This window comes from Emydura macquarii, unplaced genomic scaffold (assembly GCF_026122565.2).
Source record: "Emydura macquarii macquarii isolate MOO-44397 ecotype Brisbane River unplaced genomic scaffold, CSIRO-AGI_Emac_v2 contig_2768, whole genome shotgun sequence".
NCBI lineage: Eukaryota > Metazoa > Chordata > Testudines > Chelidae > Emydura > Emydura macquarii.
This window is the reverse complement of record NW_027132905.1, coordinates 49,221,579-49,335,276: the sequence shown is the minus strand read 5'-3', so window position 1 is coordinate 49,335,276 and position 113,698 is coordinate 49,221,579. Positions and strand designations below refer to the sequence as shown.

General features: G+C 41.1%; 1 protein-coding gene across 3 annotated transcripts; it reads right to left on the bottom strand.

The window, feature by feature from the left end:
* Positions 1–4,725: 4,725 nt before the first annotated feature.
* Positions 4,726–102,330, bottom strand: CAPZB (capping actin protein of muscle Z-line subunit beta). Of its 3 annotated transcripts, none has more exons than XM_067567528.1 (10): positions 102,195–102,330; positions 74,314–74,403; positions 53,191–53,312; positions 38,237–38,350; positions 21,521–21,662; positions 20,890–21,006; positions 11,294–11,359; positions 9,650–9,726; positions 8,251–8,363; positions 4,726–5,527 (listed from the first exon to the last, which is right to left on the bottom strand). In XM_067567528.1, exons 1-9 carry the CDS (start codon positions 102,195–102,197, stop codon positions 8,261–8,263), a joined length of 834 nt encoding a protein of 277 aa, XP_067423629.1. In that variant the 5' UTR covers positions 102,198–102,330; the 3' UTR covers positions 4,726–5,527; positions 8,251–8,260. The 3 variants fall into 3 exon arrangements, with proteins under 3 accessions (XP_067423629.1, XP_067423631.1, XP_067423630.1); XM_067567530.1 differs by lacking the exon at positions 102,195–102,330 and adding an exon at positions 101,736–101,758; XM_067567529.1 differs by lacking the exon at positions 8,251–8,363.
* Between the last annotated feature and the right edge of the window lie 11,368 nt (positions 102,331–113,698).

Here is a 113,698-nt window from a genome sequence, read left to right as displayed (position 1 = left end):
TCCCCATTCTTTAGCTGCCGATCTTAAAATAAAGCAGAGGCCTGGAGGATAACTTACTTGTATTGCATGATATAACTTTGGCCATGACTCTAACGGAAAGAGATTACATGTTTTACAAAGGCCCAAATTAAGGGATATGCCCGAGCAGGAATATTTTTTTCAGAGAACCACACCGAGGTTAGTTAAGTACAATCTCCCCTGCTTTAACCCACCCTAGCTTCTACTAAAATGATTTCCAGGGTTCTCCCATTACTTTCCTGAAGAGAGGGTGAAAATCTTGCCATATAACAGTTAATTCATGGGTTTCATAATTCTCTCTCCTTGTGTGTCTTTTAAAAGAGGATTGACTCCTGTCAGGAATAGGTACTGAACCCACTCAAATTTCCCCTGCTCACTTTTTAAAAATCCTGGCCGTTTAAGAAACTATTCCATTCAAGTTTTAGTTCTCACAGGAACGCCGAGGCAGATTAGTAAAACAGCGTAGCCCTATTGACATTCAAGGAAGCTATGCCAATTCACTGCAGCTAAGGAGCTGGGCCCATTTTTGTAACCAGGTTAGGCAACGATGAGCTGTAACTAAGTTCCCTGCCATAGCAATATTTGAAGTGTAGACATAACATCTGGCTCTGACCTAGGTATGTATACCACCAGTTCTGGGCTGGAGCTGCTTCTGCTGTCATAATTGGACACCTGTCTAAATCTTTTCTTCCAGGAAGATGGAAACAAAATAACCATTTCAAAAGGTGACTGGCAAAGTTTGACTCAAGTTAGTCTGAATTGCTGGATTGAGAAATTCAGCAGTGCTTCAACGTGTTTAACTTTAAGAATGTTCATAAATATTTTGCTGAATCAGGGCCTTTTACACACAGCTCTAGCCCTGCTTATTACTGCAGGATCCAGTTTTATATTTCCTCTAATGCAAAATACAAAGTGTTGCTGCAAACAAGCATCTACTGTAAGAGCAACTGCTACGTATAAGTAATATTCCCCCTGGGCACATTTTCCTTACTCTGAAGTGTCCACTCAGTAACAGCTGCTGCACATCCAGGGTTGAGACAAGGGGGGGGGTGGCCTATGTAGGTGTATAGCCCTCCCTGCCCCCCAACCTGCATCCTTCCACTTCCCTCCTGACCCTGGCCCTTCAGTGCAGTTCCAGGGCACACAGTCCCATCCACTTGCCTCTGCCTGACAGAGCCTGTGTAGAAGAGCTTAGGGGGCAGTTTGGGAAGCAGAGGCACAGCTGGAAGGTTTTCTCCTCCCTTCCACAGCATCAGGCTTCCAGGTGAGGGGGGAGGGTTTGCTATTTTGCAGTGGGGAGTATTGGGACACCCCCCAATGCACAGAGCTGTCCCCTGCATCTCACTTGCTGGGGGTAGGATGTGGATGTGCTACTTTGCAGTGGAGGGTCAGGGATCCCTCCCTCCCTAGAGCACTATCCTGTCCTTCCCATCTCTGCTGTCTGGGCCAGCCAGCCCCCTTCCCACCCCACTGCAGGCTGTGCATGGTGCCATCTCTCCCCAGGGTAGAGCATGAATCTGCCACTGGGAACATCCTCAGCCTGTCCCTGGCAGCTGACCTCGCTCAGCTGTTTCACTGACTGGGGAGTCCCTTGCCAAACCCACAGTTCTTACCCCATCCCCCCAATTGTGGGGTTCCTATACGCCACATACCCCCAAGTTCCCCCCTCCCCCACACACACACGGCTACCCTACCCCTTCCAAAACACACACAACTCTTCATAAGCCTTTGGTCAGATGACATTCCCCTAACAGCAACAGCTGCTTAGGAGCAACATAGCAAAAGGGCACCTCGATGTTGTTACTAACAAGCATCTACTGTATTAGTCTCACCTGCCATCAAACAACATTTTTTCACTTTGGGGGGGGGGGGGGGGGGGGAAACGGACTTTACAAGTGGGATTAGAAACAGCAGGGAGTAAGGTGCTGCACCCCAGCCTAAGTTGACATACTATTTTCAAGCTGCAGGAGTTATTATAAACTTAGTTCTAACTTCAGACGTTCTACACTACAGAGCCAAATGGCAACACCACAAACTCCACTGTTGCACTTAGGGTTACAGACTTTGAGGAAGGAGTACGTACATTTACTCCTTGGCACCCATCCTTTCATATGACCTGAATTAGAGACACCAGAGACCCTCTGGGTAAACACTCAGGCATGGGGCTTTAATCACATACAGATGTCTGAATGTTAAATAGGTCACCTTGGAACAGCATAATTAGAGTTAAAAAAAAAAGTACTTCAATCAATATTAATGCCTACATTTTCATTTCACATTCACATAGGTTCACCCAGAGGATAATTCTGCAGACCAGATGCTGACAGCCCATCAGGCATTTGCTCCCTTCTCCCTCTCATTGTATTTTATGGGGATTAATCAGAGCCCATTATAAACAAAGTACGGACAAGACCAGATAGCATGTTCAAAGCTGCTTAAAATGTGTCTCCATGTGAGTTTTAATAAGCCCATTTTCAGGTCAGACGGTGGGAAAGATTGACTAAACAGTGCTACCTCACCATAGTTGGGCTATAGCTTAAACTGAAAATTGATTACAGCCAGCCAGCTGCTTCACCTCGGACATTCCTCTGACTGAAAAAGACTGGGAGAAGAGAGTTTATATTCCCAGTAATAAAAATACCCTCTAGGTCACCTCTGTAAATTAATGAACAAAGGAGAATTCAGCAGATTATTGGCTACTTGTAATGACTTCAAAACTCTCCCACTACTGGTGTATCTGAGCATCTCTCACATATGAATGACTTTCTCCTTCCACCATCACATGTAAGGTAGAGAAGTATCCTTGCTTTACAGCTTAGGAACAAGCAGCAAAGATCAAGTGACTTGCCCAGTATCACACAGGAATCCGTGGCAGAGCTGAGCACTGAATCCAACTGTCTAGCATCAAACACAAAACTATCCTTCCTCAAACCACACTGAGAAACTGCAGTTGGACTTTGGCCAGTATTAAAATAAGAGGCCAGAGGCGGTCCCCAGTATGGCACAGTGGCACTGCAGGATGAAAGTAAGGTGAGATAGACTAGCTAATATAGCCCAGTGCAAGGCTGAGCAGATGAGAGGGGAAAGGACTGGCAGGTGTTCCCTGGCATCATGGGTCACCACTGAAAGCGGTTTGCTAGCTGAGGATAGGGAAAGCATATATAGGTGTGAGCAGAATGGTCTGAGTTTGGGGTGAGACCGATGAGGTCTCCTAAGCCCCCTCACTTCTTTGGCAGACCATTGAGGAACACATTTCTAAGGTGTTGATTATCAATTCAGTGATGGGAAACATTGGCAGCTGCCTTAGAGCATTAACTGAAGCCTCTACAAATCAGCGTGTTAATGTAAGAACAGCCATACTGGGTCAGACCACTGGTCCATCTAGCCTAGTATCCTGTCTTCCAACAGTGGCCAACATGAGTGCTTCAGAGAGAATGAACAGAAGAGACAATCAAGTGATCCATCCCCCATTGTCCACCCCCAGCTTCTGTCGATAGTAAGTAGGAATTGAGTTATGAAGGAGAGTCATGCCCCGATCATCCTAGGTGATTGGTACTTTTGGAAGTTCAGATTGATGGTGTCATGTCCTATCTGGCAGGAGAGATGTTTTGGGGGGGAGGGGGGGGGATGAAACGTGGGACAAATGTCACTTTTCTTTACACAAAATTAAAGCTTTTAACTTTCTTCAGGAGCAGCCCTCTGCTCCGATTTCCCAAATGACAGCTGGTCAGGTCAGATTTTGCTGTGAGGGTAGGACACACTTTCCTATTACCACCAAACCACCCGCCATCTTACAGCACTTTTGCCTTTCATGTCCCTGCTTCAACTCAGTAAGAAGTAAATACCGTCACAGACCAGGTGGGCTCAATCATTTTGTGGTGGGGCAGATACCCACACACTATGCACCCTTGCTGGTTCTCTCAGCAAACAGGCCAAGGACTGAAGGGACATGGCATGTGACTCTCTTCTGAAGGTTGTTCCTCAAAAAGAGAAAGGCTTTCCAGCTGCCACTTGAAAGACATTCTTGGCCTGCCAGACGTCCATTTAGGCCCCAGAGCTGCATGTCCTGCTCCCTCTACAAGCCCTAAATTCACTTTCCTAAATTAAAAAGGTGTCTAGGTGGAGTTGAAATGGCTGAACAGCAGCTTTTCACTAGTACCAGTGCTTAAAATTGTCCACCCTTAACATTGCCAAGTGTTGGTTAGCTAAAAGGCCTCTCTCCCCTGAGTGCTTTAACAGGTTTTACCTCAGCTATGTTCAACACACACAATGTGCCAGATATTCTAATTGTTCTCAGAACACATCTGTTCCACGTTTGCTATACGCCTGAAGCGTCTATCCCAGAAGGCAGCAGGGTGCCAACATCCTGATGCCAACATCTTGAAAGTATGGCAAGCTAATGAAAAACACCACTAAATAAAGCTGGCAAGATGCATCCCATATGTGACAAGCTAAGTAAATCAAATCATCTACCTTCAACCAAATAAGTTTCAGCTGATCTTGGTGAGACAGGAAAAGCTCACTTGCTTTCTGTGGCCATACAGTATAGTGGTTGTTTGAATTTCTGTGTGTGCGTGCGTGCGTGCGCACTGAACAATTGCCTCCACACTCCCATAAAAGAATGCATCATGAGCATAAATGCTAAGCAATGCCACAGGAAGGAAGGAAGGAAGGAAGGAAGGAATAAAAAGGACACTGGCCACACGCTGCTTCCCAGGATTTTTATTTTTTTTATTTTTAGGGTTTTTTTGTTTTTAGTATGGAGGCTCAAGTATAAGATGTAGATTCAATTTAAGCTTTACAAAAAACAAAATCAAAACAAAAACCCCTTTTGCATTCCATAAAAATTGACAGAAAAGCACCTTGGAACAAGGCTATAGAAGAGCAGAACTTTCAGCAGGTCACCAAATCAATGTTTCCTTGCAAGTCTGGTTTAGTCAGTATAGTACAACACTGAGGAACACCCTCTCTTCCCTCCCTCCCACCAGCCATCCCCCCATGCCCAGTCCCCACACATACGTGGAATATGTTTTTCCAGTTTTTCCTCTTTCACACACCACAGTATTTAATAAATTTTGTTTTACATTTTTTACACCAATGTAACAAAAGGCAGGGGAGGGGGAGAGAGGAGGAAAAGAAATAGAATGATCGGTGTTTATGCATATAAATGGGAGAAGAGGGGGGAATGCATGACTTCTATAGAAATAAATCCTAAAGTCTTGATAGTAAAATGTGGTGCAAAGTAAGCCTCAGAGACTGAAAGTTTGTACAGCTTTATTCATGGGGAGAAGATGGCATATGGATAGTCCTGGATGCAAATTGTGACGTGACATAACCAAAAAGGGGGTCAGGGGAGAAAATGAATTTTCTAAAAAGGAATCTAACGAGTGCATGGCATGTCTAGTTAGCATGAAGAGTATTTTAACTTTGCTGCTTTTTCTTCAAAGCCTCCACCAGGTCATTTTTAAGAGCTTCTTGTTTTGATTTGTCTGCAAAAGTCTGCACAGACCTGTTGGGAGGAAGGAAACAAATTAGAAGTGGGACATTTGAAAGCAGTGATTTTTAACAGGTATTCTCCTCCTGGGATGTGAGGCAATAGCAGAAGCACCATGACTCAGGCTTAGAAGAAACAACCTCCACTTACTTGCCTGTTGCAAATACGGAGGACAGAAGGGTAAAGTGAACACTTTTCAGCAAGTATAGCAAAATTCGCTCTAGTAGGAATTTCACCACAGAAATATTTCCCCTGAAGTTCCACTGCCTTCGGTTCATGGGGGGAGAATCTTTACATTAGAGCTTGGGAACATCCAGATGTGTGTGCTAGAGGGGATCAATCTCGAGTGATCATGAAGGTAAAGTAGATAATCCAGCAGTTATTCTATGGCAACTCTGCAATGGGCCTGTTTGCAGGACTTAAACAGCCCAGGAAATGAGTATCTCGGTATGTGGCAGCCTTGTCAAACTCGCCCGTCCAATGCATTTATTCACGGGAAGAGTAGAAAGACCAAACAAGTTTCTCTCTTTTTAGGGCAGAGTTCAAATGGGAGCTGTTTTAACTCTGGCTTGAGAAAGCAGCTTTAAGGGATAAATTACCAAAATAATGAATATCTCATACGTCCATGTGCTGCGAGATGCAAAACTTTAAGTTCACCTAGGCATCAGGGCAGCTATTGCTTTAAGTTTAAACAGATAAAAATGTACATTAGAAAGCTAGATTTTTAAGAAGTTAATCTTTGTATTTTCCTAGTGAGCTACCATGTAGCTGTTAGTAGGAAAGCACTCTTCTGTTGTGGAATGGAGGCCCACTAGCTACAAACCCCAGCATGGGCTTCTAGCAGAAAGCATCACATAAATTCCAACAAGGAACTCTTGGGGCTTATGTTGTCACTGGTACCCTAAGCAGGATGTGTTTAGTGGCATCTCTGTGGCTGCTCTGGGGCTCGAGGGAAGCTGGAGAGGCAGGAGGGGGGAGGATTTTCCTTCTTAAGGAATTAGCGGCTGCAACAAAGCAGACCATTAGAGCAATTATCAAAACGGGGTTGCAAACTCCAAGAGGATGGTGAGCAGATTTCAAGGGGTCGCTGTATGGGAGATGCTGAGAGCCACTGTACTAGAGCAGTTTAACTTTTGAAAATCTTTATTTTTGAGCTGAAGCTGTAGATCGGTAACAGAGAAGATATTTAAAATATCTCCTGACACTTCATGAGAGAAAAAGTCATATGATGAGACATTCTGCTTTACACACAATATTCCTTTAACCCAGTTCTTTACTGGGGTACAGTATGCCCAGAGATGTCTGTTCAGGCACTTATTTGCATCTCCAGCTTATTCTTTACCTACAGTAGTCATCAACTGTAACCATCAAAGCAGCTCAAGTAGAACAGATAGGATAAGGGTACTGTAGGCAAAATATAGCCCTGGCTCTCTTTTAGTAAGAGTCTGAATAAGACTGATTATAGAAAATAAGACTGATTTTGCTTATTAAGACTTTCAAGGAGAAGGGTAGAAAATCTTTCAACTGTTATAGCAAGGTACAATAATGATCCCTAGTTAAAAAGGGATCTTATAACTGATCAGATAACAGAACAATGACATTGGCCTTTTAAAGAGATGCTAATAACTCAGAGAAACCATTAGCATCCAATTTAGTAGACTCCTCTCCATATATTCTATATTTCACATCCTCTCCTGTAGTTAGGGCTACGTTATGCCTGGGTGCTTGTTCCTGTAAAGCAAGTCCATTCTTTATATCAGAGAGTTATTTTTCTAATGTTATTAGAAAGTATTTCCATCCTCTCATCTCTGGAGAGTTCAGTTGCTTTAATATAAATATATACATTTTATATTTGCATTTGTCACAGGTTAAAGTAATGGTTGTGGGCCATCATCAACAAACAGTGCTCATTTTCCCCTCCGTCAGCTTAATATGTTTAAGATGGCATCTGTAACTCATTAAGAATTGGAGTGGAAGGTTAAACTGGCCCAAGGTTAGTTACTGCCATGCATTCTAAGCAATCAAAACTCCAAGAGCAACCTACAGTATATGAGCAAACCCCTTTACAACAGGCTGTGCATGGCACAGGGAAGTGGAGGCTAGAAACATTTCAGTACAGTGAGTGGAGCTGAATTTTCAAGCTCCAAGAAAGACTCAGATATACAAGGCAAGAGGATTTGGAGGGAAAGGGGAATCAGCATTGGTTGCTGTGCCCTTGGAAGTACCAAGGCCAAATGGCCCTTTATATTTCATCATTTACAATTGAAAGGACAACTATTTACTTCCAAAACCTTCCTTCTATTCAGAGGGAAAGGAGTACTATAGAATCACAAGGAATGAGTACACTAGAAGCTGTGTACAGCTGCTGTAAAAAAAGTGATGGTGTAAATGTGATTGAGCCCAAGGATTTTGGGTACAAACAGTGAATATAAGCTAACACCACTTCGGGTACATGGCCATCTACTGTATAATTGCCCCCAAGAAAGAGTGCAAAACAAAAGCGGCAAATCTCCCCACATTTCAGTGCACAGAACTCCATACAGTGGAAAAAGATCAATGCATTCATTGGTTTTATGAAGAAATAACCCTAGGGTGAAACGAATTAAAAGTTGGTCATCAGTCTGCAGGAGTTATGGGTTAGTTCTGGTTTCAGTTGTCATGCATAGGTAAGACAGCCTGTTGTTGGCAGGATGAGTCCTGGTTTAGTGCCGATTGTCACACCTCACAGGCAGGGGTACCTGGATTGGTTTAGTTATCAGGCTGGATGTAGATCTGACGCTGGGTCAACACTTGAGAAAGCTCCCTCTGCAACTGCTTATACTTTTGGTTGTCGGGGATAGCATCAATAGATCTACAGAGAGTAGTTCAGAAATGAGTGAAACAGAGTAGGGAAAAAACAGTCAGAAGAACCCAGTAACACAGATAGCTGGCATCCTGGAAGCCACTAGGAATGAGTTCAGGAAGAACAAGTGTAAATACACAAGTCAGAGGAAATAGGAAAGATGAGGAGGAAAAGCCAAACCCAGATACTATGAGTGATAAAAGGTTCCAAACAGATGATCTCACTGATGCACAAAATAGCGGCTCTTGTACACTGAGGTATGGGGAAATATATTGCATAGACTCAACTACAGGGATATTCAAGGTTCACAGGAAAAAATAATCAGTTACATATTTCCATCTGATATTAATGGAAGCTGCCTGGTCAACTCCCCACACACCACAATGAAAAATGAGGGCTAATTTTCAACAAGCACTTCATCAAGTACCAGTGTCCACTCCAGCCAAACTGCCATTAGGATGGCAGCAGAAGTGTTTTATCAGCACCATAATTCTATCATTGCAGGGCAGGCCTGCTAATGCTTTCATACATCAGTATACATGGGAACTGTAGGCTTTGCGTATTTGTCTATTGTGTTTTCTGCGTTATTGCACTATGCTGGAGACTCCAGTTTACAGCTTGGAAGAGTTTATTTGGCATCAACCACTTCTCAGTTCTGCACTTTCCCTCAAGAGTTTAAAGAAATATCAACCCAGGGCTTGCTATGCAAAGTTCCTGATCAGTCATGATCAAGGGTTCAAAGACTCACACAACCTCCCTGCAGAAATACACAGCTGGCTCATTCACTTGATCTAGTAAGCGACAGTCCAGCCTGAGGGAGGGGGGAAGAAAAGAGACGGCGCATTTTTAGAAAACTACAAGCTCTGTTTTCACAGAATCTCCAGTTACTTATGATTCATTTGGCATTTGAGAATTATTTTTAAGAATAAGTTTAGGTCTCCGAGTCAGAATTTAGTTGCCCAAAACATATGACCTTCTATAGTCTGAATAATCAAGCTACGGTTCCTAATTGTGCTATGCTCTTCCTGAATAGGGAACAAAGGGTTAAAGTACTGCAAATTCTTGTAATCAAAATGTGTAAGAGAAACTGTTCTCTAAATACACCACCACTAGTGAATGTTCCCGAAACACAATGAGGTGACTCATTAGAGACCTGGAAGGGCTCCCTAGGAAAGGGGAAGTTCTAGCAAAGGAATGCCAATCACTGTTTGACTGTTGGACAATATGGCAAGTGCTGCTGGGGGAGGGGGAAGGGATAAGTGAGCTCTAAGAGCCAGCTGTGGATGATCCATTACCTCAGCCCATTAACGATGTCCTTTGTTTTTCCAAAATAAATCTCATTCAGCGTACTTCTGATTTTGTTTTCCATGTCCTAGGAGAAAGGGAGAAAGCAACTTATTAATCATTGCAGTTGTTTCTATGGTTGTTATAACTACACTCTCTTACCTGTACCCCTTTGCTGGCTCAGTTGACCATATAGAGATGCAATGCTTTTCACAGTGTGGTTTGGCCTGCTGAATCCCATTATTTAAGTTCTCATATCAGACAGTATGCACCACTCCCCCTTACCCAACAGCTAGAGCAGCGGTGGCCAACCCAGGGCACTTTACTCCTCTGAATGCGGCTGCCCTCTTTGCTGCTCTTTGCTCTGAAATTGACAAGCAGCCTGGGAGGGGAAAGTGAAATTGACAAGCAGCAGGGAGGGGAAAGTGACCAATCCAGTGCCAATTTCAGTGCCAATTGTCTGGGGAGGGTAAGAGTGGAGGGCAAAGTGAAATTTACAAGTTGGGCTGAAATTGAAGGGGAGGGTAAGGGAGGAGGGGAGCTTGTCAATTGAGAAGTGAAACTGACAAGCTGCCTACCGGAATCAGCGCAGCGTGAATTGTTCGCAGAGGGTAAAGAAAATGTGGCTCTTAGCATTATCAATAGCTATTTTTTGGCTCTTCATCTCTGACTGGTTGGCCACCCCTGAGCTAGAGATTCAGCTCAGGTTGATGTCTGAGGATCCACTTTGTACACAAAATACCTGTCCAGGGCCACAAGAGGGCAGTTTTTGTTCAGAGATCCAACTCTTTGTTTGTATCCCACTGCAAACAGGGCAGCACATTCACCCTGGCCCCTCTTGATTGTTGTGTTAGGAATTGGAACTAACTCCCAGGTTCCAAGTCAGCCATGCAAGGCACCCCCCAAGAGGTCAAGGGTTCTCTGGAGCCAAGTTGAATTCTCTGACCTGGTGGCTAATGGTACGATGGCTGTGCTGCAATGTTTGGAAGGGATACTTTCTCCCCTAGCTCTGCTTCAATCTGGCCTAAATCACTGGCCTCCCTCTGACAAAAACCAAAATCAAGTGTGTATCCTTGATGCTTTGAGTGGTTGGTCTTCTTTAGCAACAGTATTATGCACACAAACTAACTGAAGGCTTTTCTCTCCTCCTTCCAAAATAAGCGACTATGAAGTCTGAAATCAATGAGATAAGAGCTTCTTCCTACAATATGGTGTGGTGAAACAAGTCAAGTATTGCTCCACAGGCCTTTTCCAGCAACTAATGCAATCCTATCCTTGACTTGAGGTTGAGGATACAGGACTGACCATTGCAGTTGAAGTCAAGTGCTGTGAGAAGCAACTCCAGTGCACTTACTATGCGCTGACATGTCGACATACTATGGTATTACTTTAAGTAATTCTGTAAAAAACAATGTGGGCGGGAAAGTGTTTACTAATGCGAAGGTCACGGGCCATTTCATTTCCAGGAAGGTTATTACTGTATAGGGGAGGGGGGATATAAGGAAGGAGTGACTAGAATTGTGCATGAAAGACTTTTCACAGCTAAGAACTATTGTGAGGTACACAAAGTGCAACTCAGACAGCAAAGATGACTGGGAAATTTAGCCTCAGTACAACATAAATTACTAAAGCTGTGATGGTCCAATTGAACTTACCTCTACCAAGCGTCCAATATTGGCTATGTGTGGAGAGGAATCACTCACAGTTTCATCTTTCTCCATCTGGAGAAAAAAAGAAATAGAACCAGTTGTAATGGAGAAATAAGGTGGGAAGGGATACACAATAGTTCCACATACTATCAGTAGGGATGAGAGAATGTGGGTAAATGCCAGTGTAGTAAAGTAAATGCAGCCTCTTTTGGAATAAGGTCAGGTATAAAATGCATATTGTATGTTAGCCAAATGGGAAACCCCAAAAGTATAAAATGCTTCACTCAAGTATTGTGAAGCAAATCTCATTAGTGACCAGAACACCAGCCAACTCATGCAATCATCTCACATGAACAAGAAGTCCCCAGGCTGGAGACACAGGAGTCATGTTAGTGCTTCCTTCAAACACTTCTCAGCATTTCCATTTCACATGCAGTAACCCCCCAGTGCCATAAGAGATCCTTTCTGTTTGCACCAGCACTCACCTATCAACTCTACTTAATCAAAAGGGACAGGTGTACACTGCAGACTGGCCATGCACTGTCCATTATGTGGCTGCAGTAGATACATAGTGCCTGCAAAGATCCTTTGATGAGGACAGAGAGAAGGGGAACACAGAAGCTGTCTGGATTCATAGCCTCTGGAGCTACTGATAAGGTACACATTGCATGGAGCTGTCAGTCTAACATCTGGGGTCTGTTCCTGTAAAACAGCTGTTTCTTTTATTCTTCATCTCAGTGCTATTTCTAACCACATGTGGAAGGAAATTCTGTAATTTCAGATCTTCCCAGTTATCTGCACTTTGGAAATTATTTATCTTCCAACAGAAGTGGAAGGAATAGAGTGGATGTCCCAAGCTGCTATGGTTTGGGGAGGAAAGACCGCAACAGTCTGCTAACATTAGCGATAATTTGGGTTACTCCCAGCCTTCAGCTACCACCAACTGCAGGCACACAGAAATAGGAAGTTCCACCAAAATTCATCTTTTGTTAGAAACAGTGCAGGTGTCCTAGACACTAAGAAGTACTTGGCACAGAGGGTTCTAGCTTGCAAGGCACATATAGTTCATCTGGACATTTAACATGAAGTTTCTGCAACCAAAACAAAGTTTAGCCCCAGTACTGATGCTATCGTTTTCATGAGTAAACTCCCCAGTTTTGCTTAGGGAAGTCTGAACAGGGGACAGGCAGTGAGCCAACTGAGACTTAGAACTCCGTTCTCCACTGAGAGCAAGTTAGAGCTGACACTGAAATGCCATACTCCCTTCACAAGCTCTGCCTGTGCATGGAGCGACCTAAGGCAGCATTCATCTGGAGACCCCATGTGATCTGTAAACCTGTGGTGCTAGTGAAGAGACTGGCTCCTCTGCTGCCTTAGGTGAAAATTCTTCTTGCTAAATGCAGATATGGGGCCAACCAGCAAATATCATCCTGTGACAGGCAACTGATACAGATGTGCTGAGAAGGCATAAAAACAAAAAAGGGAGAAAGATGTGGTAGATGGGATTCTTCAAAGGGTTTCAGTAATCCCACTGAATTCTCTTATCCATCTGGTCCTAACCCTCCCTCCAGGTCTAGTCTGAAAATCTAGAGCAGCTACAGGTTTCTCCTTTTAAATTAAGTTGTCTAACAAGCCTGAGGGAGTATGTAAATTAAGTTGGAGACTTGAAGGCAAAATATAACCTGGGAAGTAAGGGGAGAGGAGGGAAGAAGAATGTTTAATTTTCCCTTATACAGCGCAGTTAGATTGTTTACATACAATGGAGACGTGTTGCCTAGAAAAAGCATCTGATTGTAGTAGAGGATGAACATAAATCTTAACTATACAAGAACACATTATGGTGAGGCTGGGGGGCCATCAGTAAATTGACCAAAGCTGGGACAGTGCTGGCATTGGCAATGCTTGAGTTACTTCCACAGGCACTGAATCTCCTCCACACCTGGACAGGCCCCACTCACTGGCAAAACACAATCTGAAAATAGAATTATTTTTTTAAAACCTATTTTATTACATCTCCATAAAAGCTGCTGCCAGAAAGAAAACATTTTTATGTGCTGGAGAAACCCAGATGTTATGAGAGGCTGTTTTAAGGGAGTTCGGAGTCAGTCTGCAGGCATGTTATACAAACAGCAGCTTTTTTTTTTTTTTTAAAAGGCTCCTTCAGTGGGTTGTTACTGTGAGGTTTCAAGCAGAAAACCTCCAGCTGCTATAAAAGGGGGTTAATTTACTTTGAAGGGAAATTCCATTCTGTAAATTGATGTTAACAAGCAGCTCATCTTCCCACTGTCACTCCCCAACTACCTATGAGCTCAGTTAAAAAAAGCGAACACTCCAGAATGAGCCAAGTCCCATCTACATGTCTCAGTCGCTTTTCTCCCATCTGAGATACACACTGGCTGGCTTCCTTGCCTCATTTCCCGAGCCATCTGCTGCAAGTCCAACTGGGAGGGAAGTTTGCTCTTCTGGGTATAGTAAGCTCTAGATAGCTAGTTGGAGACTTGGAACATCTCATATGTAGAACATAGCAGCTGTCTGCTGCTGGATGACTGCTGTCTGGACTTTTTGCAAGGTTATTTGCAGGAAAAGAAGGTAAGATGAAAGACAAATGTAAGTTGGATAAGTATTTTGGTCCATCATGAATGTCCCTGAGAGTAACAGAAGGGGGGATGAATTTTCTTTATATCCTGTCACTCTGAAGAACTCCAAACAACATATACAGCTATTGTGGAATGGAGCAGTGCAAACTTCCCTAAGGAAACTCAAAATGACCAGTTTTACCCAAAGGTTCAGAAGCCTAGGCCAGCAGGCAGAGCACGGGATTAAAGGTGGGAAAAACATCAAAATGTTTGGACACCAAGAGAGGCAAAACTTGGCAGTTTCCACTAAGTTTCATTCTAAATTCAAAGCAGATGCCTCAAAGTAAAACTGAGGGTGTGAACTCCACACATTCCAATACTGCCAGTTTTGCAGAACTGCACTGAAGACTTCTGCTTGTGCATGGCCTTCAAAAGTACTTACTCAAGAAGTGCAGCCTAAATATGCCTTTCCCCGAATTGTATATTCAAAGCCTTAATAAACTACTCATCTTGTGAGGGCAAACCAGTTCTGCACCCTGTGGTCTATGCATGCTCTTCCATCCATCCTCCCCCCCCCACCATTCTAAAGCCAGCTATTATGTGACTGGACAACTGGAAAGTCTGACAAGTTCACATAAGAAGCAGGAATTCCCTGTGTGATTACCAGTGAATCTCATTCTACTGTACCCCAACATGTTATTCATTTAGCAAACAGGGCAACTCCAGACCAGGGACAACTAGTTCAAACTGGTATTTCTACTTGAACCCGAACCGAACCTGAACCAGACATTTTGTCCTACCAACTGAACCTGAATTGGAACTGAACTGAAAAAAAAAAGTTACTGGTTGGAATAAAGGTTTAGTATTTTTAAGCTGAATATTTAAAATCTGTGATCTTATTTTCATTATAAAACAACATATACATGTGATTGCTACCAGCAAAGCCTGCCCCAGGATAACAAGAAGAGAATGAAAATAGGAGGCAGCCAACCCCCGAGTAGGGCAGGAGAAGGGAAGCTTAGGAGCAGCCTGCACACCACATGAGGCAGCAGGGGGCCCAGAGATATCATCTCTTTACACCCATGCAGCAATAAAAAACCCACTGCTAGTCCCAGAGTCCAGGTCAGCTTGCTTGGGCTCACAGGGCTCAATCTGCAGGGCTAAAAATAGCAGTGTAGACATTTGGGCCCAGACTGGACCCAGGCTCTGAAACCAGATGAGGTGGGAGGGTCTCAGAGCCCTGCTCCAACTGAGCCTGAATGTCTACACTGCTATTTTTAGCTAGGCAGCCTGAATCAGATGACCTGGGCTCTGAAACTCTGTGCTGTGGGTCTTTTATTGCTGTGCAGATGCACCCTCTGAGACTCCCCACTGGGAAGAGAAGAGGTGGAATGCTCCCTGGTCCCAGAAGTTAGTACCTCTTCAAGCCCAAGGCTCCCAAACCTTTCTTCCACTTCGACAGGCTTCCTCCCACCCATCCTAAATCCTGGGGCAGATCCTCCCTCCAGCTGCCCCACTTGAGGCAGGGCCCATTCCCAAAACTCAAGTTTATCTTTTCACTGCAGACATACAATATTAAAGAGCAAATACTAGAAGATGTTTAGTTCACTCAAATAAATAGCTCATAGAAAAATAATTGTGTTTATCTGACAACACAAAAACACTAGGAAACCTCATGTAAAGTTAAAGATGAAAATAAACAAAGAGCCAAAAATCAAAATAAGTTTCAATTTTAAGTTTCAACTCTCTTTTTTAATTTACTTCCCCTAAGACTCAAATTTGATTTGAACCAGTTCAAACTGGTAACTGAATTGGGTTTTTTTTGGGTGGCTTGAACCGAAATTAAACCCAAACACACTGAATGCAACTGAACTCAAACCTGAACTGAACCAAAATAAATACTGGTTTGACTCCCTGCCCCAGAGACAGCACATTTCGGAAACTGGGCATCTGCTATGGGAGAGCGCAAGGTCTGTGACTACCAGAACTTTTAAGATCTCTCTGGTGGAAATACATTCCCCTACTTCTCACTTAGATCTACAACATCTGGAAATCAGTGGGATAGGCCTTTACATGAAAGCTCTACTTGATTAAAATATATGGCTTGCCTAATTGCAGAGCACAAGTTTGGGAGGCTTTTCCTATTATGATAAATGGCAGAATGTCTGTACTGGTGTTTTATTGCACAGCAATATATCACAGGGCACTTCTCCCTGAACACAGGGAAAGCTCAGCTTGCAACAGACCAACCTTCATCCAGCAGTGCAAGTGTTCCACCTTCACTATTTATGTATTTCAAATCTGAAAATCAGCACACACATCTGTGGCGCTTTAATCTGAAATCCCAGGCTGCATTTTCCCTACAGATTTATATTTTCCCCTTCCCACACCTCCAGATGTGGATAAACTACAACTTGTGAGCCAGCTTCCTTCTCAGCAAACTGGCACTTTCTTGCAATGTACAACCTAACTTCACAAAAAACACAGGTTCTTTGTGCATAATAAGAATCTCAGAACGGCACCTGTTAGTTTTACCTCTAAACTGGGAGCACCCACGCTTTGCCCAACTAAAGACCATTTTGACTATTTGCCAGAAGCCTGAAGGTTACAACTACTTTGCATAAACTGGAGTAGGATGGAGCAAGCTGTTCTTATCTTGAATAAAAGTGCAGACTACTGAAACCACTCCTCAGCCCCCCAAAAATTGTCAAGCTACACAAGTATTTCCAACGTGTAAAAAAAAAAAGGAGGGGTCATGATTTTTCTCAGAAACTGACAACACACAGCATGTAGCCAGGCTCACTTGTATCCACTGGAGGACAGCATACAAGGCAATGGGATTTGACCTAAACACAGCTGGTATTTTTTCTTGTTAGGAGCTGTACTTTTATCTGCAAGTTAAAGGTGGCCTATTTCACTTTCCGTGGTGCAACTACTCCCTTCTGTTGTTCTTAGTCAATGCAGACTGCATATAATTCACTGATTCACTCTGTCCCTTTCTGAGTTGCAACCTCAATCCTTCTATTTACTGAAGCCTGCCAATGTCGGATGTGAAACTGGGAGTTACTTCCTCTGTCCTGGCCTGCACTGCCTCAATTTGGAGTTCTCTTGAACTGGGTCCAAGCTTGTCTCCAGAACATAAAGTGCCTGGGACTGCATCTTTGCTTAGGCAACTGCACAAATAAAATTCTCATGCTGACATTTCATGCCTTTTGGGGTGGACTGTAATGATAAAAGTCTACCTTTTCTCCTTTCAGCCCAACAGAAGTCTAGTTCTGCAAAGAATAAGAGGGTGACTATACTTCCATTGCATAAGTGGCTACATACATACGTATAGAGCTGAGCAGGAAACTGTCTTCCTATTCCCATGAGAATTTCTGTGATTTCAGTAATTTTTTCCTCATCTTGAATCAGGCAAAAAAGTAAAAATCTCAAAAATATTTACAAATGGAAACCCCCGAAAAGTTTCTGATAAGGTCAATCAAAACACTGTTTTAGTTTCAATCTTCTTAATTTATCGTAAAAGAAAACAAATGTAACTTAAAATTTCAAAACAAAAAGTTGTTTGAAACAAAGTATTCCTTTTTTGGTTTGAAAAGTAGCAAACCAACTAAGTTTTCATCTCTCCAATCAGAAGCAAAGAAAAGCAAAGCTTCCCCTGCAAATTTTATTTTTAAAAGTTAATCTTACATAACCACCTCCAAATATAAAAACCAGAACATTTGTAAGTGCAAAAAAGTACTGTTGTGGCACATGGAGTGGTGCAGAACTGCAATGTGTATTTAAATAGCAAAACCTTTAGAGCTGTCAAGGATTCTTGTTTGAATGGATAAGAACAGGTATGTCAGTTCTTACTCTAAGTGTCATGCAAACAAATATTTTACAGTGAAATTACAGTGCCACTAAATTCACATGGGTTACATATTTACCTCCAATATAATTTCACCAAAGTATAACATCCAGATTGCCCATATCCAATGTTTAGAATACTCAGGAAATGGCTTGGGGAAAGCCACTCATAATAAACATTTTTGGAAAATAAACAGTTATTCTCCAACTAGAATATACATTATTCAAGAATAACCTAACTGACCCTTCAAACAGATGAGCAGTTTGGGCAAGACTAGGATTCTGTTGCAGAAATGCAGAAAACCACTATTCCAAAGAAACACACAGAGTCCAGATGAAGACAGCAAAAAAAAGCAGCAAGCAAGGAAGAGAGGACCACAGCAGGACATATATGGTCTCTATGCTGGGCAACAATACTCTGCCAATGAAAAAGGACTGCAGAAGAGAAATACCATGTGAGGATCGAGAAAGGAAACTCCTTCACCCCACTGTCCACGCATGTAACAGTAATGCTGGATTGGCCATATGAAGAATAACCTCAGGCACAGTGTAGACAACAGGAATGGGAATTAATGAGGCGCAAGTGTTTCCATTCCAAGCTGCACATGGTTCCCATAGCACAGCACCATAATATTTAAATGTGAAACTTGTCCAGCTATTTGGAGCTGCCAGAGCGGGTAAATTAGGAGGCATTACATTAGTTGTTCCTTTGCACCTGCTTCTTCCACCAACCCAGTCATTGGTGGAAAGTACACAATTTGTGGCAAGGAAACCAAATTGGCTTCAAACAATGACTCTCAGTCAAATTCCCTTTTGAGTCATCAAAGCTTTTCTCTGCCATCAAATCACAAGCCAGAGTATTTTGGAGCTTGTGAACACTGAAAAGGTTACAATGAAACACAGGGACAGATCTGCTGTTCTTGTTTCAGGCCTCAAGGTGGTCAATGCAGTACTAGTTTAAATAGAGAGTTGACCAAACCAGTTAAAAGTTTACATAGCCAAAGTTATTCAAAACTATACTGGTAACCTGACATACAGAGTGTCTTCAAAATGCCAGTGGTAAGATCCAATTAAGGACCTGATTCAATTAAAAACATGATTTTATGTGTTGAACTTTATGGTAGACTGTATAACAAACCTACCAAAGAAAATACATAGGTCTGTTCCTAGGCATAAGATACAGCTTAGGTGATGGGATACACAGGTTTTGAAGCATGAAGAGAAAAGTACTCTAGTTGACAACTCCAGCCACCTCAAAACAAAATGCTGATTACACACTATGTCCTAGACAGACATACAACTACCTCAGAGCTCCTGCACACACAGCAGAATAGCTCTTCAAAAGAGCCTGATGATTTTCTGATTATCCATTTGCACTCAATTCTCACAAAGCTATTTTCCATAAATAAAACTACTATGGCATTTGCAAAGCAGAAAATCTCAGGCCTGAAGCTAACTTGAGTGTCAGAGTTTTCCATTGTTTGTGCAGAGGTAGTGCATCATTACCCTAGTGGCTTTTTTATAGTTACTTACATTGGAAGCAGGCCTCTGCTTTAATGCATCACATATGAATTACATGATTGGTTGTTAAAATGATGACAGAAGCATGAATTTCCTCATTAAAACCCAGAGAGTGAAAGTCAAACTAAACAAAGCCTAGTAGTGCAGGCCAAGGTGCACTGAGGACAAGCATTCTCAACAGGCTATTGTTTTCCTTGGCATGAGCTGTCATACAGTGCAAGGCCATGGCCACAGTCAAATCCTTGGCCTCCATTTCACAGCTATGATTGGAAGTATTAGAAAGGCCTAGAAGTAATTATTTGTCCCGGTCACCATAACCCAGGCATAATTACTATAAACATTTTAAAAGAGTACGTAATTCACAACTGTCTCCAGATGCGTATTTTTTTTTTTTTTTTTTACTTTCCCATCAGTTTCTTCTGTAATTCAACAAAGAAAAATCATAGCGGTCTATGGCAAACTTTTAGTGCTTCCAATAGCAATACAGTGCTTCAGTTCTGTTCTATGGACACATGCCCCTTTCTCCCTTCGCCTGGTACAGACACACACACACACACACAACATTAATTGTTCTATTTATTGTAGAGTATGCATTGTCTGCCTTATCGCAGGCAATGTGTTACCGGTATTTCAATTAACCACTATTGTCCACAAAATGTGCCTTCAGCAGCAACACTTATGACTATTTAAACAAACTGGGCATCCTACTCACAAAAGACTGCAGAAAAAGGTCAATGCAATTAAAACACTGGTGTGAAGAACCAACACTTAAAAGGAGGGATCAATAGGATTTGTTTTACAACATTCAGGTACAGTAGCAGCAAATCACTTAGATAAGTACTGTGTATCTGAAGTCTTAGGAAAATGCAAAGAAAGTTATTATAATCAACAATCACAAGAATCCATGCAAGATACAGGATTAATCTCACAGGCCAGGCTGGCTTTAGATAGAGACATGTTTATAATGCAGCCTGATCTTGTAAGTGCAGGCAGGAGCAAAATGAATAAGTCCACCTGTAGCTATGCAAGATCTAACCTAAAGGATATTCATCATGAAAGCAAGTAAGTAGAAGCTGTGAAAATTCAGCAAGGCCACCCCAAGCACAGCATTAAAAGACTGACAAGGAAACCCAAATTCCTACTGAATTTATTATTTTTGTTGAGTGTGTTACCACTGGCAAGGGAAGCGTCATGTGGTAACGGAGCCACTGAAAAGTGTTACTTGTCTTAATGAATTGTGATCGCAACAGGAAAACCTCGCTATGTATACAGCGCCTAACACAATGGGGCCTCTAATCCTGATTGGGGCTTTTGGGTGGTATGGCAATACAAATAACGAAAGACATGTCTTAGGTTTGTAAGACACTCTGGGTAGGTCTACTGAGGGATAGAAAACCCAAGGCTGGCCTGGGTCAGCTGACTCTGCTCAGGGGGTTGCGAGCCAGGGCTGAAGAAAAATCACTGTATAGATATTTGGGCTTGGGCTGGGGACCCTGTGAGGGTGCAGGGTCCCAGAGCTCAGGCTCCAGCCTGAGCCCTACTACCTACATTGCAATTTTTAGCCCCTCAGCTCAAGCCCCACAGCCAGCTGCAGCTATGCTGTGGATCTTTTATCCCTGTGTAGACACACCCTCTAATGCTAGCGTATTGTAGTACCTGTCTGGTAAGGCTCCCTCCAAGGTTCATAGTACCGGAACCAGTTTTGTTAGTCTGCAGCCATAGCATCACCGTGGAGGTCAACTTGTAATGGGCAGTGCGACCGCTGGACTTTTCCTGAAAGGAAAGAGGTGGGAAAGAAGGTGGAGAGACGTTAAAACCTAAAGGTGGCAAAGCATGGGAGGGTCACAGCTGCAGGATTGAAATGAACAGCTGAATAGCCACACTGAAGTCAATGTTTCATATTTTAAAATGGACACACACACACACACACACACACACACACACACTTTTCTAAAGGCAAATTAGTTTGAACAATTTAACTCCCTAATACCCTCTTTTTATTACCTAATCAGTTATATTTATCTGTAGACCTTTAAATTAAAAAAGCTCATGGTCACATGCACAGAAAAGAACATATTTTCAGTCCTCCTGGGATCTTTTTGATTACAGCCCTGACTTATCTTCATCCAAATCGCCTAAGGGAATTTTAAAAAATTAATGGAGGAAAGGTTTACACAGCCCCAACACAATATTGCATTGTTCAGCTGAACACCTGTGCCTCTTAATTGTCTGGAATTAACTGGCTTTTGTTTTTATTTAGAAAGATCAGCTGTACCAAAGACTGTACCTGAACTTCCACAACGTGAATGGAATCCCAGCACCCCTTAATCTTCTTTGATCCATCTCCAGCTTTCTTAATAAGGATCACACCAGCAAAGCCATGATCCAGATCCCAGAGGTAGACAGAGGAGACTCCACCTTCAAAATACCTGCAGGAAGAAGGCCAATATGTATAAGTGAGCAGAATCCAAGACTGAGCCACAGAATAAAGATCCAAGATAAACAAAAGTCTCCAAATTTCAGAAGAAAAAAATTTGGAGTGCTGTTAAGAACTTACTAGATACCCAAGAACTTAACAGTTTGAATAATTTTACATCGTTCATTTTAATAACATTCATATTCTCTTAAGGAGAATAAAAACCTTACATGGGTTAGTGAGAAACAGAGGTAGTTATGGGTTTCTATCCGACTCGAGCAAACAACTCTTCTGATTCCAATTAACTGCAACAGCTGTTCCAGAACAAGCAACAAACCAGGCTGAAAGCAAAGACTATTTTATAGTATAGCTTTTCCTTCTCACTACTGAGAGAGTCTGGACGTTCTTTATAGCAAAGTCTGCTAATTAAGACAAAAGGGAGCAAATAGGTGGCTTTATGCTGCAGTCTGAGGTTTGTGTGAAGAAAGCTGACATTTTGATTTATTGCTATCAGAGTTAAACTGAAACCAAAGTTCTTAGAAACAAAGGGCCAGTTGAACAGACGACTGTTGTGCCAGCCAGAGTGACCACTATTGATGGTGCCACACCACGTATTGTGTAGTAAAGTTTCCAGATTTGGTTCAATCCTGTGAATACACAAATTTCTGGGCTGGGCCTGCAGACTGTGCCACGTAGGGTCAGGGCAGGCACCCTTTCATGTGTCCATGGACAGTTTAAGCGTATGGTGTGCAGGGATGTTTTTGTCCCTCCTGACAACATGGCTGAAAAGAATGTACCACTACTTTTCAACATGAGTGACTGAAGGCAAGCCAGATCTCTGTGAGCTGATGACATATTGCACAAAGTCAAACCAGTTTATGCTCAGAATGAGGCTGACAGCACATATATAATGTCTCTAGCCACTCCAAGGCTGCCTGTAAGAGGGGCCAGGTTTCTGACCCATACAGCGATACAGATAGTACACAGACTTGATAGATCCTGAACTTTGCATCCATAAGCAAGACATGGATTTCATGCAGAAAGCGGGTACTTTGCCTGATGCCCACAGTCATCAGTACGTGCATGGTGCAGCACACATTCATAAGGTGTTTGTTTTCCTTCTGTCCAAGGCCTGGTTCATCAATGAACAAGGAGAGCCATCTGGTTTCATGATGGGAATGTTAAAAGGCTGTCTATGGCTGCCACTCAGGTACGTAAGACTCCACAGGCAGACTGTCATACTTCAGGCTGTCTTCTGCTTCATCACCCAGAGACTTGATGCCATGTTTTGTTGTGGCCAAGAAAATGTCTTTCAGCTGTTTATGTACTTGTGTGCTTTTGCCTTTTTCACTAACATATCAGAGATCTTTTCAGAAAGCCAAGGTTTTTTACATGGCCATCTGATGCCAATTGTTCCATTGGTGGGCACGTAATAAAGTATTTTGTATACCACTTGAGGCAGGCAATCTCCATATTGTCCAAGAAGGTATTGACTAAGTTTAAATATTAGTTCACCTGGTATCCTGCCTGGGAGCTGGTGGTAAACCAGGGAATAAACCTAAAACACTGAATCTCATTTCTTTAGTGGCCAAAAAGTACATTCTTGCAAAATTGTGAGAACTATGAACTCTGTAAAACCCCACACCTGCTCTTTTGCTGATCTAACTGCTTTACACCTTTAGTATCATGTTATACATGTGGTGGATGAAATATCCACTGTAAAGTAAGCATAAATATAGTAGGAATCGGGGAGCATATGATTAAATTTTTGCTTTTAGCAGACTGCAACTGTAATCCTGTAGCATTTTAGCATGATAATTGGTACACAGTTGCTTCTTCCCAATTTAGCAAGTGTCTATTGTGAATCTCAAGCTCTCCTTGTGCAAGAGATGTAAAACATTCATATTCTCCCACAGTGCACAGAAAACTCAGATTTTGGTAATTTAACTGCCACAGCAAAGAATTTCAGTCCCCGCTTCTCTTTACTTTGTACATACATGACTTACACAGCTACAAGAGTTCAACATTCATATCATAAGGTTTAAGATTTGTCATACCATTTAATAGCATGATTTTAATTTGGATTGTTTATGCTTTCCTGTTTAAATAGTCTCTCATACTGCTAGCTATTATTCACGACTGGACATAATGTATAAATTACCAAACATACAATTACAAACATTCAATATTATAGTAGTTAGTTTCCAGTGAGGGACCATCACTATGTATCAGCAAGCACAGATTTCGCATTTAGTAACAAACAAGCATATAGCACTGTCCTATGAAGTATTGTTATCCAGAGACATTATTGCATTAAAAAGGAAAAACCCTTCAACTGAGCAGACATGCTGATGCCAGAACTCTGTTGGGCTACAAATAACCATTCATTTCTCCTGAGGCATTTCGGAATGGATTTTAACTTCTCCATTGATCAATGTGTTTTCTAAGGAACTGCAAGGCACAAGTTCCAGCCTGACTGATGCTTCATTGGAAAAGAGAAGAGAAGAGAAACCACATCTGCCTCCATAGCAAGTGTGCTAAAAAATCACTGTGGGTGAACTGGCAGTCAACGAGATTATTAAAGGATATACAGACAGTTTCCCCACTACACATTTTATGAGCTTGCTCTGAGCCTGAAACATTAATTAAGAGAGGGGCTACAAGAAGGTTTTTGGAAATTTATTCTTACCTACTGTACTTTGATCCTAATGACATGAAACAGGAAAAAATAATTTTTATGTGGTTCACATTTATGAGATTTTACATAAAGGCTTTTGTGGGTATTTTAAGAATGTGCTAAAATGTTGTTTGAAACCACATAAAACCATCTGAAGAACCTCCCGCCAGAACTAACAGCATACACATGGAAACACTTTAACTAGTCTTTGTATATTTAATGAATCAAATATAGTATTAATATTGTTTTAAATACTAACATACTATTTCAATAAAGTTACTTTGCCATAGCCGGCTTAGGTATCTTGAGACCCAAACGACAATGCAAACAATTGAATGCAGTCATGTTCTAGATACAGTGGGATAAATATTAGCCAAAGTCTGCTGTACGCTTCACCAATATTTTATTATTCCAAAAATTCACTGGTGTTCCTGAGGAGAAAGTATATAGTATCATTGATCAGAAGCACTAAATTTCAGCCATAGTCATACAGAGACTAAATTTTAGATTTCAGGGTCTCTTCCTCCCTAATCAGAGTTTTTATAACACATATACCGGTGTGGGACACGTCTGAGAAATACCCAGAAAGTCAAGCTTAAAGAGCAGAACATTTCTTTAAACTGGCTTTCTCCAGGAAAAATAAAGATGATTCTACAGGTTAAGTGGCCACAATATAACAGAAAACTGGACAGACACAAATTGGCAGGAATTGAATACTACATTTGTAAGCATGAATTTGCTGCACAAAGATTGGACTATATCTAAGAAAGTCTGTCAGCCATAGATAAGACAAAGGCACTTATTAAAAACTAAGGAGAAAGGTGGGTTACTGACTTGGAAAATTGTGCTGTATGGCATACACTGATGCTTTCTATAGTGAAGAAAGGAAAAGCATGGGTGAACTGGAAAACAGGGTCAGGTCAAGGGAACTACAAACAGTGAAGAACTGGAATCTATCAAGGACCTTCTTCTCTGAGAGAACAGTCTACATGAATTCCTATTCTTGATACATGCCCCTCTGAGTTTTCTGGGTAGTAGTGCCTGTAACTGCAGTGAGGGGCAGATTATCTTAAATCTTCCTCGGAAGCATCTGGTAGCTAACAACTGTCAGAGGCAGGATTAGGGTGACCAGATAGCAAGTGTGACAAATCGGAATGGGGTGGGGGTCATAGGCATCTATATAAGAAAAAGCCCCAAATATTGGGACCGTCCCTATAAAATCGGGACATCTGCTCACTCTAGACAGGATACTGATTAGATGATCCACAGGTCTGATTTGGCATGGCAATTCTTATGTTCCTGAGCAACTTCCAGTGCTTTGCAAGGCTTCCCAAATGAGAGAATACATTTTTTCAAAGCTAATAAGAATAGCTGGGAACTCAAGTCTACCTCAGTTTAAGGACTCCAGATTATACTTTGGTATGGAAAAGCAGGGGCAAGATTTTGCAACAAGGAAATACTAAAAAAAACACAGCATGTTGGTTGGGCTAACCAGCCAGCCCCTTTATCAGAAATCAGAAGGCTGCACTGCTGATTTACACACATCCCTATATTATGGAGGATTCAGGGGGTAACCAACCTTCAATAAAGACTGCTGAAAAACTGTTGTTTCAGAGATTTAAAGTTATGTTTCAGGAAATATTTACCATGCACAAGAGATTGATCCATGGAATTATTGAAAAGGCATTAGATCCAATAGATCAATAGCTCTCTCCATATAACATTTAGAGTAGCATGTCATTTTTCACTGGAAGTCCCTTGTAGTTTGAATGTCATGGTCAGGTATCCAGCTTCTATGTCCATTACTCCTCAACCACAGAACTTCTGGAAAAAAAGTTTTACACTAAAAATGTCACACTAAAAAAAAAAAAAAAAAAAAAAAATGACCTACTTTATGAATCTGAGAATAAAAAAATATTTAAGTTAAGAGAGATCCAAACCTTTATGAAGTGTTTGAAGTTTAGGAGGGTGGACACATAGGATGGAAACTTGTTTAAGGAACTCCAGAGAGTTCAAGGTTGGCCAGAACAAAGTTACAACTTCAGGAAGGTTGGGATAGGGCAGGAAGTTCCCCTTCTCCCCAGTAGCACACCACCAAAAAAAAAGAAAAAAAAAGGACAAATTGATCACTTTATTTTACCATTTAAGAACAGATAATTGATTACATTAGCTTCCAATGGCACCACTTCCCACAACACTTGGTATGAATTTTGGACTCTACCCTAGGAAAGTGAGTTTCCATCACACAGCAATAAAAACAAGCTACGGCTCTCCATTTCATTAGAACCAAGTCACATCCATAAAAACACATGGGCATTTTCCAGCAGGTAATCTAGTGCCAAAGACAGCGGGTGGGTTTTTGTATCTGGCTCATGAGTCTTCCAGCACAACATTCAGCCAAAAAACCTGATGCCAGGTACCAATACCATTTGTTTATGAAAACCATTTTAAAATGTTAAGTGGTGCTTCAGACTGGATTTGGTAAAGTGACACTATTCACTTTGATTTTTTTCTACATAATTATATGGATGCTTCTTGCAATTGCAGGGTAACAGGAGCAGCTGGTCAGCACATAGAAGTGAGTCTCTACATCTTATATCGATATAGGAAAGAGTCCTATTGTCTCCCAAAACCAAATGAGCTTTTGAGGATTCATCTATAAACATTAAAATCACCATCAGAAGGGCTGCTGTTTTTCCGGTAGTTCTAAGTGGTGACTGAATACCACAGGGAGGTCAATAGAGGAATCTACTTGAAGGCAGAAGTTAACTGGCTGTTAGGACAGATGACAGCACAACTTTCATCATGTACTTCCCCCACCCAAAATTAACTGTTCTCTTGCAAATTTGTGTTCTAAGTATAAAGGAAATGGGAAGTTTTAGCAAGAAAAGAGATATTGTCATGCCATTTATTGAAACTAACTGCACATTCCTAGCTCATGCATAGAAAGATTTTAAAGCTGCAGAAAGAGTTCAGTTTTATCATCAGGTAATTTCACCACTGACCTTCTCCCCATCCCAGATTTACAGCAGCAAGAAAATTCAGAATACTGTTCAATAATAAAACAACAGGGATCAGAATGTACAGGACAGTTTGATATGGGAAAATGGGCAGATAATCATGCTTTCTACTGGCTTGAGTAGAGACAATTCAAAGTTATTTTCTTTCCTTCCTCACATCTCCCACACAATCAGGAACATAGCCATATGAAGTTAAGTTGCCTAAATACTTAAAAACATGAAAAAAGATATTTGTGTACTCAGCCCAGCTGTTTTTCCACCACAGTTTAATGAACATGTCCCAAAATATGCCTGTGGATTCTGTACAGGTATTTTACAGAAATGCTTTCCAGCACACACAGGTGCAACAGTCCCATGAGCTAACATACCAATCAAGCTAGGTATGTGCAACTTCAATGCCAGTTACACTTAAGTGCACATCTGGACTGCGGCTGGATGACAAACTGCAAGGAGAGCTGTAAAGAGTAATAATGCTGCATGTTAGGAGAACAGTACTCAAACAATGGCACAGTTAAAAGTCAGAAGTTGCCTAGAAACCTGGATTCAGTGGCTTTCAATACAGTACCATTGTCAAAAATGAAATTCCCCATTTAGTTTTCCCAACCATTCTACAGCACCTCATGCTTGAAATTTCATGACCAAAACCTCTCTGAGAAGTTGCCAGCAAACAGACTACCATTAGCCTTCATACATAAAAGATTGAGTCACCTTATAACACCATGGTCCACCTCCAGTTACAGAACTGGCTCATTAAACCGCAGGAGGCAGAGACTTGCTTGCAAGCCTTTCACCTACACCCATCAGTTTGACCAACAGCAGGCCATTCTGTAGAGAACCCGCTGCATATTTAATGAAGTCTCAGACAAGTTTTACATTCTGCAAACTACAATAGCTCACACATGCTGTTCCAAAATAAACTAGAATTATGTCAGTCTCTTAAGGTACACAGTGGAGCCCGAGACTTGTTTAAATAAGCAGTTCAGCACCTAGAGGGCACATAGTTACAGAAAGGGTCCTGGTGGAGGCCCCAAAATCTAAATACAGTTAAAGGCCTAGCCCTTCCTTCAGGGAAATTAACACAAATACAGTACAGGGATAAGCAGCTTCATACAGCAGTCTTGTGACACACTACAGCTAGGTATGCTGAATTACAGGTCTGCAATACACTGATAGGAATTAGATCTTGAAGGCCCTCAAACTATTCATGCCCTTACAAACTAGATTGGAGAACTCAGGAGCACCACTGTCTACTCCACCTGCAGTTTGGGTGTGAATCTAGTAAGTGGAGGACAAGTCACACTGCTGTTGTAAAGAAAGATGCAATAAACCTAGAGTTGAGCCTCATTAAATCCACCAGCCACTCACCTTTACTGATCTACACAAAACAATCCCTGTATTTGCACTTACCACTTTGAAACGTGTTATTCTTATTTGGAGCATAAAACTGAATATTAAAATATATTTGATAGAAAAGATGGGAGGCCTAAAGTAAAAAACCATGTCTTGTGTACGAGGCATTAAATTTACTGAAATCATGCTTGGCACAGATATTGTATGGCATATTAATTCATACATCAAGTTTACTCTAACCAGTCAGGTTACAACAAGAGCTATTATTCACTGATGAATTAGCCTTCAGAGTCTGAAACAGTTGATTCATTAAAAACACTGTATTCTTTAAGACGTTGTGGGGGAGAGCTTTCAGAGGTACAAATAGCAGTGTAGCACTCATCTCAAACTGAAAGTATCCTCCACCACTTTCTAGGTGCACACGAGAGTCAGCAGATCGAGTGCACAGTGACACTCTTGAGCTCCCCAGTCCAGATCGTAACTGCCAGATATTCCAAGGGCCGATTTCAGATCTAGCCCCTATTTACTGTCTACGGAGCTGTAGCTCAGTCTACCTTGAGAGAAGAGAACATAGAACAATGAATAAATTACTGAAGATTGAAATACTAACCAGAAAAGGGATTTCAGTGTGCAATAAGTGTAGCCAGGAATAACTGGAGAAAGTTACACAGAAAATTTAGTGTGAATATTATGAAAGACTTCCTGATAGCAAAGTAAGAGACTGTGGAATGATTTCCTAAGGAAGTAGCAGAACTCCCTAACATAGGTTTCACTGTCCAAGCAATGAAGGAACGTGTGCTGTGAGGACAACAGATGATCTAACAGGACTTTTCCAACTCTTGTGTTCAGATTCTATACACTAAGGATAGTGCAACATTGGAGCCCAAGGGAGAGAACAACAACTCTGATGTGCATCAGAGTTCTCAAGGGTGCTTTAGAAGTCTGCATACAGATGCACCAACAATGAAGCACTGCAAAAGAGAATCAGGTCAAGAGCAACTTAATTATGTTTCCCAATATGCTCATCTTGCTTTCCTCTTGCCCCTTCTAAAAAACTCATCCCAGCCTGCATAATTACATAGACTACTGCAAAGTTGACTCATTAGGCTTTGAGCTGGCTAAAAGCAAGTTAGGGAAGGGACCTTGATACAGCCGTCTGACTACATACTCTTACATCTTAAGAATTTGCTGGCATAACCGTCCTGTTTTTAATTCTGTAAGCATCTGAACATTAAAGTGACTAGTATTTTGGTGATTTAAGCCTGTCTTATGAAATGTCATCTTGTACTTATCAGTCGGACCCGGAGGCAAGACTCTCATGGGTGACATAATCCTGATGTCACACCCTATTGTGCACAGACTCAGCCAGCAGTGGGATAGAAAGTCAGGTTTCCTTAGTGCTGGGATGCATAACAAACACATCTGGACTCAATCTGCAGAGTCCTCGCTGTGAAAGCCACAGTAACTATCAAGCCTGAAGAGAAAGCCATCACAAAGGGCTAGTAACCATTAATGAGGAACAGTGAGCTAATGGTAATAAAGTTACTTCAAAGCCTTCCATGGGTTTTTAGTTTGGGCAAACTAGGTTTACATCTAAACACAGACAGAACACTTACATAAAGAGCTCACAGCTGCCTAATCTCTTCAAGAACTGAAAGTTACACTGCAGGCTGAAGGAATCTGAGCTTCAATGACTGTACCCCCCAACCCCAATGCACAGTTGAGGGTACAGGTACTGGTAGTTGATGTAAAAACTAAACACCAATTATGCCTCCGACACATGGCATACTCTATTTCCTTAATGGAATCAGGACTGTTCCTTATACAGGAAGCTCAGCTGGTTAAGCCCACATGTAAAAATGTTGCAAGCGGTGCCATATTAGTATTTCTTTCGGGTAGCACCCAGAATGCACTAAGTATTTTCCAAATAGGAAAGGCAAAAAGCATGCCCTGAGGAACTCAATCTAAAAGTCGAATACACCAAGTAAAGGAAAGAGGTACAACAAGCTTGCCAAGATTATTTAGCAAGTTTCCCCACAGGCAATACAGCAGAACAGCATCTTTAGGAGGCACTAACTTAGATTGTAGTGGCACCGCAAACGAGCTCCGAGGGATAACGAGGGATAACATGGAAGAAGGCACAACGACGTATGTGTGAAAAGCTGACATAATAGGTTCACAAGGGCTGGCACCATCAGTAGAATAAATGGGTGCAGCAAAGTGGGATAAGACAAAAGTGGATAAACAGCATTGGGAAGAGATTTGAGGATGTTTACAAGAAGCTTTTGAACACAATGTGACAATGGTGGAGAAGCCAATGTAGGGATTTAAAGAGATGATGTACAAGGTGAAAACAACAAGGTGAACTATTATTTGACTTCAGCAAATGAAGTCTGTACAATACAGAGTTATTAAAACTATAGGCAAAAAAAGGTTGACACCGTTGACTCTAAAAGGAACCGGGTAAGATATCAGCTTGCCTAGGTCAATGGAATTTCATTGCTGTTTCTGACTAGCAGTTACCTCAATCGATCTACTAGAAGTCTTATATATATGTATAGTCACATTCACAGGAGAACTTTGTTGTAGCACTTTTTCCTCAAGCAGGAAGGACAAGAGTGCTGGACGCTTCACTTAGATCATATTGAGGGCCTCTGTAAATCCATGATCTAGGACAGGGTTTCTCAACTGGTCCATGAACCAGCACTGGTCCCTGAGATCTCCCTGACACAATATAGGAAGCCTGAGACGTCGACACAGTAAAGGAAGCTGGTCCCTGGTATTAAAAGGTTCAGAAACACTGATCTAGGATCTTTATGGCAAGGTACCATCAGCAGCACAGTTAATACAAACTGAATGCTTGAATGACGTACTCCATTTTGGACACTAGCTAAGTCTGCAATTCAACAAGGGCAGTGGGTGCTATGAAGTATTACTCAAAACACCACATTTTCAGAAATGAGATGATTAAAACAATGAGAACACTTTGTGATCTTCTTGCAAGCTGTCACAAACAAGGACTTAACAAATCCTACTTAACCCAACAAAGAACAAAGAGATTCCCTAAAATGGAACCTCAACATTTAAAATGTCTCCCATGTTAATGAACTAGCCAAAGGCTGCCAAGACTCATCTTCCTGAAGTTATTTTGTAGAAACAGCCAGACAAGAGACATCTTTCCACAGGGAAGTCTATTTTAATTCACTTCAGAAGCCTCTTCTTCCTGACAATAAGGGAGGATTAGATTACTAAAGGCACTGATTATTTCCAACCCAAACAAAAGAACATGGAATGTAAAATAGTTACATTTATCTAGACTCGCTGGTCCTCGTTATGCTTTGATTTCAAATCAATTGCACTTTAACTTAAGGGCAATAAATTACAACCACCTGTTTGAAGGAATAAACTTCTCAGTGTAGGAAGTGGAGAGTCAAGGATTTAACTGAATTGGGTAAGATGTTAGACTGCATATGGGAGTAATAACTTAATGAACAAAAGGATACCAGGGCATTAGCTTCAGGCAGTATATGAGTTAAACCTGGCAGCAAGAGATCAAAACCAAAGTTACCATTTCAGCAAATGATCTGCATTTCTGTGAAGCACATGAATTTAAGATTATTAATTGTATGGTAGTCAATTATCAGCACCAGGAGTGCAATGGGGGGTACAGATGGGCTCAGGAGGTGGGCAGGGCATGGAGGTGCTTTACTGCCCCCTCCTGTGGGCTGGGGCACAGTGGGCCCCAGGAGCCTGGGGCGAAGACTGGGAAGCCAGTGCGGAGGAATCTCCTCGCTCCAACTGGCGTAGCCAAAGCCCCGTCCCCTGGCACCAGACAAAGCCCACCCCAGCCGCTGGAGTGTGGCCTGGGCAGGGCAGAGACCCCCCCACTCCCGTGTGTGTGTGCTGTGCTGGCTGAATAACCCCTCCACTCCCCAAGACAGCCAGCTCCCTGCTGTGGGAGAGCTCCACGACAGTGAAACAGCAGCTGCAGCCATGCAACTTGGGGACCCCCGTGTACTCCCCAACTCACCCAGGTGGTGCAGCCGCTGCAGAGCATACTCAGCAAAGGAGACCCCAGTGTCCTCCCCTGCTCTGCGCCCCAGGGCAGCGCCACTCACCAGGGAAGCACACAGCATACTGAGTGCATATTATTTCTTTATTATTACGTTAGATTTCCATAAAAAAATGGAGTGTAAAAAACTAGTAGCATGTGGTGGTCCGCGAAACGTTTGGATGTTGAAAAGGGGTCAGCACACTCAAAAAGATTGGGAACCGCTGCCTGAGAGCATCACTGTCATCAAGTAAGTTCAATGAAGAAGGCAAACAGTGTAAGCAACAGCAAGGTACCTTCAAAGTTTTGGTATTATTGTTTTGGGGTGTTTTTTTTGTTATTTTGCCACACTAAGTGTGGCTAAGAGATCTGTTCAATGTGACTGACCTTCTGAAGCGAAGAGAATACGAGTTTCTAGAGTACCATTCAGAAGTGTTTTTGTGTATTTCCTGCAAAGTGATTCGGGTTACTAAGGTGTGTTTCCTTTAGAGCATGAATTTCCTCTTTTTGCAAGACAGACTTTGTCATTTCAATACAAGACCACACTAAAGAAAGTCAGCAGCCTACTCAGTTTTCTAGGTTAACCCATTATAATTCCAAACCTGGTATGAGACATTTTACAGCACTGGGAGGTGTCTGTTGCCCAGGAATTTATAACCACATTGATCCAGTATACTGGAATTGCTGCATCATTCAGTCCTTGACCAGGGCCACAAAAAAGCACTGCCAAACCAGAGGAACCAGTGACACCTTTAGTCAGGTACTGCCAGAATCAGAGCTACTTCTGGCTTTCTAGTGGTCATGCAGTATTTTTTTTTTTCAACTTTAGCAGACCATCAAAACTGCATCACTGCAACTATCATATTGCTTTCTCCTTTCATCCCTCCCCACACTTAAATTCCCACATGATTTCAACAGCTGTTACAGTGGTAACTGCTACAGTCAGTACAAATATTGTTTCTATCTGAAAGCTAGAAATCCTGGTTTTAAAACAGTATATTCTTTTCATATCAGCTGTTTAAGTCATATGCAACTGAAGAAAGACTGGACACTTTTTTAAAAAGCTCCAGTCAACTTGCCATGGCTTGAAATATGTTGGCAGGACCTGTTTGGTGGCCAGCAGGATTAGTCAACACTGAAAATTAATATTTCCGTTCAGTTATGCATTTTTTAAAGTTAGAGCAAACACAGATTGCTAACAGCCAAACCTAGCTATGTGTTTAAGGAAAATTCAGACTCAAGGACTACTATAAAAAATCCTGTTCATATCTCTCCCTGCCTATTTCAGCTAAAAAACCCAATTCCAATTTCAGGAATACTGGACACTTACAATGGTCATATTTCCCTGTCCCGGTTTAAAAATTATCCCTGAGTATAAAGTAATTTTTGTATAATTCAAGAAAATAGAAGCCATACTTTTCTTCCTTCTGGTACACTTCTGAGATGATCAAAGTTGCAAAGAGTCCAGCCCTAACAGCCACTCTTATCTAGTCTGACTGCTCTGCATATCAACGTGAAGCATCTCAGTCATTTCTGACTGATGACATGAGAAAGAAATCTGTGTAAGGAATGCTGCTCACATCCCCTTTAATAATGTAGACTCTCTAAAAGCTGGCCTGCCAAACTGAACATAAGAACTATCATACTGGGTCAGACCAATGGTCAATCTAGACCGTCCTGTCTTCCGATAGTGGCTAATACCAGGTGCTTCAAAGGGAATGAATAAAACAGGTAATCATCAAGTCATGAATCCCGTCGGCCATTTCCAGTCTCTGGCAAACAGCAATCCCTGCCTATCCATCTATCTTCCATGAACTTATCTAGTTCTTTTTTGAACCCCATTATAGTCTTGGCCTTCAAAACATTATCTCGCAAGGAGTTCCACAGGTTGACTGTACATTGTGTGAAGAAATACTTCCTTTTAAACCTGCTCCTATTAATTTCATTTGGTGACCCTGAGTTTTTTGTGTTATGAGAAGGAGTAAACAACACTTCCTTATTTCCGTTCTCCAGACCACACCAGTCGTGATTTTATAGACCTCTATCATATCCCCCTTTACTCATCTTTTTCCAAGCTGAAAAGTCCCAGTCTTATTAATCTCTCCTCATATGGAAGTTTTTCCACACCGCTAATCATTTTAGTTGCTCTTTTCTGTACCTTTTCCAATTCCAATATATCTTTTTTGAGATGGGGCAACCAGATCTGCACACAGTATTCAAGATTTGAGCATACCAGGAATTTATAAAGAGGCAATATGATATTTTCTGTCTTATTATCTCTCTCTTTCCTAATGATTTCCTAATGAATATTGTTAGATTTCCCCCTCCCCTCCCTTTTTTTTTTTTTTTTTTAAACTGCTGCTGCACATCGAGTGGATGTTTTCAGAGAATTATCCACAATGACTCCAAGATCCTTCTTGAGTGGTAACAGCTAATTTAGACCCCCCATCATTTTATACGTATAGTTGGGATTGTGTTTTCCAATGTACATTACTTTGCATTTCTCAACATTGAATTTCATCTGCTATTTTGTTGCCCAGTCTTCCAGTTTTGTGAGATCCCTTTAACTCTTTGCAGTCTGCTTTGGACTTAACTATCCTGAGTAGTTTTGTATCATCTGTAAGTTTTGCCACCTCATTGTTTATCCCTTTTCCAGAGCATTTATGAATATGTTGAACAGTACTGGTCCCAGTACAGACCCCGGGGGACAGCACTATTGACCTCTCTCCATTCTGAAAACTGACCATTTATTCCTTCCCTTTGTTTGCTATCTTTTAACCAGTTACTGATCAAGGAGAGGACAAGACAATTAGTTGAATCCATGGGGATAATCCCCGGTATCCAATAATGAGAGCTATTCAGACTTGAAAATCTATGTTTAAAATAACAAACATTTTCCCTCCTTTAAACTTTAAATACAGGGGGCAGAAGTACATTGTCTGTGCAATGTTGTTCCAATAGAGAATTAATCTAAAGACTTTAGTATCACAAATATTCCTGTTTTCTTCAAGGCTATACTCTCAGAGTCCTCTTGATGAATAAAGAGACCTTGATAGGTCACACTTACCTAAATAGCATATATCACATTGATACCAAATACAGCATAAGCGCAGACTTTTCATGATCTTGCATTTTAACAGTGTACAGTCATGGCCTACATAGGGTATTACAGACAGCACAGGTAGTCATGTCTATAGTTAAGGCTTTCCAGTATTTCCCATTACAAGATCCTATTTTCACTTGCTAATAATTTACCACACTAACCTTTCTGGCTGAAGTTACCCATGGAAGGTGTTTGCCTCAGGCTGATATTGTTTATTTTATTTTTAAGTATCAGCAAAAATGGTTTAACTATTTCCAAGAATAAGATTAGGGAAAAATACATGGCTTTACCCATGTTAAAAATGTTTACACAACCATTTTGTTGAGACACTAGCACTACAATGCTTTGGGGCAGGGACTAAATTTGGCAGGGGTTTTCCTGTATGTCACATGTGCCCTTTGTTATCCCTCTTGAAAAAGGCCCCAACTCGGATAAATAATAAGCTCAGAAAATTTTCAGTTTGCATATGCCACCAGAGACTTGTCAAAGAGAGTTTGGCAGCTATATTCTCTGAAGATTCCACCAAGCGTGCTGTAGGGGCTGAGAGCAGGACTTCCCTTACAACTGTTGCTCCTAGCTGCTGAAGGACACTGGGGTGCCTGGATACCAGAAATGAGAGCAGTCTGTGTGCGCTCTCAATGCTTCCCCTGCTTCCACCCAGGCAAACTGGAATGCAGAGGGGCCAAGAACTTGACCAGGGTGGGACAGCAACAGGAGTAGAAGACTAGGACCAGGAGTTTAGGAGACAGGGATAGAGGCTAGGACTGGCTGGGCAAAGAAACTGAGGGGAAAGAGGACTGGGAGCCAGTGTGGGGAAGGGGCAATTGAGATCACACAAGGACACAGAGAGAGGAAAATAGTGTGTGACCACATAATTCAAGATTGTATCATAACGCACAAGGGGACTGAATTTAAGTTGCAGTCAACCTTAATTCTGGCATTTCCTAACTTTGGGGTGCTTAACTTTGCAACCTTAACATTCTTTAGATGTAGTTTTCTGTGTGTATTATAAAAGTATTACAAAACACGAAGTCAAACAGATTTAAGAATCTCAGTGGTATTCTACAGAAGGCTGCCCTTTTAAAAAAGCACCATGATTTAATATTTTGCCAGAGAAACATTTTTAGCAGGTCAGAAGAACGAAAGAAAGGAAGAGGTCAAGAACTAAAATTCTTTAATTTTTGCCTGCATTTGTTAGTTCCTGAGTAGTCGAAATATTAACTATGGTAAGTCATTATTTACACCTAAGGCTGTGTTTTTATCACTGGCTTCTGGTAACATGCACAAGCCGCTGACATTTGCTCGCATGCTTTTTATACTACCTAGAAATCCCCAATAAATATACAGCATTTATATTTTAGTCTACTACATACATGTGCACTGTGAAATTAATGTAATTGCTATTTACATCCCAGCAGTGACTAAAACCATGGACTACGTAGACCGCTTGCTAAAACTGAAAATAAATCAGGGCCAGTGATGAAAGGGGAGTTCAAACCCAGTCCAACCTCAGCTTTCAAACAAGTTTTTAGTAAGGAAAGCGATTTAGAAATGTTGCCACTAAAACCTTAAAGAGCCACTCACTGTCAATTTACTAGTGCTGAACTATCCCCCAACAATAGGTTTTTCTACATATGATCTGTTAATTCCCACTTTCCCGGCATGTGAGATGGAAACAAGAAGTTACCAAGTAATGGAGAATTAGCCAGTCTAGCCTGCTGGAGTCCAGAAAACAGGGCATTCTACTCCGTTTCAAAGTTTCTAATGAAATTCTGTCTCTGCTGGTGTGAATAAGTATTACCTGGCTGTTCAGAGACATACAAGTCTTACTGAATGATCCTTACACAAACAGCTAAGTTAAAAAACCCACACAACTGAATACATTTAAGTATGTCTGCAAATATGTTTTACAAGAGGATGTACTAGTCAGTGTAAGTCTCTCTTTAAAATTTACTCTCTGCTGTTGGGATTGGTTTTTTAGAAGACTCAGTTTTGGAGCGCTGGGAGAAAGAGGGAGAACAGATGGTTTAAGACTGAACCTGGTCAAGACCAATAAGAACACAGGTCATTCCAGGGCAGGGCTGTAATTAGACAAAGAAATGAATATGTTTCAGGAGGGCCCAGGAAAGAATTTTGCCCCTGTACCTCCTTCAGAGCTTGGCTTCAGTATCAGTTGACATATTTGACCACACTTTACTGATGTTACAAATGAATAAAATACAATAGTCAATAAACCTTTGTGTGCCCTTCTACCTCCAATACATTGCAAGCCACTCTCAAAGGCTGCTAGTGAATGTATTTCCTAGACTCAAAATATATGAAGTCAGAACACGTGAATGACGGAAGCAAAGAAAGCAGAGGGTTCTACATGGCAGAATTGACCTACAAGTCTCTGTACTGGTCAAAGGCATTGTTGGCTTCCACCTCCAGCTTGCGCAGGCGAGCGGATGGCATGGCACCGTCTTCTAGAGGAGGATCGTATTTGTTACTCCATGGTGATCTGTAGGGAGGCAAGGGGGGAAAAAAAAAAAGAAATTTAGACAATCAAGGCAACTCCGAAAGGCTCTGAGAAGTGTAGGCCCAAACCACAGATGTTTGAACTTGCAAGAAGTGTCATTATGAAAGACCATTAATCTGTCATAATCTCATAAACAGCCATATCTGAACATTGATAGAAAGGGGATCCATATTTCTAAAACTTATTTATAGCTTCTAACTTTCCCTATGGATCACCTTTTATCTTTGTGTTACCAATATAAGTACAGTCATGTTTGGGGCTTGGTTTGGGGGGAGGAAGGGGGTATTCCCCCAAGTATGAGTAATTTTCAGTAGTTCCTCTTTGGAATAATGGGTTGATTTTTTTTATGCTGGAAGCCATTTAGCTTTAGCCATTAAAACAGTTTACTTGAAAGATTGTATATATAACATCCATGTGGACTGGGTAGTTTATTTGGGAGTTTTTGTACACCATGAGATTTGTCAGGATTTAAGCCAATACTATAGCTTACAAATAAGATTCAAGTTCTCTTCCACTAACTTGTTTTAAAGCACACATTACTACTATTGTGCATCCATCAGGAACACATTTAAAACTAGTAAGCAAGAATTAACAGGGTTTATAAAGCTGCATGTTTTTGGGTTTTTTTTTAAATTAATCTCTGCAGGTGGCAGAGACTGTGGACTCAGTGAAAGGCTTGGTATTAAGGGGGTTGATGGTGCCTTTTGCCCACCTGTTAAAGAATTTTAGCATTTCCTTTTTATAAACCCACATTCTCCTTTGCATTTGCCCTGTGGGCAACCAATCTATGTATAACCATTGCTAGTTTTAAAAAAGGTATCCCTAGTCTTTGCCTAGGTGCTTTTTAAAACGCTCCTGTAACACACACCAGGTTTAATGTAGTCCATACACAAGGGCCTTTTCCTTCAGTGACCGCTATTTGTTATTAATTTCTCTAAGAGGCGTCTACCTTGACATCTGTTTAATGCAAAGCACAAAGAATAGTCTGTTTTCCTCTGGCCTCTGCTTCCACCACATTTCACTCTCCTCCTACTCCTCTCTGCTGGATTTGGCTCAACAGGTGAGACACTAGGAAGAGCCAAGTCATGTCACAGCCAACCAGAGGAAGACTTTTCAGGCAGCAGTTTCCCATTTAAAAAAAAAAAAAAAAAGAAAAAACTCAGTTGCTTTGGTGAATATTAGAAGACACTATTATTTGTTTACCAGAGAATTCTGTCAAACTAGAAAGATTAACACACAAAACATGGGTTCCCCACCACCGAAAGATGCAGACTTTGGGGCATTCATAAGTGAAACAGCCGCACACATAAGACAGTATAAATATACACCTAAAACCCCAAACCAGACAGCATCAGACAGTTGCAGACAGGATATCAGCCTTTGTCTACCATGCACCCTCTGAAGAATGAATAAAGTAGGACCTGAACCCTATGCAAGCTGCAAGTATACCATATAGCTGCAGCACATATATCTACTGTTTGGTCGTAGTTGCAGCCTCTGTTCCTAAATGCCGCCCTTTCCTCCCCCTCCCTTTTTTTTAAGCACATAAATCCTGGAAATTAAGTTGTGTTTCTGTAATTCCAGATGACATTTTGCTACTCCACCAGGAGAAAGGGAATCAGTGAACAGAAAACCATTGCTGGCCAGAAGAGCCCTTGCAGCTCCCTCCTTTCCAACAATCAATTATGCATTACTTAACAGGGACACTGAACACCTTCCTTTCTCATCACTGCAGTTGTTTTGCCCATCATAAATGAGATTGCATCAAATATTCCAGCTTCCAAGCCAATTATTTATTGGGTGAAAAAAGGTCAGATCACTTGTGAGGTAGACAAGGTGTTTTACTAGGACCAGCTGTGAGAACAGAGCTCAAGGAACACATGGAAAGCAGCTATTGCAGAAATGACCATGGTAAAATGCTGGCTGACTTATAACATGAAGCCCAACAAATTTATAGTCAATCAAGGAAGGTTAGTGAAATGGATCTCTGGAAATGATTTTGTGGGGAGGTTGATCAATTTTTTGTTAGGTTCTCACTGGGTTATTTGATTTGATCTGAGGTAACTGATAGGTCTTTAGTTTATTTATAAAGAATTATCAAAAGCACCCAAAACAGTACGTGGGCATTCTTAAGGCACTTTACTAAAAAATCAAATATACTAGGTAAAACTACTAAACAAGATAGCAGACAAACTCAGGAATGCTATATACTTCTGAAGAGAGGCACAGTTCTGACATTCAAAAGTTCCAACAGACGTTAAACATTCCTCAAATCAGCAGGAAAAAGGATCAAAAAGTATAGAGGACAACAGTGCTCTGAACAAAATCTAATATGCAATTAACCTATCCAAGCTGATAAAATTGCAGGCTCTGATAACTATTCCTTCAGTTTTTATAAGAAGTTTCTTTAACATCACCAAGTATTTACACAAGTGTACAGTTATTTCAAACAAAAACCAGACCATCTAATCTTGAGGCTACAACAACCTGGAACTATGAGAACATTCACATAGAGAATGTTCCTACTATGGTGTCTCCCAGCATTTTGACTTCTCTAGTGCCAACATTTATACATACAGTTAACCTAGCTTTAATAGAGCAAGAGAAAAGGGAACCAGTAAAGGCTACTCACTTCCTACAATGGCACAGAAGTGATGGACCCATTCCAACTCCTTCCTCAGCTGGCACATGACAGCATTGCCTTGGGCTTTTTGTTGTTGTTATCTTACAAGTGCTCAGTTTTGGATCCAAATTTTGTGCATGGATCAATTTATCAAATACCAACTGCAACCATATTGTCTAATATCATCAGAGCCCTTAAAGCTAGCAAGAAGAATCACATACGGCTGTCTATCCCCTATTATCAACATTGGCTTTGGAACGCTTGGCCATCTCTCCTTTCCATCATCTTAATCTATTGCAGGAGTCAAAATTGGAAGCAAACGTAAGATTTTACTTTTGCTGGACAACTTCAACCTCTCCACCTTGGAGAAGAGATCTACCATTTTCTTTTAGAAAGCCATGTAATCCTAAAATTAACTGAAAACTGGAGCCCTTATAAAAAGAAATACTAACAAAAAGCCTATTTCAGAGCTTAACTACTCTTACAGTTAGGAAGCCTTTCCTAATACTCAACCTAGATCTCCCTTGCTGCATATTAAGCTCACTGCTTGTCATCCGACCTTCAGGAGACATGGAGAACAACTTATCACCAGCCTCTATAGCAGCCCTTAACTTATTTGAAGACTTATCAGATCTCCGCCCAGTCGTCTTTTCTCAAGACTAAACATGCCCAGTTTTTAATGCCCATTAAATTCTAAAGATGCCCATCTTTCTTTAGAAGTCGGGTTTTCTAAACCTTTAATAACTTTTGTTGCTCTCCTCTGGACTCTCTCCAATTTGTCTACATCTTTCTTAGTGTGGACACTACTCTAGCAGGAGACAGTACTTGAGCTGAGCCTCACCAGTGCCGAGTAGAGTGGGACAATTACTTCCCAAGTCTTACATGACACACCTGTTAGTACGCCTCATGATAAACCTTTTTTTGCAACTGCACCAGATTGCTGACTCATATTCATTCTGCAACCCACTGTAACTCCAGATCCTTTTCAGCAGTACTACCACCTAGCCAGTTATTCCCCATTTTGTATTTCTCCTTAACAAATTTGACCATGCTTCCAATTTTTGTAGGATTCCTTTTTGATTTTTAGGTCATTAAAGATGAAGCTATATTGGCCATTTACTATTCTTATACAGCTTACGTCGACCACCTAAAGTATGTGTCTCCACTGACGTCAGTTCCACCGACCTAAGTTTCAGTAAAATTCAACTTAATAAAACCACCTCCGCAAGCAGCATAGCACTGAAGTCGAATTCTATGGGTCGAACAAGCGTCAGTGTAGGCAGAGCGCAATGTAAATCGACATCATTGGCCTCCAGGAGGTATCTCATAATGCTGTTGTGACCGCTCTGGACATTCGCACTCGGCTGCACCATGGCCACATAAACAGGAAATAGTTCCTCCCCTCAAGCCCTGGGAAATTTTGAATTTCCATTTCCTGTTTCTTCAGTGTGGAGAGAGCTTTGTAGCTGAACTGCTCACGGCAACTGCACACCCCAAACATGCTCCAGCCTGGAGTCGACCTGAGGTCTTGGATCTCATCAGCCTGCGGGGCAAAGAATCTGTTCTGGCTCAGCTCTGAGCCAGCAAAAGAAATTTAGATACCTACAAGAAGATATCGTATGGTATGGTGGAGAAGGGCCACAACAGGGACGCGCAGCAATGCTGTGTTAAAATCAAAGAGCTTATCAGGAAACTAGGGAGGCAAACACTCATTCTGGCTCGTCACCAAAGTGGGCTGCTTTTATGAGAAGCTGCATGCGATTCTCAACAGTGACCCCACCACTGTGACACCATGCAGCATTGATACCTCCGAAGAATCCCAGTCTAGAATGAATGAGGAAGACTCTGTGGACAAGGAGGAGGAGGAGAACAGGGGACAGGAGAGTGGGGTATCCATTTTCCCCAGAGATCCAGGACCTGTTCCTTACCCCAGAGCAGCCCAGCCGGGCACAGGACAGCGTTACTCTCCCAACTCTCCAGCACTGGACCCCAAAACTATTCCATTTTGCACTGGTCAGAAGCCTGACCCGTGTAAGTTCATTAACCAGTTCGCTCCTCCCTCAATGTGAAGAGGATATACACCAGCATTTGTAACTGAGCTGAGATTTCCCAAACACTGTTTTAGGTAAAACTATAAAACAGATTGATTAACTGCAGAAAGATATATTTTAAGTGATTATAAGTGATAGGCATAAAAGATCAGAGTTGGTTACTTGAGAAACAAAAATAAAATCACAGTCTCAGTTCTTAGAAACTAAACAGGATTTGAATCAAGCAATGTCTCACACTAACAGATGATACAAGGAGGCTACAGATCCTTAATACACAGGCTGGACCGCTCCTCAAGCCCAGGACTCCCTTCCCAGTTCAAAAGTCTTTGTCTTCCAGACGTTCCTTCAGGTGTTGAGTTGTCGGGGGAGAGAAGCCAAGTGATGTCATTTCCCCTCTTTTATAGCTTCTTCCAGCTTGCTGGAATGATTTTGTTATGACTTAGAGGTCTGCCCCCACTGGTCAAACAGACTCCATTGTCTACATGCTGCCTCTCTGTGAAGCCTTCATTATAAACAGTTTCCGATAGTGGATTCTTTCCTTGTTGCGTGATGATGAGCCATTAATCCCATCTGGCTACTCCACTGTTCAACCTGAAAGGCTGGTTTGTGGAGGTTTCCAACCTTATCACGTATTTTAGTAACATATAGACAATATTTCATAACTTCACATACAATAGCACATACAATTCAACAGGATATTAATGTTTAGCAGATCAAGACTTTTAAAACGATAACTCAAGGCATACTTTGTACAAAACATATCATAATGATAGGACAGTGGTGAATATGGGGTTCTAGGCTGCTGCTTTTGAGGCATAGTATCACACTATGAATTACACACTTCATAGATAAATCAGAGCAGGAAAAAGCAGCATGCATCTCTGCTTCATTTAAATTTAAAGACAGGACAAAATTAATTTTGAGCCATTCAACGTTCTTTTCATTTTGCCTCTGAAGCAGGTAATTTCTGTCCAAGTGTTCCAATTTTCCTTCAGGTGGGTATGATTTAATTGCATTTAGAAGATCTCTTTTGCAGACTGCAGGAATGGAATTTTTAAGAGAAGCCTATAACTTACATTTTTTCTGGCTAGCAGATCATGGCATTTTCAACCAGTTACAGCTGGAGCCAGCAGTAATTTTATCTAAAACAATTCATAACCTTACCCAAAATGTTTTTAGTGGAAGAACATTCAGAACACATTTAAATGCTTAAATGGAGGCTATTTGAAGAAAGAGAGATGGACAAAAGCATTTTGATTTCAAAAGTCAGGTTTCTCGTTTCCCTAAAAGAGAATGCTTTTGGTTTCAGCTAACAGGTTTCAAACTGTGCTGTTGGCACCAGTCTCCCCATAAGGATTCCATTTAAGAAAATGATCAAACATACTTAGGGATGGAAGTGTGTGGAGAAAGTCAGAGACCTTGAAGTTTTATATCAAAAAAGCTCTGCCTTCATGCTCTGGATTCCACTGCCAGTTGATATCCCCCAGACACCTTTGTCATTGCAAGAGAACGCAAATCAGTGTCTACAACACTAGGTGAATGGGCAGCTGCTACCAGAGTAGAAGCAGGACATTGTAAGCAAAATGAAAAGCCAATCACTAACTCAATCACCACCAAAAGGAGAAGAGCCTTTAATTTCCCCCTCTTCATATTAAAATTTTATTCATATACAATATTGATTAGTTAAAATTAGACTTTTTAAAAAGTCTAAATTTTTTTCTAAATAATCCATTTACAAAAATTTAAGTCTTTTTCTGCTCCACTTTAGTTATTTATAAGGGATCTTTTTGGCAAGGGAGAGAAACTGAGTGATTATATAGAGAAAAGAATAAAGGTGACCATGCAGAAAGGACTGCCAAATGCACAAATTAAACACACAAAAAATAGTGGGGAGAAAAATGCTTTTCTCTATTGTCTTTCAGCTACCAAAATCTCGGGTATTACAAGTAATTGGAGCAGGTACAAAACTGGATTCTCCAGAGACCAACAGACAAAGAAAGGACTTTTGGATAAACGGCCTAAGTTTAAAGTGACTCGGGCCTTTTTTCTGATCCAGCAAATGGACAACCTTCTATCCAAGGGTGAGTGAGGGGGCACAAGCAATCCTTCCTGAGAACGGTTGGATGGACTGGCCTACTGAGACCCCGTAAGACTGACAGATGACCTTTAGTAAGTTTTTAGCATGTGTGTAGGAACTTATTGTTTTTGTATGTTTTCTCTGTAATGCCTTTAAGAGTAAATGTGCTAGTTTATAAAAAGAGTTGTTGAATGGTAACTTATAATGGTTGGCAATCATGTTATTTATAGCCTTCGGAGAAAAAACAGAGTGCAGACACTGACCTGTTTAGATGGTCTGACTTACTGGGAATAAATGCAGTTTGGAAAAACCCTGGTCAGGAGGAAGAGAGAGACAGCTCTGTCGGGCAGAGATGAGACAGCTGAGGAGCTGGTAGTCTAGAGTGGGTGCCCTTGGTGTACCACAGAGGGGGAATACAGGTACAGCTGCCCTGAACAGTGATGGGCATGTCTCCTCCTGGAAGCGAGGAAAGACTACAAACTTGCTCCACTTAGGCCAAACAGGCAGAACGTAACCTCTGTCAGTCAGCATGGTATTTCTAGATTGCTTCTCTAACCCCCTCTCACGGCTTCTAGTTCTCTCTAGGCCCATGCTAACCTCAGCCAGCTGCCTTGGGACACCTGTTGGGGAAAGGAAATGCCAACGTAATTTAGTCCTGATCAACTTGGATACAGAAACCAATTAATATCCTGGAATTTTTCAAACGTTTCCAGATCCTCTTTGTGGGCCTGAGCAAATCTCTGTTGAAGCAGTATCTTATGGAACATGAATGAACACTTCACCTTAGAAAAGGGGTAGTCAGTCACTTTTTGTCAAGGTGCAAATTTCTTGGTCAAGATATACTCAAGGTCCAGACTCCAGAGAAACATTTTTCACACTGCAAATGCGCCTATTCAATGAACACATACAATACTGTGAAATATACCTAGGGCCTAATGCTTATATTTTTAGTGCATTAATGGAAAAAAAAATCAAACCACTGTATAACCTAAAAATAAAAATGTAATAAATGATATCTGGGACTTTGAGAAAGTACTTAGATAAAATGTCAAACAGATGCAAATATTAGCATTAAAAACACTTTTAGACAACTATTTTATGTTTTGAATGTGTTTTGTCAAATAAAATTATTGTAGACATATCTGTATATAGATAAACATTCAAAACTTTTCAGTCTTCTGTGGTTTATTTAACATAAGTATCAGAGTTGGAAAGAAAACAATACTTAGTATATATGAATCATAAAAGATAGAGTTTGTCTGTCCAATAACAAATACATACCAACCTACACATGTATCAAGCAAAAGAATCATGAATAATTACTGTGAAATACCTGTTAAAACTGTAGTATCACCATTGAAAATGCAATTTTATACAGCAATACTAATTTCAAATAAAATGTGTGAATAATGTATAATAATATTGCTCGCCATCAGTGGGAAAAGTGACACGTCCTCTGCTGGACAACAGCCTTGAAGTTTGGAGGGAGTTCAAGTCAAGACTGAGCCATTTGCACAGATGATCATCAGTCAGAACAAAGCGATTATGTGATTTAAAGTTGTTCATTGTTGAGAATGCTGACTCTCACATGTATGTTGAGCCAAACAGTCAAAATATTAAATGCCACCTTCCTCAAGTGTGGATATGTGGAGTCCAGCACAAGGGTTATCCAGAGAGCTTGATATGTAATTTCAGCGTGCCGCACCTAAAGCACTTCATCTGCCTGTAAATCAGTAAGCTCCAGCTGTAGTTTTGCTTTTTCAATGTCTGGAAAGGAATCTTTTGTTTGATCACACCAAGTGCCATTTGCTTGTACCACAAACACGTTCCTTACTAACAGGAATATGTCTAACACTTTCAGATTTTTTAAACCTTTGCTGGAAGTTTTGAAGAAACCTGTCCAGAGGTGATGCCATCTGATTCACTTCCACAGTGTCCCGACAGCTTAGTAGTGTCAGGAAATGAAGCTTCTCCCCAGTTTCCAAATCATTGAAAAACAAACTGAGTCTCTTCAAAAGTGAAGTGATGCTGCTGTGGAGAGCCACTACGTTGCGATTTCACCCCTGTAGCTTTAAATTGAAATCATTTAAGTGGCCTGTTAAATCAACTAAGAAGGCCAGGCAGGATGCTCATGTTTGCTGCATCCCATAGAAATGCTCTTCTGCCTTTTTTGCCTGGAATGTTAATGTTGATATTCTTCCACATGAACTCAAAATTTCCAATAGCCTTCTCAGTACTTGCTCTCTGCTCAGCCAGTGGATATCATTATGAATCAACAGGTTATCATAATCAGCAGATATTTCTGAAATAAAGTTTTTGAACTGTCTTTGTTGCAGTGATGACTTGGATAGAAAAAAAATTGACAAGTTTAATCACCACTGACATTATGTTAGCATACTCATTGCTAAGCTTTGCGCAAAGTGCGGTTTGGTGGATTACACAGTGATAGGAAATCAAATTGGGGTTCAGATGTTGCAGACGTTTCACTAGCCCTCTGAGTACCAATCATGGCAGGAGGGCCATCTGTTGTAATTGATACAAACTGAGTCATGTCAAAACCTTCATTAGACAAAACAGTTTGAAAAGAATTCCTCACCTGTCATGCGATTGTTATATGGTATAAGGGACAACTCCCCCCCCAAATTTCTCTCCATCAGAAAAAATAGACATACATCTCTATCTGGCCTGTGTCCCTGATATCACAGGATTCGTCCACTGCCAGGGAAAGTTTTCCAATTTTCAGTTTCTCTCAGCTGCTTGAAAACATCTTGTGCCATCATCTCAGTACACATAATACTGAGTCTGAGTGTGCGTCATAATGTGTCTGAGAGTGGCAGTTGTCTGAAGGCATCAACAATGTCTTTCTTCTCTGCAAAAAGGGTTTCAGCTGTAGTAACCACACACTGCTTAATAATGTCCGCATCTGTAAAAGGTTTCCTGTGTTTTGCCATTACCCACATACTTCAATGAAGCTTCAGTTGCCTTTTCCTGAGCACAAGTAGCCTTTGAAATAATATTTGTGCTCTAAAAATAAATATGTATCCTCTGATGAAGCGATCTTGGCTGGTCTTAAATGGGAACCCAGTGGATATTTGTGGTCAAAATCCATGTGCTTGGTTTCATAGTGCGTTTGATGTGCCCACTTTTAACAGCCACAGTCTCTGTACAAATTAGACATATTGGTCGACCCTTTGGATGTCGTGACAAAATAAAACAGTAAGCTTCAGTCCATGCTTCTTTAAATGAACGGTTTTCGGTATCAACTTTCCTTTTTTTTTTTCCTGCCCTGTTTAAACACAGTGCCATTAAATGTCGACAGCACCGGAGGTGGGACTACCTTGGCTCATGTTTGCTCTTCCTGCAGTTCCTGAGGCTCTTCATCACCCAACCACAAGTCAGGGAGAAGGGGTGCAGGGAGGAAGAGGAGAAGAGAGAGAGAGGCACAAGAGCCCTCCCCTTGTCACAGGAGTACAGGGAAGGGAAGAGCAGAGCTGTTGCAAGCCTCAACTCTTTCATCTCCTTCCTGTCTCCTGTAAGAATGGCACCTGCTGAGGAGCAGGAGCAGAGAGCACCACCTGCTCCCTGCAGCAGCCCTGATTGGCTGCTTTTTCCCTCGCTGCCAATCAGAGGACGTTTCTCCAAGACAGACAGGAAATATGCATGCCTCAGCAGCCTAGGTGAAATTGCGGACATTTTCATTGCTTGGTCTGTGGCCCACGGGCACCATTACAGATTTTGATTGGGGCAGCAGTAACGTTCCAGGGACCACTTAGTTGTCAGCCCCAGGCAGCGGGGCTCCCACTGTCAACCCCACACAGGGCTTAAATTCAACTGCACTAGAGTGAAGCTCTGATAAATGTTTTCAAACTCACAGGAACCCCAATCCGCCTCCCACAGTCCGCTGAAAAGTCTCTGGCAGTCCGGATTTGGACCGCGGACTGCCTATCGACTACCACTGCCTCAGAAGGCTCTTACTTTCTTGGAGAACATCCAAAGAATTTACTACAATTTATGCAGCCTCTGCAACTCAGACAAAGACATTTTCACAAATCTGCATCCCATCAGCAATGTCCCATCCCTCACCCACAGAATAAATGAACCTCAATATTTTCTCCATGTCCATCATCTGTAGTTAAGATAATACTTTCCATTTGTGTCACATCTTTCATGCATCTTTAAGTGCTTTTGAAAGACCCAGTATTATAAATCTTAATAATCCTTTTTATAATCCCATAACCTTTTTATGAATGGGTAAACTGAGGCACAGAAATTTGTTTGTTCAAAGTACTGTAGGTCAGTCTCAAAACTGGAAGAAAACCTGAGATTCCAAATCTCCTAACACCAATAGATATATTGTCAGCTCATGGGAAAGGTCAATCCCCCCCCCCCCAAAAAAAAAGGGGGGGGGGCTAAGTTTTCTGAAAGTTCATCTTCACATGGAATTCTTGAACCATTCTCAGACAGTAAGTGGAAGCCACAACTCCACATTACTCTTTAAGCAAGGCATTCCCGAATTACTCTGCAAAACGTTGTCAGTTGCCACCACTAAGAAATGTAAGCTGTTACTTTAAAGTAGCAATGGAAGCCAGAAATGGAAACTTTTAATCACAACCAGAATATATACATAGTCAGTGATAGAGGTAAGAGGGCCTTGCTTTGCTAACCTGGGACAGAAAGATTAATGACGGCCATTACCTAGTAGTTTAGTACTCCCATGCAGGAGAAGATAAACAGCAGGCAATTTTATATTCACAAAACTTTCTGGAGCACAGATTCTGTCTCTCAATGAAATCTTTGGGACTACACACTATTATTACAATCATTAGAAATAAGTAGGTATTGGATAAAAGGAAACAAAATTTCAAGTGCTGGACTACTGATTACCATTATCTGCAGTTCAATTCCAATACCAAGTTGTAATACAGAAATATTAAAAAAAAAAAATGATTACATCCAGACTGGCATCTTGCACACCAGACACCGTCATTGTACCATTCTAATGCAAAGAAACCCAGGCTCCTTTCTGTATGGAAATTCATTAAGTCATATCTGGCAAGACTATAGTTAAGGCTCTGCAAATATTTCCATTGTGATCCTCCAGTCACTGATTTGTAGTGCTGGCACAATTTGCTCTTGGTTGAAATTTAGAGCAAAGGATCTTTCTCTGAAAGCATTAGGACCAAAATGTAAAGAAGAATTGTAAAGAGATCAAAAAACCCAAATGAGTTACTGGAGAACCCAGATTTTGCGCCTTCATAGTTTTCAGTATGGGTACACAGAATTGGGTAGAAGTCATAATCAAACCCCCTCCAAAATGACTGTTTTCTTGCACAATCATTCAGAAAAATCCCTCTTCTGTATATTATGGAGTATCTAAGTAGTTAGTCCACAGTGAACATTAGTCATGGGAAGGAGATTTTAGCAGCATGCAAAAAACTTAGGCTGGGATTTTCAAAAAGAGCTATTAATCTTAGGTGCCCAAAACACACTTGGCCCCTTTAAAAATGCCAGTCTAAATTTCCCTCCTAGTATGGAGACTCAGCTAGAGCTGTACAATTAGAAAAGACGGTTACTAATCTTATGTAACTGTGGTTCTTCGAGATGTGTTGCTCATGTCCATTCCACACTAGATGTGTGCACGCACCACATGCACCAGTGCCGGAGAACTTTTTCCCTCAGTGGTAGCCATGGGGCCGGCTCTGGTGCCCTCTGCAGCGGCGCTCAAATGCGCCGGTATATAGGGTGCCACCGGCCCCCCTCCCTCTCAGTTCCTTCTTGTCAGAACTCCATCAGCGGAGAAAGGAGGGAGGGTTGTAGAATGAACATGAGCAAGTACTCGAAGAAAATTTTGTTTTAACTGAGTGCCATCATCTTTAATTTCTCCCACTGTCCTCTACTCCAGAGATCTTCTACTTTGGAGACCACAATACATCACCTACATACAGCATAAGTAGTGTTCCCTTAGATAGTCAGCTAATTCTCTAAAATGGAACTGGATGATAAAGAGTACAGAGCCCAGAGGAATCCCCTTTGCATCCACCCCAATTCAGCAAGATGCTTAAGCATGTGACCAGCCCCACGAACTTCATCGAATCTACTAGGGCCACACTATGGCTCAATGTCTAGTTGGCAGTTGGTAACAAGCGGAGTGCCCCAGGGGTCGGTCCTGGACCCAGTTTTCTACATCATCTTCATTAATGATCTGGAGGATGGAGTGGATTGCACCCTCAGCAAGTTTGCAGATAACACTAAGCTGGGGGGAGTGGTAGACACACTGAAGGGCAGGGATAGGATATAGAGTGACCTAGACAAATTGGAGGATTGGGCTAAAAGAAATTTGATGGAGGTCCAACTAGAATCCTGTACTTAGGACAGAAGAATCACATGCACTGCTACAGGGGACCAACTGGTTAGGCAGCAGTTCTCCAGAAAAGGACCTGGGGGTTACAGTGTACAAGAAGCTGGATGAAAGTCAGCCTTCTTGGCAATCAGGGCACACTGTTAACAGCATATTGGGCTGCATTAGTAGGAGCATTGCCAGCAGAACAAGGGAAGTGGTTATTCCCCTCTATTCGGCATTGGTGAGGCCACATTTGGACTACTGGGTCCAGTTTTGGGGCCCCCACTACAGGAAAGATGTGGACAAATTGGAGAGTCTCCAGTAGAGGGCAACGAAAATGATTAGGAGGCTGGAGCACATGACTTATGAGGAGAGGCTGAGGGAATTAGGCTTGTTTAGTCTGTAGAAGAGAAGAATGGGGGGATTTGATAATGGCCTTCAACTACCTGAAGGGGAAGTTCCAAAGAGGATGGAGCTAAGTTGTTCTCTGTGGTGGCAGTTGACAGAACAAGGAGCAGCAATCTCAAGTTGCAGTGGGGGAAGTCTAGGTTGGCTATTAGGAAAACTTTTTTACTAGGAATGTGGTGAATCACTGGAATGGGTTACCTAGGGAGGTGGTAGAATCTCCATCCTTAGAGGTTTTTAAGCTGAGGCTTGACAAAGTCCTGGCTGGGATGATATAGCTGAGGTTAGTCCTGCTTTGAGCAGGGGGTTGGACTAGATGACCTCCTGAGGTCCCTTCCAACTCTAATATTCTATGATTCTATGACTCAGGAGCAAGCTACCTAGTGCATCATCTGAGCTAAAATGTGCCTTACTCCTACCACAATGTGTAGAGGCTCTCCCACAGATATCAGACTAGTGGCAATATTGCCAGGTTCTTTGAAGATTAACTCAATGGTCTTCTAGTGCTGAGTAGAGAGGCAGGAAATCTTAGGAGTTGATTCTTCCACCCATACTCATGTTGGGCAACATCATACTACAAGGAAGTTCCACTGATACTGTTGGGACTACTTACATAGTAAAGTATTATAGACTCACAGACTTTAAGGTCAAAAGGGACCATTATGATCATCTAGTCTGACTGCCTGCAAAACACAGGCCACAGAACCTCACCCACCCACTCCTGTGCCCATTTGCCATGGGGCAAAATTCCTTCCCAACCCCAAATATGGCAATCAGCAAACCCTGAGCATGTGGGAAAGACTCACCAGCCAGATAGCCGGAAAGAATTCTCTGTAGTAACTCAGAACCCACCTCATCTAACATCCCATCATAGGCTATTGGGCATATTTATCGCTAGTAGTCAAAGATCAGTTAACTGCCAAATTAGGCTATTCCATCATACCATCCCCTCCATAATCTTATCAAGCTCAGCCTTGAAGCCAGCTAAGTTCTTTGCCCCCACTGCTCCCCTGGGAAGGCTGTTCCAGAACTTCACTCCTCTCTGACTAATTTCAAGTCTAAACTTCCTGATGGCCAGTTTACATCGATTAGTTCTTGTATCCACATTGGTCCTGAACTTAAATAATTCCTCTCCCTTCTTGGTATTTATCCCTCTGATGTATTTATACAAAGGTACAGAATCAGGCGCTTCATTAGCAAGCTGAGGTCAATCTCAGCTCAGCTCAAAAACAAAAAGGAAGAAGGGGAAGTGGTGATGTCCTTCAGTAATGATTTGCACAGTGAGCCTTCCATGAGATCAGCTGCATTCTTGGAATATGAGCTCACCTATATGAGTCTCCATCTCTGTTGTAGTCACACAATAGATAATCCTTTCCCACCACCTTATCTCGAGCAATCTTCAACGGCTGGTCAACAGAAGACAGGAGATCTTCACAGAGACTTGGAACCTAATAATGAAAGAAGAGGAGGGAGGCAAACAATATTAAGATTAAATGGGGCTAGCTTCTCTTCTCTACTGATTACAGGTTCTGAGATTGGTGAAGTTTAAAAGTCTGTCCACAACTTGATATCTCATCTTCACACGGTTTTAAAAATTTCTTTATTCTTTACTCCCCACAAAAAGTTGCACTTATGATTTTTTCTACCCTATTGCCCTCCACCCTCCAAATAATTTCAAACTTCATTATCTAGCCACTGGTGTGGTGTAAATTTAAATACATACATTCTCAGTGTTAGTTTCTTGCCAACAAAGGCCAGTGAAGCAATTGTTGAGGACTGATGAATAAAAGTAAATATTTATAATGGAGTGGAAACCAGAGAGCTGCTAAGAGAATAAGCTGTCCATGCACTAGGACTTATTTTTCACAGGCTCCCGCTCTGGGTTGAGTTTAGACTATTTTCCAGGCAGCTTGCCAAACATTAGTAAGCTGGCTAATAAAAAATATCAAATATATCTGCTACACATACAGCTTTTAAATGGATACATAATCCCAGCTGCCACTCTGTGCTTTATCTGGGGAAAAGAACAAATCATCATCAGAGTATGCATGGCAAAGAATTTTTGACATACTGCAGGGAAGATGTGATGACATTTTGCAGCATAAAGCTGGTGTAAGCATCAGCACAAGTAAGCAAGCAAGTTATTTCCCCTGATCTCTTGCTCAAAAGCTGACTTAAGCCACACCAGCAATATCAACCTTCTCTTTGCTGCCAAATTTAGAATAGTGTCTGCCCACTCAAGTAGTTTCCTTAGTATACCAACTCCATCTCCCCTGTATGCAGTTTAGAATAGCTATTTGCCATGCTAGAGTGTGCCATATTCAGTCTGGTGGCTAATCATCAAAATACTTCCTAAAGCCACTATTAAAATTAAACATAATTGGTTTATCTTACATTTATTTCACTGGTGCGTGGGAGGGAAGGAGTTCTAGAATTTGTTTAAGGGACAAACAAAAGCATAACATTGAGATGTAAATACTGTTTGATGTCACCTACATAATTAAGACAGACAAGATTTAAGTTGCTTGGATTTATTTAAGAGCTTTTAAAGATTCTGCTATTGTTTCTTCTTCCTTACATATACATTTAAGTGAACGTTACTGTTAAAATATAAAAAATACAATTTCATGCTGGCATGAAGTCACTATGTAAAATGATAATACATGTAATCTTCTGAAAGTATCCCAGACAGGATAAATTACAAACCTTTATTTATTCAATAAATAACTCTAAAAAAAGAAAAGAAAAAGAAAAGGACAGGACAGGAACATTAGTAACAGGAGATTGATTATATAGGGTGAAATCAGACTGGTCTTGGCTGTCACATAAAAAATATATCTAAATATGGTGGTGAGGGGAAAGGGTGTTAGTTACACCTACATTAAATTAAAAAAGCGGCTTTAAACGAAGATTGCAATGTTTTAGTATGCTATGATAGTACTGCATTATACTCATTAGAAGGGAAGATTTTAGCAAAAACTTTAAAAACCTTATGTTCATATCTATAGAAAATGAAATTGTAAATGGAAGTATCATTGCTGTGGCTGCACTCGTGAGAAAATAATTAAAAGAACATTGACTGTCAGGATACGCTTTTCACACCCTTACAAATAACAGGACAGTGCAGTCAAATAAATGAGACTGACTTGCTCTAGCAGCATCATGATATATTGCCCACATCATGTGAGATCACCTTGACTTTTCCCTTTTTTGAGAGGTATTTGATTTTTCCACTGTTAGCTCAAACGTCAAAGCTAGCTTACCTGCATCCCTTTCAAACGGTTAGCTATAGGGTTCAAAACGTTTTGAAAAATGCATGTGAAAAAGTAGGCTGGGATTTTTAAAGGAACCCCAGGGATTTGGGATCCTAGGTCCTTTGAAAAATCCCAGCTGTAAAACACCCGTTTTCCTACTTTGAAGCATCTGTGGTTTGATATAGCTAATGTATGGAAGTTGTGGGAGCTATTTAGCTATATTATTGCCTATTACTTTTAATACTTGACATTTGAGTCAAGGGCTCCAATAGCAACATTTGAGAATATTTCCCAATACATGTAAATGGCTTATATGATATTTCCTTAAATTTTAGATCTGAGTGTCAGCAGCTGCTCGCTACTGTATGATACAGAAGATTGGCTGTATGCCCACTTGGTGTAGAAGTCTTTAGTCTGCATAGCTTGTCTAACAAGTCACCAATGAACAAGTCAGGTTAAACACAAATGGATTCAATTTTTCTTTTTAAATAAATTTCCTCTAGAAATTCAAGAGAGGAAGTAAATTCAACAAGCTGTACTGGGCACCACATACAAATTAACTAGAGGTTATGAAGTAGCCATGCTCTCAATGGGACTGCATCACCTCATTCCCCCTCCCTCCTTAAAAAGGCAGATTAGATAATTTCAGCATTCATGTGCTTTGGTCACGTCCTGAGATATAGGATATACACAAAGGTTCAAGCTAGGAGACTCAGCTATTTCTAGGGGACAAGGGACCCAAAACTGCAGTTTAAGAGAAAGTATTTAACACAGTAGCTGAGTAAAAAATGAAGTGAGCATTTTCTAGAAGAAACGGTTTCATTTTTCCAAAATTGAACATATATAATACTCTAAGAAGTTGGTCACACACAGGCGATACAAATCAGAAGTGTCATAAGAACAGCCAAACTGGAACAGACCAAAGGTCTATCTAGCCCAGTACCCTGTCTTTTGACAGTGGCCATTACTAGATGTTTCAGAGGGAACAAACAGAACAGGTCATCATCAAGTGATCCATCCCATTGCCCATTCCCAACTTCTGGCAGACAAATGCTGGGGACACTTCACATCTTGGTTTTGTATCCCTACCCAGCCTGGCTAATAGCCATTGAAGGACCTGTCCTCCATGAACATACCTAGTTCTTTTTTTTAAATTCTGTTATAGTCTTGGCCTTCACAACCACCTCTGGAAAAAGAGTTCCACGGGTTGACTGTGCGTTATGTGAGGAATTACTTTTTTGTTGATTTTAAACCTGCTGCCTATTAATTTCATTTGGTGACCCCTAGTTCTTGTGTTTTGAGGCGTAAATAACACTTCCTTATTTACTTTCTCCACACTAGTCATGATTTTATAGACCTATATCATATCCTCCATTAGTTCTCTCTTTTCCAAGCTGAGCAGTCCCAGTTTTGTTAATCTCTCCTCATATGGAAGCTGTTCCATACCGTAATCATTTGTTGCCCCTTTCCTGCACCTTTTCCAATTGCAATACATCTTTTTTGAGATGGGGCAACCAGATCTGCACGCAGTATTCAAAATGTAGGCATACCAGGAATTTATATAGAGGTAACATGATATTTTCTGTCTTCTTATCTATCCCTTTCCTAATGATTCCCAACATCATTAGCTTTTTTTTTTTTTTTAAACTGTTGCTGCATATTGAGTGGATGTTTTCAGAGAACTATCCACAATGACTCCAAAATCTCTTTCTTGAGTGATAACAGCTAATTTAGACCCAATCATTTTATATGTATACTTGGGATTATGTTTTCCAACGTGCATTATTTTACATTTATCAACATTGAATTTCATCTGCCATTTTGTTGCCCAGTCACCCAATTTTGTGAGATCCCTTTGTAACTCTTCACAGTCTGCTTTGGACTTAATTATCTTAGGTAGTTTTGTATCTATAAGTTTTGCCACCTCACTGTTTTCCCCTTTTCCCATATCATTTATGAATATGTTGAACAGCATTGGTCCCAGTACAGACTGCTGGGGGACAGCACTGTTTACCTCTCTCCATTCTGAAAACTGACCATTTATTCCTTCCGTTTGTTTCCTATCTTTTAACCAGTTACTGATCCAGGAGAGGACCTTCCCTCTTATCCCCCGAGAGCTTTTTATGTGGCACATCATGCCACAAACTAAGTGAAATGAGGTATTTGTGTACATGTGCGCATCTGGTTCTACTTTGTCTCTTCCTCCTCTTCTCCATTAGCTATAAGTTTTACAATGGTTATTCAGGCAAAGATAGCAACTTGAGACTAACTCTTTGGCGAAACACACAGCAATTTCAGACACATGTACTGTACAATCCAAAGTGCCTTTGTCTTCAAGAACTATACTCCCTCTACCTCCTAAAAGTGGCCAGCTGCACACATTTCATCTTCCGATCTGCTTTATGGCCAAGTGCCCATCCCCTAGAGATAAGAATCTAGAAACACACTGTACATTTTGTTGCCCATTTAGATGAGTAATAGTCATGAAAACATTATCTGGAGAAGAATGGCATTCTTCCCAGACTCCAATTCCAATCCACTTCTGTTCCTATCAGTTTTGTGTGGAAAAAGCCATAAAATGCACGCACAGTAGGAGGCCAGAAGAAGTCTCTTTACAATTCTTCAAACAGACAAAACTAAGCTTAGTTTAAAAAGGACACAGCAGACAGAGTTAATTCCACTGCAAATTAGTTGCTACACAGCCATGTTGATATCTGCAAAATCAGCACAGGCGAAGATGCAACTGCAATTTCTCTGTATTTGTGAGACCATTTAGAAAAAAAGAACACAAACACAGAAGTGTGATTGTACCACTTTTAAAGGCACATTCTTAACTAAAAGATTGCCTAAAGGTCTGGGATGAAACAATGATCAAAAAATTTTCTCCTCTGGGCCAGTGAAACTCTCTACAATAAGGGTAAAGCTCATCCGTGCAGGAAACAGAACTTTCTCTGGGGCCAGAGAGAGAAAGGACAAAACTTCCCCAGGAATTGAAGACCATCATAAACCTCACCACCTTCCTCTCTGAAGTGCAAAGCGCATTTCTTTGACATTGCTTTCTGTAAGGGATACATAGCAACATATGTATATAAATAAAAACCATAACCAAAAAAAACTTTTCTCCCTCCGAAGAGGATGAAAGAACAAATATCACATGACATATTAGTCATGTCACTTAAAGCACTCAGATACTACGGCAATGAGCATGGTATAAGAACCTGAATAGAACTGTTAACTGTAAAAAAAAAAATGGCAGAGTTTTCCAGGACAATCAACTACTTTTACCTTTAGAGAAACTAATGAAAGCTGGCATTTCTTTATGTCCCTCAGTTTCCCCACCTGTCAAATAAGATAATGACAACCTAACAAGCATGTTGTGAAGCTTACTTTAGTGCCTAAAGCCCTATGAAGGGATTTTAAAAAGTTTATAATCCTGCAGACATCTCAAAGCAATATTAAGAAGCAATTTAAACCCTCAAAAAGGTAGAACAATTCAGGCGTTAAGTGTTAAGGATAAAGTTTCACTTTAAAGAGTAATATGGGCACAGAATTATCCACCCTTTGGAGATTATTTGCAGTACTGCCTGCACAACTGGACTACTGTAGAGGCAGGCTCAATCTTTCGCCTGAATTTCTCATCTTTCTGACTGAAATCAAACCATTTCTGGGCCCCAGCATGGTTACATTGTCTGACCCAAGCTTGTGCATCTACACATAATTAAAGTTTCTTAAATGTTTATAAGAATTGCAATCTTTTCATCTTCCTTAGATGTGTTGTGGAAGAGTTATTCTGCAAGCCATAATGGGTAATCAATCGTAATGATGCACTTACTGGATTCTATCCCTGGTTCTGGCATAGACTTCCTAAGTGACTTTAAACAAGGAAATTTATGCCTCAGTTTCCACAGGAATAAAATGACACTTTTCCACTCCAGAAGAATATTGAGAGATTTAATACAGTGCTGGGGACAGTCATTTTATAGTATTTATTACATCAACCATAGAACAGCTGCTACACTACTTTTCCCAGAGTGGGTTACAGGCATACTTAGCACATCGGCCTTCACATTCCATATTGTGGAGCTGCTTATATTGTGACGTGGTGTTCCAAACTGTCTGAACAAGTTATTTGTAGCTTTAAATGTTTCAGCAACATGTGCACTAGGATTGGCGTATTCCAATAGGCACGGATGGGTCTTCTGCAGAGCTCAGACTAGTAGTTCCTCTAACAAAATAAGATGCTAAATTTAAGATGCTCAGGACAGATGCTAAATAAATACAGCAATAATTTAATCCTTGGGTTAGTATTTTATATAAAATAGTACCTTTCATTAAATCGCTTTCCCCTCCCCTCTCCTCCCACTTTAAGACTGTTGCAGCCCCAGCCCAGCCCCAGCACTTACATGACAGCATATTCAGATTGTGTAGAATAAATTTTCATTTAAACAAAGTTTCCAGGCCTCATGGTTGCAAAGAAACTCAACTTGCACTGGAAGGTTAATTGATCTAGTTTCATCTGGAATTTACCAGACAGCCTGAATCAAAGATTCTGTGCTATGAACCCCTTACCTATACCCTCCATTCGTCTTACTGGGGTATTAAGTGGAAAACCTGATTACACTAAGCGTATCATTTCAGCATATGGATGGGGAAAGCAGGTGGGATGAAAATACACAGAGGGAACTGGGTATAGTTACAAGAAAGGAAATGCAGAAGAAAGTGGGACACTGACAGGAAAGAGGAAGGAGGAAAAAGGCAGAATTAAAAAGGCAAAAAAAAAATAGTGAGTCCCAAAAGGTGAACTTATTTTCCCCAGTTAGTGATACTGAACGGGACAAAGTATGAACAAAATAACTCAATTCAGTTTCTACATAAAGGTCATACTCTACCCTTTATCTCTGTTCAAGTTTCCCCATTAACATCCGTAGAAGTTCTGCCCTGCACTGAGCTGAGTATATAATTCTAACTTCATATTGTGGCCCAATGACCACAATTAAAATTTAAGTTTGGCCCCCTCTGCACAGTTTGAGACTCCTAAAGTAGCCTCACTTCTGCAGATAGGTATTCAAGTAGGTATGACTGCCTCTTTACATGTTGGTATATGGAGATCAACCCCCAAAGTAAATAAAAAACACAAAAGGCAAGTCTCTAGGGCCCAAATTCAGCTGTTCGAACTGGGATTTAATGGCATTGCTATTCACAAGCATGTACTATTGAATGAGGTGGTGGTAATTTTTTTTTTTTTTTTTTTTTTTTTTGGAAAGAGTGGGTACATAATGAGTAGTACAAAGGAAAGAAACTGAATGAAAAGGAGACCACCATATAATAGTGGATGTTGGTTGAACAAGGATTCTGTTGTCTTCTGTGTAACAATATTCTTCACTAAGTTAGTGAGCCAGGTATTTGGACAAAGTTTTAATTAAGTTAACCATTTTCATATCAGCAGTACAAGTGATCACCTGTGTCCAGGCTGAAACTGTATACCTTCTATGGCAGCCAGTCAGCCCAATAATTGTTCCTTCCTAATACACTGCTTGACCAACAGAATAAACTGCATAATCAAGAACTAAAAGGACGTAAAGAGCAGATTTTATATCTAGATACATGGTTTTAAGAAAAAGTTTGTGCATTGATGGAAAAACAAGAGTTAACGTGAATAATAATCTTACATTACATATATATAGGCCCCCAGTTTGCCCTGTGATATACCCAGGCAATTTCTAGTGGAGCTGGATGTGCATGACAGTAGAATTCTGCCCCCTGTGTATTAAAGATATATTTAGGAATGTAGCCATTCATCTGAAATATTAAGTTTGTAATCTGAGTGAGTTAGGTTGCTACAAAGGCCTTAATTTGTGCCTTTACTGACTTCAGTGTTTACAACTGTAATTTTAATGTCATGAATGTAGAGTTGCTTAATTTGCATATAAACAGCATACCTGTCTATGCTTAAAAATCAAATTACAATGTCCACCTGCCCTCCACAGTAAACTCATTTTGGAAAATATGTGCAAAATTTGGTGGTGTTAAAAGTCAGATGAATTTCACCCAATAACGAGAGCTGGAAAGGAAGGCTCATTGAAGTACTATTAGCTCCAGCCTGATGGAGTTTAAAAAAAAACCCAGCAGACTATGCACTTGAACCTGTCTGCCCTATGAATTAGATTCTACAACATCCAGGTGTCTGCAGAGATGCAAGATGTATGCAACTCTTAAAATAAAAAAAAAAATCTCAAATTTAAAAACAGAACATTTTAATTGCACTGAAGTCTTTAAAGGCTCTTATTTTTATTTGAATTCTTATAAGACTTATGTCACTGTATGGAAGTGAAAAAGATTGTCAACATCAATCAGAAAACCACTTGGATGCAAAGAACAGCCAACACTTAGCTGGCACTTTCATACCAGTGATCATTTTGGCATACCACCCAGTTCAGACTGAACTCCTTCCATTTTAGGCCAGCATATACTAAAATTTCATTATAATTCTACTGAGTCATTCCGCAGCCTTAGAATTTCCTGTTCCAGCAGAATACAGATACAGCTTAACGGATGTTGCGGAAACTTGAAAAGGAAGCCTGGCTCCACTCATCTTGTGCTTATAAACCACCACTAAAGTCATTCCCACAAATCCACACATGCTACTAAACCTTAATTTGATCCATCATATGTCCATGCTTACAAATTCTACACAAACTTTGTTTATTAAGTGAGACTCAAATGGACTTTGATGCTCAAGACCAGATGTGTAAAGGTGGCTGTTGAGAATATCATTTACATGTGAGGTGGGTTGGAAGGAGCTGTATTAAATGTAAAACTAAATGCTATATAGTTAAAATGAATTTACTACCATAGAAAGGTGCTTGTCTGACAACCCTGCAGACCTGATTATGTATTGCTCGGTGCAGAACAGATACATCATAGGCTGTGTGACGTTATTTGCAGAGCACTGGAAATAGACCTCAATTCTGACCTCTAGGGACCACATTTAAAGAGTTACGGTAGATTACTCTTCATACCCATAATATCCTTGGCCTTTTTCCTGTGACTGGCAACAAAGTCCTAGTTGTTGAAGCACCACCTCATTCCATGTAACCCACTGAAAAGCTGAAGATTGCCATCTGGCAGGCCCCAGCCTGCCCTAGATTTTGACGAATTACCTACAGGTGAAGGCCTCTATACCAATTACCCATCCCATGAGCAATCACACTAACTATGATTTTTTTATTATTACATATTTGGTTTATAAAGGTAATAGTATTCATCTAGGATACTTAGACTTATGTAAGGCATTTGACTTGGTGCCACGACATTTTGATTAAAAAACTAGAGAGAAAATTAACAGCAAACATTAAATGGATTAAAAGATAGCTGACTGATAGTTTCCAAAACATAATTGTGAACAAGGAATCACTGAACTAATGTTTCTGTGGGAATCCTGCAAGCATCTACTCTTGCCCTATGCTATTTAATATTTTTATTAAAGAGCAAGAAAAAAAAGTAACAGTTTGCAGATGACAAAAATTAGAGGAGTGAATAAGGACAAGGACAGTAACTGGTAGAGTGATCTGGATCACTTAGTAAGCAAGGCATACGCAAACATGTATTTTAATATAGCTAAATATAAACATATGCATTAGGAACAAAAAATGTAGGTCATACAGATACAATGAGAGACTATCCTGGGAAGCAAGTGACACTGAGTTTTGGGTCATGGTAGATGATCTGCTGAACAACAGCTTCCAGTGTGATGCTGTAGTCAAAAGGGCTAATACAGTCCTTGGATGCACAAACACGGGTATCTCAAGTAAAAGTAGAGAGGTTATTTACCTCTATATTTTGCATCAGTACAACTGCTTCCATAATACTGTGTCCAATTCTGCTGCCCACAATTCAAGAATGTAGATAAATTCTATTTCATGGGAACGAAATTTTAGTGTAAGTGGTTCTTCCTCTGCATTTTTATCATAATTAGTACCTTTTAATTTGCTTTCCTAGGTTAGGTAAATCCAACACAAAATTCAAATTTCTCACTCTTCTGCTGTAATATGAATTTGAGAACTATTTATAGTCCCCGCCTAGAATTGATGTTTATTTCTGGGCAGCCTGCCAAAACCAGTGAAAATAAAATAAAAACTGTACTTGAAAAGATGGAGCCATTGCACTGGTGACTATCTTTCTGAAGATCAAGAAACTTGTGTTGTACACATTTACTATTTTGTTTTCAGGTATTTAGCAGATCAGGGCTGAACATCTTTAAAAAGATAATGTATGTCAGTGACAAAAAGAGTATATATAGCAGCTAGAGCACAAGACTGTCTAACCAGCTGCTATCTTAGTGCACTGTCTCACAATTTTAATTTGTGATTCATTCACCTATTAAATGGATTCAACACTCCTTGAGTACTGCAGAGAGGTGTTTTGAAGTTCAATTAAGTTTTGATAAACTGCTTCAATAGCATCTTAAGCAAGTGGTGTTATGAGCAAAGTAATATTCATGACTATGTACACAATAAATATAGAGTTTAAATTGTTGAAGAATGAACAAATTTAAGTTAACAGCTAGCAGTAAATTTTCCTCTGTCTGGATTAACAACAGCAGGAAGAATTATTTCTGGAAAACCATCTCCAAGAGTTAAGATTGGTCTATGCTTAAGTTTAACAGTATCAGGAAAGGGTATGTGGGTTGTGTGTGTGTGTTTTTTCCCATTTTGTTTTTTTGCTGACAGTTATGCCAGTCAGAACCCAAGTGTAGATGCAGTCATGCTGGTTAAGTGTGCTTATACTGGGATGGGAACTGAAACTACACTAGTCAGTAAAGCACCTCCAACTTGTATAACTGCATTCCTATTAGGGGATTTACCACTTTAGACATTGAAAGCTGCAAAACTTTTAGCACAGACAAGCTCCCAGTTTTAAGGTTCAGAACAGACTAGTCACCCCACAAAATAGGCAATTTTAGAGAATTCTAAATTGAAAGGGATCTAAAAAGCATTCTTTTAAGAGGAATTATTATATTCATTTTTATATCTGTGTGTAAGCCAGGTTCCATGGATACAAATCCCACAATGGTGCCATTAAATTTACTTCAAATTTTACACTGCAAAAGAAGTTTCACCGAGCAATCAATGACAGAACTCAATTTTGTGCATGTAGGAGAAATCTCCACTTAAAGTGGATTATTCTAAGCAAATCACATCTATCCTTAAAAAAAAATAATTAAAAATGACAGAAGCCAGAAAAACTAGATACCCTGGATTGGATGTACTAATTTAGTGAGATAAAATCAATTTGCCATAGAGCCATTAAAATGTATCCGTTGTCCACGGACTTGTTTAATAAGTGCCGTCCATGCTATTTTTCAAGTTTTTATCCATTGAGGGATAAATAAAAAAAATTCACAAGTGACTATCCATAGTGTGTTTTATGGAGACTATAGGCAGCCATAAAACCTTCTGCACCACATGAGAGTTCCAACATAAATACGACAACAACTGTTTGTCCTTGCCAAATACAAATCCATCTTGAAACTGAAAGAATCACTCAGGCTGGAGAAAGGCTCACATTAAAGTTGAATACAAGCCCAAACATTTGTCAGTGTTCTGACTACAAAACCGCTTTCTTGGACACTGCCCGAGTACTCTGTGCAGACACAGACTGCTTTCAGTCTAGTGGGAGACTTGCTAAGTGGTAAACGCCTGAAAAAGAAGAAAAAGGTGTGTAGTGGAAGCACTGTGAACATTGCTCAGATGCCCTTTTATTAGGGAACTGCCAGCAGAGCCTATGGAGCAGTCTAATCTCCTGTTCCTTTCTGGAGTGAGGGCATGCTTAAGGGAATGGTTTAAATAAATTCTAGTTTCTGAGGACACCATTGTCAACAAGGAGCCATTTAGCTTCCCCAACCAACTTTGGAGAATCAGAGCAGAGTCACACTATGCCTCAGCGTATTTATAGAAGTTCCTCGACATCAATGCATCCTGGTGCCCACCACTGCCCTATTCAACTGTATGTGCTTAACTTGTATTGGAATTTGTTGCTGCACTGCAGGTTGGAGCATGAATGGAAGAGAGGCAGCAATAGCACACAGGGCTTACATTTAAAGAGAAGAGAAAGTATTCACAGTACTTCAGGCTATATGTAATGGGTAATGCCCTCAACGTGATACCAAGCCTTCAACTGAATAAGATTACTAACTAACACCAAGCAGGACCATCTACTCAAACATGCCTCTGATACATCCCCATCTGTTGAAAAGGTGTTCCATCATGCAGGTACCTCAATTATGACTTCAAATCAAGGCAAAGACTGTTAATCACCCTCCTTTACAGTAAATTAGGGTTTTTGTTATTACAGTTACGCTTGTACCTTTTTGCTTTGATGTATAAATTGTTAAATTTGCTCATTTTCCTCCTTGGGAACACTAAGAATATCAACTATGGTCTTGCACTTTCACAAGCTGATCCACTGAAGTTTCAGAGCATCTTTATTATTTTCATTACCTCAATTGAAAGGAAGGAAGATAACAAAGATCTCATTTCTCTAAAAGGAGAATCATTAATGTTATAGGTGTTTAGAAATAGTTTAAAACGGACTAAAATTTCATGCCCATCTGAAGGCTTGTCTGCATGAGGACGTTACCAGCATAACTATACTCACTTAACTCCCCATGTAGACTAGAGTGTCCAAACGAGTATAACTAATGGTATCTATTGGTGCATTCCCTCCTCCCGGCTCCCCATTTAGACAAGCACTCAGACTCAACTTTCACTGTTGAGGTATTTTCTCTCATTATCATTTTAGAGATTCTTCTACAGCAGAAAAAACCCTGATTTTCTACTGTAAAAGTCTAAACCACTTGTTGAACCTCATAAAGCAAAGCAAATAAAAAAGATTCAAGCACTTTTTTTGTTTTGGCATATCACCTATAAAGCAATTTTACCTGAAATATTGATAAAGTTGTGAGCAAAACCACTTCTCTTGGCCAATCTGCCGGTCTACTGCAGCCAACAAGTTGTAACAATACTTCCTGTGCTCTCCAAAGTGTATTGCTTTTATTTGAAATCCTTTAATTTTACAGGGGAAATATTACCTGTTTCCCAGGATCCAAATTATCTCAACCTATACATGTACAATTTAGATTTTAAAAAAATCCAGCCAGGCCTACATCTAGATTTAAGTATTCAATAGGAAAATCCTTCAGGCACAGGGGCACTAGTGGAAAATCTGATTAGACAGGATGTTTAGAAAGAGCATTAGCCCTCACTATATCTTCCTGACAAAGCAAGCTTCCAAAAGCTTAGTCAGGCACCCCACTAAAGCAAGCAGTGATAACCTAGCGACAGTGCTAGAGGGGGAATCCAGGTTAATACCAGCCTCTACCAGTTTAAAAGAAATGGGAAGATCTGTAGAGCTGAAGTATTTTAATAAAAAATAATCCTCCCAGATTAAGGAGGGCCACGGACTCATTTCATATCAGATTCCCATTTAACACTGCAGTTATAACTTGGGTCCTCAAGCGCATGTTCTCCCATACCCAAAGAAGAATGGAATTAGCCATGCATTCATCATCAACACTAGAACTGCTTAAACTAAATCAGAGCACACTTCATCTTTTAAATATCTTGGAGCCATACATGCAGCATTGGAGCTGCTTCTTGATCCACATTTTTCTTTCTACCATGTTCGCTTCCCATAAGGAGGGAAACATTAACACTGTGCTCAGTAATATACCAGGTCAGCACTCCTCTGGGGAACAGTCTGCAGAAACGAAGCTCCTGCAGACAGTCAACACGCAAGGACAGAAACTTTAAAACAAAGTGTGCATCCATAGAATGTTCTCCTGCCACAAGCAAGTGATTCAGAAATACTGTTTCAAAAAGGTGACAACTGCTCCTTTTCATTTCAATGGGCATCAACTTTTAGACTGTCCTCAGAAGGCTTTTCGGTCATATTTTTAGGTATTACTCTGAGCACGTTAAGATAGTACAGTTTTCGAGTAGTTGGATGGCTAAGCATGAAGATGACCAGTTTCTTTCCCCTTTCCTCACCCAAATCTGACATCCTGTTATTGATCAAAAAATTTGATCATACTCATGCTACAAATTAACTGTATCACCCAGAAGAGGTTTCATTCACTATCTTTCTTTCCTAGAGGAATCTGCTTGCCAATTTGGTGCGATGGAAGAAAGTCAAGGCATGCCTGTTTTAGAAGGATTTTTTTTTTTTTTTAAATTAGAAGGTAAAGAGAATTTGTTGACTGCACAAGTAATTTTCCTCACAAACAATGAAAATATCAACTTAAGGGAATAAAGTATTGAGCCAATATAGGCTATGGGTTACAGTAAATACATACCAGGTACTGTTATAAGAATTGTATTAATGTTTTCAGGTCATCCCACTTAGTTCATCTTCATGGCAATTCAGTTTAAGTGTGCACTGAACAGTTTAATGACAAATACAGTATTTCTTATTACATACCAACATATACCATGGACTGCTGTCAAATACACATTTAAAGGCTTCAGTTATACCAGCTTCCTGCTTAAGCCTGCTTGAAAACTGTTCTAATTTAAGTTAATTATCCTTAAAATATAGCCGCTTCCTTTTTTCAAAGTGATTTTAAAGTTATCTTGTGCATTCTGACAGCCTGCGAGTAGTCTGTTTACAAATCATTACTAATTAAATGCTAAGCAGAGCATTCCAGGCCAAGGCACATTACCAGCACCATGCACAGTTTCTTTCAGGCGGGACTTCTGGAGTCCCATGATTGACAAGGTATCTAATGAACTCTAATTGCAGGCTCTGCAGCCTGAGAAAGCAACAACAGATGTGGCAAAAGGGCAAACCACAAACGATTTTGCTAATGAATGATAAGTGTTTGGTCTGATGAGGGCCAGTGACCCAAAAAAGTTTCACTCTTCTCCCTACCTTATTATTTCATGTTCAAGTCTGACCCTTTTCCCCAATCAACACAACACTTGAGGGCAGTAATGTACAGTTAGTTTTGAGAGGCTGTGCAAGCTCATGTCAGCAATGAGGGGGTTTTTTGGTTTTGTTTTGTTTTTTTTAAACACAATTAATGAGCAGCATAGGGACATCAGACCTTGAGAGAGAAGAATTTTAAAGGAGGGAATTTAATGCTGGTGTAGTTCTGAACAGCTAGACAAAGCATAAACCTACAGATTGGCAGTTTTTGCCACTGAAATTGATACTGATTAGATACTGAAACTTTTGCATGCATGTAAGTTCCGGATCATCATCTCCTCCTACTTAGTCTTGTAGCATTGCCAGCAGCATGTTGGCCATGACACTGATCTACACAAACCCCAACTGCAAGATGGCACAAAGGATTATGGGTAAAGTTTTCAGAGTGCCTTGGGACTTGGGAGCATTAGTCATTTAGGCCCTTTTGAAAATTTTCCATATGGATCAGAACAGGAGATGCTGGGCTGTGAGGAAGCTTTTTAGAAATGCAGTATCAATTTCAAAAACATAGTAAACTTTGTGTTAGTGCTATTTCAAGTTTGCTTCAGGATGATAGTCCTTTTAAAAAAGAGATCCACAATTAATACATGCACATAGCACATGTCAAATAGATATATCTGCAATTCTCAGTCTCTGCCAGAATTCAGAAGGTAGAATAAAGAAATGTTTTCATAACCACTGTTAATTCTGGAAGTGACTTAGTGTTCAGGCAGGTGCATAGGAGTTGCTAAGTATCTAATAAATATCAGCTGGGCTAAAGGAGAGCACAGTCCCTTTACTGTCAGGATGTTGAAGAGGGAAAGGAAGAGCACTCCAGGTTGAGAGTAGTCTGGGAAGGGGAAGTACTTCTTTTGATAACTGTGGCAAAGAGCAAAAAAGAAGTTTGGGCAGGAACAGGAAGAAGTGGTTTTAGCAGGAAAGGGGATAGAAAAAGAATGGAAACAGAAGGAGATAGCTATACGGTTAAAACATGTCGGCGGTGGCATCTCTTGCAATTTTATCTTAGTTTTAATTATTTTTAAAAGCTCCAGCTCCCCAGAAGTGTGGGATTAAGTGTATCGTGGGAGTACAAATGGACAAAATTCATGTAAATATATGAAAACAAATACAAATTAAGTAAAGGAAGGTTGGGCAAATTAAAATCTAATTTAAAATAGCAAACAGAAAACCTTGATTTAAATCAATTTTAATCTTGTTTTGCATTTGTACTTAAAATCTATTTTCCTAAAGATAGATTCAAATTGGCTGGTATGAACATTAAAGCATGTCGAATGGCAACTAAATATCACTTTGCCATTAAGTTTGGTACTTTTAGCTAGCCAGGAGATAATACTATCTATATTTAAGCAATTATATATGTCAACATACATTTGATAAGAAAAATATGTAAAAACTGAGTATGTTAGAAAAGTGTTTTGTTCCCCCCCCCCCACACACACACGCGCGCTCTTGCTTTTCTAATTCCTATTCAGTTTCTGAAATTTGAACCAACTAATCAAGAGAAAAAACTCTCTGCACCTGCTAACTAAACTGAAACAAACAATATTTAAGGCTAAATCTTTTCTGAACAGAAACTGAAAGTACTTACATTTGGAAAAATGTAAATACCCGCATTCACTCAACTGTCAAGACTGAAAATAGATATTAAATGCCACAACGTCATTTACTGAATTATAGAATTTGAACTGATCTCAAAAGTTAAGATCTTTTCCCTCGATTCTGCATCTAGTTAAACAGCACTCTTTAGCCAAATTATAGTTTGAGAGCTCAATGATGTGGCTTAATAAATTATTAGTTCATTTTTATGTATTAAGGCCTTAACAGTTTGTCATAATTTCAAATAAAATTTAAAGAGGATTATTTTAAAGAAAAAAGGTATTCAACAGAAAATTGTTTTTAAAAAGAGTAATTTATATTTAACCACTTTAAGGGCAGGGCCCTGGCTCCTGGAGAGCTGACCACATGACACTGTGCAAGGGTTGTGTACCTTTACCCTACGGCAATCTCTAACAGTGCTGAAGAGGAGGTGCTCTAATGAATTTCAGAGACAGCTTCATGTTTAGTCTCCAGCAGAGACCGCACTAACACTAGTGTGGGAATATCACATCACATGGACTTGTATTCTAACAGGAATGGTCCAAACCAATCTGTTTCCTGTTACCCTTTCAATATGAACAAGAAGCCCAGAGTGTTGCTGATGAAAAGCATGTAGAGCACTAATAAGCACCTTTCAAAAGCAATTCAAACATTAAGAGGTAACCAGCAGTTTTCAGCACTATTAGAAGACTCAGAATCAATTATTTAATCAGACTTCCCCTTGAAGCTTTCCAGACAACTCATTCTCGATATTTCTTATACTGACTCAAGTTTTAATACCTGTTTATTCTTCAAAGCTTCACAGGAAGCCAGTATTTGTCAGTCAGGTCATTGGAACCAATGAATCTATATTCTATCTTTGGCTTCCAGAAGTGGACAAGAGGCTTCAGGAGATTACCAAAAACCAGTGATCGAGATCTAGCCAGTTACAAAGTGCTTTATCTGTGGGTGGGGAGGGAAAAAATTCCTTCCTGACCCCTACAATGGAGTTGATTACATCCTGATACACAAAATGTGATTACCTGGACCTTAGCTTACATAACTAGCATCAGTAAATGTATGCAACCTTTTTTCAAGCCAGCCACATTATATCAGTGAATTCCTGAGATGGTGAATTCCAAAGATTCAGTAAATCCTACATGAAGGAGTAGGATATTTTTTCCTGAATTTACCAGCTATTAGTGACCTGTTTCTCACTGAGAAATTAAAATGAGACTGAGCACACAACTGTAATTTTTATTCAACATGCTGAGTCTAAGGCAGCAGCGAAGATCAAGAATTACTTTACCTTTGCTAATAAAGATAATGCTTTGAGTTTTGCCTCTACACATTTTTGGAATTAGCTTTAGGAAATTGCTGGAAAGCAGTATCTTGGAGGTCACAAGAACCTTCTCTGCTCTGCTGAAACTGTTGCTACATCCATCACTTCTAAAGTCCCTCCACAGCTGCCACCATATCAAATAAAAGCATAGGATTTCTTACTTTTAATGTCCTTCACAATGTACACTACATGAGCAATTGGTCCTACTGAACTTTCCACATTGCACTCTTACCTTTTCCCTTCTGCTCTTCTATCTGGACCAGTCTTCATCTGTTGATCGGCTTCTCCCACAAGCATCTTCTTTCATTTAACCCCTTAGAGAGAACACTCTTCCCTCCTTAAAACTTACTATTGGCTTCACTGTAGAAAACTGCCAACTGATAATGGTTAGGCTGGTGATTAGTTCAGACTGATTTAATGTTTAAAAAAAAAAATCACCTTGAATCTGAGAGCTGTGCTGTGCACACAGCTAGTCTATGACCAGGTGTTCTTAACACTGGAACCCTCTGCCTTCATCCCCAGCCACCTCTGATCAGCCTCTTGTTTTAAATTAGACTAAGCTCTTTGGTGCAGACTGTCTCCTGTATGTTTGTACAACACCTAGGACAATGAGGGATTTTGATGGGGCCAGAAAGCCACTGTAGTATGTTAATAATGGCTATATGTTAGATTTACTACTAGTTTGGCATCAAATTTTTATTTGCAGTTGAAGGAATGACTCCCAATCAGAGACAGAAGTATTATAATATTACAGATTAAACCACGTTTGAATGAGATGTACCCAAAAAGCTATTTCTGTTTTGCTAGTTCTATCATCTGTATCTTCTCTTCCTGCCTCCACAAGTTCACTAAACCAGTGTAGACACTAGAGAACCAACTTAAATCACAGCATGGCAAAACACATGGCATTAACATCAGTTTCCCTGAACCTTTTCACATAACCTGACCATGCAATCTAGTTATCGGTCTGACCCAGTTCAGCATATGCATTTCAACAGCTTGCAGCCCCCTCTTGCTATTTCTATTTCTGGAGGACACCTCCGGTTGCTGAAGGAGGAAGGTCCTGAGACCATACTGGATCAAATATAAAAATCTGGATCAAGTTGCAAGGGCTTTTCCCTCTCTGCACCACCTATAGTCCGCAAACACATATAGTTACACTGATTTGCAAGACTAGCTTAGCCTTAGATACTATGAATCTGAACAATTCCTGTGACATACTATCTTATCCAAAGGACATGAGGGACAGACATGGTAATACTTTATAGAAGACCTATCCAGCTACCTAGAAGCAGCCCTCCAAACATAAGGGGTATGTATGTCTACGCTGCTGGTGACATTGTCAGCAGTGCAGGATCCATTCCACGGGATTGACTGAGCAGCAGTGGAGACCTGCTCAATCGATCCTGGAAGTCAACGTCATTAAACAACCCCCACAAGAACAGTAACGCTGTGTCAACTGGAGGGTATTTCCCATCAGTGCAGCACAGTGGGGACGCTGCAGTAAGTAGAAGTTAGTAAGTCGACAGGAGATACACAAGCTACTCTACGTAGCTTGCAGATCTCCCGTCGACTACTGCCAAAACGTGCTGACAATGTAGACTAGGCCACGGTCAGTTGAACCTATTATCTAAACACCAACTATTCTGTACAGAGACATGAAAAGCAGCTCAAGCACTTGATTTTAAAGCAAGGAACAGTAGTTCATGTTAAGTAGGGACTACCTGCAGAAATGTTAGCTTTTAGAAGTGAACTCCTTGGTGCAGGGCTCAAAGTGTGCCAGTGTCAACATATACTAAGATCAGAGTCTTCTTGACAAGGGATTATGTTAAGCCTCCCCCTCTTTTAACTTTAATGTTAGATTATAGTAACACAGCCCTGACGGGCAAGATGCTCTCTGAGTTAGCCCTTCCCCCCCAAAGCTTGCAGTGCAAGCAAGCCTACGTCAAATTCAAAGAAAGCATCTTTGGATTGTTGTATGTGTTTCAAGAGAACAGAACCAGCTTTGCCAGCTGCCTAGTAAAATAGGGTATGAATAATATATCCCTATTCTGGTAAACTGCATCTGCTTCGTTTCTCCACAGATGAGATTGTCCATGCTCACAAACCCAGAGTTTTCAGGGAGATTTAATAGTTCGGTTACTTTCTTTTAACTTGGGCTTGGACAAGTACCTGTACAGTTTGACAGAGCTAACAATGCCTTTTTCCTCATGAGGAATTTGTTTCCACCCTCCGTAATTCACTAGGGAAGTGAAAGATACTTTGAGGGAAGAAGTGAAACCTGACTGCTTGCAGAAAGTTCAAACTAGTTTTAAAATATTCACTGGATTGTAGACCCTAAGGTATGGAGTTTTTTCTGTTTGAAATATTTGATACTCTTCAGAAATGCCAAGTTTCCAAGTCCTCATATACTAGGGTTACAACAATTCCCTTGGAGCATGTGCTGTATCAGCACATCAATAACTTGCAGTTCTAACACATATATAAACTTAAAGTCTTCCTAGACATAAGTTAAGCTTCCCAACACTCATGCAAGTTTGTTAGAAGAATACCCCCACTAGGTACTCTCATTCATCCTCAAGCCATTTGAACTTGCATTTTTCAGCAGCAGAAATAGACCACCTAAACAGTGGACTACTTTTCTGAAGTTCAAAAAGGGGGTCCACATAACAATATATACTAAATACCCAGCCTAAAGTAATCCAATTAATTCATTGGCAATTGAATATCTGACATCTGTAACTACAGAAGAGGCACTGCTGTCAGACTGCAAATTGTGGCATCACAAAATGCATTTGGGACTAGCAGGAAGGAAGTCTCAGGAGTAGTATCCATTACACAAATGTCCTGGGAAGCAGTGATGGGAAACGCATCAATATGAAGTTTTGATAACATTATAACTTCTTTGGTATAGTTTGGTACAGTCTTCAAAAAATGTGATGACGCTGCACTAAGTGTTGCTAATGCTCACTCACCCAGAATTCAACATGCAAGCATACAGCAGTGCCCCTTTCACAAGGCTCTCTAATGATAATAAAAAATTGAGCGGAGAACACCCACTTCTGATAATGAATTAAGGAAAGCCAACTGACCTGAGAGAGAGAAGTGGCTTTTGCAACAAGGTCAGGGACCGATCTCTTGCCAAAACCATATGTTCAGCTGATTTCAAAGAAGGAACTACAAACAAAGCCACCACACTTCTCATATGCCCTGAATGGTCACATATTAAACCCACATCTCTCCTGTCCCACCCATTGCTGCTCTGTATTGTTTTAACCCATTAATGCCACTTACCAAATCAATCAGGTCACTGAGATTTTTCTCTATCTGCTGGGGAGGCAGACGCCTCATTAAATCCAAGGCACAATCCAGTTGCTGGTCACTCTAGGGAAAGAAGAAAAATACAAAAGACATTACATAAAGTAAGCGCAAAATTATACTGTGACATCTCTGTATCTTGAGGTAATAGATTAGAGCCTGCTAAAGCCCTTCATTACCATCTTTTACTAATGAAAGTATAGGGGCTCTTCTTAAGTCCAGATATACATGCATACTTGATACCCACCTCTTGTAGTAGGGTCTGCAATTTAACTGCCCTGGCAAGAAATCTGTGGGTTGTGGAGTTCCTTCAGTAGATTTATTAGCCATTGTGCAGTCCAACATTGCTTTGTGTGGCTCGTGGTATAACACCACACTATACACAAAACGTGTAAATAAGATATACAACAAGCAGTACAGAGGCTGCTTCTTGTATAAAAGGCAGAAAGACTAGATACAGCAAGGTGTTCTTTTTCAGGCAGCAGCAGCACAAACACCCCTCTTGTTCTCAAAATGTCTGTCTTCCACATTACCTAGCTGTATTTATCGACACCTTACCCATCAATTACACAGAAAACAGTGTGCCCTAAATTAAGCCTCAAGTAGTGTCAGCACTTCATATATCTAAGAATCCAATCTTAAACCCCATGCATGGCTTGCATTTCAGTGTAGTACAGATGAATTGTGGAAATCTCTGCCCTCTCCTCGCTCCCCCTCTCACAGCCCCCTCGGGGTGCATGGAGGAGCAGCATACAATGGGGGAGCAAACAGCAATACCAACCGCTGCGTGCATGCAGGTTTGTTTCCCCAGGTGGGCTCAGGAGAAGGGGTGCAGGGATTAGGAGTGAAGGGGGAGTGGGGAGCCCATGGGCAGTTGCCTACAGTGGCGAGGGAATCGCACTCAGAGACTTGCTATGTGAAAGGGATCTCCAATACAAAAAGTTTGAGAACCACTGACATAAGAAGGGAATCAACCACCACACATTTCATTGCCTCACCACAGGCACAAAAATGTTTTCCCCCAAACTACATGAGAGCTTCATTGATCTCTAAGTAGATAAATCTCTAACAGTGTCTTCCAGCAAGGAATCAGAGAAACAGGGATAAGAACACAATACATTTTCCACTTCTTCATTATCCAAGTGTATCTAGGCCACAGACAGAGAAAAGCCATGCAAAGTCCGGTATGAAATTCTTTTTCTACAGTTGCACAGATTACAAAACCTAAAGGAAGACGAATAGGAAGTGACAATCATTCCAAATACAGTTATATGGGTGTCTTGCTGTGACATTACAGCCCTAGAATCCACTTCTCATTACTTTTACCATACAGGAAGAGGAATAAGCTTTTTCACCAAGCATAAGCTAGATGCTTAAGATCATCAGCTAAATGGTTCCCATACTTTTTTTCCCTGAGACCCACCTGTGCAGCTGCAATAGACACTGCAGCCCACTATTAACAATAGCCCATCAGAGAGAAGGGCCCTACAGGGCATGCCTGGACCCTCCCCTCAAGGGGGACAAGGGCAGTGAGAGGGCAGAGGGGCCAGGCCAGGCCACAGCCAGCTCCCCACCGACACCCTCCACCTCAGCAGCCCGCTGAATGCCTGGAGCTAGTTACCCGGCAGCCCTGACGCAGTCACTCACCCAACACCCTGGCACGCTTCACAGGCACCCCGTGCCACAATGGAAAGGCTCAAGGGCCACCGGTACCAGGCAGAGGCAGGTGCCCAGGCCAGCCCAGCCGTTACCCTGACAGTCCTGATCATGGCAATGACCACACAGAAAGAGCAGCACAGCTGAGCCTGATACTGCAGGGGCCCCAACAGCCACAGACTGCAGGGTGCAGCGGCTCAGAGCATGAACTGCCACAAACCATCCAGCCGCCACCTCTAGGGCCAGCCACATCTCCTCACCCTCTACCTGGCGGCTCTGCTTTTCCCTTTGCTGCCTGCCGGGGCCATCGCTGATCGCCACTCTGCCAGCGTTGACAGTTTGGGGGGCAACCCCCCAACTCCACCCATGACAGACTACCCAGGACTGTCGTGGCTCACCTTTGGGCCGTGGCCCACAGTTTGGGAACTCCTGAGGGATAGGACACCTTTTCCTTAATTTAAATTGACATTTGTAACAAATGGGTCCAAGTTCACAACTCACCAATGGAAGCTACTATAGCTGAGAAGCTGAGAGTTGTCTGGTTTGGTTCTCTTTCATTGTCCACATTTAAAGAAATCAATTCGCTTTCCCCTCCTAACCTTTCAGTCCCTAGAGGAAGATACTGTTTAGATGGCCTACAAATGCCCAGCTCCAGCAGCCAACCCCAGGCAGGGGATCCTTCTAACAAAGTATTGTCTTTACCTCCCACTCACTCTCTCATGTCAAGGGAGGAAAACTGGCACATGGTTGCAAGGTCATGCTCCTTGGTTAAGGATCGTGGGAATGCTTAAGGAAGTGTTTGTTCCTGTTCTGCCAGCTGGAATTGTTTAATAGGACGCTGGAAAACTAGAGAGGCGACATTAACCATCACTAAAGAAGTGAAGCCTAAAGTAAGCATTTTACAATGTGACAGGATTTTGGAGTAAAAATTTATTAAGTAAAGTAATGTCCATACTGTCTGCATTTTGTGAATTAGAAATAAGGGTCTGGACTCATCTGTTTGATAGTGATGAATTTAATGAAGTTGTGTTGTAACAGTAGACATGTTTAAGTGGTTTATTTAGTGCAGGGCTTCTCCTTCAGGGAGACAGTGTAATCTAGCAAACGTGGTTATGGGCAAAGGCACAATGCTATCAGTTATCCAATGCTGAATATTAGAATACAGTGTGTTCAGTAGACAGATCTGCTTTTACAGATTAAAAAGAGTGGCAGTAATCCAGCAAGGCAGTTAACTTCAACAGGACTCCTTGGTCCACCTGTTTACTTAAGCTACATATTCCAAAATGCACCATTTAAGACATATTCCCCCTTCAGTTTATGTGCTTTGCCAGCAGACTGTTAAAATTACAGCCTTGCTGCATACGTTTCTTTCTGTATTTCCTATGCTGTCATGGCATTCCCCTCTTTGGCATGGAAAAAATGGCTTGGCCTTCCTTAATGTCAGCACTTTAGAAACAAAGGGTTTCTGGGTCAAAGATAGATAGCAGGATGTCAAGATGTGTAAGTGTCTTATATTTATACACATTCCTATGGAGAAGTAATAGTATTTCAGTCACAAAAAAACAGTCACCCTTCTGAAGTCTGAAGAAAAAAGCATTTCAAACAAAACTGACATGTAAGTGGGGGTGGGAAGAAAGAATTGATTCATGTTAGATTTGAATCAGAAACTTAATTTTATCATGTCATATCTCCTCTTCAAAATTAGTATTGTCCATTATATTTTGGCCACAGACAATATCAAAAAGCACTCAAGATTGTCATGTTTGGATGCTTCCTACTCATTTCAGAAGTTATCAAAATGTTCCAGTAGTATTTTGCAGATGTTGCTGATCTTCTGTTATCTCTGATAAACATAAGCGGATTTTAAGAGGTGAGTTGAACAAGGCAGGTTTGCAGAGCCACCACTTGGTTTCAGAACTCCACTCCAGTTAAAGTATATAGGGAAGCAATCAAACTGCCTGTGGTGTTTGCATACACTGCCTGTGGTGTTTGCATACATGGACTTTGTCTAATGATGCTATAAATGGTGATGGCACACGTACCCTTCAAATTGTGAGGAAAATTGCCTTCATTATACTTTTGAATTGAATTGGCAAGTGAGTCTCCAAGGGCTGTCCATGATACCATGAAAGTGGAAATCTTCACAATCTCTGTATGAAGGGGAGTGAGGTATTTGCTCTGGGGACCATCTAAATATGCTGGGTGTCAATCTGATTATACTAGGAGCAGAGTTTAGAGAATCTAAACAAACTTGTTTCCATACTTTCCACCTTCCCTGGATTTCCATTTTTACTTTATTTTCCCCTTAAATTGTACATTAATAGGAATCACATTTTAAAGATTTTTGCCTAGAGATCTAGAGAACTCATCTTTAGACAAAGGAAGGTACATAAACTTCTACTCATTGAGTGGTGATTAGACACCATTCTCCTCCCCCCAGTGCGGGCAGCAGGTTGAGCCAAACTCTGAGGTTGCAGGACTTAATGAGTTTAGTGTTTCCTGGATGAATTACAAATAGTAGAAAACTGCCTCATGGCAAGTAATCACTCCTATGGAGGAGTAGGGGATGTTGAGGGAAATTCTAAATGAAGTTTTATTACAACTCAAATCACTGAAGGATTTAGTGATCATAGGAACCTCAAAGACATTACTGAGAACTTTAGCTTAGATTAAAGCTCCTTTAATAAATTTCCCGTAAAAATGTTTTGCTACCTAGGATCGTCTCTTGAGTGTCTGTTTTAAGTGCTGTCTTATGGCATAGCAGCAGAGAAAACCAATAATAAATTTAAGATAAGTCTATAGAAGTGATTAATGTTTGTTTCCTTCTCCTAGATCTAGTATTCTTTTCAGTCCTCCCCTTTCATCCAGCTTATTTCCAGAACAGAATCCCTCTGCCAAGACCCACAATATTGGAAGTTATATTTTTGATAGCTACTTCGTTTCAATGCCTCCTAAACCCTATTGCTACCTCCAGAAATACCATTCATCTGTCTCTTATTGGTATTTACTCCACCACTAGGACCCCGCTACATACAAAAAAAAAGGGAAGATGCAGATTGCAAAGATCACACTGCCCAAAAGGCATTATGGGTTCCCCTGATTCTTTTCAAAGAGATTTTGCCCTCAATAGCAATTTGACCAACATCAGTTGGTGATATCTGGCAAGGATTCAGTAAATTGCTAGTATCCCAGAATCAGCAAGAGTTACTTAAGATCAAACAACCCCGAGTACTTAAGAAAACTCCAGCTCTAATGCAGCTGTTCAAGTTTTGCAGCACCAAGATCTGCATTGGCAGCCTGCCAGGGAGGAGCACTATACCTCATTTGCATAATTTACACAGGATTTTAAATCAGACGAATGCAGGTATTTGTAGAGCCAAGGCATGCACCTGCAGCCCTCAAAGCCTTAGTATCTATACTGTTAACACTTCCAGAAATCAGCTGAATGAATTGTCTGGTTTAGCTTTTAGGTGATCAGTCAGTATAGAACTGACTGAAGTATACATTCTATGAATAAATGAAAGCATTTCAGTTGCAGAAGACTGTTCAAGTAGGTTTCCAAAGAGAATCGCACACATGGCTATCTTCCACAAGTGAAGGCCACTACATGCATGTATAGAAAGTCAAAAGCTTCATTCACAAAATTTGGGGACCAGTCCACTGCAAGTCAAATTAAGGTCAGATCCCATGGAAGCAACTCTAAGAGGAAAAACAATTGAAGACAGTTGGCAGTTTTTCAAAGAGACATTATCAAGGGCACAAGAGCAAACTATCCCTCTGCATAAGAAAGACAGAAGTATGGCAAGAGACCACCTTACTTAACCAGGAGATCTTAAGTGATCTAAAAGTCAAAAAAGAGTCCTACAAAAAGTGGAAACTAGGTCAAATTACAAAGGATGAATAGAAAAACAACACAAGTATGCAGGGACAAAATTAGAAAGGTCAAGGCACAAAATGAGATTAAACTAGTTAGCGACAAAGGGAAACAAGACAACATTCTATAAATACATTAGAAGCAAGAGGAAGAGCAAGGACAGGGTAGGCCCATGACTCAATGAGGCTGGAAAAACAATAACAGAAAATACGGAAATGGCAGGGGTGTTAAATGACTTTTTTGCTTTGGTTTTCACCAAGAAGGTTGGTGGCAATTGGACGTCTAACGTAGTGAATGTCAGTGAAAATGAGGCAGGATCAGAAGCTAAAATAGGGAAAGAACAAATTAAAAATTATTTAGACAAGTTAGATGTCTTCAAGTCACCAGAGCCTGATGAAGTGCATCCTAGAATACTCAAGGAGCTGAGTGAGGAGATATCTGAGCCATTAGCAATGATCTTTGAAAAGTCAGAAGTTCCAGAAGACTGGAAAAGGGCAAATATAGTGCCCATCTACAAAAAGGGAAATAAGGACAACCCGGGGAAATACAGACCAGTAAGTCATGCTGGAAGGGCATAACGAGTTGGGTTCCGCAGTGATCAGTTCTAGGTCCGGTTCTGTTCAATATTTTCATCAGTGATTAAGATAATGGCATAGAGAGTACACTTAAATTGGTACCAAGCTGGGAGGGGCTGCAAGTGCTTTGGAGGATAGGATTATAATTCAGAATGTTCTGGACAAACTGGAGAATTGGTCTGAAGTAAATAGGATGAAATTCAATACGGACAAATGCAAAGTACTCCACTGAGGCAGGGACAATCAGTTACACATGTACAAAATGGGAAATGACTGACTAGGAAGGAGAACTGCGGAAAGGGATCTAGGGGTCAGAGTGGACCACAAGCTAGATGTGTCAACAGTGTAATGCTATTGCAAAAAAAAAAAAAAAAAAAAGCAAACGTGATTTTGGGATGTATTTGCAGGAGTGTTGTAAGTAAGACACGAGTAGTAATTCTTCCATTCTACTCCATGCTGATTAGGCCTCAACTGGAGTAGTGTGTCCAGTTCTGGGTGCCACATTTCAGAAAAGATGTAGACAAATTGGAGAAAGTTCAGAGAAGAGCAACAAAAATGATTAAAGGTCTAGAAAACATGACCTCTGAGGCAAGACTGAAAGAACTGGGTTTGTTTAGCCTGGAGAAGAGAAGACTGAGAGGGGACATGATAACAGCTTTCAAGTACATAAAAGGTTGTTACAAGGAGGAGGGAGAAAAATTGTTCTTACCCTATGAGGACAGACAGGACAAGAAGCAATGGGCTTAAACTGCAGCAAGGGAGGTTTAGGTTTGACATTAGGCCTATGGCTACACTGATGGTCTGCCGCCGTCAGAGCGATTTCTCTGGATCAACTGAGCGGTCAGTGCAGACCTGCTCGGTCAATCCAGAAATCGACATACTAAGACCAGCTACACAAGTAGCTTAGCGCTGCGTTGGCACAGTGCAGACGGAGCGCAGAAGAGAAGCTCAGCAGTCGACGGGAGTTACACAAATTATTTGCGTAACTCCCGTCGACTGCCGCTGAATTGTACAGGTAAGCGTAGACAGGGCCTAGGAAAAACTTCCTAACTGTCAGGGTGGTTAATCACTGGAATAAATTGCCTAAGGAGGTTGTGGAATCTCCATCATTGGAGATTTTTAAGAGCAGGTTAGACAAACACCTGTCAGGGACGCTCTAGATAATACTGCCATGAGTGCAGGGGACTGGACTAGATGACCTCTCCAAGTCCCTTCCAGCCCTATGATTCTATGAAATTAGTTGAGCTCTGGCCTGTGCCTCTTCAAATTCAGAAAGTATGTTCACAGACAACTTTGAATTCTGGCCTTTTGAAAGACTAATCTTTTATTTAAGAACTCTAGCCCTTATGCTTCTAAAGAAGCTGAAAGACTTAAGTGTCTGCAGTTGCAGAGATGCCACCCGTGGGGTGGCAAAAAAGATACCTACCTCCACAAGCTGCACTGCACTGGTTTGCTGCAGCTGTGCTTTAATGGCTCCTACCAGCTAGACTACATTATTGCTGAGCATGAGCAAAATTAGTCTATTCCAACAAAAATAAAACCAGAGTAGTTTCAGTTCTCTATTGTCTACATCAATGTAATAGCCTCCAATCTAGATATATCCTATGAGAGGAGAAACTATTTGGGCTCCATCGGCACTGCTAGGCTCCTTGGGCCCTTTCCTCCTCCCTCACCCCCATTATAGAGTGAGTGAGTAAAAAAAACTGACACTTCAATTCTCCACTGTGGACTGGACCTAAATCTATCCATCCCATGTTTTAAGAATAGTCCAGGATATCATTTTAAGTAGTATTGTGCCCTCTCTAAATAGACTTGGCCAATACTGCCTAGGCAATTTTAAATGCTAACACCATTTAATCCCCAGTGTAGGTAAGTCAATTCCCAAGAAACATTTTTATTAAAAAGACTCTGCTTATCTTCAAGTATAAGGAACATTCAACCATCAGGTGGTTTATTTATTTTAAAGTTGCACATTTGTACTATAGGTTGTAAGTTGATTCCAAGTCCGTTCACCCCCTTTGAGCTCTTGATTAATGTTTTCTAGCTTTGTTGTGCCAACACCAAAGATTTTTTTTTTTTTTTGGAAAAGAGTTGAAAGACACACTACTTTTCTCAACTAGCCTGTCTTTTTTAATCCTAGCCAACTCTCAAAGCTCGCAGGTAGAAGACACCTTTGCTGCTCCCTTTTTAAATGATGTATTGGACTAGAGCTACTGTTAAGACAATTTCAGCACAAGGAATGCTTACTGCCATCTCCGTAGGATTAATAATATTCAGTGGTTTGTTAAATTGTAGAACTCCCAATTCCCTCCATCCCCTTCCATTCCCACTGTGGCAACAAGACATCATACTGTTAACTTTTTGGGTTATTGGAAGGAAGGGATTAATTGAGTCTATCAGTCCCGTTACTGACCTCTCTCAACCAGAGCACTTCATTGCATGAAGATCCTATTAACTTTACCATATTCTCAGTAGACTATTCCCTATCTCCAACATAGGATCTGGCAGAATACTTTAATGGATGCCATGAAGAAATTATCTAGGGTCATTTTTAAACACCATTTACAAGAGTGCTATGCATATCCCAAATCCTCTCACCAGCACACCTATCTATGTTTTCTTGTATATACTAAACTGGAAGTATAATTAAGTAATGAGAGTTCAGGATACTCTTGATTGCAAATAGTCTTCAGGCTGATTAGATAGGAAGGTGAAAGATGACATGCCAAATTGAAAGTGCTCCAGACCAGACTGTTGGTCCTCAACTTCTTGACCTAGGTTTTGTATGATCTAAAAAAAAAATGGCCCAGGTGGTTTTCATTATCAGCTCAGACACTTGTGACCACACTCAATAATGTATGTATTTAGAGCAATATGCTGTTATATTGATGTTGTAGGTGGGATCTCAGCCTAGGTGAAAGAGCAAGTGTTGAATGTCCCCACCTGAAGGATTTCAGATGAAAAATAAAACCGTTGAACTGCAAGTTCTAAGCAGATGCTTGTTTTCAAATTAGTGTGGAACTACTGTTCAGTTAAATCCAAAAGTCTTACAAAGGCTATGGAGAGGACTTGGAACCAGTGTCCCAAAGTATGTTGCTGTCCAGTAGACTCACTTGGCTGATAAAAATCTTGTTAGAATAAACTATCCATTACTTATAGATTGTCGATGTTTCCTGTTAGGAGGGCCTCTGCTAAAGAAGCCATTCTCCATTACTGTTCTCCTGATCTCTCAAAGACGACGGGATTGTAGAAAAGTAGTTCTGACATTACGTGGAGCACTGAGATTGGATATAGGCCTAGGTATGGCTCAGAAACTGGCTAACAAGACTTGCACAATCTGTCAGACAAAGACCAGGTGCTCATGGTATTTTTAGGAGGTTCAGGTGCTTTTGATTCAACACTGACCATAAGATGCAACATATATTGATACTAACAGTGAGATGACAGAAGTGCTCAAGTGGATCTATTCTTCTGACAGAACCCATAGGGAATAGGATGGAGAAATTGCATGCCTGCTCCTAGGGCCTTCATGGGGGAAGACTAGTCTGCTAACCCTCCTGTTAAGAGGATAGGATGTGGCTCAGATTTCACTGCCATCAGTGTGCTGATGGCACTCAATATTTGATCACCATTTCAGACCGACAGTGCAGTCTGAACTAGCTCAATCCAGATAAAACAGAGGCAATGATGACCATGCCTAATGCAGCAACCAAAGATACCTGCTCCTTCAGTTAAACTCGGATATATTCACAGTGGTACTGGAGTTTGATATACAGAGGTTCTACTGAATCTGTGATGGTTTCTTGATCTCTAAGAGCAGCATCCAAATTTCCATCTTTGCCAGATAGGTGGCTAGTCTTTAAGAGATGTGACTCTGACCAGTTATTCAGGCTCTGTTAATTTCAGATTGGATATTGCAGTGCACTCTAAATTTAGCAACAACAGCCACTTGTAAAATGCAGCTAGGGCACTTGGAGTCCCAAGCACAGAGCTAGCATCAGCTTCCAGTAAGCTTCCTAGTGAAATTCCAGCTCTTTGTACTGATTTGATAAGTCATTTGAGTCCATTATCTGGAGATATCATTCATGCAGTAATGTAACTCAGTGGGGATAAATTAAATCCCTAGATTTGAAAGTCTGAGGCGGGGCATTTGACTCTGGAATTGTCTCCTCCCTTGGATATTAAGAATCCCAGGCTTTTTCAGAGGTAGGTTAAGAAGTGGAGGTTAAATGTGCGTGACTAGTTCTTTTACTGTCATTTACTTAACTTGACACATTGTCTATTTAAGCTCTATTGTTAGCATACTTAGGCCTGGTCTACACTAGAGCTTTGTCGACAAAACAGTGCTGGTGTACACGCTCGTCACCTCCCCACTGACAAAACTGCCATGTTTTTTCAACAAAATAAAACCACCCCAGCAAGGGCTTTTGTCAGCAGAAGTAGGGCAACACAGTGTCAGTGTAGATACTGCGTCCCCTTTGAGCCCTGGAGGAGCTGTCATACTTGTCAATTTCACTGCTCTAGTGGAGAAGCAGCTTGCGGAGCGCAGGCCGCTGCCACCTGGCTGCGAGCCCAGGGCACAGACGGCTGCTGCCTGGCTGCAAGCTGGGACCACACGGGCCACTGGAGCCTAGACCACAGAGTGCGGGGGGAGAAAGCCCACAGGGAGCCAGCCCAGCTGAGAGATGGGTCTCTTAGCTCCCCACACTGCCCCTTAGGTCAGTGGAAGTGCTCCAAGTGAGGACACACTCCATCAACCTAAGGAAAGCAGCATGTACATCAGTCACTGCTGTAATTATACTGGTGGTTGAAAGTCCACATATTTTAGTCCTTAGCGATATACTGTATACAGTTGAAAATTGAATACATTTGTTTGGTGCCTCTTTACTCCTAATTTAAGGAATGAACCTCAGAGTGGGAATACTTCAGTCTATTCTTTCAAATCAATTTAATATCTGCCAATATTTTAATTTATACAAATTCAGTAGGAGGTCTCAATTGCCTGTCCAGTCAGAGTTGAGGAATGCACAGAAAGGGAGAAAAACAAACCTAAATTCCTGCAGTGCAGTCACACATGAACGGGGAGTATATTTTAGAAAAATAATGTTATTTATCTTGACCTTGTTATAATCACTATGATTTCTGCACCCATGTTTATCTTCTGAATAATAGAAGGAATGTTTATTTATAAAACTTGTCACTAAACAAGACAATGTAATTTAACTGCTGTCATCTGATGCCAAAAAGAGTCCCATAAAGATTTTGTAACAATTATCATTGCCCAATAAATGTTCATTTTAATGCTGTATTTATATACAATCAACTTTGAGAAATTATTGGCCACCTGTCCTCCTCTCTGCCATTCCCCTCCACTGCCGCTTTTCCCATTTTATTCTTTTAGCTACTTACACTTCAGCCTGACACCTTACCAAACAGTACCAGAAACTTTAAAAAGATGTAAATTAAGAACTTAATAAACTGGTAAGTACTGATATCCCCCAGGGCAGAGCAATGTGAATCACTGATTTTAAAAAGCATTTTTAAGTTTTGATTTTTTTTTTAAAAATGCACTGATTTAAAAATCAAGCCAAAGCTTTGTAAAACTAATTTGATAATTTGTGCCAATCATAAATTTTCATCTAAAGTCGCAACGAAGTGCTGATTTTGTTAGAAGATTCTACTATTAGCAGGTCATGGAATTTTGTAAAGCTGCTATAAGTAAAGGTAAAAACAAGATTAAAAAAAATTAAGGCCTTGATCCAATTACTTAAGCAGATACATAATTGTATTCACATAAGAAGTCTCATTGACTTTCTCAACAGTTGCTGACTTCAGTCGTGTCTCCCCCAACAGATGCACTTCTATACAGTGAGATTAAGATATACAGTCCACTACACACTTGTATAATTTCAGCACCATTTATGGAGAAATCCTGACTGCTAGAAGCACACTGACCTACCTGATGGACTCGTGTTAGTGTAACCTATCTACAGTTCAACCTACTTTACTCATTTTAATTAAACAAGTGCTGTCGCACACACGTAAACTAAGCTTACTCATCATGCATTTAACTTTTCTTTTTGCTTTTAAACCTTTCTCTCTGGAAGCTGTCAAACTGCTTCCCATTCCCCCGGAGTTATAACAAGGCAGCTTGTGGAGTTTATGCAATATATCCAGAAGAGGAAACAGTTTGCAGAATCACCTTCCTGACCTCGTCAACCTTTTCTTGAACCTTTCCATTGCCTTCATCTCACTTTGTGTAGCTGTTTCTCAGCTTCAATCCTCCACACACATCCCAGAGAAATGCCTCCTAATCTTCTCCCCCACTCTTTCTTGCTTTTCATGCTGCCCCATGTGCAATGAACAATCGCTCATTTCCTGTCAATCAAGCACTAATCCCTTCAAATCTCTGCTTAAAATCCATTTCTTCTAGGAATCCTTTGCACTCTCATTTAACTGTTGCCCTATGTATTGTTTATCAAATGTAAGCTCTTTGAGTAGGGAACGTATTTAAATTGCCATGAAAATTTAGAGACAAAGTTATTGAACCAACTTCTAACATCCTGGGACCAACATGGTTACAGCAACATTGCAAACAATGAAAATTTATGGCTGTTAGCCAATGCATCGACGGACGCAAACATGTATTATGTGCATAGTATGAAATGTGTGTGTATGTGTGTGTTGGCTAATCATGCTAAATTATCTTATGCTTACTCATGCTCATGTATGCTAAGTATCCCACAACTCAGTATTTGGCATAGGTGGAAAGGAAACCTGTCAAACAAGATTCTGTAATATTCTACCCTAGTACATGTAGGGAGTGCCTTCTAGTTTGAGAATCTGCTTCCTGGGAAGGGTTAACTGTATTAAACTTTCTTTCCTGTACTGTACTGCTTTGTCCTCAGACAAACTTGTCTGAGCTTGGTTATTTTAATATCTTGAACATTAATATCGAACTGCAAATGTAGTCAGTCAATCAATTGGCTACACACTTTATATCAATGTAGCACTACATAAATTTATAATGGATAAGTTTGTCAGAACCTCAGTTACACTCTTAACATTATGGCACTGTGCAACACTGCATCTGGGAGACCTTCACAGTGGTCCAGGACAATGGACCTTGGAAATTAAATCTGTTACTTCTGTTGACTCAACTAGAGAACAAATGGACACTGCAAAAGTTTTGGAAGTATCTTCTATACAGAAGATGGAATATTTTGCTAACTGCTAAAGAACATCTATTCTCCAAATCTCAAAACAGAAACACTAGCCACACTGAACTTAAGGCAAAGGCAAACCAGAATGCCATCTTGAGGCAGTTCTTTTTGAAAACCAGCATTTAGAACACCTGCAAATGCTACATATATTTGTTAGGCTTTGGTATTAGCTAGCAGAGATCTGATGAGGCATGTATCTATCAAGAGAACAAGTTGTTTTAGTTAGGAGTATTTGGTAGGGAGCAGCTGTCCTGTATAAAAAGAAACCAAAGGCTGCAAGAGACTGCACAGGCAACCTTAATTCTGGCATTTCTTAACTTTTGACAGTTTGGCTTTGCAAGCCTAACAGTATCTTTTTAACATAGGTGTGTGTAATATGAAAATATTCTCTCCATTGTATTTCTCTCCATCCTAAGGCCTGGTCTACGCTAAAAGTTAGGTCAATCCAGCTACATTGCTACTTTTCACACCGCTGAGTGACGCAGTTAAGATGACCTATCACCCCAGCACAGACAGAGCTAGGTTGACAGAATTTTTCTACCTACCTAGCTACCGCCTCTCAAGGAAGGGGATTACCCATGCCAATGGGAGAACCCCTTCCGTTAGCATAGGTAACATCTACACGGAAGCACTGTAGTATTTCAGATGCAGACAAACCCTAACCCTTCTATGTCTCTTCCCCAGGATCAGACTTGTTGTGCTACCTCTGTATAGAGTGGCTGCCCAGCAAGAGCATTAAAGCAAAACCAACTGTATCCTAAGCCAATTTACTTCAGTTACTGCTGAAGATGTGCCACATGTGTGCAGGACTGATCTCCTGCCATTAGTGGAGCACAGCATAGTAGTTGTGAAGAGATGTAATCTACACCAGGAATTCTTAAACTTTCAGCATACACTCTCTTATTTTGTTAGAGATTGCCTTGTGACCCCGCAGTCATTATAGACAGCTCAGTGAAGACCTCTGTGGTCAAAAAAACAAACAAGATGTTAAGGATGCATAAGGAATGGGACGGAGAAGATGGAAAATTATAATGTCATTATATAAATCAATAGTGTGACCTCATCTGGAATACAGCACACAGTATAGTCACTCCATCTTAAAAAGGATATTGCAGGACTAAATGGGGCTCAGAGAATGGTCTAGAAAAAAAAATCTCATGAGAAGACTGAAAAGAATGGGATTGTTTCCTTTAAAAAGAACACAAATAAAACAAGAGTATATCAACTGAATGTAGAGAAAAAAAATCAGGAGCTTCTCTTCTCTGTCTCATAACACAAGAACAAAGACAATGAAATTAAAAGGTAGCAAATCCAGAACTGATAAGGGAACTCATAATGGACAATTAGATTGTGGAACTCATTGCCATAGGAAGTCAGTGAAGCCAAGAACTTACCAAAATTCAAAGAGTCTGGACATTTATATGGATAAAAAGAACACCCAGAGATATAAGTGCAACTGCTAACAAATTTTCAAAGGGATACTGGTTTCAGGGTGTAAGCTAATCTCTAACTATTAGAACTCCAGCTGGGACCTTATGCCTTCTTGTTGTGATGAAGATGTCTCTGTAGCTCGAAAGTCTGTGTAGCTCCTTCACCAACAGAAGTTGCTCCAATGAAAGAAATTACTTCACTCAACTTGTCTCTCCAATATCCTGGGACCAACATGGCTACATGAACACTGCAAACAAGGAATCTGTGAATAACTGTGAGCTGATAAGAATGTTTTCCCCCTGTTAACTCTGAAAGTTATGGAGCAGTATTTACTAGTAGGACTGGTAAGGTATCTGCCAAATTAGAATTTGTGAAGCATTCTGACAATAAATAGCTTTAGTAGTGTATTGTACTGAATTTCCTCTTTTCTTCTCCCCCATTCTTAACGAAGGCCCTGCTCACAAAGCATCACTAAATATCAGTTTACTGCCACTCACTGTAAGAGCTTAGAAAAATCTAGTAATGTGATAGAGTACAGATATACAAAAATTTTGAAAATTAGAGTGATGATGTGTCACAACATCTTCAGGTCTCCTGATAAAAGAAGTTAATCTCTCCAATTGGCTAGTTTTGACTTAGTAATGAAATATTTACTAGATTTATGACTTCTACAATACTTTTAAAGTTTTTACTTGTTTTTGCCAAAGAATTCCAAGGTTTGACAAAAGCCCTTATTTGGTTTTTACTGATTTTCACCTGAATTTTGGGAGTGCCAGAAGAGCCAGGACTCACCTCCGTGATCGGGAAGGAGAGACAGCTCAGTAAGTCATCTCTCCTTCCAGAATGGGGTGCCAGTTTGGACTTTGGGGGGGAACCTCTATGGCCCCGGTTCCACACTCTGAAAGGAAAGATGGCAGCTTGATAACCTAGGTGCCCAAGTTACCAAGCCACCATCTCTTCTGGAGCAGGTAGTCAGTTCAGAAGTACCAGAATGTCTTCAGCACTGCTACAGCTACTGCTGCCAATCCTATGCCCAACATACACATTATCAGCTTTAAATATTGCTGATAGTTCTCCATGCTAACGAAGAAGTAAGCTATTATTTTGCTAAAATGGGTTGAAATCGAAACATGGTGTCTAGCTACCTTTCTGAACATACGGGTGTTTTTTGGTTTTTTTAAGTTTACAAAATAAAAACTAGGAGATGAGAGTGATTTACCCCAACACTTACCTAGAAAACTGCAAAGTTAATTTTTGGTACTGATTTTCACCCATTTTTTAATTTTTGTAACAAACAGTGAAGTTCCCACAAAATTTAAAACAAAACAAAAACTGAAAACAAAAGGCCTCATACATTCCTGATCTTGAAAATTCCTTTAAATGTATTCTTGGCTCTGAAGACATTAGTTTGTTTGGTTCCAGCTGTTGTGGGCAAGGTACAAGCTTTCTCCTATCCCATGCTCTAAAAGCAAAGCAGATGCTTGTTCAGAACTATCAGTAAGAACAGAATGAAGTGCACTTCCGGGAGTACCAACATTTACTCTGTAAAACTGCTTATGAGTAAGGATACAATTTCATCATGGAACTCCGGGTTGTAAACCTGGTCCTGCAGTCAGACTTCCCCTTCCCTTACCCCATGGGCTTCTGTGAATTTGTTTATTGCCTACAAACCGTACCTGGCTTTTACTAAAAATAACCATTACAAAATCTTATCTGGAAAATACCTCCATGAATAAAGTTATTATTTTGAGCTACATGCCTAATTTTTTGCATAATTTCATAATCTTTTGGCAAGTTTAACTAGGAGGAATTACCTCTCTCATTTAACAGGTTTTCAACTAATTTTCAAACAGGTATTTGATGTACAGTTTGATCTCTGGGATGACCTTATGTTAACTAAAGGAATTGACCTAGAAGTGCTAGCCTTAACTACATCAGTTTTGAACAGTTGTCCCACAATATATTTTGTTAAGTCTTCAGTGACTTGTGTGAAAGCTGTTCAGTTACTAATGCTAAAACAAAGATTACAGGAAGTGTACCCTGTGCATTTGACAACACTTCACCATCTACCCTGTTTAGTCAGCTTCCTGTTTTGGGGGTAGGGTCTCTAACACAGCAGCAAAGGAGGGAAACTTCTACATAAAAGTGATTGTAAAACCACAAAGGGAATTCATGTGCACATAAAACACCAGAAAGTATTTTTGATTAATTTTAGGCTGATTATGTTTTAAGATGATGTCCCTTTGGCTATGTTTTCTGACTTGAGTTAGCTATCTTGATGTAAAACACACTTTTGCAGTGAAGACACAACCTTTAAAAGTAAATGCTTTCTAAGCTAAAGTATTCTGGATTTTTAGGCAATTTAGTCTTACTGCAACAGAGCAGGGATATTGATCCTAAAGCTAAAGTGTACAAAAAAAAAAAAAGAAAGAAAGTTCATGCTTTTTATTCTCTCAGTGCAAGAGATAGAAATCTTGTTAAGTTCACACTTGCAGACAATTCTGCAACTCAGTTCCTGTGCAACTCAGTTTGCAAGAAGCTTGAATACAAGGCATGTGCCCTCCAAATACTGAACGACAACACTATCAGAAGACATAAGACCTTTTAAGGGTAGGTCTACACTGTAATTAAAAACCCAAGATGGCCCATGACAGCTGACTTGGCTCCTGGGTTGCCGGGCTGTTTAACTGCAGTGCAGACTTCTGGGCTCAGGCTGCAACCCAAGATGCTCCAACCTTGCAGGGTCCTAGAGCAACCCACAGCCCAAGCCCCATGAGCCCAAGCCACAGACCAGCCACGGGTATTTAACTGCAGTATAAACATACCCATTAGCCCACTACTTTATACCTGCTTAGAGCTACTCATTAAAATCCTTCAGTTTTAGGCCATGTTATTTGACACTAATGAACCATGAGAAAGAGCTTCTACAGCTACAAAAAGCTGTGCTAAGTGATCTGACAGAATAGGGTCAATCTACTGCTTTTACAAGAAACAGAATGGCAATTATCTCATCTGCATTTCATATTTGGAACCTGTAGGCTGTAGGAACAAAGGCTAACTTGGGTTCGCAATTCAAAAGAAAAGAAACTAAAAGCAACCTGTATGACTATTTCCCAGTAACCTGCTGTTTAATAGGACTTTAGCTGAAGCACTGTTATGCTTGCATGACTTTAGTTATGACCTTCTATAGAGGGATCCAAAGACACAGAAGCTAGAAAGATCTGGGCAAAACTGAAGTCTCAACTTGGAACAATACCTTGAGTGGTATTCTTGTTCAGCTGCCAAGTTTACATATAAAGAGCTTTTAGTGCACCACCACAGAATGCTTTTTTCTTTAAAAAAAAAACCCTACCCTTGTCATATCTAATTTCTTTTTAAGAAGTTACTTCTGGAGGCTGCTGGCGCTACTTATTACACTGAGTGGTGTGAGATCTAAAAACCACAAATCAGCAGAATAATCTGACTAGCAAACAAGTTTCTAGACTACCAACCTAACCTTCTTTGCAACTCAGAATGAGCAATTGCTTTATCTTCACAGACTGACACACCATGAACGTCATGCCTCAAAGAAGTGGAAGAATAAAATTTAGAATGAGCCCTGACTACACTGTTAAGGGAAAAACAGCAGCTGTTTCAGTTTCACCTCTGGTTAAGTGTTGGGCTTGTGCCAAATGGTAAAAATGGAAAAACATCAAATTGACATTGTGCATTACACTTTAGTTCACAAAAGGCTGGGGGGGAAAAAATGGTCAAACTCTACAAATGACTAACACTAAAATCACAACTATTCAGTTGTTGCAACAAAGCACCCGTTGAATTTAAATCCTCTATCAACCACCATTATGCCAGACTAACATCTCTCCTCGCAGCATGTCTATGTCCCTTGACACAAGGATATATTAAGGAGGTTTAGATTCCCTTTTTTCAGGGCAAGATAATGAAGCATCTCAAACTTTTGATCAAGATTAAATTTGCTATTAATTTAATATCCAGTACATCTCTCCACATCACCACCACCTGCCATGCCAAATCAGTCAACTATATTCTGCCATTGTATAAAGTAGAAAAAATTGAGCTACCATGATCAGTGCTATGTAACTGATATTTTATTTCCCCTCCTCCATTTCATGGCTTTGCTCCCCTTTTAGTTAATTTCCAGTAAAGCCTAGATTGTATTTTTATTGCCTGTGCCTCAAACACAGCAAGAGAAGAGTATCAAACTGTAGCCGCTAGACATCTATAGTAGCAACAGGCCACTTAATTCCAGTATGCACCAATAAAAAATAACTGGGGAAGGCAGGTAGCAGGATATCAGTTTCAAACTGAGTATCTTATAGTGAGCTCCGGATTACTCACGAGCAACATTTAAGCGTATATCTCCACAGCAGAGATAACCCAGGTTCTCACTCAGGCATTGTCCCAACCCCTTCCTGTCCTCATACACAAAAATCTTTCACCTAAGTGGTGCTTTCAACCAGGGCTGGCTAGCACATCTGGAGATTTAGTTTGCTTTCACTCAACCTTGTAACCAGCCCACTTTATAGTGAAGACACACAAATACCACCCCACCAGAAATCTAAGTTGGAATGGCCCTTACTGAAGCAGTGTTGCCCACACAGCATCTTCTGCTAGGGTGGGTGGGGTCAGAAACCTTCCTCCTTTAGTACAGACTGCAGTGCACATGAAGACAGGGAGGCCACAACCTGTCCAAAAAGGAGTGGTGGCAGGCCCCCTGCCCCACTTCCACTAGTCCAGAAGTGAGATCATGTGAGTGGCATTTTCCACTACTAGTCCAAGTTGGAGACAAGTCTATGGCTGGCTAGAGCCATAGAAACAGGATATGGCCATAGGAACCCTTATATGGTGGTGTACCTTGTTCTCAAATTAAATTTTTGTTTTGGCCACAATTTTGACAGTAAAAATTATACTAGTGAGTCTAGTCCAGGGCTCGACAATTTGTTTTGGAGCTAGGAGACAGCCCAAAAATTAAGGAGCCAGACAACGTGGGCTCAATGGCGGGGCACCCTGGCCAGAGCGCAGCAGCCGCTCTCCCCTCCCAGGTCCACCTCTCTCCCACAACATGGGCCCAGCGGCAGGGCGCCCTGACTGGAGCACAGCAGCCGCAGCGTTCCCCCCTCCCAGCCCTGCCACATGGGTGCAGTGGAGCCCTGGCCAGAGCGCGGCGGCCGCTCCCCCCAGAGAAATAATAGGCGCCAGACTTAAATTTCTAGGCGCCATGGCGACCAGGGTTTGTCGAGCCCTGGTCTAGTCACATGGTTATTTGGAAGTGACACCTAAATACAATAAATATTCTCAATGTAAAGAACAAGTTACATAATTAATAACTATATCAAGTTTTAAAAAATTGGTTGCAACAAAATTTCTCATGCCCCCCAAAAGTCCCAGATTGCCTTCAGTGAGCAGGGAGCTGTGCCAGGCCCAGTCTCTCTATGAATCTAAAGAAAGGCTTTAAAAATACTTACATCAAGAATTGGAACTCTTCAGCCTCAGCTGTGAAACATTTCACTAAAGTAGCAACCCAAAATCTACAACTGAGATTTGACATAATATCCAAATTACTAGAAGCAGCAAAGACTATTACCAGTTATATTTCACCTGCCACAGTTACCATCATTAACAGAGAATCCAAGTATAGTTCAGACTTCATCAACCTTTGGAAATTCTCTAGTATGGATTCTTCATTTTTAGATTAACTATAAAGGGGATTCAATTTAACAATGCCCAAGAGAATTTTCAGGCAGCCAACTCTGAGCTGGAGTTAAGCTTAAAAACTGTCTACACAACTGGGGCAGAGGTTAGGTTGTTTGGGTGTATTAACTGCATTTATGTTTTCAAACATTTAGATGTTATTTTTAAAAAAATCAGATTAAAAATCTGGGTTTTAACATTTGTTTTTATAAATGCTGCAGCATTTTTATAGTTTTTTGTGCACTCAAACTTCAGTCCAACTAAGTTTTTTGCCTGGAAATGTCGTAGGGTTAAACAAAGTGTTTTCTGGTTCCTACACACAAGAGAGCAGAACAGGGTTTTTCGCTCCCCAGAATCCCTGGCATGGAGCCATGGGAACAGAAAGCTCCTAGAGACTTAGGGATGGTCTACACTACAGAGTTTTTTCAACAAGTCAGCTTTTGTCAACAAAACAGTGGAGGTGTACACACTGAAACGTTCCTCCCACCCATGTAACTCCCCACCTATGTCAACATAATAAAACCACCTCAACAAGAGGTGTAAGGCTTATGTCGGTATAGTTAGGTGACACATTGCTTACATCAGGTGCTGGCTGTCATTCTTGTCAATTTCACGGCTCTGCTGGAGCACTGAGATTTGAAATTGGCAAGGCGGCACGGGCCCAGCTGCACCCCGATCTGGGTGGGGAGAAACCTTGAGCAGCTCCTCCACTCCCTACCCAGAGCAGCTGTGAAATTTACAAGGCTTCGACCCAGCTCCTGGTAGGGAACAGGGAGTGGGGGAAGTCAGGCTCCTGGCAGGAAGCTGCCAGCGGAGCAGAGAGACCAGGCTCTCATCTCAGCTTCCCACACCTCACTTCTTAGGTCGGTGGAAGCACTCCTTGTGAGGTTGCACACCACCGATCCAAGGAGGGGAGTGTGGATCCAAGGAGGGGAGTGTGGACGTCAGCCACCACAGTAACAAATGCAGTGGCTGTAAGTTGACCTAACATAGGTCACCTTATCTTTGTAGTGTAAACAAGGCCTTACTCCTCATCACACTACCTGATGAGGTTAAGGACTTGTCCACACATAAAGCGTTGCTGCAGTACATCTGATGAAGATGCTCTCCCATCGGCAGAGAGAGTTCTCCTGTTGGCATAATAAAACTACCTCAGCGAGTGGCAGTAGCTATGTCGCTGGGAGACATGCTCCCACTGACATAGCACTGTCCACACTAATGCTTATATCATTGTAACTTATGTCGCTTGGGGGGGTAGTTTATTCACACCCCTGAGCAACATAAGCTATGCCAACATAAACTGGTAGTGTAGACATAGCCTTAGTTCTCCTCTCCAGTCTTCACATCACATTCTACCTCCAGTTCGCCTCTCTTTCAACGTAGAAGATTTCTAATAAACTTGCTTGTCCACCCTCTCGCTCCAGTCCATGGGAATTAGGAGTCCGAAATGTTTCTCCCCGGCAGAGCGTCCCTTGGTTTAAGACATCCCCATTCCTGCAGCCTGAAGTAGCGCAAGTATAATGATATTTGCGCTTGATAGCCTGCCACAGTTGAGCACATGCACACCATGAAACCATGAAATGATAGGGGAAAGTGACAGGCAACTTTTGATTAAGTTGCATATAAACATCTTTAATCCTATTGCTCCAAATTCTCTGAAAAAGATGTATACCCATCTTATTTAAAGCACTCCAATTCACACATGCATTATCGGGGTGAAAACAGAGCTTAGCACAGAGATTTGAAGTTTAGCGTAACATGAGGTCAATACAAACACCTCTCAACTCCACAAGACACTCGCCTAAGCATCCAAAAATTAATGCTGTAAAAATACTGCACAGTGGTAGATATCCAGAAGAAGTATTGATTCTCTAGTAATGAGAGAACAACCAAAACCCACTCCCATCACTTTTAAATCAATTTATATGATCTGATCACAATATGTAACTATGGTAGAGAAATTCAGGTCCACATGAAACCTAATTTGAGGGAGAGTAGGGGGTTGTTTCTGTTTTATAGTTTAGGTGTCTATAGGCTAGTCAAACCTGAATTGAACTAGTATGTTGCATGGTCGATCCTTGTAACAGATCTAGATGCCACTACAGGAGAACTGTGTTCATTTCTGAGCTGTGAGGATACAGAACTAATCAGCTGTTCATTAAAGAGCAAAGCAGATTGACAGAGAGCATAGTTGACAACAGTACAAGTAGAAATTTAATAGGGCAGCAATGCCTCTCCCCACAAAAGGAGGCATTTCTCTGTACAAGTACAGTACTAAATGCTCTAAAAATAGAGCCTGAATTCAATATTACAGTGTGTATTTACTTTTACAACTGGATGCTGAATAGTGTGATGCCACTGGATGTCTATATTAAATATGAGGAAGTTCTACCTGAACTACCCTAGTGTAGAGAATGAATTATTCTACAGATCAGTACAACAGAACAAGTTAAACAAGTGATTCTGTAATAGATTATGTAATTGGAATTATGATAACATACATTATTTGCTATAAATTTACCCTTGAAAATCAACATTTTAGTTTTAAAAATAAACTGAATATCACAAACCACAGGCAAATTTTTGACAATTTTAAGATAACAGTTAATTTACACACTTCATTTGCATACTATGATTTGGACTGCACATGAGATATCTTAAGACAATGTTCCCCAAAGCTTGGGGTACAAAGGACTAGCCAGGGGGCATTGAAGAATCTACAACAGTAGGCCTTCAACATGATATGATAGGGTTGAAAGAGGAGTGCACTTGGTTTGATTTTCCTACAGGGGTTGGAGATCAGCTTTCGAAAGCTTGGGAAACAATATCTTAAGTGAGAAAAGAAAAACTAAACCATCTAACACTGATTTGCTAGCAGCTCCACAAACCAAAACTTATTTATCAAGCATCAATGTGCCTGCAGAACAGCCCTTTCCCTGAAAAATCTTAAGCCACTTTCAACAGCACATCAAAAACACTTACCCCGATATCATGCTTCAGTGCTTTTTAAACTACCTCACAAATTCTAACAGATGAAATGCAGAAAATGATTCATTAGACAATTTAAATTGATATTTAATTGTGGGGGCTTACTGAGATTTTTTGTTTACTCTTATTTGCATGAGGTATACATAACAAAAACAGTATGTTTCAGAGCAAAGTCAGAGTAGTTTATCAACTACCTTGCACGTGCTACCATTTGAGTTTATGCAGTCTGGCAAGGAAGCTTCTAATTACACAAGCAATTATTGGATTCCATACATCAAGGACTTACAATTCTGGAAGGCTCCCTAACTCAACACATGCTGAAGTACACTTATGGTACCTCTCAGGACAAAACAAGGTGTTAGCACTTTATTTTTAGTGCTGAGAGGGAAAGCATGAATTAATATTTACCTAAAAAGGAGGCAGGTCTAAGCATCAGGTTTGAAGTTGGTCATCTAACCAGTTGGCTGCATCATCTGAAAATCTAAAAATCCCAGGAACTACCAGTTTAAACACAACAGAGTCAAATCAGACTTTCAACCTTCTGGAGTAGCTAAAACAAAGTTCTGTATGTCTTTCAACAGGGATCATAACAAAGGGATCTTGTCTGCTCTGCATAAATATTAGAGAGCTTATGGTACCAAAAAGGAGTTTTACCTGATATCACTGGCCAAAACTTCCTCACATAGATATTGCACAGCATGCTGTTTCCTTTACATGCCAGAGGCAACTGCATTTCAGTGTTGTGTTATGTATCTATTTGGAAGTGCTTCAGTATCCTCAGTAATGAGAGATGCAACACAAGTATGAGAGTCTTTATTTAGGTGTTGGGTATTGCAAACTGTGCTGAAATGGTGCCGTTTAACTGTTTCTTTTGATTCTGTTTAAGATATATTTTTGTTATGACAAAGACAGTATTTAGTTCTATGAAATCTATTTTCCAAATACTGATAAATATTTCCATTTTGAATGTTTTCAGTTAGATATATTCTTATTTATGAAAGACATGGAAATATAGAGACAGAGCCTTGAGCTAATGATGAATTCTAAATGTGTTTGTGTCAGTCTTAAAGATAGGGTCAACTTGTCCTATGCACATTTACTAGACCCAGGTGATCTAAGTCCTATTAAGCTAGCTAAGATGGTGTGACATTTATTTCATATATGGACACAGCTATCATGATATGTGCCTGTTTGACCACCAAATGAGACAGTTGCAATGTTCTTATACCTTAAGTCCATCAAAAACCAGAGCAGTACAGAATGTTGCATCCCTACTAGGCAGAATCTCTCATCCTGAGCACATTACACCAATGCCCAATGACCTCCATCACTGTCAAGTATTTAATATGGTGTCTATTGCTTTCCAGGTGGCATTTAAGGTGTTCATAAAACTCAACAGCATTTGGAGCCTGCTTCTCCCTGAGAGCAATCCTGCAACAGCTGCAATAAGAACAGGTGCCCAGGCAGGAATCCTCTTAAAAAGAGGGAGAATTTCTATTGGTAGGAAACAAAATAGCCCCAATATCTTGATCTTTATAATATGAAGCAAAGCCTAGTTGTTTTCCTGGGCTTTTGCTGAGTGGGGGAGGCCATGACAGCAATAAGGATGGGTATTCTGTGAAAAGGGGGGGAATCTGATTTTTAATTTTTTGAACGTCCAACTCCAATTATGTAAGTGAGGTTCTGCACCTAGTGCTTTGAATATGCATCTTATTTTGCGTACAAATAATACCATGCCTCTGTTTCCCTTCCAACCCTTTGCCTGCTTACTTTACTAGCTCTTCAGGGCGGGGACTGTGTTCATTGTTTGTACAGCATTACATAACAATAGGGTCTCAAACTTGGTGGGGGCCTCTAAAAACTACTAAAAATACAAAAAATAAATATTTAATTATACAGCAGGTGCAGGCTCCTCGTTATCAGCTGCTTCGGAAAAAAAATAAAGGATTGTGCCTTAAAGTTCTTGAAAGCGTGCGTGAAAGTTTCAAATACTAATACTGCATAGAAGTATTATTCTACAATATTTAGGATATCAATAGTGTCTTCTCAACCAGTCTTCATACAGCTATATCTATTCCCTTTACATGTTCAACTGTAAGGTTCGAACTACTCTACTACCACCACTTTGGGGCCCCGTCTTACAATTAGGGATGTTAAAGGTTAATCGTTTAAATGGTAATCAGCTGTTTAAATGTTTACCGTTTAAACTGGGGGGAAAGGAGCCAAAGCTAGGCAGCTCTTGCTGGTGGAGAAGCGCAGAGCCCAGCATGGGGTAGCCGCAGCCAGGCTTGGCTCCCCACCAGCGGGCAACCCGCAGCTGGCTCGGCTCCCCTTGAGTGGGGGAAGGCATGGACCCCAGCGCGAATCCCAGCACAAGGGGGCAAGCCACAGCTGGGCTCAGCTGAAGCATGGAGTCCAGTATGCGGGGGACCGAGGGCGTGCAAGCCGTGGCAGGGAAGCACGGAGCCCAGCATGCGCTGGGGTGGCAAGGAGACACAGAGCGAGCCGGGGGAGGAGGGGAAGAGCTGCAGCTGGGCTTCGCTCAGCTCCCCGTAAGTGAGACAGCTCTCACTTGGCACTGAGAAGCCAAGTCCAGCATGGCTCCCCCCCGCAGTGTTTAACAGTTTAAACATTCTATTTTTAGAATATTTAAATGGATTCTTAATTAAACTAATTTTTACATCCCTACTTTCAATCTGCTGAGTGCAGAGACATCCCTCGTACATGAAGCTGCATTGCCTTAAGTGGGGCTCTACTCAGAAATATAAGTCTGTTCAATCAAATCTGACTGCTGGATCAGATCCTTGGTCGCTCTTGCTAGTCTTGTGCTTATTTATATCTGAAGTATTTAATGAACTCTATGAAAATAAAAAGATATTGAAGAAATATGATATTCATTCACTAAACAAACAACAGGCCTCAGATCTCCTCATACAAGACTGAGCAAACCTACATATCCATGTAAGAAAATAAAATTCAGAATCATACTATGGTCTGGTAAGGGAGCTGAATTTTCCTGTATTTTGCACATTCTTAATGCTAACTGCAGACATTCCTAGGAAGAAAGATCAGCATATTCTTGAAGATGTTTTCCTAGTTTATTGGGTATTAAAATTATGAAATGTCAGTCTACTTGAATAAGCAAATCTGCATGTTTCGCTGAGAAGCCCATGTTTTAAAATGGCAAATTAAGTTTTATAAGTAAGTGGCAGTAACGATTTAGCCAACCATCTTTGTTAAGGGTTGCTACTATATCACCACAATAGCTAATTTTAAAAGTTACTAATATTGCTGTAAGTTATATTTGATTTTCAATAAGAGGACAGAAGTCACACTTCCATTTAAAACACAGAAGGAGAGTACCAGTCCTGAAAAACTGTAAAGGGCTAATCAGTATACGTGCATTTGATAATGTGATAAATGAAATGGGCAGCAAGTTGTAAATCAAACTAATTAAATTTTTTAGGAAACACATGCCTTATTGGCTCCTGAACTCCCTGCATTCAGAAATTAAGCTTTGCAGTAGTTCACAGCATCTGTGAAGAGCTCCAGTAGCTCATTCATCTGTTATAAATATAATCAAGACTCGCACCGTCACCACTGTAGCTAACACCACCCTTCCAACTTCCTGAATTTTAGGTCAAGGTTTACAGAGAAAAATCATTATGTCAGACACAACCATGCGTGCAAAGTCCCCAGCCCAACCAACACCTGCCACATGCCATTCAACTCACAGAGCCTTCTTTCCTCCCTCCAAGCCTCTCCCCTGGCAATACGAGGCAACCCGGGAGGCACCTACTAACACCCCTTTCCCTCACGACCAAGCCACAACAGCAGAGCACCCCTCACCTGCCCTTACCGCCCCCCAGCCCTGAAAGCAGGCCTCCCTTACAGCCGCCTCCCTCTCCAACACCATGGAGGCCCTGGAGCCACCCTTCCCACCTCAAATCACTATCCTGCCCCTGCCCTTCCCACACCACTCTCCAGCCATAAAATTAACCCGCCTTCACTTCCCACCCCACCTTCCAGCCCTCCCCGCCCAGCACCTCCTGCCAAGAACTTGCGTCAGAGCCCAGGGAGCCCATGCCCGCTCCCCCCCGGGAGCAGGAAGCACAAGGGCCCTACCCCAGGAAGGGGGCCGCCCCGCGCAGCGCACCCACTGCGGGCCAGGCCGCCGGGGGGAAGGAGGAAGCCCGGGCTGCACGGGGAAGGAAGCAATGGGTCTGGGCAGCAAGGGGCCATGCGACAAACAGAATACCCAGGCTGCACGGGTCCGTGGACAGAACCGAGCGAGGGGTGGCAGCCGCAGGACCCCCAGTTGAGGGGGGCACCGGGAGCTGGGCCCCAGGGAAGGGTGGGGCGGCCCCGTTCCGGGGTCCCTCAGCTCCAGGCTCCCCTTACCATGATGGCTCCGCTGGGGTGGGCTCTGGCGGCGGCGGCTCCCGGTCCCGTCCGGTCTCTCTCTGAGCGCCAGGCCGCGGCCCTGCCACTTCCGCCGTCCCGGTTGCCTAGGAGTACACATCCGGGTCACCACCGCTCGGCCCCGCCCATCGCCGCCTCCTAGCCAATCAGCGCGCGGTTCGCCGGCCATCGCCAAGTATGGAGCGCGGCACGCGTCCTGGGTGGGAAGGGAGGAGCTAGGAGTGGGAGAAACCATTCTCCCACCCGGGGGGGGGTGAAGAAGAGACCAATCAGGGTAGAATGAGAGTGAAGAGGGAAGAGGCAAACCCGGCGGATTTTTGGAGGCGAAGGAACATCCCGGGGGAATGAGATGGGTCGCGGGGTGCAAACGTGGAGGAGAGAAACCAGGAGGGTGGGGGAAAGACAGTGGGCAGGAGGGAGCAACCAACTGCAGGGAGCCAACCTGCAGAAGAGATGAGGGGAGTGGAAAGGGAGTGACCAATCAGGGTAGGGCGGAGGAGAGACCAATGGGGAAGTAAGGCTGGGTGGCGGGGGGGAGGGGCCTGGAGCAGTGCCAAGCCAGGCTAAGCTAAAGGCAAAGGGTGTGTGTGTGTGTGTGAACCTACTGTGTTGGCAGAGCTGGCCTGGCAAGAGGTGCAGGCAGTTTCACTGTTGCTATTTAACAATGCTGAATGTTAAATGTTAGTACTCGGGCTTCAGAGTTAATGCTCCTTTGAGGTAAAGAGGGCAGCCAGTCACACCTCTCACAGCTGCTGTATCAGGCTGTCTGCAGACTCAGGCGGACACCACTGCATTAGTTTAAACTGGGGGTCGCATTTGGAAGGAGCTTTGCAACACTAAGGGCTAGGTACATTTTTTATATCTGTAATATACCAAAAAAAAATGTTAAAACTAGGTTGCAAAATCAGGCTCTCAGAACTTGGAAAATGCCAAAATAAAGGTTGCTCATGCAACTGGAATGTGGTCCCTTTGTGCAAATGCATTATGATATCATCATTAGTTACATTATTACCTACTATTTTTCCACAGGACCTCTGCCTCAGTCAGTGCATGGAATGGACTGTGCCTGTTGGGTAAACAGATATTAAATAGTTTGTTTTAGCCTTATAGTTTATTGTGTGGTCCCAGACTTTATTTACTTAACATTTATTCAAAACCTGCTCTGACAACAGAAATATTAATTTTCACATGGGCTTTTGTATGGGGCTCAACACCATAATATCTGAGCGCTTCACAAACAGTAATGAATTTACTTCCACAACACCTCTGTCATGTGAAGGGGTGGTATTATTTCCATTTTACAGATGGAGAACTGAGACACAGATTAAGGTCAGAAGTGTCCACTATTTTGGGTGCCGATCTTTAGGTGCCTAAGTCCTGATTTTTCAGACTACTCAGTATTATAAAGAAGTTTATGAGTTCAAAGCACAGCTCCCATTGACTTCAGTTGTAGCTGTGAGTGCTCAGCATTTCTGCAGTGCAGATCAAAACCCAATTCAACTTTATGGCAGATATAACGCCATTGAAGTCAGGAGGATAACCCCAAGGGACAATCTGGCCTATTGCATGGCAGTACTCTGCTCAATAGCTTTTTTGGAACAAGTGTTTGGCCTATGTTTCACAAGAGTTTCAGTGCAAGGTTCCTAAGGACCCTATGTTAGTGCATTTTGGCATCTGAATTGCAGACTCGGCCCTAGCATGGCCAAAAATCCTTTTGTTGTTCTGCTTACTTTTCTCAGCCTGGAGGTGCATGCTGTGGAAACTGGAAATGCTGACAAATGCTTCCTCCTCTGATGTAATGTCATTGGAGCTACTATGACATTCTGTGATACGTTGTATGCAACACTTGCTTTAAGATTGTAACAGAAACTCTGTATTCTGTGGGGAATTGCTTCAAATTTTTCATGGATGTAACATCATACCTATATATCCTACTGGTTGGAGATGACCAGGGAGCAGCTCTGGTTTGACTCTTACTAGGTTAACACCATTGTCCAAGTCTTGAACCTAAATGTTGTTAAATATATCAGATATGTTACAGTACTTTTCCAAAGGGAAAGAACTCTGCCATTGTTCATTTTTATGTAATGTAACAAATAGCACAAACTAAGCAGCTGCAAATTTCAGTTTTTAAAAGATTTTCAGACAAGTTAAAGGCATATATTTTAGTGCACACTTACCACCGCTACATAGGTGAACTGGGTAACAGTACATACAATGTGATAAATAGGTGAGTTTTCATGAAAAGTTATCCAAATTGCACATATCATAGCTGTTACTGCACAAACAAATTGGATATGCAGTTGTGCTCATTTTGAATTTGCCTGACAATCTGATACTACTTTTTTGCTAAGTCAACTGTTGCCCTCTTGGTCTCCCCTTGCCTTATGTATTTCTGTTCTGCTATTTTGAAAATAATGTTCCTTTTAGTTCAGTGACAGGAGGCCCCTGGAAAGTGAACAGTTTTTAGGCTGTAGCATTGGGGAAATGCTGGAAGCGCTATTACTTGGGGCATTTAAAACTGGACTGGGCAAAACACTATCACATGTACAGTACACTACGGAACAATCTTGCACTATCTCATAGATAGGTTATGGGCCTAATACCGTTTTTCTAGCTCTATATTCCATGGTCCAAATCCTCAGCAGGTGCAATTCAGTGTAGCGTCATTGAGGACACTAGTGGTATGTTCATTTACACCAGATTACTGACCCTATGCTTCTTGCTTCAAAACACCATAGGTAGGCAAGGATTATTAGGCTGTATATTTAGCTGGGCTCAGGCACAGCCTCCTTGCTTAAAGGCTGTAATTGCACTTTTCTGTTCAGTGAAAGAACATACAGTGGGAGAGGGAAATTGCAGCCTGGTTTATTTTAAACAGTTTCCAAAGTCCAAATGAACATGGAGGCCAAGAGGATGTTTTTCTTAGTGGCAGAAATACAAGCATCCTGGACTTTATTTTCCTGCTAGTAGGTATAAAGAAGAATAAACAGCTGCCTTCTGTTTTCCCAGAAATATTTGCATTAAGATGATCTGCAAATTCTTCCTCAAATTGATGGGACATCTCTTCAAATGAGGGCCAGCTGCTTGCTCTGCTTATTTATGGCAGGACATGCTTAAGGGAACTTTGTTTGTTTTATTAAGATGTGGAACCAGAGTCTTTCTGGTAAACTGTAATGTGGGTGATAACAGAATAAGGGAAGGGTTTTGTGCATGGAACTATAGTTGCAGCCATCCCACCTTCTGCTGTGATTTGCTGAGAGCCTCTCAGTTAAAAAAGGTTTGGTGGGGTCAGTTTGTGAATGGGAGACTTCCAAAAAAATTTGTAAGTGTTGGAGGAAGTGGTGTTAGTGATTCAGGAGTTCATATTGAACGAATGTAAGGGGTAGTGTGTTACAGGAGGTACCATCTTTATTATGAGATGTAAAAAGAGGGAGAGGATCACTTTTCACTTAGAGCCATTAAAAATGTCACAGTACTTATTTGAGGAGAGTATGTGATGTTAACCCTAATGTCTTGAGGCAGTTCAAACTTGGATAGTTAAATGGTCCTTCCCTAAATTCCCTTTGCAGTTTTCAGTTGACTACAAGATTTTTTCCTCTATCCTACACTGTTGCAAAGTAGTTCCTTTGCACTGTTAAACACCTGTTGTGTTCCTCCTCAGAGGTGATTACATTTCAGGGCTGGATGAAGTGATCTTGTTATATTTATTTGTCTCTATATTATTTTTCATTTGTCTGACAACTGCCATGCATATTTTTCCCTGGAACTAATAATAATCAATATATAATTGGTGTATTGGTTTTGAAAGTGTGGAGATGAAAGGCAATATATGTGTGTGAGGCAGCAATTGTAATATCACCTTTGCCAATGACTAGTTTTCAACTAACTAACCTAACTAACTAAACAATTAAATTCAACTGGGAATGCTTTCGGGTTGCTGTGTTGTTATTCTTGGCAACAAAGACTGAGATGACTTTACCCAGTTCTCTTGTAATATAGCACACTAATGTAAAGGCCACAGACAGGCATCTGGAGTAAAGCAGAAAGACACTGACATGGTGCTGTACCAAAAAGAGTGAAAACTGAAGAAAGCAAAGGAAAGAACAGGTTGGAATCAAGCATTAAACATTACTCAAGAAAATAACAAGTATTATTTAAATATCAGCAGGTAAGATGCTGATGTTAAAGAGTAATCATGATCCAGTGACCCATGGATGTCTCAACACAGCTGTGCATTGATTACAACCTCAAGAAAACAAGACACTCACGATCTGGCTTTTGCCACCAGGTTCAGCTGCAGCAGAAACCTTTGTGTGGGTGACATTGGTAGCACTGGACTCAAGAGAGGGCAGAACAGTGGTGGATTAGCTGCTTCACCACCACCAGAGACAGCACCTTGCTCAGTTCCATTGGATCAAGGTTCAGTATAGTGCACACTTTTCCCACACATGATGATATGGGATTATCCACCACAAGAGAAACTGTGCTCAGAAGGGCTTAGGATCTTAAAAATTAGAGAAAAATAAACAAAGGAGACAAACAATGATGTCAGTTGACAGCTTAACAGTTCTACAATATCAGGTTCATGTGCAATTAATTACAGGGCTTTTGATCTTGCAACCAGTGACTATAAAATCCATGTGCTTCCCCTGTAATCTTGACTGTAGTTAAGGAAGCGAAAGGATACATACTTTTTATTAGCATTAAGAAGTGCTTTTCACGTTAAGCCAGAACTTTGTAAAGCATTTGTGGTCTGACATGATATGCTTTTAATTTCATCCTCCTGCATGTGTGGAATGCATGGTGAAATGTTTTCTATGGTCTTTATTCCAGTGCTTAGCTTGGGCCAAGGAAGCTGCATGGCAGAGTTTATTTGCTTTGTGACAGAGGTCCTAAGGAAAACTTTTCTGAATTTTCATTTTTCTTCCTATGTAAAGAAAAAACTGGGTTTTTGAGGTTCAACTCCCCACATCAGCTATTTATTTGTTTTAAGCTTATGGCAATTTATAAGCCATGGTAACGGGACAGTTCTGTGGTTTTGATTGCTCAGAATTGGTAAACCAGTGACACTGGCTGGCTTGAGGCTGAGAACCTGAGCGCTTCTTGGAAATATAAAGAGGAAAAATGATGTTTCAAAGATACCTGCAAGACTACCCAATGGTTTTGAATTCCACACACTCAACCCCACAGATAGAGCTCTCTATGGAAATTGTCTCTATAAACAGTTGCAAACGAATAGAAACGACTAAGCTTTCCACCCAGGATCATTCTGAAACAGTAATTCTGGGGTATATTTGGAATGCTAAGCATGTTCTTTTAACAGTGTTCCTATTCTCTGGAGTTGCTGGTGAGTGAAGAGGGGCATTTTGAGCAACCAGCCAGGTGTTCAAGACATTGCCAGTTATTGGGATGCACTATCAATTATTTTTGCTTATTGCATTTACTAGGTCTCTTACTAGGAACTTAGCATCACTGAGGCAAAGCCAGGAGGGAGGGGGAGCAATCACAAGGAGTAGGACTGACTCTGCATGCTCCCTGATGGTGGGCTAGGCCTCTGTGAAAAACAGGAAGCCTGGATATATTTTAGGACGGTCTTTATGAGGAAATATACTGTCAGACTAACGACTCAAAACTGCTTGCTTAACAATTTTTTTAGTGACATGTTTCTGTAACACCTTCTTTTTGCCCAATGATTGATTTTGTTTGGTCAGCTATGTAACATTTTTTATTGACATGTCTCTGTAATCTTTTGAGTATAAGAGGGGAATTGTGGGTCTGGGTCAAGTGGATACCTTTGTGGACACATGGGAAAGATCTCCAGCAGCAGATAAGAAGGCCGTCCACTGTAAATCTGCTGCTGAATCACCCAAAGACTGCTCCAGACTTGTGGGGTAACTATTCGTTTGGGGTGCTCTATTTAGTTTCAAGCACAACAGGTTATAAAGCAGAGACGTTGAGTAAAGGCATTCTTATGAGAGTGCTGGAGACTAATAAAGTGAAGGTTTTAAGTGAAAGCACTTGATTCTGTGTGATTTATACCAACCACATAGCAGATGGAGGTTTATTTCCTGATACCGCCCTGCAGAAAGTAAAATTACTGAGAGCTTTGGATTTGAGGAGCCCGGGGTAAGTCAAAATTCCACTTTTAATAAAAACCAATACCTGTCCAGAAGGTATCAGGCTTGAGGCTTTTTTCTTTCTGCAAAATATGTTAAGAGCAGACTCCAGAATGATATTTTTCACTCCATCAACACCCATGCAGATATGCTTGTGAGGCTTCTCAGGGTGCCCATGACTGTGAGTCACCTTGCTACCCCCTTGCCTACAGCAAGAGAGACTTGTTTGCATTTAACTAGGTGTCAGCTCCCTGACACCTCCAGCCTGTTTGCTACCCAAACAATCTCCTCTGGGTGATGTCACCCTTAATTTGGCCTTGCAAGTTAACAATAGGTGGACCTCAGTCCCCAAGCCCCTTTGAAGCATTTCCCTGTAGTATTCAGCCCTTAATCCACTGAATACTCATAGAAATACCAGGTTTGCTATCCCCAAGGGGATAGTGTACACACCAGCTTGAATGACCCAACCCATTTCAACACAATATCAGCTCCTATGTTATGCCCTTGTTACCTATTACTCTCTTGCTTAAGCACAGAACTTGAGAGGCTAGGCATTTCAGAAGTAGCCTTAGCCTAAGTGAGGTTAGTTCTCAAAGAACTTTTCACATACTTGCTCACTGCGTGAACCTTGTCATTAAAAAAGAATCAAGGAGAGGCTGATTAAATGTACCAGAGAGAAACAAAACTTTCCATTCCCTTCCTTTTTCCTTGACACATTGCACTTTCTTAGGAACTTACCAGTCTACCAGCCAACAGAATCACAGAGGCCTGGATTCTTTTGTAACACAGTAGTCATGGTTCACTGGTCAGAATGTGTATGGAATGAGCCACTGATGTGGAGCAATGGAAAAGATTAATTTATAGAACTGAAAAATTGTGTCCATTTGCAGTCTTATATGTTAGGAAAACTCAATCAATATGGTTTTATTTTTACAACAAAACAGACCACAAAAGCTATCACAACATGGTACAGCTCAGATAAAGTCAGAAGCATCATACTGGTGCTTAGATACCAGAGATACTGGTGCTTAGATACCAGAGATACCCTCGATCTGCTGGTAATGCTCCTATTAATGCAGCCTAATATGCCGTTAGCCTTCTTGGCAACAAAGGCACGCTGTTGACTCATACCCAGCTTCTTGTCCACTGTAACCACCAGGTCCTTTTCTGCAGAACTGCTGCTTAGCCAGTCAGTCCCCAGTCTGTAGCAGTGTATGGGATTCTTCCATCCTAAATGCAGGACTCTGCACTTTTCCTTGTTGAACCTCATCAGATTTCTTTTGGCCCAATCCTCCCAATTTGTCTAGGTCATTCTGTATTCTATCCCTATCCTCCAGTGTATATACCAGTCCTCCCAGTTTAGTGTCATCCACGAACTTGCTGAGCGTGCAATCATCCAGATCATTAATGAAGATGTTGAACAAAACTGGCTGCAGGACTGACCCTTGGGGCACTCCACTTGATACAGCTTCCAATTAGATTTTGAGCTGTTGATCACCATTCGTTGAGCCTGATGATCTAGCCAGCTTTCTATCCACCTTGTAGTCCATTCATCCAATCCATACTTCTTTTACTTGCTGGCATGTGAGTAGTCCCATTGATTTAACACATGATTAAAGTTAAACATATGCTTAAGTAAATTTCTGAATTGATGCCTGTGTCTGCTAGATCTGGCCCTCTGTGGGGTAAGTGCTAACTTAAAGACAGACATGGCTTTTGAAAGGCTTTCCGGATTTTGCCTGCCCTCAAAGCTCCTTTATTTTTTTTATATATTTATATATTCTGCTTACAAAATAGGCTAGAATGCAAGGAACAAGGACACAGTGCATATTAAACTGTAACATTCAAAAGAGGTTTTTCAAACAGCGTATTCTAAACAACATTCTGGATTCATATGATAGTAAATAGTCAATATTGCATTGAAAGAGTCTAATTGTCAAGTAACTAGGGCAATGGAGAGAAAAGTCTGCCTTTGGACATATTCCCTTCTACATTAATTTCTCCCAAGAGGTGGAGAATGTTTTCTAGATTGTTAATGAATAATCTTTTCCAGTGCCTTCTCTGATCACTCAGCAACTCCAGTATTCAAAAGAAGCAGACGCAATTCTCAAAGGGAAGCTGGACGTTTGAAAGAATTACACTGAACAATTCCATGTCCTAAGAAGGAGTTTTGTACACCAAGTTCCTGATGCAAGGCTGGCATATACATTGAGACCCATTATACAGCAATCTGACCCTTTATAAAGTGCACCACATTCATAATCCAAATGCTCCATGCCTCTTCCTCCACCCCCAAAGAAACAGAGTTTCACAGTAAGCCTACAACATCTGAAAATGAGTAAGTGTGAAGTGAGACTGCACAGTGGCCTGGGCCGAGCATTTGTTTTTGCCAAGAAGATTGCATTTCATGGTTATTTTTAAATATTGATTTCTGGAATTTGATTTGAGGGAAAAAATGGCATTTGGAGGTTCCAACCATCTCCTCTCTCCTGATGCTTTCCAGAGCTAACGGTGCTTAGAAACAGAGGATGGAGCTGGCACATTGTGATGTACCTCTGGATCGGTGGTTTTAGAAAACACTTCTTTATTCAGGTAGGGGAAAAACTGCCAGAACCTACTGGTATTTTCACAAGTAACTTAGTACACATCTCTATTTTGGATACAAAGTATAAGGCAATGTTGTTTGATTTGAATAAATTTGCAGCAGGGGAAGAAAAAATCTTACAGGGGTACTGGGATACCCTCCTCCTGGAAATTTTTTTAAACTGACTGCTATTTGGGGGAATCTAGTGCATTTCAAAGGTGAAAAAAAATGTGCTTAGAATATTTATGAAATAAAATCATTTTTGAAAGGAATGGTTCAGCAGTTTCTCAAGGGTGTTGAATAAACTAAATATAGCGAAATCTCCCATTCTTGTTTTAGAAACTTTTACACCACGGAGGACAATTTCACAAGCAACAACAGAAACCTCTGTAAAATTATGGCAAACCCACCAGGGATATTTTTGTGTTCTTTTGTTTTGTTTTGTTTATTTGATTTAATTTCTAGAAGGTCCATCTTCCTGGATCCAGTCCAAAATAAAAATTATGATAAATATAAACTGGATTTGATGAACCAGAAAAATAAGCCTATAGCAGAGTGCTGTCCTAGAGGACATCCCCTTTAGGCATAGCATGACCCTGCAGGTGCTCCACCCTTAGCAACCTCATGGTTCTTGCAATAAGTCACTCACAGGCCAGAATAATCTCCATATGTGAGGTCTAATTTATTAAGGTTTGGATCCAATAAGGGACTTGGGTGTTGCAACGCTCAATATCATGGCACCTAACTTTTCAGCACCTAGAAAATCACTGGAAGAACACTGATTCAATAAGCCTGAGTTAGGTGTCTAGGCTCTTTACATTGAATGGGGAGAGACACGTGACGTACAATATAGTCCACAAAAGTCAGCATGCTAGGCAAGGAGCCACCTAAGCTAGCCAATGGGAGATGCTGATGAGAGGGGTGTGTGATAAACCCCACCCCTTCCTCAGAGATAGGTACCTAAGTCTGGGCTACAGGGAGGCACTAGGTGTATGAGAGATCTGTGAATGGGAACCTGTCTCATGGAGTCAAGCAAGTAGGTGACAAAGCTGTTTCTTGCCTGCCTCACTCCACACAAAAACAGCCAGAAGAGGTGGTGGTGCCCACCTTATAACTTTTAGCCCACTGGGTAGATGTGATGAGGTGGCATTTTCTGTAATATTTTTATGAACACTGTGTTCTTCAGTTTCTTCTATATTTTGCATGGCTAGTCTGTGGTGGGGAAAAGGACTACGTTTGCTCTCAGGGCAGGCTAAGAGACATGGGTGAATGGGTTGTCTAGCTGTCTGAGCTTGAATGGGTCACTAAAAAGGAATGGTCAAGGCCAACCCTATATCGGTGGAAAATCTGAAAAGACAATGGAAAACCCAGTCATCAGGATATTGACACCTTGCAACCAATGATGCAGGAACAGATGGATTTCCCTGCCTTTCTACAGGAAAACTAAGCAAAGATCCCAGTTCAAGGATAAAAGACTGGAAGATGTGAGGTGGGGGGATAAAGTGTTGGCTTCTGGAGGAAGCTGGGGGCTTTCTCTCCTGGGAACTGACTAAGGAGGTCAAACTAAGAGAGACAGACATAGCCTGAAAATGGAGTTTCACTACAGCATGGCTGAGGCTCTGAGCTAGCCAGAATGGACTATGCTTTAATCTGTATTTCTCTGTGCTAATCTAAGGATATTGTATGCTGTGTTCCAGCTGACTAATAAACCCTACTGTTTTGACAACACTGCCTGAGTTAGTGTCACTATACCTACTTGGTGAGGTGCATTAATCCCTGAAGGGTGTACAAGTCTATCTCAGTTAGATTCGCTGAACAGAACTCATGGTGTGAAGCAGGAGTGCTGAAACCCCAGAGATTCAGTTTTAGGAGGCAGTAAGGCCGGGTGGCCTACTCTAAAGGAACAGTAAGAACCCTTGGGGGTCTGGCACATTGAAGGGGTTCCTCCAAGAGACTGTTCCAAGACTGGGGGCATAGTGTGGATCTCACCTGGGATGTGAGAGACCCAGGTTTAGTTCCCCATCTCTCTGTCGGGGGGAGGGGGGGGGGAGGATTTGAACAGCAGCCTTCTATCTTTCAGGAGAGTACTCAGGTATGGGATAGTGGACTCCCTCAATTGAAATTGTTTCACTGTGGATAAAAAATGAAGGAGTGATTAGACTAGGGGGACTAGCCCCTGGGACTTCTACCTCTTAAGTGGGTGCCCTAACCACTGGACTACATTAATTCTCACTCTTTGTCACTGGCTGAATGACTATTTAAGTATTTATCCACAGTGGACCAAATATCAGATCAGGTTCTGCCCATGACTTAGGTGGACAACACCTATCTTCCCCTAGTTTGCAAAATGCTCCGTGGCTTAGGCAGGTGATAGGTGTCTGGACACCTAGAGGGAGGCAACAGCATGCATATTCAGAAGCAGAAATTAAGGACTGGTCTATACCTAAAACTTAGGTTGACCTAGCTGCACCACTCAGTGATGTGAAAAATTCACACCCGAGACTTAGGTTTTGTCTACACAACACAGTTAAATTGATTAAAGTTATGCAGATGAACAAAAACTGCAATAATGACATCATTCGTGCATGTTCACACAAAGCTCCTTCTGTCAGCGGAGCACATCCACAGTTGGTGCTCTAGCATCGACAGTGAGAGCAGTGCACGGTGGGTAGCTATCCCACTGTGCAACTCACGACCTTGTGCAGCTAGGAGTTGTGGGAAGGCAAAGTGGATCGCAGTGCATCATGGGGGTGGGCTCCACATCCCCTGATACAGTTTTT

What these genes read in the sequence shown, in the direction of transcription:
- CAPZB (XM_067567528.1), bottom strand. An exon ending in TCAGTGACCTGATTGATTTG is followed by an intron (nt 53,313 to 74,313) that starts GTAAGTGGCATT and finishes TTTCATTATTAG; the next exon opens with GTTCCAAGTCTCTGTGAAGA. An exon ending in TTTGACCAGTACAGAGACTT is followed by an intron (nt 21,663 to 38,236) that starts GTAGGTCAATTC and finishes TTCTTCCTGCAG; the next exon opens with GTATTTTGAAGGTGGAGTCT.